This window comes from Phyllobates terribilis, unplaced genomic scaffold, assembly GCF_046119375.1.
Source record: "Phyllobates terribilis strain yellow unplaced genomic scaffold, ASM4611937v1 Scaffold_1__5_contigs__length_1240528914, whole genome shotgun sequence".
Taxonomy (NCBI): Eukaryota; Metazoa; Chordata; class Amphibia; order Anura; family Dendrobatidae; genus Phyllobates; species Phyllobates terribilis.
In genome coordinates, this window is record NW_027362761.1 from 186,298,978 (window position 1) to 186,443,156 (window position 144,179).

Genomic DNA, 144,179 nt, shown 5'->3' on the forward strand with positions numbered 1-144,179 from the left:
ATTTCCTATTCCTAATCTAATAATTATGGGATGTTAACCATAGACTACCAAATTTGTCGTTCTCCAGAAAGTCTCTCATAGCTCCACCAATCCACCAGTATTTGAACCTTAGGCCATATTCACACATTCCGTATTTGGTCTGTTTTTTGCCTCAGTATGTGTAAGCCAAAACCAGGAGTGGGTGATAAATACAGAAGTGGTGACGTGTTTCTATGATATTTTTCCTCTGATTGTTCCACTCCTGGTTTTGGCTTACAAATACTGAGGTAAAATACTGACCAAATACTGAATGTGTGAATGTGGCCTAACTCACTAACTACCCTTGTTTCCTAAGTAGTTGTGTAGCAATCTGGGTTTTGGATTGTAAACACGACACAAGATATGGTCCATTATTTATAAAGTGTCATCATTAAGTAGTCACTCAGTTGGGTAATTGAGATTTAGATTAGTTTTCTGCACTTAAAAAAAAACAAGCAAACAAAAAAAAAACCCTGTTAGATATGGAATAACATAATTAAAAAAATTGTACAGCATAGAAATGTATTGCTACTTGTCACAATAAATGTCAAAGTTCATGGTTCCTGTCCGATCTGTGCATATTTTGAGGAAGCTGTGACGTGCTGTACCGATATGTGACAACTCCAGCCAATCATGGCAGTAATGTCAGTATCTACTCCACCTGTGATGGTCTTGGATGGTTACCTGCACAGCATCAGTAATATTATCATAGAACAGTGGGACCACAAACCACTAGATCTGAAGAGGAAGGGGATTATATTTTTAGTATGGGATTATTTTCACTACGTTATCACACATGCAGCTGCCAGTTTATTTCCTCAAAACTGAAATAACCCCTTTATTGCTTCGACAATGCATAAAATAGCTGTGCTGGCACTACATGTGCGACTTTGATGTGGCTGTATACCAGCGACAAGAAGTGTAGTGTAGCTGCAGCCAGAACATAGACCACAGAACAAAGGCCTCTTCTTCATCTTTACAGTAGCTGCTTTGTGTCTTTTGGTCCATAGTTTCTGTTGGTCTTCGGTTTCTTAGGATGTACAATGTAGAGCTTTAAAAACAGAGACAAATTAATTACAGTTCAGTAAAATCCTTATAATCTTAGTAGCTGAAAATGTCTGAACAAGGACATATACAGCGAGAGATGGGCATTTTTACAATTAGTTTACAGAGGAATTAAACAACTTTTATTCTATAAAGACTGAGCTTTTTACATCAGGCCGGAAACCCCCTTTAAAATAGTAATGTATTGTAATATGACAATAAGTATGAGTGCCGCCGTGGCCAGCTTCTCTTGTGTACTGTACATAGAGCAGCTTATGTATCAAAGGTAGCAGAGCAGCACGCAAGGAACAACCCCAAAACCCAATATCGGACCTATTTTTTCTCTTTTTTTTACTTTTTCTCTGGGTGCATGGCAGCACCTTTGTAGTGATTTCCTGACTACAGACATTTATGGTACATCAATTGTATCTGCCATAAATGTTTGATTGGCATGGTCATGAACTGCAGAGAACTTGCCTTTTCATCGGTGTTCTGGTGTCCTCCCTTTGCAATAGATGTGGCTGTATATTTCTAGTCATCCTCCATTGTAGTGAATAAAAGATATGGAATGATTGGTTACTGCCTATCCAGTGACTGTTTACCATATACAGTGGTGAGATCACATCTACAGAGCTGCACCCGATCCCTGGGCTCTGTGGCTCTGCCATTACAAACAGCACAAATTGCTGAGCCCAGTTTTATAGTTAATACTGTTTAAAATTGGGATCTAAGGGGTAACGTTTCTCCTTGTGGAGAGTGATAAGTCAGGCCTGGCATGCCAAGGTGAGAAGACTTATACACCATGCATGCTCCTCTGGGAATTTAAATGTGCAAATTGCCTCTTCAGAGACGAAGAGGACTAGAACTCTAGTGCCACCTACTGGAAGTAGCAATCTTAATGCATACTGTTTTAAAAAAAACAAAACACATTTGTATCAAGTTCAACCAAGTGATTCTCATGATGAATGAATGTTATCAGCTAGGTTGAATGGGCACTAGGGCAACAATAATTGACAATATGACAACACATTCAGAATTAAAGGGTCTGTGCCAGGGGCGTACATAGGAATCATGGGGCCCCATAGCAGAAGTTCTAATTGCCCCCCCCCCTCCCAAAAAAAAAAAATGTAAATAATTGTTGGGGGCACAGAAGAGCAGATCTCACAACTTTCCATCCGTTGCATAGCAATTTTCTTCCCTGCTGAAGTCCTAGATTCCTCTTTCATTGCCCCATAAAATGTGATGCCAACAAAAGTGTCCCCCCCCCCCCCCCCCCCCCCCTTAACACAGTATGATACTCCCATGGTGCATTCCTCCTCATTAGCCTCTACATGCACAGTGAAATGACCCTACTGTCAGGGCTGTGGAGTGGGAGTCGGTATAAAATGGACAGACTCCTAAAATATATAATAAATTGGGTACAATAGTTCAGTGCAGTTTGTGGGGAATATTTTTTTCATAAGAATTTGGGAAAGTTATGAAATGTCCTATAAATGTCTGTCCTATTCCTGATCTAAGGGTCTAGACTTCTAGCTGAGATGAATCTGTGCTACAGTAAATTTATCACTTAAACATGAGCCATGTATGAGGGAGTCGCAGTTGGAGTCGGTGTCATGGAAATTGAGGAGTCGGAGGTTTGGCTTACTGACTCCACAGCCCTGCCTACTGTACCTCATCTCAACTCCCAGGGCAAAGTATGGTGACCCCAACATAGTATAATCCCCCAACTGTGACCCCCACACAGCCTTCCATGCAGTATAGTGGGCCTACATACAGTATAATGACCCCCACACCTCTCCACACTCCACTGAGTATAATGCACTCCCCATGGTCCTCCACACAGTATAATGCACTCCTTATGGTCCTCCACACAGTATAATGCACTCGACATGGTCCTCCACACAGTATAATGCACTCGACATGGTCCTCCACACAGTATAATGCACTCGACATGGTCCTCCACACAGTATAATGCACTCGACATGGTCCTCCACACAGTATAATGCACTCCCCATGGTCCTCCACACAGTAAAATGCACTCCCCATGGTCCTCCACACCGTATAATGCGCTCCCCATGGTCCTCCACACAGTATAATGCGCTCCCCATGGTCCTGTACACAGTATAATGAACTCCCCATGGTCCTCCACACAGTATAATGAACTCCCCATGGTTCTGTATGCAGTATAATGCAGCCCCCCATAGGGTAAAAGGCGGCCCCCACCATAGGGTAAAATGAAGCCCCAGTCCTCCAGTACTATCAGTACTCACTGATTTACAAAAATAAATAAATACCGCTCCTCGTTCCCCGCTGCTTCAGTCTCTGTCATCACCTCAGCAGCTGCCAGCTCCACTGTCTGACAGAGCGTGGAGCGTCATCACCCCACTGTGTCAGAAGCGGAGGAGTAATGAGGGAGATGGAGTGTCATATGACTATCCCTCCTCCATCATTGCTTTCAACCAGGGCCGGCTCCAGGTTTTCGTGGGCCCCGGGCGAAAGAGTCTCAGTGGCCCCTTTAATACATACCAACATTCATGATGCACAGATATGGTGGAGAAATGTAGGTATACAACACAGGGCAAAGGCTGCCCCCTCACCCTTCACATATGCAAACATGCACACACACAGCACACAGACATGCACACACACAGTACACAGACATGCTTGTACGCACACATGCACGCATGCACACAGTACGCAGACATGCTTGTACACGGTACGCAGACATGCAGATGGTACACAGATATGCACACATACATATGCAGACAAGCACATACACAGATACGTACATATTTGAACACATTCTTAAAAACACATAAAACGGACATAAATATATATATACACAGCATACACACTGACATACACACAATACACATTAGAAATATATTTAATACGGGGACTGGGGAATCTAGTGGCAAGCCTCACTTATCTGCCCCTTGTCCTGTGTCCGGTCCAGCTGTGCAGGGCCGCCGGCATGTCTGATGGCCACCACAGGCTCTGGACCATCAGAGGGGCCCACTCGCCGTCGGGGCCCAGACCGCTCCCCCAGCATGTCCACAGAGATGACCTCCGGCAGTGTTTGATTGCCGGCACTTAATCTGGGCCCCCTCCTGCACCCTCTGCTCCGCCGGCGCTGCTTAATTGCCGCCATTTCATCAGGGACCCCCTCCATTGGGGCCTCCCTTAAACAGGGCCCCCCCTCCATCGGGGCCTCCCTTAAACAGGGCCCCCCTCCATCGGGGCCTCCCTTAAACAGGGCCCCCCCTCCATCGGGGCCTCCCTTAAACAGGGCCCCCCCTCCTGCACCCCCCGCTCCGCTGTTTGATTGCCGCCGCCCGCCGTCACTGATTTCAGACATGGCCGCGCGCAGTGCACTGTGCGGCTGTGTCTGCTAGTAATGACGCGTCAGGGGCGACACAAGCACAATTAAAGGCGCAGTGTCACCCCTGCCGTCATTACTACAAGACACAGCTGCACAGCGCATGGCAATGTCTGAACACAGTGGCGGCGGCAATCAAACAGCGGAGCGGGGGTTACAGAAGGGGGGCGACTGCTATCGGGCCCCCTCGGCTCACGGGCCCCATAGCAGTCGCGTGGCCTGCCGCCATTGGCGGTACGCCACTGGTCTGTGCCAAGTTTTAAACTGATATACTTGGCTATATCCTTCAGTTCCATAGAGAATGAATGGAACAGTGATGCGCAAGTTCAACCTCTGCTCTGTTCAAAATGGGGCCTTGCAGTGCCCTGTTCCCAGGATTGCTGGGAATCCCAGTGGTCAGACCAACAGTGATGGATTAAAATCTTGAAGGGCACGAAGGTCCCCCTGTTCACGCCAGCACATGTCCAGGTCCGTTTGAAGTTCGCCAATGAGCATCTGGTTGATCCAGAAGTGGCGAGGAAGAAGAAGGATGAGTACAACCCCAAGAACACCGTTCCAACAGTGAAGCATGGTGGGAGAAACATAATAATTTGGGGGTGCTTTTCTGCAAAGGGGGACTGGATGACTGCACCGTTTTGAAGGGAGATGGGGTGATACATCGTGAGATGTTGGCCAACAAACTCCATCCCTCAGTAAGAGCATTGAAGAAGGGTTGTGGCTGGGCCTTCCAGCATGACAATGACCCGAAACACATAGCCAGGGAAACGAAGGAGTGGCTCAATAAGAAGCATTTCAAGGTCCTGGAGTGGCCTAGTCAGTCTCCAGACCTGAACCTAATAGAAAATCTTTGTAGGGAGTTGAAACTCAATGTTGCCCCGCGACAGATCCGAAACCTGAAAGATCCAGAGAAGATCTGTATGGAGGAGTGGGCCAAAATCCCTGTTACAGTGTGTGCAAAACTTGGTCAAGAACTACAAGAAACTTCTGATCTCTGTAATTGCAAATAAAGGTTTCTATACCAAATATTAAGTTCTGTTTTTCTATTGTATCAAATACTAATTTCATGCGATAAAATGCAAATTAATTTTTTAAAAATCATACAATGTGATTTTTTTTGGATTACTTTTTTAGATTCTGTCTCTCACAGTTGGAATGTACCTATGATAAAAATTACAGAACTCTCCATTCTGTGTAGGTGGGAAAACTTGCAAAATCAGCAGTGTATCAAATACTTATTTTCCCCATAGTCAATAAAATAACTTACCAACTCTTTTAATGTCCGCGTACACACTACAGAGAATTTCCTCTTTTGTTTTCATGCCATCCAAAAAAACTAAAAAAGCAAAAATGATAAAAAAAATAATTATTAATTATCATAGAGGCTTGGTGGTGTTTAATTTTCGAATTAAAGAAGGAATCGCTACCATTTATTAAAGAAGAAGAAGTCCCAGTAATTTTTTTCCCCTAAAGTGTTCTAATTATGTAAGAAATGTAATCCATTGCCGCTATGGGTCAGCTTCTGGGTCACGTGAGCGATCCTCTCTCTTGCCAGTTCACACAGGGACTTCTGTGTGGTGTGGTTCCTCTCCCGTCAATGTAAGTCTATGAGACTAAAGGTGCAGTCAGCCTGCCATATGACGTGAGGATCGCATCGCAATCCTTGCACTAGCTCGTGGCTCTCTTGACTTAAGCGGGACAGCGTGGATATATTTCTATGCAGCTGTCACGCTCAGGTCAGGAGAGCTGACAGCCAGTCTGAGCGAGTAATACGGCAGTCTGAATGCACCCTAATAACAAGGCTCTGTAGACTTACATTATGAAAGCGTTTTCTGGTCCATGTGTGATACAGCTAGTCTGTTTTCATGTCATGTGACAGAAGAGGACCGGAGTGATGCTGCAGACCAGGAGGATGGTGACTGGTAAGTGTTTTATTATCTTGGCATTACATCTCATACATAATTATAATTATTTACGGGAAAAAAAATATTTTTACTTCTTTAGGCTTTTGGCATACTTTAGTAGGTTATGCTTGTTCAGCAAAATCTAAAAAATATTTTCTAAAGTATTCCATAGCCCCCAAAATGTTGGAAATGTGCACAGTATTTTATTTTTATAATAGACCCCAATATCCTATTTTATTGTATGGATATAGGATTTGCATGTTTCCTTAGTACAAGCTGGAATTCATCTGAAAAGCACGTACCACCATAGTAGTACAATATCACATAATACTCAAAAATAATGATTGGAATAAAGGCTAATTGTTTTTAAAAATATTTCTGTAATGTTCTATTTTCCACAAATATAAATGCAGTATGTAATGTAGACATCTAATACCTATTTCCCGTGGGAGCTTGTCCATTTCTTCTTTGTGCTTTATATACATGGGCCACACGTGTCCATCAAAGTATCCCGGAGGATCTGGAGGGTCATAAACCCGTGTGCTGGGTACAGGGCAAATTTATTACTTTCCAGTACATCTTATCAACAGCACATATCGTACTTCACTATATAGTATTCTGAATGTTTTACTTTATTTTTCCAATGCCGAGTCGGTCAAAAGGAAAGAACCTACACCCTGGCTCCTGTTTTGGTGTCATTTATATTCTCCAATGTCCTGCAATACACTCAACAATTATCTTTTAAAGTGGTTATTAAACCCTTCACTCTCCAGCCTGTTTTCACCTTCCTGACCAGGCCAATTTTTTCAATTATGACCAGTGTCACTCATACTCATCTGCGAGAAAAACGGACGAGTGCAATCCGATAAAAAATCTGACTGCACTCTGACTAATGTTATTCTATGATTGCCTGCTGCTCTGAGATTTTTTCTCAGCTGGAATCACACTGAGAAACAAAAAAATTGCAGCATGCTGCGTATATCGGATGAGACTCGCCAATGCAAGTCAATGGGTGCGAGAAAAAAAATCGCACCACACTCGGACTATGCGTGTGCCATCCGATTTTTACGCACCCATCTCCTAGAAACCAAACACTTCATTAGCCAAGTACAGTAAATTCACAGTGTGACCTGTCAGAATAGAATAAAAAGAATTGATAAATACGGTACATAGAATAGAGAGAAATATGTGAGTGACATATATAATTAATACAGTGCGTTTGTAGCTTACTGTACATGTATTTTAGTAATAAATAAATTACAGAAAAAAAATGGTGTAGGATCCCCCGAAATGTTGCTAACCAGCTGAGGGAAAGCGGACAGCTGGGGGCTGAAGTTTATAGCCTGGGAAGGATGTAATAAACATGGAGCTTCCCAGGCTATTAATATCAGCTCACAGCTGTATACTTAGCCTTTACTGGTTATTAAAATGGGAGACCCCCCCCCCTCCCAAAATAATGACATGGGAGTCCTTTGTTGAAATAAATAACCCCCTCTTTTACCCATTTATTACAACCCCTGGCAAAAATTATGGAATCACCGAGCTCGGAGGATGTTCATTCAGTTGTTTAATGTTGTTGAAAAAAAGCAGATCACAGACATGGCACGAAACTAAAGTCATTTCAAATGGCAACTTTAGGGCTTTAAGAAACACTAAAAGAAATCAAGATAAAAAATGTGGTACTCAGGAAGGGTAATTTTTTTCAGGACAAGCAGAGGGAAAAAGTTATGGAGTCACTCAATTCTGAGGAAAAAATTATGGAATCATGAAAAACAAACACACAAAAGAACACTCCAATACATCACTAGTATTTTGTTGCACCACCTCTGGCTTTAATAACAGCTTGCAGTCTCTGAGGCATGGACTTAATGAGTGACAAACAGTACTCTTCTTCAATCTGGCTCCAACTTTCTCTGATTGCTGTTGCCAGATCAGCTTTGCAGGTTGGAGCCTTGTCATGGACCATTTTCTTCAATTTCCACCAAAGATTTTCAATTGGATTGAGATCCGGACTATTTTCAGGCCATGACATTGACCTTATGTGTCTTCTTTCAAGGAATGTTTTCACAGTTTTTGCTCTATGGCAGGATCCATTATCATCTTGAAAAAATGATGTCATCATCCCCAAACATCCTTTCAATTGATGGGATAAGAAAACTGTCCAAAATATCAATGTAAACTTGGGCATTTATTGAAGATGTAATGACAGCCATCTCCCCAGTGCCTTTACCTGACATGCAGCCCCATATCATCAATGACTGTGGAAATTTGCATGTTCTCTTCATGCAGTCATCTTTATAAATCTCATTGGAATGGCACCAAACAAAAGTTCCAGCATCGTCACCTTGCCCAATGCAGATTCGCGATTCATCACGGAATATGACTTTCAGCCAGTCATCCACAGTCCACGATTGCTTTTCCTTAGCCCATTGTAACCTTGTTTTTTTCTGTTTAAGTGTTAATGATGGCTTATATTTAGCTTTTCTGTATGTAAATCCCATTTCCTTTACATAGTAACATAGTTTTTAAGGTTGAAGGAAGACTAAGTTCATCTAGTTCAACCCATAGCCTTTAGGCGGTTTCTTACAGTTCGGTCACAGACATGGACTCCAGTTTCCTCCCATTCGTTCCTCATTTGTTTTATTGTGCATTTCCTCTTTTGGAGACATATTGCTTTAAGTTTCCGGTCTTGATGCTTTGATGTCGTCCTTGGTCTACCAGTATGTTTGCCTTTAACATCCTTCCCATGTTGTTTGTATTTGGTCCTGATTTTAGACACAGCCGATTGTGAATAACCAACATCTTTTGCAACATTGCGTGATGATTTACCTTCTTTTAAGAGTTTGATAATCCTCTCCTTTGTTTCAATTGACATCTCTCGTGTTGGAGCCATGATTCATGTCAGTCCACTTGGTGCAACAGCTCTGCAAGGTGTGATCACTAGTGATGAGCGAGCACTAAAATGCTCGGGTCGAGCAAATTGGAATACTCGGGTGCTCGACCCGAGCAACGAGCCCAATGTAAGTCTATGGGAAACTCGAGCATTTTTCAGGCGTCTCCCCCCGGCTGTCAGCAGAGGGCCTAAAAATTGCGCAAATCAATGGGAACAGTGCTCAAATGACATGGGATCAGCATGGGGAAGACCCCTGGAAGCATTTCTGACTCCCAGGTCACTGCTGTCAACAACGTTGTCAGAGGTATTACGCCATTTTTACGGACTCGCAATAAAACATACCAAAATGAAACCAAAATGGATTTTCCTGGGAAATATGTTAAGGAACATCCTTTCCATGACATGTACAATGTATATAAATAACCAACAACAAAAATACTCCTCCACACCTTGGGCTATGTTCACACGTAGCGTTTTTGATGCGTTTTTGCACTTTTGCATTGCTTTCAACAAAGACAAATGCATTCACTGGGAAAGGTCATTTTAATATTTTACAACCTTATCTGGCCATGTGGTGTGTGACACATCATCAGACACATGCATACAGTGCTGAAAAGACATGGGAACAGCATGGGGAAGACCTCTGGAAGCCTTTCTGACTCCCAGGTCACTGCCTAAAAGTGTGCCCATCATAAGTGATCCTTGGCGCATGCGAAGATGCCTCCCGCCATGCACCTGTCATTGCAGACTTGCAACAATCACCGCCCATGTCCTTGTCCCAGTGCAGCGTTCAGTTGTCCCTACCCCATTCCTTGGAATGCAAGCGCAAGTATGCAGCCAGCCACCCAGCCACAGGCTGCAATACTATACTGCCAAATTTTTGACAGCTGCTTGTACTTGAAATGTGGCCTTTTAGGCTCGTGGAGGCGGAAGCTTTTCATAACCTCATGCCGGCGGCGGCCGGGTGTCCATACTCGGTCCCCAGCCGCCACTGTTTCTCCCGGTGTCGCCTCCGCCTTCCACAAGCACGGGTCCCACAACATTACTCGTGCCCTCCCCACTGCACTTACTGGGAAGGACCGCCTAACCACAAACACGTGGACAGGTGAATGTGGCCAGGGACGATACGGAGCCAGTCCACAACTTTTTTTGCTGAGAGTTGTATTTAGCTCGGTGAAAGGACTGACATAGAGGGAAACCGTATCTACTCCGGCTGTCATTTCTCCGTCACCAGGTTCCGCCCATTGTCACACACGACCATGCCTGGCTGTATGTTCAGCGGTGAGAGCCACAGATCAGGCTGCTGTGTTACAGCTTTCAACAACTCTGCAGCGCTGGGCAGTTTGTCAATTAAGCATGTTATCTTCAGCACAGCCTGTTGGCGCTTGGCCAAGGCAGTGCTGCAGTGCTGTCAGTTTGTGACTGATGTGGTCATTTCGGAGATGGAGGAGGAGGTGCATGAGCTGAACAATGTGATTACATTGAGGTTAAATTGAGGTCAATCTCTGACAGCGGCATTTAACATCGCCGCGCCTGAAGCACGGCATAGCCCCGCCCATCGGTGACTCCGTCACGTGATCGCGGGTCACCGATGGGTGGTCATGACAACCCTGGGTCTGCAGCAGACACCAGTGGTTGTCATGTAAAGATTACTATGAGCGCCACCTAGTGGTCGTCGCTCATAGTACAGGAGCATTTCTGCTACATACAGGTGATCTGCTGATCATCTGTATGTAGCAGAGGCGATCGGACAGTTGCTGCTTCTAGTCTCCTATGGAGACTATAGAAGCAAGCAAAAAGTTTAAAAAAAATGTTTCTAAAAATATAAAAAAAATTAAAAAAATATAAAAGTTTAAATCACCCCCCTTTTGCCCCATTCAAAATAAAATAATAAAAAAATAAACCCCACATACACATATTTGGTATCGCCGCGTTCAGAATCGCCCGATCTATCAATATAAAAAAGAATTAATCCGATCAGTAAACAGCGTAATGAGAAAAAAATTCTAAACGCCAAAATTACGTTTTTTTGGTCGCCGCAACATTGCAATAAAATGCAATAACGGGCGATCAAAACATCGGATCTACCCCAAAATGGTATTAATAAAAACGTCAGCTCGGCGCGCAAAAATTAAACCCTGACCCGGCCCCAGATCCCGAAAAATGGAGACGCTACGGGTCTCGGAAAATGGCGCCATTTTTTTAAATGTTTTTTAGCAAACTTTGGATTTTTTTTGACCACTTATATAAAAAAGAACCTATACATGTTTGGTGTCTACGAACTCGTAATCACCTGGAGAATAATGATGGTGGGTCAGTTTTAGCATTCAGTGAACGTGGTAAAAAAAATAAAAAAAAAACATCTGTGGTATTGCACTTTTTTTGCAATTTCACTGCACTTGGATTTTTTTCCCCGTTTTCCAGTAAATGATATGGTAAAACTAGTAATGGTGTTTAAAAGTACAACTTGTCCCGCAAAAAATAAGCCCTCACATGGCCATATTGACCAAAAAATAAAAACGCTATGGCTCTGGGAACAAGGGGAGCAAAAAACGAAAATGCAAAAACGGAAAATCCCAAGGTCACGAATGGGTTAACAAGTGGGTCTCCTATACTGTTATTGAGTATCCAGTGACTGCAAGGGCTGCCAAAAACTTGGACGCAAACCCAATACCCCTTTGAAGAGACATAGAGGAGGGTCTCAGTAAAAAAAATGTTCCCATTATAAAGGAGCGGGTCTCCTATAGTGGTAATGCCCATGCTGTGACTGCAATGGCTGCCAAAATTTGGGAAAAACCCCACTAAGAATTTAAAGACACATAGAGCAGGGCCACAGTAACAACAAATTCCCTTTAGAAAGGAGAGAGTCTGTTATACAGTTATAGGGTATGCAGTGAGTCCAACAGCTGACCAATTTTAGGAAAAACCCCACTAAGAATTTAAAGACACCTAGAGAAGGGCCACAGTAATGACAAATTCCCATTAGAAAGGAGAGAGTCTCCCATAGTGTTGGCCTATGCAGTGAATGCAAGGGCTGCCAAAAATTTGGAGGCACTTCAATGCCCCTTGGAAGAGACGTGGAGGAGGGCCTCATAAAAAAATGTCCCCATTAGAAAGGAGCGGGCCTCCTATACTTGTAATGCCCATGCACTAAGTGTATGGGCCGACAAACATTTACCCCCGGGGGGTATACATGAACATACTGTATAAAAAAACATTTTTTACGGGCATCATAAACACCCTTTAAAAAAATTATGTGGGTGTTGCATCACGGACCACGGTCACCCTGGTGATATGGTGGTGGAGGATGAGGAGATGGAGGAGGAGAAGAGCAAATAGCCAAAATCAGGAAGCGTATACCCATGTGTGGGTGTGAAAAAGTGCATGGGAATACACCTCCCAAGAAAAGACACTGGATTGGAGTTTGTTACGCTGCTATCATTCAATGGTGTTGAGAAGCCTGGCCCAATCCAGCCCTTGTTCATTTTTATAAGAGTCAGCCTGTCAGCATTTTCAGTTGACAGGCGGATGCGCATATCAGTTATAATTCCACCAGCGGCGCTAAAAACCCGCTCTGATAAAACGCTGGTGGCAGGGCAGGCCAGGACCTCCAAGGCATAGAAAGCCAGTTCATTCCACGTATCCAGCTTGGATACCCAATAATTATAAGGCACAGAGGAATCACAGAGGACGTTGGTATGGTCGGCAAGGTACTCCCTCAGCATCTTCCCAAGCTTTGCACTCCTTGTGAGAGTACCACGCTCCTCAGGGCCTGTGCGATGGGGGGGTCTGAGAAAACTCTCCCAGAACTTTAACAGTGTTACCTGCCTCTGCTGGATTGGAGTTGTGTCTCTCTCGCCTGTACTCCTTGGTTGTCCAACGAAGTGTGCCCTCTGCCGCCAGCGTTTTCAGATGGGATTTTTTTTAATAGTTAAGCAACAAGGGCCTTCTGGTACAGCCCCATTTTTGTAGACCTGTCCGCCTCAGGAATAAGAGATATAAAGTTCTCCTTGTAACGTGGGTCTAGAAGTGTCACCAACCAGTAATGACTGTCACCTAAAATTTATTTTGAGAATGTGAGGGTCATGGGAAAGGCAGCGTAACATAAACTCAGCCATGCGTGCCAGACTACTAACAGGCAAGACTTCCGTGTCCTCACCAAGAGGATGACTGACCATGCTCTCCTCCTCCTCTCTGTCCTCTGGCCATCCACGCTGAACAGACAGTATGACAGCTGTGCAGGTAGTACCGTCTATAGTGCATGAAACTAGCTCCTGTCCTTCCTCCTCCTCCTCTTCCTCATTGTCACCCAATCCACTTTGGGATGAGATGAGGCTTGGCTGTGTGTAATCACCCTGTATGGTTCCTTGCTCCATCTCATCGTGCTCCTCCTGCAATGCATCCTCTTTGATTGTGAGCAGAGAGCGTTTCAGAAGATCGAGAAGCGGGATGGTGAAGCTAATTATGGCGTCATCGCCGCTCACCATCTTGGTGGAGTCTTCAAAGTTTTGGAGGATGGTACATATGTCTGACATCCCTGTTCACTCCTGATGTCTTATGTGTGGAGTCTGAACTGAATACCGACGGCCTTGTTGATGCTGGTACTCAACAACTGCCCTCTTCTGCTCACAAATCTTTCCCAACATCTGCAGTGTAGAGTTCCAACGCGTGGGGACATCACACACCAGTCTGTGAGCCGGAAGCTGCAAACGCTGAAACACTGCAAGGGCGGCGGAAGCTGTAGCTGACTTTCTGAAATGGGCACACAGGCGGCGTACTTTAACAAGCAGATCCGGCAGCTCCAGGTAGGATTTGAGAAACCGTTGAACCACGAGGTTAAGCACATGGGCCAGGCATGGTATGTGTGTGAGCTCGCCTCGCCTCAGAGCCGCCACCAGGTTCCGGCCATTGTCACACACGACCATGCCTGGCTGTAGGTTCAGCGGTGTGAGCCACAGATCTGGCTGCTCTTTCAGAGCTGTCCACAACTCTTCAGCATTGTGCGGTTTTTCACCTAAGCATTTTAGCTTCAGCACAGCCTGCTGCCGCTTGGCTGAGGCAGTGCTGCAGTGCTTCCAGCTTGTGACTGATGTGGTCATTTCGGAGATGGAGGCTGAAGAGGAGGAAGATGAGGTGCAGGAGCTGTAGACCGTGGGGGCAACCTTGATTGACCTAGGGCCCGCAATCCTTGGCGTCGGGAGGACGTGTTCCGTCCCAAGGTAAGACTGGGTCCCGGCTTCCACTATGTTAACCCAGTGTGCCGTCAGCGAGATGTACTGTCCCTGCCCACAAGCACTTGTCCACGTGTCCGCGGTTAGGTGAACGTTACCGGTAACTGCGTTGTTGAGGGCACGGCTAATGTTTTGGGACACGTGCTTGTGTAATGCGGGGACGGCACACCGGGAGAAATTGTGACGGCTGGGGACCGAGTACCGAGGGACGGTCGCCGCCATCAGGTTGCGGATGCTTCCGTCTCCAGAAGCCTAACGCAAGCAGTCGTGAAATGTGAGAATTTAGTAGTGTGGCCTGTGGGGCGTTGGCTGCATATTTGCACTTGCGTTCCAAGGACTGGGGTATGGACAACTGAACGCTGCGCAGGGACAAGGACATGGACGTGCTTCCTGATGCTGCTACTTGAGAGTGTGCAACGACAGGTGCAGGGCAGGAGGAGACTTTGCATGCACCATGGACAGGGGATTGGTTTGCATGCACAACAGCGGAAGAAGCAATGGTGCCACCGGCAGACACTGTTCCTGGTCCCTGGGGTTCGACCCACAAAGTCGGGTGCTTTGCTGCCATGTGTCTGATCATGCTGGTGGTGGTCAGGCTGGTCGTTTTGCCACCCCTGCTGATGCTGGCCTGGCAGGTGGTGCAAATGGCCTTTTGGGGTTATCGGCAGAGTCTTTAAAAAACAACCAGACTTGGGAAGACCTAACAGTTGTATTGGCAACTTCCTTCGTGTTGTTGTTACGGGGAATGGTTGCCTGCCTTCTGTCTGCGGCCACCACACTGCTTCTTCCTGCCTGTTGGGGTGCTCAGCCTCCCTCCCCCTGTGTGCTGCTGTCCTCGCTCTGCATGTCCTCCTGCCAGGTTGGGTCACTTACTATATCATCCACCACCTCGTCTTCCACTTCCGCACCCTGGTCCTCCTCCTGACTTTCTGGCAATTGTGTCTCATCATCGTCCACCTCTTGTGACACTTTCCCACCGTCGCCTTCGTGTGACCGTGGCTACTCAAATATTTGGGCATCGCTACACGCGATCTCCTCTTGCCCCGCTTCAAGTGGATCGGGTGAGAGGCCCGAATCTATAAATGGAAAAGTGAACAGCTCTTCAGAGTGTCCAAGTGTGGGATCAGTTGTCTCTGGGTACTCGGCATAGTGGGAGGAAGGAGGATCAGGGTGAGGAATATGCGGTCCGGACTCACGGCTACTGAGACTTGACCGTGTGAAAGACAGGGTGGTGGTGGTGGCTAAGTGACTGGAAGCATTAACCTCTATCCAACCAACAATATTTTGACACTGCTCTGGGTTCAATAGTGGTGTGCTGCGGTCCCCTAGAAATTGGGACAGGAAGGTCAGGTGAGAAGATGTGGGTGTTTGTTGTGGCACAATTTCGGCTTGCGCACGGCCTTGTCCTCGGCCTCTGCATGCACCATTACCATCACGTCCAGTTCCCCGTCCCTTGCCACGTGCCTTGCTTATTTTAAATGGAGGACAGTATCTTCCACGTTCACTACAAATGACTGAGTTTGGAGCGAAATTATATGTGATCCGTGTGACGGAGAAAACAGAGTTTTAAATACCTGGCCTGTAGGTAAGTAGTTTGAACAGCAAACTGCTGTGAATTGCTTCACTGACACACTAAAGGAAATTTTTAATGGAGGCCAGAAATGGCAGTATTTTATGACAACGTATATGTGATCCATTTGACGGAGAAAACACATTTTTAAATAGCTGGATTTCTAGCGCTGTAATATGGAAAAGACCTGGCTGTATTCTGCAGTGCCAACAAGCAAATGGCGCAGAAAAACGGTGTTCTCTTGATTGCTTTTTAAGCAAATAATGAGGATTAAGATCCAAAGAAAAGTATTCCTGGCCCCTGAGACCTGGGCCTTTGTATAGAAATATCTAACAGCAGCAGAAGGCAGAATTGGAATGGAGCCTCTTGTGCTATATGCACTGCAGTCTACTATATACACAGCCTGCCTATATACCCTGCCTGCCTGATATCTCTGCAGATAGATTAGTTCTCAGAAGGACTGTTTGTTAAGATGGATATGTGTAATGTACGTTTTTTCTCCCTACACTGCCTAATACACAAACAAATCTCTCCCTGACGTAGCAGCACCTCTCCCTACACTGTCTGATCCGGAGTGACTGTGACGAGCATGGCGGCCCCAGGTCTGATATAGACCTGATGACGTTGTGCAGCCAGCCAATCACTGTAATGCCCACAACCAACATGGCTACGGCATTACAGTGCATGGCAGGCAATCCCTGCATGTTCATTGGCTCTCTAAAGAGCGCCAAACATGCAGGGAGGGGACCCGAGTTCCCGCCCGAGCAACCCGGAAATACTCGGCGAGCGCCGAGCAACTCAAGCAGTGAGATGCTTGGGCGAGCACCGAGCAATAGCGAGCATACTCGCTCATCACTAGTGATTAGCGATGAGCGAGCATACTCGCTCATCACTAGTGATTAGCGATGAGCGAGTATGTTTTGTTAACCCTTTCGCCGAGTATGCTTGGCCGAGCACCGAGTATTTATAGCGTGCTCGGGCTTTAAGTTTTCGTCGCTCCGTGAACATGATTTGCAACTGTTTGACAGATTTAATACATGTGACGAATGCTGGAAAAACAGGCATTCCTCACATGTATTAAATCTGTCAAACAGTCGCAAATCATGTTCATGGAGCAAGGAAAACTTTAAAGCCTGGGCACGCTATAAATACTCGGTGCTCGGCTGAGCATACTCGGCGAAAGGGTTAACAAAACATACTCGCTCATCACTACTAGTGATCACTCCTTTTTAGATGCAGACTAACGAGCAGATCTAATTTGATGCAGGTGTTAGTTTTGGAAATGAAAATTTACAGGGTGATTCCATAATTTTTTTCCTCAGAATTGAGTGATTCCATAATTTTTTCCGCTGATTGGTCTGAAAAAAATTACCCTTACTGAGTACCCCATTTTTTTATCTTGATTTCTTTTAGTGTTTCTTAAAGCCCTAAAGTTGCAATTTGAAATGACTTTAGTTTTGTGCCATGTCTGTGATCTGCTTTTTCTCAACAACATTAAACAACTGAATGAACATCCTCTGAGCCCAGTGATTCCATAATTTTTGCCAGAGGTTGTGTGACATCCAAAGACAATGAGGTGCTCAGTGACTGGCGGGGATGGGAATAAGGTGAGCGTAATTCATAGCCGATTAACTCAGTACCTCACTGAAGTCAACGTGAGCTTGAGAAAGTTCTCACTCTAGCACTGACGTCAGTGAAGTGAACGGAGTTCATCGGTTATGAACTCCGTTCACTTTATTCACGTCACCGTAAGTCACTGAGCTGCGCTATCACACGCAGCTCAGTGTCTCTGCTGGATGTCCGGCTGAACGGTTGCATCCTGCCACCGTTCAGCAAGATATCTAGTTGTAGCAGAGCTAGACTCGTTATGGTTTGCGGGTGCCATGACCCCCTGAAAGAGCCCATGAGATGCCAGAACAACAGATTTCCCCCATAAGTGACCTCATTTTACAAACTACACGTTTCAATGAATTCATCTAAGGGTGCAGAGACCATATTGACACCAAGGGTGTGTCACAGAATTTTATAACATTGGGCAGTGAAGAAAAAATAATTACATTTTTACAGCAAAAAATTTGTTTTAGCCCCAGATTTTACATTTTCACACGGGAAAATGGGTAAAAATGGCATCAAATTTTGTCACAGAATTTCTACCTCATATTTGTCTGTACAGTACTGCCTTGCCACACGGCGAGTCTCAGAATGAAGGGCTATTTGCCTCCTGGTGTGCAGATTTTCCTAGAATAGTTTGTGGACTCCATATACACAGCCCCTAAATGCCAGAAGAACAGAATCCCCCCTCAAGTGACCCCATTTTGGAAATTACAATCGTACAGGTGTAGTGACTATTTTGACTCCATGGGTGTTTTCCAGAAACAAGTAGCAGTGGATATGGCTGAGTGAGAATTTGCTGGATTTCTTTAGGGGGGGGGGGGGGTGAGGATCCATAGCGCTTTTCCCTACTTTTGAGCTACCAGTAACGTAGACGCCCCCTATATTTCTGTTAACAGATAATGGACCTGAGTGGGGGCTTGCTTTTTTGTGGATGGAGTTAAAGCTTTTATTGGGAACATTTTACATAACATTTTTGATCAGTTATCCTGCGCTCTACGCTGAGCACTTACATCAGGGTTTCCATCCAAATCTCTGAATGACATGATTCAGATGAAACCCCCGAGGTATCCATTCACTAATGAGGCAGTAGAGTTACTCTGAACTCCATCTGGCCTCTGTTCAGCGGTATCTTTTCAGAGATGCACAAAACTGTGGCCGACTGCAATTTTGTGCACGCCTAAAAAAGATGGACACCACTGGATCATAGGTAAACAGCATCCACAGTGCCTCCATCTGCTTCATTATAGGGAATCTTTCGTCGGAGGTTCCTTCTGAATCATGTATTTCAGAGATTTAGACTGAAAACCCAGTGTAAGTGCTCAGCGTAGGGCGCAGGATAAATGTGAGCTGAGCCTTACTGCGAACTTTGGGAGACAGAATGAACAAATCAACAGCAAGTGAAGAATTGGTTTTATTTATTTTTTACGCTGTTCCTCATGCGGTATAAGTGATTAGACAGATTTATTATTCGGGTTTATGTGATTACAGCAATACCGGATTTGTATCATTTTTTTCTGTTTGCATGCTATCAAACACTAAAAAACGTTTCTGTTTTTTCTTCAAAAACTTGCATCGCTATATTTGGAGAGCTATAATTTTGAGAGCTATAATTTTTCCATATTTCTGCCAACTGAGTCATGTGATGGCTTGTTTTTTGCAGGACGAGTTGACGTGTTTATTGGTACTGTTTTCGGGCACATAACATTTTTCAATCACTTTCTATTCCGATTTTTGAAAGACAAAGTGAACAAAAACCAGCAATTCAGGAATTGATTTTAGTTTTTTTTTTATTTCCGTTCACCCTGTGGTAAAAGTGATAAGGCAGCTTCATTCTTCGGGTCAGTACGATTACAGAGATACCACAGTTATATAATTTATTTTATGTTTTGGCGCTTTTACAAAATAAAAACTATTTTATAGAAAAAATTTATTTTTGCATCACTATACTCTGAGAGCTATAGCTTTTTTATTTCTCCGCTGATAGAGATGTTTGGCAGCTTGGTTTTTGCAGGACAAGATGACGTTTTCAGCTACACAATTTTTATTTCTCTTCGACTTTTTAATTGCATTTTATTCCACTTTTTGTTTGGTAGCATGATGATAAAGTAGTTTTTGTCATGTATTTATTTTTTTACAATGTTCACTGAAGGGGTTATCTAGTGTGACAGTTTTATATGGCGGGTAGTTCTGAATGCGGTGAAACCAAATATGTGTACTTTTTTTTGCTTATTTTTGTTTTTATATAAATATACCTATTTACAAATTTTTCTATTTTATTTTGAAATATTTAAAAAAATATATTTTTACAATTTATTTTAACTTTTTTACTTAGTCTCTCTATGGAACATTAACTTTTATTACTCTGATCGTTGGTATAATGCATTGCAATCCAGCATTGTAATGCATTATACCTGTCAGTACTGCACACATTTTAGACCATGCTCCTGGCAAGGTCTAAACAAGCTGCCATACCTAGCAGACCCAGAGGTCGTCATGATAATATTGGGTTGCCATGGCACCCATAGGCAGATTATAATGAGGGCAATCTGGGCTACCGCCCGGGGCCCAGGGGCTCCAGGGGGCCCGGAGCTCCATGGCCAGATTGCCCTCATTATAATATGTGCGGTGCCGCAGCACATACTGGCAGGCAGAGGCGGGGGGGCCCCCGTACCGCTCCCCCAGCAGCGGCGCACGGCCGCTACTTCTTCTTCGGCCGGGCCAGCACTGCACCTGTTAACTTCCCTGTGCTGGTCCGGCCGCGTCACTGCTAGGAGACATGGCCCTGTGCGTGGCCGTGTCTGCTAGCATGACGTCACACAGTGTACGCCCTGCACTGCTGCACCAGAGAGGAGCTGGATGACTGGAGCCGAGCCGGGGGATGGTGAGTGTGTGTGTGAGTGAGTGTGAGAGTGTGAGTGAGTGTGTGTGTGTGTGTGCAGGCAGATATCATTGTGTGATGTCTGTTTCTATATATTTTTCTGTTTCAAATGTGTTTATGCGTGTATGTATATGTCTGTATATGTTTGTGTGTGTGCGTGACTGCGTGCGGCCTCCGGCTGTGTATAGATGGCTACGTGCGGCCTCCGGCTGTGTATAGATGGCTACGTGCGGCCTCCCGCTGTGTATAGATGGCGCCAAACGACCTCCTGCTGTGTATAGATGGCTACGTGTGGCCCCCTGCTGTGTATAGATGGCACCGTTCAGCCTCCTGCTGTGTATAGATGGCACCGTCCGGCCTCCTGCTGTGTATAGATGGCACCGTCCGGCCTCCTGCTGTGTATAGATGGCACAATCCGGCCTCCTGCTGTGTATAGATGGCTACGTGCGGCCCCCTGCTGTGTATAGATGGCTACGTGCGGCCTCCTGCTGTGTATAGATGGCGCCGTGCGGCCTCCTGCTGTGTATAGATGGCGCCGTGCGGACTCCTGTTGTGTATAGATGGTGTCGTGCGGCCTCCTGCTGTGTATAGATGGCTATGTGCGGCCCCCTGCTGTGTATAGATGGCTACGTGCGGCCTCCAGCTGTGTATAGATGGCGCCGTGCGGCCTCCTGCTGTGCATAGATGGTGCCGAGCGGCCTCCTGCTGTGTATAGATGGCGCCGTGCGGCCTCCTGCTGTGTATAGATGGCGCCGTGCGGCCTCCTGCTGTGTATAGGTGGCTATGGGCGGCCTCCTGCTGTGTATAGTTGGCACCGTGCGGCCCCCTGCTGTGTATAGATGGCTACGTGTGGCCTCCTGCTGTGTATAGGTGGCTACGTGCGGCCTCCTGCTGTGTGTAGGTGGCTACGTGCGGCCTCCCGCTGTGTATAGATGGCAAAACCTACAAAAGACAAAAAATATCTTGATCAAAAATAGTTCACTAAGTACCCTATATTTCATATGCAACTTTGCTTTACATTTATATATAATGATGGTAGGTTATGAGATATTTTTTGTCTTTTGTAGGTTTTGCATCTTTTTGCTAGTGTGAACATGCTCCTATTTCTTGCATGTGTATAGATGGCTACGTGCGGCTTCCCGCTGTGTATAGATGGCTACGTGCGGCCTCCCGCTGTGTATAGATGGCTACGTGCGGCCGCCCGCTGTGTATAGATGGCTACGTGCGGCCTCCCGCTGTGTATATATGGCGCCGTGCGGCCTCCCGCTGTGTATAGATGGCTACGTGCGGCCTCCCGCTGTGTATAGATGGCTACGTGCGGCCTCCTGCAGTGTATAGATGGCTATGGGCGGCCGCCTACTGTGTATAGATGGCTACGTGCAGCCTCCTGCTGTGTATAGATGGCTACGTGCAGCCTCCCGCTGTGTATTGATGGCTACGTGCGGCCTCCCGCTGTGTATAGATGGCTATGTGCGGCCTCCTGCTGTGTATAGATGGCTACATGCAACCTCCTGCTGTGTATAGATGGCTACGTGTGCTCAATATTAAGCCATACAATTAATGTAAGGCTATGTGCCCACGAGCGTTTCTGCATCTCCCTGGCAGAAAAAGCGCATGCAGATTGTACATGCGGATTGTACATGCGTTTTTCCTGCCAGGGACAAGCGGATGTGAAGCGTTCTTCACATGCATTTCCACATGCGGGTGTCAAGCGCTTTCCAAGCGATTTTAGCATCACTTGGAAAGTGCTTGTCAACTTGGTCGCACTATATAAATCCATGCAACTGGCATGGATTTATATAGTGTGACCATAAAAGAATGGTAAAAATACATGACTAAATGACGTCACCACAGGTCCTTTAGTCTACCGCTAGCTGCCGGCAAGCTAGGACGCATCGGATAAAGACACCAGGGGCCATCAGAAGGTAAGTATAATGTATATTTTTTATTTTATTCTTTTTTTTACAGGTTCTATGGTACCCAGGTCCGGAGGAGAGTCTCCTCTTCTCCAGACCCAGGTACCATCCGCACATTGAAACGCATGGAATCCGCATGTACAGATGCTGTGATGCGGATTCCATGCGTTCCAATGCAAGTCAATGGCGGCGAAAACGCCGCGCTTCCGCAAAATAATTGGTAGTGCTGCGGATTTTTCCGCAATGATAATCCGCAGCGGAAATTTCCGCAGCATGTGTACAGCACATGCGGATTATCATTGAGGAACATGGCAGACCTTCTACCAAGCGTTTAAGCGTTTCTGCAGCGGAATTGCCGCTGCGGAAACGCTTAAAAAACGCATAGTGGGCACACAGCCTAAAAAAAATTATTATTATTAATATATTAATATTGTGCCAAATTAATTTCTCGTGAACTATCACATGATCTATCACAGGGGATCATGTGACATGTGATACATCAGGTGTGTGTGTGTGTGTGGGGGGGCACCTTCTAAACTGCCCGGGGCCCTTGCTACTCTTAATCCACCCCTGATGGCACCGGTCGGACTGGAGAGGGTGCCCCTTCCCTCTCCTAGACTGATAAATGTTGTGATCGATATCAGTCGCTGAATTTAGTGGGTTAATCAGCCGGGGGCGGTGCGGGCACCGCTCCTTTTAGTGACAGCCGGGGCTCGGCTATCACATAAGCCCAGCTCTCGGCTGTGATCAAAGGTTTAGAACCCCTATCCGACCATGACGTATAGGTACGTCAAAGGTGGTGAAGGTGTTAAGGATGAGAATAACATGGCAGCTTAATTTCAGAAACTACAACACATCTGTATATAGCTTGTGTCTGGTATTGAAGCTCAATTTCATAAAAATGAATGAGGCTGAGCTCTGAGTACCCCTGACAACCTGTGGACTGTAGTGGCACTGTTTATGGAACAAATCAGCCATGCTTTTATAATCCAGGACAGCTACTTTAAATGGAACCTTTCACTGTGGAAAACACTATTTACCTGCACATATGGGGGTAATTAGTAAAGTAAGCAAAATTAACCCCATATTCCTGAAAGTGAGGCTTCCATGAGAAAATGAGCTTATTTCCTCTCTGAAGCCACTGGCTTTCAGTCATAGGGGCGGAGCAGGGAGCGATTACAGTCATCGCTCACAACACCGCTTACTGATGCACTATGGAGCCAGCTATCAATCCAAGTGCCTGGATGCTGCTCACAGTATAGTGAGTGGTGCTGTGATCGATGACTGTAATTGCTCCCTGCCCCACTCCTATGACTGAAAGCCAGTGGCTCCTGGGAGGAATGAAATTAATTTTTATCTGGTAGTTGCACTTCCAGTAAGGCAGCCGGGCAGAACCGTAACACTATTTGCCTGGACATTAACCCAATAGCTGTAGGTATGTAGTGATTTCCAAGGTGACAGGTTGTCTTGAAGAGACATCTGCTCAGTGTTGTTTGAATAGATGATAACTTTCTGCGATGATATAGATAATTGATAAGACTTTTTTGGAGCAGTTAATGTGTAGCCATCTGTGATGATATCACTACAATAGCGGAATGTATTGGTTTTGCGTCAGAGAGTCCTCAGCTTAGAAGAGAAGAAAAAACATTTCCTAATGTAATGCAAAGCAGCTCTCCATCCTCATCTGAAGTAAGCTGTCCACACATTTCAGAATCTTATTGTGACGATAAATAAAGGGGTGGTGGAATGATACACATACCTTCTCCTCTTCTTACATTCCTCGTATGGAATAGTTAGAAAATACCTTAGGTCAAATATGTCATCCAAATTCCTAAAACAATACATCATGGATTATTCCCATGTATCAAAAAAATGAAATCATTTTAAATTCTTATCACACATGGCATCATATTACTTTCGTTTATTTATTTAAAGCGTAATCGTTGTTTTCATTTTTATTTCAGAAATCAATAGCACACGTGAAAATAGCCAACTTTGTAATATACCTTATCAGAAAAATGTGCTTCTTTCTCCTCCTGGACTGATCATTCATTCTCACTTCATGGGTGAAATCTGTATTTAGTGAGACAGACTTTCCCATTACTGAGATAGGAGATAACAACTGATGCTCATAAAGTTCTATGGAGGGGTGTGTGGAGAAAGAGGAGGAGATAGAGGCAGACACAGTTCTTTTGAAACTACAGTTACACTTTAAAATTATCTGTGACCTAAAAGGAGAATAAAAGCATCTAGTATCTAATTAAAAGTACTTCAGTCTCATCCAGAAACCACATATGTGTGTATTAGCTTTATCCAGTAGTCCCAATTAATGGAGTGGAGGTATACTATTCAAGTCAGGGCTCTGCACATTCTGGTTCCTGAGATCGCTGGAGGTCTCAGCAGTAAGTTGTTCACTATCCACTGGATAGGAGATAATTTATGATTTTGAGTTTAATACTTTACAGGAGTTGTCCGGCCTTAGAGTGACCTCAGACTTGTACCCTATGTGACTGCAGACTTGTGAGTCCTCATAGTGCACAAACTGTGCGCTGTGAGGATTTTCCGGTGCCAGTGCCTGGAGCAGGGGGGCGCATGATTGCAAGTATATGATTTGCATACAATCAGTTACGTGCCGACTAGACGTACAATAAAAGTGTATTGAGTGAGGCCAGATATGTCTAGTCGGAATGTGTCCGGAAGTATGCAAAACTCATATTTGCGGTCACATGACTGCCCATTCCCAGCGCCGGCAAATCCTCACAGAACGCAGTGCCGGATTCACAAGTAGTCTGCAGTCACATAGCAAGACCTCAGCCTTCTACCCTAAGGCCGGACAACCCCTTTAAGTTTTAGCAATTAGATGTATTTCTACAAAAGAAAACTGTATGAAAACTGTCTTTTTTTTCATTTGCAAAAATCTTCATTGGGCAGCCATATTGGAAATATCAAATTCCTTCCTGTATTGACTGTGTAGACAGTGCAACATGGTGTTGGTTCTTCATAGCTGTTGCAATGAATTGTAGCTGAAGGGGTTGTCTTCTGTTTAGCAGGAGTGCACCTCTCCTCAGCCTCCAAGCTTCCTGCTTGCCGAGGAAGTATGCTCCTGACTGACCGAGTCACTACTGGTGGTTGTGGAACCACTGTGCCATGAACCGGGGAGAGCCTGTAGGGGTATAACTAAGTGACCACCTGGTTCCTCACTAGAGCCACTGATGGTGTGGTTAGACTTGAGCTGCAGGTGGATGCCAGGTGCCACTCCAGGAGCCGCAGCAGCTGACTCCAGAGGGGCAGAGAAGCAGGAATGGACTCGGGGAGTCAGGCCACCCAGGAACTGGTTAGCAGAAGGATACCGGAACAGGTACAGACAGGACAGGTTCAGGAACGCAGGATAGACTCAGGTATGGGATCACGGGTGCAGGTTCAGATTGGACAGGAGAAGGCAGCGGTACAGGAGTGGACTAGTCAGATCAGGACTAAGTACTGACAGGATGGTTTTAGGATATGGTTCAGACAATACGGTCAGGATCAGGTGCAGGGAGCACAGATACGGGGACCTTACAACTAAGACAGTAGTGAACACTAAAGTTGCTCAGGCACCCCCCTATAGGGGAGGGTGCCTTAAATATCTGATGTCTCTCAGATATTGGCTGAGGGACATTTCAGAAGTGCTCTGCTGCCCCTTTAAGAAGCAGAGAGTGGGCATGCCCTAAGCACACTTCCATACACAGGTCCTGGGAGAAGGCAGATGAAGCTGGGACCGGAGAAGAGCAGGTGAGTGGGTGGACACGTCGGCATCCCTGCCGGGAGGAGGAAGACAGATCATGCGGGGACTCCGGCTCTGACATAACAGACTGTTTGGACCAGTGGTACCATTGTGCCGCTGTCCCGTTCTGTCTGTTGCTTTGCCCCTGCACTCATCTGATGCTGCACAGGCAAAGAAGCCAGTCAGATCGAGCTACCTTCCAAGCTTTATAGTAAAGAACTTGCAAGTATTACATTCCTTGCCTAGGAGACCGACCACTGCTGATAGATTCCAGAGGTTGCCTGTAACCCAGGCAATAAGCAGTAGGCAATAAACCAGGTATTACTAGCCAGGAAAACTTACATACTTGTAATGGTACAGAAGAAAGCCTTCAATTATCAAAAAGTGCACAGGTTTTTCACATTTTTCTTGTAATGTTTTTGGTTGTTCCTTTCCTTTATGCTGCATGGTCCATGAAAGTACATCTGACATCATTGCTTCCATTTCTAAGGCCTCGAGCACTGCAAAGATAGTATATATTAGTGTTACTCATTAGAATTAGATTCTTAGAGTTGATTAGAGTCGCAAAATAATCAAACCATTATGTCTGTAATTTTAAGCCACAATTGTTATTGATCTTTTGTGACTTTGTTTCCTAATTAGATTGAGCATGGTCCCCTGGATACACAATGTACAGCCAGTAACTCCTGGGGTGTAGCTAGTTGTCTGTATGTCTTTCTCCATTCTTGTTCACAATATTTCCATTCTTACTTCTTTTGGCGTGTCTCTCCTTGATACAATTTTTATCTTTACATTGCCTGTGAGTGATAAGCATACACTGAAAAGGGCCACATATTTAACTATTTTGGATGCCTGCATAAATTTGCCTATGTGGAATATTTGTGGAAAATTGCTACAGTCGCTTGGTCGTAAATTAATGTTGCATTCGTGTTCCATTTTTTTGCGAATATTTCAAGGATGCCCTTGTATTAAATTTTTTGACGAGTACATTTTAGAGAGATGACACTTGGTCTACATCCTTTTGATATGCCTAATTTACCCATGTGCCAAATTTGGGGCGGATTGGTTTAGTTGTCTGACCGTAAATTAATAATTGTGAGGCATTTTTTAAATAACTATCTCGAGTAGGTCGGAGAGAGTTAAAAATCCAATCTAAAACCTTCAGAAGTGCTTGATTTAACTATGTGCCAGACTTTGTGCAAATTGGTCTAGTCATTTGGCCGTGCATAAAGAATGGACATCAGACAGGAACAGAAATTCATTTTTAAAAATAGAGATTTCAATCTTCCATAGGTTCCCATGTTAAAAAATGTTTTTTTACTGGATGCCTTTGTACAGAATATCACAATCTCTTTCTTTTGAATGGTCACTTGACCGCGAAGAGTCAGTTGAAATGAAGATTTTAATTGTAATTTCCTCTCCAGAACTTCCATGAGGGAACTACCAGTACTTCCACAGCAGGATCTGCATGTGTGGAGCTGACTCAGGAGTGGAGCCTACTTCACACGCAACATATGACAACTGCGTTATACAGCAGGCATGTGCCTGTATGGTTACCATGCAGCTGTGCGCCCCTATCTTACTACTCCTGTGAAGTCCAGCATTAGGCTGGATTCATACGAGATCATTATTTCCACTATATACAATTATTGTTATATTGAAACATACAAAACAAGCAGGGGCGTAATGATCGCGGTCATAGAGGGTGCAACTGGGACCAGACCCATGCTGGAGCGTGGCCCGCCAACACCAATTTCACCTGGATGTGCATCCTCTGACTCACATTCTGCTGAAATGTATTGTGACGCAGAGGCCCGCTGGCTCCCTGCACAGCAATACACGCTGCCGGCCAATCAGAGTCTAGCAGCAGATGTCAGCTCGCCAATGATGGGTTGCACATGGCAGTGACGTCGTGCACTGCCTTTGCCGGCCCACAGAAGTCAGCTCTCGGCTGGGGAAACATTATACCAGGATGGCGGACATTATATCAGGATTGCGGACATTATACCAGGATGGCGGACATTATATCAGGATGGCGGACATTATATAAGGATGGCAGACATTATATCAGGATGGCGGTCATTATCCCAGGATGCGGGACATTTATACCAGGATGGCTGACATTATACCAGGATGGAGGACATTATCCCAGTATGCGGGACATTATATCAGAATGACTGACATTATATCAGGATGATTGACATTATATCAGGATGGCGGACATTATATCAAGATGTGGACATTATATCAGGATGGCTGACATTATACCAGGATGGAGAACATTATATCAGGATGGGAGATAATATATATCAGGATGGGGACATTATATAAAGATGGGGGACATTATATCAAGATGGGGGACATTATATCAGGATGGGGGACATTATATCAGGATGGCAGACATTATACCAGGATGGGGGACATTATATCAGGATGGGGGACATTATATCAGGATGGGGGACATTATATCAGGATGGCGGACATTATATCAGGATGGCGCACATTATATCAGGATGGCGCACATTATACCAGGATGGAGGACATTATATCAGAATGAGGGATACTATATATCAGGATGGGGACACTATATCAGGATGGGGGATAATATATATCAGGGTGGAGGACATTATTGTAACATACCTGGCGGCATCCTTGCATAGTGGTCCATCTCCCACTGTGCAAGAGCGCGCACTTGATTTCCAGTCCAGACTATCACTTTGGCTTCTTTCCATATTGTCTGCTTTGCTCTGCTCTGTCTGCTTAGGGCGATGCCCGCTGAACTTCCTGTTTCTTGTAGCTGCTGCAGACACACCCCTGATGCTTCCTCAGCCTATTGCGGTCTGTCACCTGGTATTTAACCCAGCTCCTCCCTGGAATCCTGGCCTGAGCATCTTGTTCTGTCAGTTAGCGTCTAGTCACGGATGTGCCAGGTCCTGTCTATGTTTCCTGCCTTGCGGTATCAGTTCCCGTGTCTGAACTGTGTCCTGTCTGTGTACTCTAGCCAGCTGCCTTTCCTGGAGGCTGTAATTCCAGGCCCGTGTGAACACGCTCTTAGCCTGTTCCTTCCGCCCTCTAGGGGCTGCATACCTAGATCTGTTGTCTGTGTTTTTTCCCAGTGTCTGTTCCTGCCCTAACCATCTTCCAGCCTGTTTTCCGTTTCTCTCTACGCCCATATCTTCCCTTTTTCTGCAGAGTCTGAAGTCGTACCTAACTCCTGCTCGTCGTCACTGTACTTCTGTTTGTGAGTTTGTGGTCCACTCGCTACTTCACTGCAAGTACCCTGTGGGTATCTGGTTCTGCCTTTCCCTTCCTGTCTGTTCCGTGTGAACAGAGCCCTGTCCCCTCTGCCCTGCCTTGCTCGCCGCTCCGGCGGTTTCTGCCTGCTCTGCCTTGTTCACCGCTCCGGCGGTTCTTGCCTGCTCGACCTTGCTCACCGCTCCGGTGGTTCTTGCCTGCTCTGCTTTGCTCACCGCTCCGGCGGTTCTTGCCTGCTCTGCCTTTGCTCACCGCTCCAGACGGTCTCGCTCTGCTCTGCCTTTGCTCACCGCTCCAGACGGTCTCGCTCTGCTCTGCCTTTGCTCACCGCTCCAGGCGGTCTCGCTCTGCTCTGACCCTTGGCTCACTGCTCCGGCAGCCTCACTCTGCTCTGACCCTTTGCTCGCTGCTCCGGCAGTCTCGCTCTGCTCTGACCCTTTGCTCACTGCTCCGGCAGTCTCGCTCTGCTCTGACCCTTTGCTCACTGCTCCGGCAGTCTCGCTCTGCTCTGACCCTTTGCTCACTGCTCCGGCAGTCTCGCTCTGCTCTGACCCTTTGCTCACTGCTCCAGGCGGCCTCGTCCTGCTCTACTCTCGCTCACCGCTCCAGGCGGTCTCGTCTTGCTCTGCTCTTGCTCGCCGCTCCGGGCGGCCTCATTCTGCTGTGTTTGTCCACCGCATCTGCGGTTCTGTTCCTGAGTCCCAGTCTGTATTGGGTCCTATCAACTCTGTGCTCCAACCTGTCGTACCTGCCAGTACCTCCCTGCCTGCATACCAGTTGTGCTTACTGGCCGTACCTGCCAGTACCTCCCTGTTTGCATACCAGTCGTGCTTGCCAGCATCCACCCGTCTGCATACCTGCCGTGTCTGCCTGTACCCACCAGTCTGTGTGCCAGCCTAACCTGCCTGTTCCTGTATTCCCCGGTGTGGGTCAACAGCCGTGTCCGGGGTCTGACCTGGAGTAGCACTTGGTCCCTCTGCTCGGTCCCTCCTTGGTGCACTGGCGTCGTATGCCGTCGTGCGACCTTGGTCGGATCGGGTGGATAATTAGTTACGCCCCTCCAGGCATTCACTCTCCGGTACGGTCCAGTGGAATCACTACATATACACGCACATGCCAGTCAGTCCGGGCGTGTGCATTACAGCATGCTCAGGCCATGGTTCCCGTTGAGCCCCACGGCCTTCGCTCTCTGAGACGTTTTTCAGCGAATACGTGCATCTAGAAGAAATTTATTTTTTTGCTACCAGCTGAGTTCCAGGCGAATTACGCACCCGTCCAGATGGATCTATCTGCACTCGTTCCTGCGGATCCACCACGGTACTATGGGGATCCAAGACTGAGTCGTGCATTTGTGGAGCAATGCTTGCTACACTTCAAGTTCTACCCTCTTTATTTTCCCACCAATCGGGTTAAGGTGGGATTCATGATGTCTTATCTAGCGGGTGATGCCTTGAAATGGATCACCCCCCTATGGGACGCACAGGATCCTATCGTCCTGGACCTGCAGGCCTTCCTGGTGGCCTTTCTAATTGTCTTCGATGACCCTAACCCGGAAGCCCCTGCTGAAGCTTCACTTCCCAATATCCCGGAGCAGCCCCGATGGGTAATGTGTGTGGGTAGCGTACTAGTCCTCCTGCCCGAAGAGACTACTGCCCACCCAGAATCCACACAGGATGACTACACTCTCCGGAATACTTCTCCCAACCTCAAGAGGCAGTCCAGACATGCTAGGCGTAGAGGCAAGCCGTCACGCCAGGGTCTGTCCTCCCAAAGACCTTCAGACCCCAAACTTGAAGTCCCTGCTGAAGCTTCACTTCCCAGTATCCCGGAGCAGCCCTGACGGGTAAGGTGCGTGGGTAGCGCACCAGTTCTCCTGCCCGAAGAGACTGCTGCCCACCCAGAATCCACACAGGAGGACTTCCTGCACCCGGTATCTGATACTTCACGCACTTTAACCGGTGAGCCTGTCTAAGGGTACTCCGAAGCAGTGATTACCTCCGAGTCCGTGCACCTCTACAACCTGGCGGAGGACCCCCTGTTGCCTCCTGAATCCTCCGGGATACCACTTGATGACAAATGGAGAGAGACTTCCCTACACCCGGTATCTGATACCTCGCTCGCTTCATCCAGTGAGTCCGACCTAGTGTACTCCGAAGCAGAGGTTACCCCCGAGTCTCTACACCCCTCCGACCAGGCGGAGGACCTCCAGTTGTCTCCTGAACCCTTCGGGGTGCTACCTGGTAGCGAATGGACAGAGACTTTCCTATACTCTGCACCTGATACCTCGCCCGCTTCGTCCAGTGAGTCTGACCTAGTGTACTCCGAAGCAGAGGTTACCCCTGAGTCTCTACACCCCTCCGACCAGGCGGAGGACCTCCAGTTGTCTCCTGAATCCTCCGGGGTACCACCAGATAACAAAGGGACAGTGAAGTTTCTACACCTTGTACCTGATACCTCGCCCATTTCATCCTGTGAGCTTGACAAGATGTACCCCGAAGCAGAGGTTACCCCCGAGTCTCTGCCCCCCTGCAACCTGGCGGAGGACTTCCAGTTGTCTCCTGTACCCTCTGGGGTGCCACCTGAAAATATGTGGAGAGAGACTTCCTTGTGTGCTGTTCCTGGTACTCCACCCGTTTCGTCTGTTGCTGAGGATGGCTGGATTGGTAGGTAGCATCCTAGCTACCCAGATGAGACTAGTTTTTTCTGTGGACAGCAGAAGTAATCTCCTTGAAGTGAAGGATTGGCCCTCGAATTCCCTGCGGAAGATTCTGGCATGCCTGAAGAAGAGGGGGCGTAAGGGGGGGGGGGTACTGTAACATACCTGGCGGCATCCTTGCATAGTGGTCCATCTCCCACTGTGCAAGAGCGCGCACTTGATTTCCAGTCCAGACTATCACTTTGGCTTCTTTCCATATTGTCTGCTTTGCTCTGCTCTGTCTGCTTAGGGCGATGTCCGCTGAACTTCCTGTTTCTTGTAGCTGCTGCAGACACACCCCTGATGCTTCCTCAGCCTATTGCTGTCTGTCACCTGGTATTTAACCCAGCTCCTCCCTGGAATCCTTGCCTGAGCATCTTGTTCTGTCAGTTGGCGTCTAGTCACTGATGTGCCAAGTCCTGTCTATGTTTCCTGCCTTGCGGTATCAGTTCCCGTGTCTGAACTGTGTCCTGTCTGTGTACTCTAGCCAGCTGCCTTTCCTGGAGGCTGTAATTCCAGGCCCGTGTGAACACGCTCTTAGCCTGTTCCTTCTGCCCTCTAGGGGCCGCATACCTAGATCTGTTGTCTGTGTCTTTTCCCAGTGTCTGTTCCTGCCCTAACCATCTTCCAGCCTGTTTCCCGTTTCTCTCTACACCCATATCTTCCCTTTTTCTGCAGAGTCTGAACTCGTACCTAACTCCTGCTCGTTTGTGAGTTTGTGGTCCACTCGCTACTTCACTGCAAGTACCCTGTGGGTATCTGGTTCTGCCTTTCCCTTCCTGTCTGTTCTGTGTGAACAGAGCCCTGTCCCCTCTGCTCTGCCTTGCTCGCCGCTCCGGCGGTTTCTGCCTGCTCTGCCTTGTTCACCGCTCCAGCGGTTCTTGCCTGCTCTGCCTTGCTCACCGCTCCGGCGGTTCTTGCCTGCTCTGCCTTGCTCACCGCTCCGGCGGTTCTTGCCTGCTCTGCCTTGCTCACCGCTCCGGCGGTTCTTGCCTGCTCTGCCTTTGCTCACCGCTCCAGGCGGTCTCGCTTTGCTCTGACCCTTTGCTCGCTGCTCCGGCAGTCTCGCTTTGCTCTGACCCTTTGCTCGCTGCTCCGGCAGTCTCGCTCTGCTTTGACCCTTTGCTCGTTGCTCCGGCAGTCTCGCTCTGCTCTGACCCTTTGCTCGCTGCTCCGGCAGTCTCGCTCTGCTCTGACCCTTTGCTCGCTGCTTCAACAGTCTCGCTCTGCTCTGACCCTTTGCTTGCTGCTCCGGCAGTCTCGCTCTGCTCTGACCCTTTGCTCGCTGCTCCGGCAGTCTCGCTCTGCTCTGACCCTTTGCTCACTGCTCCAGGTGGCCTCGTTCTGCTCTACTCTGGCTCACCGCTCCGGGCGGTCTCGTCTTGCTCTGCTCTTGCTCGCCGCTCCGGGCGGCCTCACTCTGCTGTGTTTGTCCACCGCATCTGCGGTTCTGTTCCTGAGTCCCAGTCTGTACTGGGTCCTATCCACTCTGTGCTCCAACCTGTCGTACCTGCCAGTACCTCCCTGCCTGCATACCAGTCGTGCTTACCAACATTCACCTGCCTGCATACCGGCCGTACCTGCCAGTACCTCCCTGTTTGCATACCAGTCGTGCTTGCCAGCATCCACCGGTCTGCATACCTGCCATGTCTGCCTGCACCCACCAGTCTGTGTGCCAGCCTAACCTGCCTGTTCCTGTATTCCCTGGTGTGGGTTAACAGCCGTGTCCGGGGTCTGACCTGGAGTAGCACCTGGTCCCTCTGCTCGGTCCCTCCTTGGTGCACTGGCGTCGTATGCCGTCGTGCGACCTTGGTCGGATCGGGTGGATACTTAGTTACGCCCCTCCAGGCATTCACTCTCCGGTACGGTCCAGTGGAATCACTACATATACACGCACACGCCAGTCAGTCCGGGCGTGTGCATTACAATTATACTAGGATGGCGGACATTATATCAGGATGGCTGACATTATATCAGGATGGCTGACATTATACCAGAATGGGGGATAATATACCAGGCTGGGGACATTATATTAGGATCGGGACAATATACCAGACTTGGAGATAATATACCAGGATGGGCACTGGCGGACACAGATGGAAAAAGGTCTCTGTGCAAGAAGAGTATAAGGGGCCTTTGCAGACCAATCGCTCATCATAATGCACAATCCACATGTTTTGGAGGTGGTAGTGGGCCCCCTTACCTCTTGGGCCCTTGTGTAGCTGCACAGGTTGCACCAATGATATGTCCGCCCCTGAGGATGGGTGACATTACACCAGGATGGCGGACATTATACCAGAAGTGGAATATGGTTATAGCATCGGGCCCAGGATGGAGAACATTATACCAAAATGGGTACATTATATCAGTCATGAGTGATACTGGGGGGGCTCAATCAGGGGTGATTACTGTTAGTCAGCACAGCATGGCTCCTCCCAGCATTAGACATCCCGGCAGAGTGCATGGGTCACTGGATCTCTTTTGCTGCAGTGCAGACAGCAGCTCACTTCTCGTACTGACAGAATGCTGATCAATAATGCTGGATCCTTGTCACTGCGATACCGCACCTGGAACAAACAGGGAGAGCAGTGCTGCTGTTGGTAAGTCTAACAGTGATTGGCAGCAGTGCAGCCAATCAGTGTTAGCTCTGTTTGTGGTCTCACTTGTGGTATAATAATGTCCGCCATCCTGGTGTAATGTCACCCATCCTCAGGGGCAGACATATCATTGGTGCAACCTGTGCAGCTGCACAAGGGCCCAAGAGGTAAGGGGGCCCACTACCACCTTCAAAACATGTGGTTTCTGCATTATGATGAGCGATTGGTCTGCAAAGGTCCCTTATACTCTTCTTGCACAGAGGCCCTTTTCCATCTGTGTCCGCCAGTGTCCATCCTGGTATATTATCTCCAAGTCTGGTATATTGTCCCCATCCTAATATAATGTCCCCAGCCTGGTGTATTATCCCCCATTCTGATATAATGTCCTCCATCCTGGTATAATGTGCGCCATCCTGATATAATGTCCGCCATCCTAATATAATATCCCCTGCCTGATATACAGTAGAGACCAAAAGTTTGGACACACCTTCTCATTTAAAGATTTTTCTGTATTTTCATGACTATGAATATTGTACATTCACACTGAAGGCATCAAAACTATGAATTAACACATGTGGAATTATATACTTAACAAAAAAAGTGTGAAACAACTGAAAATATGTCTTATATTCTAGGTTCTTCAAAGTAGCCACCTTTTAATTTGATGACTGCTTTGCACACTCTTGGCATTCTCTTGATGAGCTTCAAGAGGTAGTCACCGGAAATGGTTTTCACTTCAGAGGTGTGCCCTGTCAGGTTTAATAAGTTCGATTTCTTGCCTTATAAATGGGGTTGGGACCATCAGTTGTGTTGTGCAGAAGTCTGGTGGATACACAGCTGATAGTCCTACTGAATAGACTGTTAGAATTTGTATTATGGCAAGAAAAAAGCAGCTAAGTAAAGAAAAACGATTGGCCATCATTACTTTAAGAAATGAAGGTCAGTCAGTGCGAAAAATTGGGAAAACTTTGAAAGTGTCCCCAAGTGCTGTTGCAAAAACCATCAAGCGCTACAAAGAAACTGGCTCACATGAGGACCGCCCAAGGAAAGGAATACCAAGAGTCACCTCTGCTTCTGAGGATAAGTTTATCCGAGTCACCAGCCTCAGAAATCGCAGGTTAATAGCAGCTCAGATTAGAGACCAGGTCAATGCCACACAGAGTTCTAGCAGCAGACACATCTCTTCAACAACTGTTAAGAGGAGACTTTGTGCAGCAGACCTTCATGGTAAAATAGCTGCTAGGAAACCACTGCTAAGGACAGGAAACAAGCAGAAGAGACTTGTTTGGGCTAAAGAACACAAGGAATGGGCATTAGACCAGTGGAAATCTGTGCTTTGGTCTGATGAGTCCAAATTTGAGATCTTTGGTTCCAACCACCGTGTCTTTGTGTGACGCAGAAAAGGTGAACGGATGGACTCTACATGCCTGGTTCCCACCGTGAAGCATGCAGGAGGAGGAGTGATGGTGTGGGGGTGCTTTGCTGGTGACACTGTTGGGGATTTATTCAAAATTGAAGGCATACTGAACCAGCATTGCTACCACAGCATCTTGCAGCGGCATGCTATTCCATCCGGTTTGCGTTTAGTTGGACCATCATTTATTTTTCAACAGGACAATGACCCCAAACACACCTCCAGGCTATGTAAGGGCTATCTGACCAAGAAGGAGAGTGATGGAGTGCTACGCCAGATGACCTGGCCTCCACAGTCACCAGACCTGAACCCAATCGAGATGGTTTGGGGTGAGCTGGACCGCAGAGTGAAGGCAAAAGGGCCAACAAGTGCTAAGCATCTCTGGGAACGCCTTCAAGATTGTTGGAAGACCATTTCCGGTGACTACCTCTTGAAGCTCATCAAGAGAATGCCAAGAGTGTGCAAAGCAGTCATCAAAGCAAAAGGTCGCTACTTTGAAGACCCTAGAATATAAGACATATTTTCAGTTGTTTCACACTTTTTTGTTAACTATATAATTCCACATGTGTTAATTCATAGTTTTGATGCCTTCAATGTGAATGTACAATTTTCATAGTCATGTAAAATACAGAAAAATCTTTAAAAGAGAAGGTGTGTCCAAACTTTTGGTCTGTACTGTATGTGTGTGTGTGTCCGTCCTTATACACTGTGTGCAGAATTATTAGGCAAGTTGTATTTTAGAGGATTATTTTTATTATTGATCAACAACTCTGTTCTCAATGAAGCCAAAAGACTCATAAATATTCAAGCTTAATATTTTTGGAAGTTGGAGTGGTTTTTTTTTTAGATTTGGCTATCTTAGGAGGATATCTGTTTGTGCAGGTAACTATTACTGTGCCGAATTATTAGGCAACTTAATAAAAACCAAATATAATCCCATCTCACTTGTTTATTTTCACCAGGTAAACCAATATCAGGGCACAAAATTTAGAAATTAACATTTCTGACATGCAAAACCAAAAACCCAAAAAATTAGTGATCAATATAGCCACCTTTCTTTATGATGACACTCAACAGCCTCCATCCATAGATTCTGTCAGTTGCTTGATCTGTTTTCGTTCAACATTGCGTGCAGCAGCCACCACAGCCTCCCAGACACTGTTCCGAGAGGTGTACTGTTTTCCCTCCCTCTAGATCTCACATTTTATGATGGACCACAGGTTCTCTATGGGGTTCAGATCAGGTGAACAAGGGGGCCATGTCATTATTTTTTCTTTTAGACCTTTACTGGCCAGCCACGCTGTGTAGTAGTTGGATGCATGTGATGGAGCATTGTCCTGCATGAAAATCATGTTTTTCTTGAACGATACCAACTTCTTCCTGTACCACTGCTTGAAGAAGTTGTCTTCCAGAAACTGGCAGTAGGTCTGGGAGTTGAGCTTCACTCCATCCTCAACCCAAAAAGGTCCCACAAGTTCATCTTTGATGATACCAGCCCATACCAGTACCCCACCTCCACCTTGCTGGCGTCTGAGTCGGAGTGGAGCTCTCTGCCCTTTACTGATCCAGCCTCTAGCCCATCCATCTGGCCCATCAAGAGTCACTCTCATTTCTTCAGTCCATAAAACCTTTGAAAAATCAGTCTTAAGATATTTCTTGGCCCATTCTTGATGTTTTATCTTATGTTTCTTGTTCAAAGGTGGTCGTTTTTCAGCCTTCCTTACCTTGGCCATGTCCCTGAGTATTGCACACCTTGTGGTTTTTGATACTCCAGTAACGTTGCAGCTCTGAAATATGGCAAAACTGGTGGCGAATGGCATCTTGGCAGCTTCACGCTTGATTTTCCTCAATTCATGGGCAGTTATTTTGCGCCTTTTTTGGCCAACATGCTTCTTGCAACCCTGTTGGCTATTTGCCATGAAACGCTTGATTGTTCAGTGATCACGCTTCAAAAGTTTGGAAATTTCAAGACTGCTGCATTCCTCTGCAAGACATCTCACAATTTTGGACTTTTCAGAGCCCGTCAAATCTCTCTTCTGACCCATTTTGCCAAAGGAAAGAAAGTTGCCTAATAATTAAGCACACCTTATATAGGGTGTTGATGTCATTAGACAACACCCCTCCTCATTACAGAGATGCACATCACCAGATTTACTTAATTGGTAGTTGGCTCTCAAGCCTATGCAGCTTGGAGTAGGACAACATGTATAAAAAATATCATGTGATCAAAATACTCATTTGCCTAATAATTCGGCACACAGTGTAGTTAGATTTCCTTTTGGTGTTAGAAAAATAAATAGTTTTGGATGATCACTAATGTCCCTTCATTGTCTGCGCTGTTGCATCCAAATAACCTGTTCACAAAATCAAAGTATGTCATTGGATTGGAAGGGGTTAAACAGGCAGTTTTGATGACATCACAAAGCACATAAACGTCATAGACATCATGTGACATCACAATTTGTATAGAATGTACAAAGTGTAACACCTGAGCCATCTTATTTCATTATAGCCTGACATCTTGAAGGAAACAAGTCCAGGTAGGGAATTCTTCACTTACGACCTCACTCATACATTGTATAGATGGGGGGTAAGCAATGGGATTCAGAACGGAATCATTAATCTGAAAATCTCAGCATAAAGCGCTGTCATGTGTCCTGTGCTGTGATTGTTATAATGATTCTGTGATTTAAAAAAATATTTTATTGACCAGATTCCAAGGAGAATCTGCACATTTGTGTGCTTTACTAAGCCAGTATGAGCCCGGCCTAACAGGGGTTACCAATCTGGACACCCGCTTCCCTAAATGAGGACTTGCTGGTGATCAACTGATCATCTGTCAGAGGTCTTGAAGACCCTGAGCAATTGGCTGGCTTGCCCTCTATGACACCCATGTGCTGTAATAAAAGCATATAGAAGTGGGTGGGCCAGTTGAGACCACTCCATTTGGTTCCATGTTTGGGTAGCTTTGCCAATAATGTTGTCAAAACATAGCTTTTTAATTACATCCATTTAATTGGAGACTGGTACAGTTCTCCATTGTCAGCTTTCTTGGTTCTCTTGGATCAGGAGTGACCGGGAACTGACGGTTTATCGTGATCAGGAATTGCAGTATGGCGTCCTGACTTTTCCTTTAGGTCATAGAACAGTAGGTGATACGGATTAGAATAAAAGGGTGGAAATGTTTAGGTTATAACGTGCAGCATGACTCAACTAAAAATGAGTCTGGAGGTTATTTGCAGCCTGTGATTTTGTTTTATTAATTCAACTCTTCCTCAATGTTGGAAACGTTATACATAACATAGCAGTGGCAGTTATTATGACATCAAAGGGCACATGACATCATAGATATCACATAACATCACAATTGGTAGAGAATGTATACAGTTCTAATCCTGAACCATCTTGTGTACAGGTAGGCAGCTGTTCACTTAACACTAAGGCCCCATTCACACATTGTGTAGCTGTGGGGTGTTTGTGGTGAAGTTTAGAACTGCACCATTTACCCCTAAAAAACCTCTGAGTGACGTGTTCTCTCTTGTGTACGATGATTTCTTAAATAGGACCTATCATTGAATCCTCTTTTTTGTAATGATAGGTGTTCTGTCTCATCTAGATCAGATGAGCAGCAGTAATGAAGCACGGACTTATGACGGTGGCGCAGAAGGATGGACAAGCAGAACCAACGGAGAACGTAGTAGCTTGACCAGAGGACCAGAACCAGAACCACAGGATATCATGAGCAGAATTGAAGCAACAGCAACTGGCGTAATGGAGTTACAGACTCTGATCAGTCTTTGATCAGAGCGGCATCAGTTTTTCTCAAACGTGGAGATGAGAAACAAAATGTTTCTAACCTTCTCCCTTTTGTCAGTCAGTGAAAGTCAGACCACACTCAGATGTCATCAAAGTGCGGTCCAATTTTTTCACAGACCCATAGACTTGCATTGCCATTACCATATTTTGCAGACTATAACATGCACTGGACCATAGGACGCACCCCAAATTTTGGGGTGGAAAATAATTTTTTTAATTAAAATGGTGGTGCCTCTTATAGTCCAATTAACGGTAGCGATCCTGGGGGCGGTAGCGGTGGAGCGGGGTAAGAGGAGGCAGGGTCACTGCTTCAGGAGGCCAGCAGCGGCAGGGGTGGGGCAATGATGCGGGCCCTGGGCTCTCATAAAATGTTGGCTCGAGTGAGCAGAGTCTCCTTTCCTATTAATTGCCCTGCAGTGGGCTTTGGGAAAATGGTCGCTGGAGGCGGAGCATGCGCAGATTAAGATCTTGGGAGACGCATGCGCCTCGTCCAGCATCCATTTTCCAAAAGCCCACTGCAGGGCAATCAATGGGAAAAGGGACTCTGCTCACTGGTGCCAACATGTAATGAGGGCCCAGGGGCCGCCGACACCGGCGCAGCAACACTGCCTCCTGTGACTCTGCTCCACCTCACCCACCCCCCCCTGTAAGCTACATTTGGATATTGTATATTAGATTGTAAGCTCCTAGGAGCAGGGTGTACAGCCTGTACATTGTATATTAGATTATAAACTCATAGGAGCAGGTTGTAGATTATTCTGTATGCTTTCAGCAATGTGTATAGTGTATATTAGATTGTAAGCTCCTAGGACAGGGTGTAGATTATTCTGTATGCTCTGAGCAATGTGTATAATGTATATTATATTGTAAACTCCTTGAACAGGGCGTAGATTATACTGTAGGCTCTCAGGAGCAGCTTGTATATTATATATTAGATTGTAAGCTCCTACGACAGGGTGTACATTATTCTGCATGCCCTCAGGAGCAGCCTGTATATTGTATATTAGATAGTAAGCTCCTAGGACAGGGTGTATATTATTCTGTATGCCCTCAGGAGCAGCTTGTATATTGTATATTAGATTGTAAGCTCCTACGACAGGGTGTACATTATTCTGCATGCCCTCAGGAGCAGCCTGTATATTGTATATTAGATAGTAAGCTCCTAGGACAGGGTGTATATTATTCTGTATGCCCTCAGGAGCAGTCTGTATATTGTATATTAGATTGTAAGCTCCTAGGACAGGGTGTATATTATTCTGTATGCTCTCAGGAGCAGTCTGTATATTGTATATTAGATTGTAAGCTCCTGGGACAGGGTGTACATTATTCTGCATGCCCTCAGGAGCAGCCTGTATATTGTATATTAGATAGTAAGCTCCTAGGACAGGGTGTATATTATTCTGTATGCCCTCAGGAGCAGTCTGTATATTGTATATTAGATTGTAAGCTCCTAGGACAGGGTGTATATTATTCTGTATGCCCTCAGGAGCAGAATGAATATTGTATATTAGATTGTAAGCTCCTAGGACAGGGTGTACATTATTCTGCATGCCATCAGGAGCAGCCTGTATATTGCATATTAGATTGTAAGCTCCTAGGACAGGGTGTATATTATTCTGTATGCTCTCAGGAGCAGCCTGTATATTGTATATTAGATTGTAAGCTCCTAGGACAGGGTGTACATTATTCTGCATGCCCTCAGGAGCAGCCTGTATATTGTATATTAGATTGTAAGCTCCTAGGACAGGGTGTACATTATTCTGCATGCCCTCAGGATCAGCCTGTATATTGTATATTAGATTGTAAGCTCCTAGGACAGGGTGTGCATTATTCTGCATGCCCTCAGGAGCAGCCTGTATATTGTATATTACATTGTAAGCTCCTAGGACAGGGTGTACATTATTCTTCATGCCCTCAGGAGCAGCCTATATATTGTATATTAGATTGTAAGCTCCTAAGACAGGGTGTATATTATTCTGTATGCCCTCAGGAGCAGCATGTATATTGTATATTAGATTGTAAGCTCCTAGGACAGGGTGTACATTATTCTGTATGCTCTCAGGAGCAGCCTGTATATTGCATATTAGATTGTAAGCTCCTAGGACAGGGTGTATATTATTCTGTATGCTCTCAGGAGCAGCCTGTATATTGTATATTAGATTGTAAGCTCCTAGGACAGGGTGTATATTATTCTGTATGCTCTCAGGAGCAGCCTGTATATTGTATATTATATTGTAAGCTCCTAGGACAGGGTGTACATTATTCTGCATGCCCTCAGGATCAGCCTGTATATTGTATATTAGATTGTAAGCTCCTAGGACAGGGTGTGCATTATTCTGCATGCCCTCAGGAGCAGCCTGTATATTGTATATTACCTTGTAAGCTCATAGGACAGGGTGTACATTATTTTTCATGGCCTCAGGATCAGCCTGTATATTGTATATTAGATTGTAAGCTCCTAGGACAGGGTGTACATTATTCTGCATGCCCTCAGGAGCAGCATGTATACTGTATATTAGATTGTAAGCTCCTAGGACAGGGTGTACATTATTCTGTATGCTCTCAGGAGCAGTCTGTATATTGTATATTAGATTGTAAGCTCCTAGGACAGGGTGTGCATTATTCTGTATGCTCTCAGGAGCAGCATGTATACTGTATATTAGATTGTAAGCTCCTAGGACAGGGTGTACATTATTCTGTATGCTCTCAGGAGCAGTCAGTATATTATATATTAGATTGTAAGCTCCTAGGACAGGGTGTATATTATACTGTATGCCCTCAGGAGCAGCCTGTATATTGTATATTAGATTGTAAGCTCCTAGGACAGGGTGTATATTATTCTATATGCTCTCAGGAGTAGCCTGTATATTGCATATTAGATTGTAAGCTCCTAGGACAGGGGGTATATTATTCTGTATGCTCTCAGGAGCAGCATGTATATTGTATATTAGATTGTAAGCTCCTAGGACAGGGTGTACATTATTCTGTATGCCATCAGGAGCAGCCTGTATATTGTATATTAGATTGTAAGCTCCTAGGACAGGGTGTACATTATTCTGCATGCTCTCAGGAGCAGCATCTATATTGTATATTAGATTGTAAGCTCCTAGGACAGGGTGTACATTATTCTTCATGCCCTCAGGAGCAGCCTGTATATTGTATATTAGATTGTAAGCTCCTAGGACATGGTGTATATTATTCTGTATGCTCTCAGGAGCAGCCTGTATATTGTATATTACATTGTAAGCTCCTAGGACAGGGTGTAGATTATTCTGCATGCCCTCAGGAGCAGCATGTATATTGTATATTATATTGTAAGCTCCTAGGACAGGGTGTATATTATTCTGTATGCTCTCAGGAGCAGCATGTATATTGTATATTAGATTGTAAGCTCCTAGGACAGGGTGTACATTATTCTGTATGCTCTCAGGAGCAGCCTGTATATTGCATATTAGATTGTAAGCTCCTAGGACAGGGGGTATATTATTCTGTATGCTCTCAGGAGCAGCATGTATATTGTATATTAGATTGTAAGCTCCTAGGACAGGGTGTACATTATTCTGCATGCCATCAGGAGCAGCCTGTATATTGCATATTAGATTGTAAGCTCCTAGGACAGGGGGTATATTATTCTGTATGCTCTCAGGAGCAGCCTGTATATTGTATATTAGATTGTAAGCTCCTAGGACAGGGTGTCCATTATTCTGTATGCCCTCAGGAGCAGTCTGTATATTGTATATTAGATTGTAAGCTCCTAGGACAGGGTGTATATTATTCTGTATGCCCTCAGGAGCAGAATGAATATTGTATATTAGATTGTAAGCTCCTAGGACAGGGTGTCCATTATTCTGTATGCCCTCAGGAGCAGTCTGTATATTGTATATTAGATAGTAAGCTCTTAGGACAGGGTGTACATTATTCTGTATGCTCTCAGGAGCAGTCTGTATATTGTATATTAGATTGTAAGCTCCTAGGACATGGTGTACATTATTCTGCATGCCCTCAGGAGCAGTCTGTATATTGTATATTAGACTGTAAGCTCCTCGGACAGTGTGTACATTATTCTGCATACCCTCAGGATCAGCCTGTATATTGTATATTAGATTGTAAGCTCCTAGGACAGGGTGTACATTATTCTGCATGCTCTCAGGAGCAGCATCTATATTGTATATTAGATTGTAAGCTCCTAGGACAGGGTGTACATTATTCTTCATGCCCTCAGGAGCAGCCTGTATATTGTATATTAGATTGTAAGCTCCTAGGACATGGTGTATATTATTCTGTATGCTCTCAGGAGCAGCCTGTATATTGTATATTACATTGTAAGCTCCTAGGACAGGGTGTATATTATTCTGTATGCTCTCAGGAGCAGCATGTATATTGTATATTAGATTGTAAGCTCCTAGGACAGGGTGTACATTATTCTGTATGCTCTCAGGAGCAGTCTGTATATTGTATATTAGATTGTAAGCTCCTAGGACAGGGTGTGCATTATTCTGCATGCCTTCAGGAGCAGCCTGTATATTGCATATTAGATTGTAAACTCCTAGGACAGGGGGTATATTATTCTGTATGCTCTCAGGAGCAGCATGTATATTGTATATTAGATTGTAAGCTCCTAGGACAGGGTGTACATTATTCTGCATGCCATCAGGAGCAGCCTGTATATTGCATATTAGATTGTAAGCTCCTAGGACAGGGGGTATATTATTCTGTATGCTCTCAGGAGCAGCATGTATATTGTATATTAGATTGTAAGCTCCTAGGACAGGGTGTCCATTATTCTGTATGCCCTCAGGAGCAGTCTGTATATTGTATATTAGATTGTAAGCTCCTAGGACAGGGTGTATATTATTCTGTATGCCCTCAGGAGCAGAATGAATATTGTATATTAGATTGTAAGCTCCTAGGACAGGGTGTCCATTATTCTGTATGCCCTCAGGAGCAGTCTGTATATTGTATATTAGATAGTAAGCTCCTAGGACAGGGTGTACATTATTCTGTATGCTCTCAGGAGCAGTCTGTATATTGTATATTAGATTGTAAGCTCCTAGGACAGGGTGTACATTATTCTGTATGCTCTCAGGAGCAGTCTGTATATTGTATATTAGATTGTAAGCTCCTAGGACAGGGTGTACATTATTCTGCATGCCCTCAGGAGCAGTCTGTATATTGTATATTAGACTGTAAGCTCCTCGGACAGTGTGTACATTATTCTGCATACCCTCAGGATCAGCCTGTATATTGTATATTAGATTGTAAGCTCCTAGGACAGGGTGTACATTATTCTGCATGCTCTCAGGAGCAGCATCTATATTGTATATTAGATTGTAAGCTCCTAGGACAGGGTGTACATTATTCTTCATGCCCTCAGGAGCAGCCTGTATATTGTATATTAGATTGTAAGCTCCTAGGACATGGTGTATATTATGCTGTATGCTCTCAGGAGCAGCCTGTATATTGTATATTACATTGTAAGCTCCTAGGACAGGGTGTATATTATTCTGTATGCTCTCAGGAGCAGCATGTATATTGTATATTAGATTGTAAGCTCCTAGAACAGGGTGTACATTATTCTGTATGCTCTCAGGAGCAGCCTGTATATTGCATATTAGATTGTAAGCTCCTAGGACAGGGGGTATATTATTCTGTATGCTCTCAGGAGCAGCATGTATATTGTATATTAGATTGTAAGCTCCTAGGACAGGGTGTACATTATTCTGCATGCCATCAGGAGCAGCCTGTATATTGCATATTAGATTGTAAGCTCCTAGGACAGGGGGTATATTATTCTGTATGCTCTCAGGAGCAGCATGTATATTGTATATTAGATAGTAAGCTCCTAGGACAGGGTGTCCATTATTCTGTATGCCCTCAGGAGCAGTCTGTATATTGTATATTAGATTGTAAGCTCCTAGGACAGGGTGTATATTATTCTGTATGCCCTCAGGAGCAGAATGAATATTGTATATTAGATTGTAAGCTCCTAGGACAGGGTGTACATTATTCTGCATGCCCTCAGGAGCAGTCTGTATATTGTATATTAGACTGTAAGCTCCTCGGACAGTGTGTACATTATTCTGCATACCCTCAGGATCAGCCTGTATATTGTATATTAGATTGTAAGCTCCTAGGACAGGGTGTGCATTATTCTGCATGCCCTCAGGAGCAGCCTGTATATTGTATATTATATTGTAAGCTCCTAGGACAGGGTGTACATTATTCTTCATGCCCTCAGGAGCAGCCTATATATTGTATATTAGATTGTAAGCTCCTAAGACAGGGTGTATATTATTCTGTATGCCCTCAGGAGCAGCATGTATATTGTATATTAGATTGTAAGCTCCTAGGACAGGGTGTATATTATTCTGTATGCTCTCAGGAGCAGCCTGTATATTGCATATTAGATTGTAAGCTCCTAGGACAGGGTGTATATTATTCTGTATGCTCTCAGGAGCAGCCTGTATATTGTATATTACATTGTAAGCTCCTAGGACAGGGTGTATATTATTCTGTATGCTCTCAGGAGCAGCATGTATATTGTATATTAGATTGTAAGCTCCTAGAACAGGGTGTACATTATTCTGTATGCTCTCAGGAGCAGCCTGTATATTGCATATTAGATTGTAAGCTCCTAGGACAGGGGGTATATTATTCTGTATGCTCTCAGGAGCAGCATGTATATTGTATATTAGATTGTAAGCTCCTAGGACAGGGTGTACATTATTCTGCATGCCATCAGGAGCAGCCTGTATATTGCATATTAGATTGTAAGCTCCTAGGACAGGGGGTATATTATTCTGTATGCTCTCAGGAGCAGCATGTATATTGTATATTAGATTGTAAGCTCCTAGGACAGGGTGTCCATTATTCTGTATGCCCTCAGGAGCAGTCTGTATATTGTATATTAGATTGTAAGCTCCTAGGACAGGGTGTATATTATTCTGTATGCCCTCAGGAGCAGAATGAATATTGTATATTAGATTGTAAGCTCCTAGGACAGGGTGTACATTATTCTGCATGCCCTCAGGAGCAGTCTGTATATTGTATATTAGACTGTAAGCTCCTCGGACAGTGTGTACATTATTCTGCATACCCTCAGGATCAGCCTGTATATTGTATATTAGATTGTAAGCTCCTAGGACAGGGTGTGCATTATTCTGCATGCCCTCAGGAGCAGCCTGTATATTGTATATTATATTGTAAGCTCCTAGGACAGGGTGTACATTATTCTTCATGCCCTCAGGAGCAGCCTATATATTGTATATTAGATTGTAAGCTCCTAAGACAGGGTGTATATTATTCTGTATGCCCTCAGGAGCAGCATGTATATTGTATATTAGATTGTAAGCTCCTAGGACAGGGTGTATATTATTCTGTATGCTCTCAGGAGCAGCCTGTATATTGCATATTAGATTGTAAGCTCCTAGGACAGGGTGTATATTATTCTGTATGCTCTCAGGAGCAGCCTGTATATTGTATATTAGATTGTAAGCTCCTAGGACAGGGTGTATATTATTCTGTATGCTCTCAGGAGCAGCCTGTATATTGTATATTATATTGTAAGCTCCTAGGACAGGGTGTACATTATTCTGCATACCCTCAGGATCAGCCTGTATATTGTATATTAGATTGTAAGCTCCTAGGACAGGGTGTGCATTATTCTGCATGCCCTCAGGAGCAGCCTGTATATTGAATATTACCTTGTAAGCTCCTAGGACAGGGTGTACATTATTTTTCATGGCCTCAGGATCAGCCTGTATATTGTATATTAGATTGTAAGCTCCTAGGACAGGGTGTACATTATTCTGCATGCCCTCAGGAGCAGCATGTATACTGTATATTAGATTGTAAGCTCCTAGGACAGGGTGTACATTATTCTGTATGCTCTCAGGAGCAGTCTGTATATTGTATATTAGATTGTAAGCTCCTAGGACAGGGTGTGCATTATTCTGTATGCTCTCAGGAGCAGTCTGTATATTGTATATTACATTGAAAGCTCCTAGGACAGGGTGTGCATTATTCTGTATGCTCTCAGGAGCAGCATGTATACTGTATATTAGATTGTAAGCTCCTAGGACAGGGTGTACATTATTCTGTATGCTCTCAGGAGCAGTCAGTATATTATATATTAGATTGTAAGCTCCTAGGACAGGGTGTATATTATACTGTATGCCCTCAGGAGCAGCCTGTATATTGTATATTAGATTGTAAGCTCCTAGGACAGGGTGTACATTATTCTGTATGCCATCAGGAGCTGCCTGTATATTGTATATTAGATTGTAAGCTCCTAGGACAGGGTGTACATTATTCTGCATGCTCTCAGGAGCAGCATCTATATTGTATATTAGATTGTAAGCTCCTAGGACAGGGTGTACATTATTCTTCATGCCCTCAGGAGCAGCCTGTATATTGTATATTAGATTGTAAGCTCCTAGGACATGGTGTATATTATTCTGTATGCTCTCAGGAGCAGCCTGTATATTGTATATTACATTGTAAGCTCCTAGGACAGGGTGTATATTATTCTGTATGCTCTCAGGAGCAGCATGTATATTGTATATTAGATTGTAAGCTCCTAGGACAGGGTGTACATTATTCTGTATGCTCTCAGGAGCAGCCTGTATATTGCATATTAGATTGTAAGCTCCTAGGACAGGGGGTATATTATTCTGTATGCTCTCAGGAGCAGCATGTATATTGTATATTAGATTGTAAGCTCAGAGGACAGGGTGTACATTATTCTGCATGCCATCAGGAGCAGCCTGTATATTGTATATTAGATAGTAAGCTCCTAGGACAGGGTGTACATTATTCTGCATGCTCTCAGGAGCAGTCTGTATATTGTATATTAGATTGTAAGCTCCTAGGACAGGGTGTACATTATTCTGCATGCCCTCAGGAGCAGTCTGTATATTGTATATTAGATAGTAAGCTCCTAGGACAGGGTGTACATTATTCTGCATGCTCTCAGGAGCAGTCTGTATATTGTATATTAGATTGTAAGCTCCTAGGACAGGGTGTACATTATTCTGCATGCCCTCAGGAGCAGTCTGTATATTGTATATTAGACTGTAAGCTCCTCGGACAGTGTGTACATTATTCTGCATACCCTCAGGATCAGCCTGTATATTGTATATTAGATTGTAAGCTCCTAGGACAGGGTGTGCATTATTCTGCATGCCCTCAGGAGCAGCCTGTATATTGTATATTATATTGTAAGCTCCTAGGACAGGGTGTACATTATTCTTCATGCCCTCAGGAGCAGCTTGTATATTGTATATTAGATTGTAAGCTCCTAGGACAGGTTGTATATTATTCTGTATGCCCTCAGGAGCAGCCTGTATATTGTATATTAGATTGTAAGCTCCTAGGACAGGGTGTATATTATTCTGTATGCTCTCAGGAGTAGCATGTATATTGTATATTAGATTGTAAGCTCCTAGGACAGGGTGTACATTATTCTGTATGCTCTCAGGAGCAGCCTGTATATTGCATATTAGATTGTAAGCTCCTACGACAGGGGATATATTATTCTGTATGCTCTCAGGAGCAGCATGTATATTGTATATTAGATTGTAACTCCTAGGACAGGGTGTACATTATTCTGCATGCCATCAGGAGCAGCATGTATATTGTATATTAGATTGTAACTCCTAGGACAGGGTGTACATTATTCTGCATGCCATCAGGAGCAGCCTGTATATTGTATATTAGATTGTAAGTTACTAGGACAGGGTGTACATTATTCTGCATGCTCTCAGGAGCAGCCTGTATACTGTATATTAGATTGTAAGCTCCTAGGACAGAGTGTGCATTATTCTGTATACTCTCAGGAGGGCAGCCTGTATATTGTATATCACATTGTAAGCTCCTAGGACAGGGTGTACATTATTCTGCATGCCCTCAGGAGCAGCCTGTATACTGTATATTAGATTGTAAGCTCCTGGGACAGGGTGTACAATATTCTGTATGCCCTCAGGAGCAGTCTGTATATTGTATATTAGATTGTAAGCTCCTAGGACAGGGGGTATATTATTCTGTATGCCCTCAGGAGCAGAATGAATATTGTATATTAGATTGTAAGCTCCTAGGACAGGGTGTCCATTATTCTGTATGCCCTCAGGAGCAGTCTGTATATTGTATATTAGATAGTAAGCTCCTAGGACAGGGTGTACATTATTCTGTATGCTCTCAGGAGCAGTCTGTATATTGTATATTAGATTGTAAGCTCCTAGGACAGGGTGTACATTATTCTGTATGCTCTCAGGAGCAGTCTGTATATTGTATATTAGATTGTAAGCTCCTAGGACAGGGTGTACATTATTCTGCATGCCCTCAGGAGCAGTCTGTATATTGTATATTAGACTGTAAGCTCCTCGGACAGTGTGTACATTATTCTGCATACCCTCAGGATCAGCCTGTATATTGTATATTAGATTGTAAGCTCCTAGGACAGGGTGTACATTATTCTGCATGCTCTCAGGAGCAGCATCTATATTGTATATTAGATTGTAAGCTCCTAGGACAGGGTGTACATTATTCTTCATGCCCTCAGGAGCAGCCTGTATATTGTATATTAGATTGTAAGCTCCTAGGACATGGTGTATATTATGCTGTATGCTCTCAGGAGCAGCCTGTATATTGTATATTACATTGTAAGCTCCTAGGACAGGGTGTATATTATTCTGTATGCTCTCAGGAGCAGCATGTATATTGTATATTAGATTGTAAGCTCCTAGAACAGGGTGTACATTATTCTGTATGCTCTCAGGAGCAGCCTGTATATTGCATATTAGATTGTAAGCTCCTAGGACAGGGGGTATATTATTCTGTATGCTCTCAGGAGCAGCATGTATATTGTATATTAGATTGTAAGCTCCTAGGACAGGGTGTACATTATTCTGCATGCCATCAGGAGCAGCCTGTATATTGCATATTAGATTGTAAGCTCCTAGGACAGGGGGTATATTATTCTGTATGCTCTCAGGAGCAGCATGTATATTGTATATTAGATTGTAAGCTCCTAGGACAGGGTGTCCATTATTCTGTATGCCCTCAGGAGCAGTCTGTATATTGTATATTAGATTGTAAGCTCCTAGGACAGGGTGTATATTATTCTGTATGCCCTCAGGAGCAGAATGAATATTGTATATTAGATTGTAAGCTCCTAGGACAGGGTGTACATTATTCTGCATGCCCTCAGGAGCAGTCTGTATATTGTATATTAGACTGTAAGCTCCTCGGACAGTGTGTACATTATTCTGCATACCCTCAGGATCAGCCTGTATATTGTATATTAGATTGTAAGCTCCTAGGACAGGGTGTGCATTATTCTGCATGCCCTCAGGAGCAGCCTGTATATTGTATATTATATTGTAAGCTCCTAGGACAGGGTGTACATTATTCTTCATGCCCTCAGGAGCAGCCTATATATTGTATATTAGATTGTAAGCTCCTAAGACAGGGTGTATATTATTCTGTATGCCCTCAGGAGCAGCATGTATATTGTATATTAGATTGTAAGCTCCTAGGACAGGGTGTATATTATTCTGTATGCTCTCAGGAGCAGCCTGTATATTGCATATTAGATTGTAAGCTCCTAGGACAGGGTGTATATTATTCTGTATGCTCTCAGGAGCAGCCTGTATATTGTATATTACATTGTAAGCTCCTAGGACAGGGTGTATATTATTCTGTATGCTCTCAGGAGCAGCATGTATATTGTATATTAGATTGTAAGCTCCTAGAACAGGGTGTACATTATTCTGTATGCTCTCAGGAGCAGCCTGTATATTGCATATTAGATTGTAAGCTCCTAGGACAGGGGGTATATTATTCTGTATGCTCTCAGGAGCAGCATGTATATTGTATATTAGATTGTAAGCTCCTAGGACAGGGTGTACATTATTCTGCATGCCATCAGGAGCAGCCTGTATATTGCATATTAGATTGTAAGCTCCTAGGACAGGGGGTATATTATTCTGTATGCTCTCAGGAGCAGCATGTATATTGTATATTAGATTGTAAGCTCCTAGGACAGGGTGTCCATTATTCTGTATGCCCTCAGGAGCAGTCTGTATATTGTATATTAGATTGTAAGCTCCTAGGACAGGGTGTATATTATTCTGTATGCCCTCAGGAGCAGAATGAATATTGTATATTAGATTGTAAGCTCCTAGGACAGGGTGTACATTATTCTGCATGCCCTCAGGAGCAGTCTGTATATTGTATATTAGACTGTAAGCTCCTCGGACAGTGTGTACATTATTCTGCATACCCTCAGGATCAGCCTGTATATTGTATATTAGATTGTAAGCTCCTAGGACAGGGTGTGCATTATTCTGCATGCCCTCAGGAGCAGCCTGTATATTGTATATTATATTGTAAGCTCCTAGGACAGGGTGTACATTATTCTTCATGCCCTCAGGAGCAGCCTATATATTGTATATTAGATTGTAAGCTCCTAAGACAGGGTGTATATTATTCTGTATGCCCTCAGGAGCAGCATGTATATTGTATATTAGATTGTAAGCTCCTAGGACAGGGTGTATATTATTCTGTATGCTCTCAGGAGCAGCCTGTATATTGCATATTAGATTGTAAGCTCCTAGGACAGGGTGTATATTATTCTGTATGCTCTCAGGAGCAGCCTGTATATTGTATATTAGATTGTAAGCTCCTAGGACAGGGTGTATATTATTCTGTATGCTCTCAGGAGCAGCCTGTATATTGTATATTATATTGTAAGCTCCTAGGACAGGGTGTACATTATTCTGCATACCCTCAGGATCAGCCTGTATATTGTATATTAGATTGTAAGCTCCTAGGACAGGGTGTGCATTATTCTGCATGCCCTCAGGAGCAGCCTGTATATTGAATATTACCTTGTAAGCTCCTAGGACAGGGTGTACATTATTTTTCATGGCCTCAGGATCAGCCTGTATATTGTATATTAGATTGTAAGCTCCTAGGACAGGGTGTACATTATTCTGCATGCCCTCAGGAGCAGCATGTATACTGTATATTAGATTGTAAGCTCCTAGGACAGGGTGTACATTATTCTGTATGCTCTCAGGAGCAGTCTGTATATTGTATATTAGATTGTAAGCTCCTAGGACAGGGTGTGCATTATTCTGTATGCTCTCAGGAGCAGTCTGTATATTGTATATTACATTGAAAGCTCCTAGGACAGGGTGTGCATTATTCTGTATGCTCTCAGGAGCAGCATGTATACTGTATATTAGATTGTAAGCTCCTAGGACAGGGTGTACATTATTCTGTATGCTCTCAGGAGCAGTCAGTATATTATATATTAGATTGTAAGCTCCTAGGACAGGGTGTATATTATACTGTATGCCCTCAGGAGCAGCCTGTATATTGTATATTAGATTGTAAGCTCCTAGGACAGGGTGTACATTATTCTGTATGCCATCAGGAGCTGCCTGTATATTGTATATTAGATTGTAAGCTCCTAGGACAGGGTGTACATTATTCTGCATGCTCTCAGGAGCAGCATCTATATTGTATATTAGATTGTAAGCTCCTAGGACAGGGTGTACATTATTCTTCATGCCCTCAGGAGCAGCCTGTATATTGTATATTAGATTGTAAGCTCCTAGGACATGGTGTATATTATTCTGTATGCTCTCAGGAGCAGCCTGTATATTGTATATTACATTGTAAGCTCCTAGGACAGGGTGTATATTATTCTGTATGCTCTCAGGAGCAGCATGTATATTGTATATTAGATTGTAAGCTCCTAGGACAGGGTGTACATTATTCTGTATGCTCTCAGGAGCAGCCTGTATATTGCATATTAGATTGTAAGCTCCTAGGACAGGGGGTATATTATTCTGTATGCTCTCAGGAGCAGCATGTATATTGTATATTAGATTGTAAGCTCAGAGGACAGGGTGTACATTATTCTGCATGCCATCAGGAGCAGCCTGTATATTGTATATTAGATAGTAAGCTCCTAGGACAGGGTGTACATTATTCTGCATGCTCTCAGGAGCAGTCTGTATATTGTATATTAGATTGTAAGCTCCTAGGACAGGGTGTACATTATTCTGCATGCCCTCAGGAGCAGTCTGTATATTGTATATTAGATAGTAAGCTCCTAGGACAGGGTGTACATTATTCTGCATGCTCTCAGGAGCAGTCTGTATATTGTATATTAGATTGTAAGCTCCTAGGACAGGGTGTACATTATTCTGCATGCCCTCAGGAGCAGTCTGTATATTGTATATTAGACTGTAAGCTCCTCGGACAGTGTGTACATTATTCTGCATACCCTCAGGATCAGCCTGTATATTGTATATTAGATTGTAAGCTCCTAGGACAGGGTGTGCATTATTCTGCATGCCCTCAGGAGCAGCCTGTATATTGTATATTATATTGTAAGCTCCTAGGACAGGGTGTACATTATTCTTCATGCCCTCAGGAGCAGCTTGTATATTGTATATTAGATTGTAAGCTCCTAGGACAGGTTGTATATTATTCTGTATGCCCTCAGGAGCAGCCTGTATATTGTATATTAGATTGTAAGCTCCTAGGACAGGGTGTATATTATTCTGTATGCTCTCAGGAGTAGCATGTATATTGTATATTAGATTGTAAGCTCCTAGGACAGGGTGTACATTATTCTGTATGCTCTCAGGAGCAGCCTGTATATTGCATATTAGATTGTAAGCTCCTACGACAGGGGATATATTATTCTGTATGCTCTCAGGAGCAGCATGTATATTGTATATTAGATTGTAACTCCTAGGACAGGGTGTACATTATTCTGCATGCCATCAGGAGCAGCATGTATATTGTATATTAGATTGTAACTCCTAGGACAGGGTGTACATTATTCTGCATGCCATCAGGAGCAGCCTGTATATTGTATATTAGATTGTAAGTTACTAGGACAGGGTGTACATTATTCTGCATGCTCTCAGGAGCAGCCTGTATACTGTATATTAGATTGTAAGCTCCTAGGACAGAGTGTGCATTATTCTGTATACTCTCAGGAGGGCAGCCTGTATATTGTATATCACATTGTAAGCTCCTAGGACAGGGTGTACATTATTCTGCATGCCCTCAGGAGCAGCCTGTATACTGTATATTAGATTGTAAGCTCCTGGGACAGGGTGTACAATATTCTGTATGCCCTCAGGAGCAGCCTGTACATTAGATTGTAAGCTCCTAGGATAGGGTGTACTTTATGCTGTATGCTCTCAGGAGCAGCCTGTATATTATATATTAGATTGTAAGCTCCTAGGATAGGGTGTACATTATTCTGCATGCCCTCAGGAGCAGTCTGTATATTGTATATATTAGATTGTAAGCTCCTAGGACAGGGTGTACATTATTCTGTATGCCCGCAGGATCAGTCTGTATATTGTATATTAGATTGTAAGCTCCTAGGACAGGGTGTATATTGTTCTGTATGATCTCAGGAGCAGCCTGTATATTATATATTAGATTGTAAGCTCCTAGGGCAGGGTGTACATTATTCTGCATGCTCTCAGGAGCAGCCTGTATATTGTATATTAGATTGTAAGCTCCTAGGACAGGGTGTACATTATTCTGTATGCCCTCAGGAGCAGTCTGTATATTTTATATTAGATTGTAAGCTCCTAGGACAGGGTGTACATTGTTCTGTATGCTCTCAGGAGCAGCCTGTATATTGTATATTAGATTGTAAGCTCCTAGGACAGGGTGTACATTATTCTGTATGCCATCAGGAGCAGCCTGAATATTGTATATTAGATAGTAAGCTCCTAGGACAGGGTGTACATTATTCTGTCTGCCCTCAGGAGCAGTCTGTATATTGTATATTAGAGTGTAAGCTCCTAGGACAGGGTGTACATTATTCTGCATGCTCTCAGGAGCAGTCTGTATATTGTATATTAGATTGTAAGCTCCTAGGACAGGGTGTGCATTATTCTACATGCCCTCAGGAGCAGTCTGTATATTGTATATTAGATTGTAAGCTCCCAGGACAGGGTGTGCATTATTCAGCATGCCCTCAGGAGCAGTCTGTATATTGTATATTAGATTGTAAGCTACTAGGACAGGGTGTGCATTATTCTGCATGCTCTCAGGAACAGTCTGTATATTGTATATTAGATTGTAAGCTCCTAGGACAGGGTGTGCATTATTCTGTATGCCCGCAGGATCAGTCTGTATATTGTATATTAGATTGTAAGCTCCTAGGACAGGGTGTACATTATTCTGTATGCCCTCAGGATCAGTCTGTATATTATATATTAGATTGTAAGCTCCTAGGACAGGGTCTACATTATTCTGCATGCTCTCAGGAGCAGTCTGTATATTGTATATTAGATTGTAAGCTCCTAGGACAGGGTGTGCATTATTCTGCATGCCCTCAGGATCAGCTTGTATATTGTATATTAGATTGTAAGCTCCTAGGACAGGTTGTTCATTATTCTGTATGCCCGCAGGATCAGTCTGTATATTGTATATTAGATTGTAAGCTCCTAGGACAGGTTGTTCATTATTCTGTATGCTCTCAGGAGCAGTCTGTATATTGTATATTAGATTGTAAGCTCCTAGGACAGGGTGTACATTATTCTGTATGCCCTCAGGAGCAGTCTGTATACTGTAAATTAGATTGTAAGCTCCTAGGAAAGGGTGTACATTATTCTGTATGCCCTCATGAGCAGCCTGAATATTGTATATTAGATTGTAAGCTCCTAGGACAGGGTGTACATTATTCTGTATTCTCTCACGGACAGCCTGTATATTGTATATTAGATTGTAAGCTCCTAGGACAGGGTGTACATTATTCTGTATGCTCTCAGGAGCAGCCTGTATACTGTATATTAGATTGTAAGCTTCTAGGACAGGGAGTATATTATTCTGTATGCCCTCAGGAGCAGCCTGTATATTGTATATTAGATTGTAAGCTCCTAGGACAGGGTGTACGTTATTCTGCATGCCCTCAGGAGCAGCCTGTATATTGTATATTAGACTGTAAGCTCCTAGGACAGGGTGTACATTATTCTGCATGCTCTCAGGAGCAGTCTGTATATTGTATATTAGATTGTAAGCTCCTAGAACAGGATGTACATTATTCTGCATGCCATCAGGAGCAGTCTGTATATTGTATATTAGATTGTAAGCTCCTAGGACAGGGTGTACATTATTCTGCATGCTCTCAGGAGCAGCCTGTATATTGTATATTAGATTGTAAGCTCCTAGGACAGGGTGTACATTATTCTGTATGCCTTCAGGAGCAGTCTGTATATTGTATATTAGATTGTAAGCTCTTAGGACAGGGTGTACATTATTCTGTATGCTCTCAGGAGCAGCCTGTATATTGTATATTAGATTGTAAGCTCCTAGGACAGGGTGTACATTATTCTGCATGCCCTCAGGAGCAGTTTGTATATTGTATATTAGATTGTAAGCTCCTAGGACAGGGTGTACATTATTCTGTATGCTCTCAGGAGCAGCCTGTATATTGTATATTAGATTGTAAGCTCCTAGGACAGGGTGTATATTATTCTGTATGCCCTCAGGAGCAGCCTGTATATTGTATATTAGATTGTAAGCTCCTAGGACAGGGTGTATATTATTCTGTATGCTCTCAGGAGCAGCATGTATATTGTATATTAGATTGTAAGCTCCTAGGACAGGGTGTACATTATTCTGTATGCTCTCAGGAGCAGTCTGTATATTGCATATTAGATTGTAAGCTCCTAGGACAGGGTGTATATTATTCTGTATGCCCTCAGGAGCAGCCTGTATATTGTATATTAGATTGTAAGCTCCTTGGACAGGGTGTACATTATTCTGCAAGCTCTCAGGAGCAGTATGTATATTGTATATTAGATTGTAAGCTCCTAGGACAGGGTGTATATTATTCTGTATGCTCTCAGGAGCAGCCTGTATATTGTATATTAGATTGTAAGCTCCTAGGACAGGGTGTACATTATTCTGCATGCCCTCGGGAGCAGCCTGTATATTGTATATCACATTGTGAGCTCCTAGGACAGGGTGTACATTATTCTGCATGCTCTCAGGAGCAGCCTGTATATTGTATATTAGATTGTAAGCTCCTAGGACAGGGTGTACATTATTCTGTATGCTCTCAGGAGCAGCCTGTATATTGTATATTAGATTGTAAGCTCCTAGGACAGGGTGTACATTATTCTGCATGCCCTCAGGAGCAGCCTGTATACTGTATATTAGATTGTGAGCTCCTAGGACAGGATGTATATTATTCTGTATGCCCTCAGGAGCAGCCTGTATATTGTATATTAGATTGTAAGCTCCTAGGACAGGGTGTATATTATTCTGTATGCCCTCAGGAGCAGCCTGTATATTGTATATTAGATTGTAAGCTCCTAGGACAGGGTGTGCATTATTCTGCATGCCCTCAGGAGCAGCCTGTATACTGTATATTAGATTATAAGCTCCTAGGACAGGGTGTACATTATTCTGCATGCCCTCAGGAGCAGCCTGTATACTGTATATTAGATTGTGAGCTCCTAGGACAGGATGTATATTATTCTGTATGCCCTCAGTAGCAGCCTGTATATGGTATATTAGATTGTAAGCTCCTAGGACAGGGTGTATATTATTCTGTATGCCCTCAGGAGCAGCCTGTATATTGTATATTAGATTGTAAGCTCCTAGGACAGGGTGTGCATTATTCTGCATGCCCTCAGGAGCAGCTTGTATATTGTATATTAGATTGTAAGCTCCTAGGACAGGTTGTACATTATTCTGTTTGCCCGCAGGATCAGTCTGTATATTGTATATTAGATTGTAAGCTCCTAGGACAGGGTGTACATTATTCTGTATGCCCTCAGGAGCAGCCTGAATATTGTATATTAGATTGTAAGCTCCTAGGACAGGGTGTACATTATTCTGTATGCTCTCAGGAGCAGCCTGTATATTGTATATTAGATTGTAAGCTCCTAGGACAGGGTGTGCATTATTCTGCATGCCCTCAGGAGCAGCTTGTATATTGTATATTAGACTGTAAGCTCCTAGGACAGTGTGTACATTATTCTGCATGACCTCAGGATCAGCCTGTATATTGTATATTAGATTGTAAGCTCCTAGGACAGGGTGTGCATTATTCTGCATGCCCTCAGGAGCAGCCTGTATATTGTATATTACATTGTAAGCTCCTAGGACAGGGTGTACATTATTCTTCATGCCCTCAGGAGCAGCCTGTATATTGTATATTAGATTGTAAGCTCCTAGGACAGGGTGTATATTATTCTGTATGCCCTCAGGAGCAGCCTGTATATTGTATATTAGATTGTAAGCTCCTAGGACAGGGTGTATATTATTCTGTATGCTCTCAGGAGTAGCATGTATATTGTATATTAGATTGTAAGCTCCTAGGACAGGGTGTACATTATTCTGTATGCTCTCAGGAGCAGCCTGTATTTTGCATATTAGATTGTAAGCTCCTACGACAGGGGGTATATTATTCTGTATGCTCTCAGGAGCAGCATGTATATTGTATATTAGTTTGTAAGCTCCTAGGACAGGGTGTACATTATTCTGCATGCCAACAGGAGCAGCCTGTATATTGTATATTAGATTGTAAGCTCCTAGGACAGGGTGTACATTATTCTGCATGCTCTCAGGAGCAGCATGTATATTGTATTTTAGATTGTAAGTTCCAAGGACAGGGTGTACATTATTCTGTATGCTTTCAGGAGAGCAGCCTTTATATTGTATATCACATTGTAAGCTCCTAGGACAGGGTGTACATTATTCTGCATGCCCTCAGGAGCAGCCTGTATACTGTATATTAGATTGTAAGCTCCTAGGACAGGGTGTATATTATTCTGTATGCCCTCAGGAGCAGCCTGTATATTGTATGTTAGATTGTAAGCTCCTAGGACAGGGTATATATTATTCTGTATGCCCTCAGGAGCAGCCTGTATATTGTATATTAGATTGTAAGCTCCTAGGACAGGGTGTATATTATTCTGTATGCCCTCAGGAGCAGCCTGTATATTGTATATTAGATTGTAAGCTCCTAGGACAGGATGTGCATTATTCTGCATGCCCTCAGGAGCAGCTTGTATATTGTATATTAGATTGTAAGCTCCTAGGACAGGTTGTACATTATTCTGTATGCCCGCAGGATCAGTCTGTATATTGTATATTAGATTGTAAGCTCCTAGGACAGGGTGTACATTATTCTGTATGCCCTCAGGAGCAGCCTGAATATTGTATATTAGATTGTAAGCTCATAGGACAGGGTGTACATTATTCTGTATGCTCTCAGGAGCAGTCTGTATATTATATATTAGATTGTAAGCTCCTAGGACAGGGTGTGCATTATTCTGCATGCCCTCAGGAGCAGCTTGTATATTGTATATTAGATTGTAAGCTCCTAGGACAGGTTGTACATTATTCTGTATCCCCGCAGGATCAGTCTGTATATTGTATATTAGAATGTAAGCTCCTAGGACAGGGTGTACATTATTCTGCATGCCATCAGGAGCCGTCTGAATATTGTATATTAGATTGTAAGCTCCTAGGACAGGGTGTACATTATTCTGCATGCCCTCAGGAGCAGTCTGTATATTGTATATTAGATTGTAAGCTCCTAGGACAGGGTGTACATTATTCTGTATGCTCTCAGGAGCAGTCTGTATATTGTATATTAGATTGTAAGCTCCTAGGACAGGGTGTACATTATTCTGTATGCCCTCAGGAGCAGTCTGTATATTGTATATTAGATTGTAAGCTCCTAGGACAGGGTGTACATTATTCTGTATGCTCTCAGGAGCAGACTGTATATTGTATATTAGATTGTAAGCTCCTAGGACAGGGTGTACATTATTCTGCATGCCCTCAGGAGCAGCCTGTATATTGTATATTAGGCTGTAAGCTCCTAGGACAGGGTGTATGTTATTGTGCATGCCATCAGGAGCAGTCTGTATATTGTATATTAGATTGTAAGCTCCTAGGACAGGGTGTACATTATTCTGCATGTTCTTAGGAGCAGCCTGTATATTATATATTAGATAGTAAGCTCCTAGGACAGGGTGTAGATTATTCTGCATGCCATCAGGAGCAGTCTGTATATTGTATAATAGATTGTAAGCTCCTACGACAGGGTGGACATTATTCTGTATGCTCTCAGGGACAGCCTGTATATTGTATATTAGATTGTAAGCTCCTAGGACAGGGTGTACATTATTCTGTATGCTCTCAGGAGCAGCCTGTATATTGTATATTAGATTGTAAGCTCCTAGGACAGGGTGTGCATTATTCTGTATGGTCTCAGGAGCAGCCTGTCTGTTGTATATTAGATTGTAAGCTCCTAGGACAGGGTGTGCATTATTCTGCATGCCCTCAGGAGCAGCCGGTATATTGTATATTAGATTGTAAGCTCCTAGGACAGGGTGTACATTATTCTGTATGCTCTCAGGAAAGCAGCCTGTATATTGTAAATTAGATTGTAAGCTCATGGGACAGGGTGTGCATTATTCTACATGTTCTCAGGAGTAGTTTGTATATTTTATAGTAGATTGTAAGCTCCTAGGACAGGGTGTAGATTATTCTGTATGCTCTCAGGAGTAGTCTGTATATTGTATATTAGACTGTAAGCTCCTAGGACAGAGTGTAGATTATTCTGTATGCCCTCAGGAGCAGCCTGTATATTGTATATTAGATTGTAAGCTCCTAGGACACGGCATAGATTATTCTGTATGCCCTCAGGAGCAGCCTGTATATTGTATATTAGATTGTAAGCTCCTAGGACAGGGTGTACGTTAGTCTGCATGCCCTCAGGAGCAGCCTGTATATTGTATATTAGATTGTAAGCTCCTAGGACAGGGTGTACATTATTCTGCATGCTCTCAGGAGCAGTCTGTATATTGTATATTAGATTGTAAGCTCCTAGGACAGGGTGTACATTATTCTGCATGCCATCAGGAGCCGTCTGAATATTGTATATTAGATTGTAAGCTCCTAGGACAGGGTGTACATTATTCTGCATGCCCTCAGGAGCAGTCTGTATATTGTATATTAGATTGTAATCTCCTAGGACAGGGTGTACATTATTCTGTATGCTCTCAGGAGCAGTCTGTATATTGTATATTAGATTGTAAGCTCCTAGGACAGGGTGTACATTATTCGGTATGCCCTCAGGAGCAGTCTGTATATTGTATATTAGATTGTAAGCTCCTAGGACAGGGTGTACATTATTCTGTATGCTCTCAGGAGCAGACTGTATATTGTATATTAGATTGTAAGCTCCTAGGACAGGGTGTACATTATTCTGCATGCCCTCAGGAGCAGCCTGTATATTGTATATTAGGCTGTAAGCTCCTAGGACAGGGTGTATGTTATTGTGCATGCCATCAGGAGCAGTCTGTATATTGTATATTAGATTGTAAGCTCCTAGGACAGGGTGTACATTATTCTGCATATTCTTAGGAGCAGCCTGTATATTATATATTAGATAGTAAGCTCCTAGGACAGGGTGTAGATTATTCTGCATGCCATCAGGAGCAGTCTGTATATTGTATAATAGATTGTAAGCTCCTACGACAGGGTGGACATTATTCTGTATGCTCTCAGGGACAGCCTGTATATTGTATATTAGATTGTAAGCTCCTAGGACAGGGTGTACATTATTCTGTATGCTCTCAGGAGCAGCCTGTATATTGTATATTAGATTGTAAGCTCCTAGGACAAGGTGTGCATTATTCTGTATGGTCTCAGGAGCAGCCTGTCTGTTGTATATTAGATTGTAAGCTCCTAGGACAGGGTGTGCATTATTCTGCATGCCCTCAGGAGCAGCCGGTATATTGTATATTAGATTGTAAGCTCCTAGGACAGGGTGTACATTATTCTGTATGCTCTCAGGAAAGCAGCCTGTATATTGTAAATTAGATTGTAAGCTCATGGGACAGGGTGTGCATTATTCTACATGTTCTCAGGAGTAGTTTGTATATTGTATAGTAGATTGTAAGCTCCTAGGACAGGGTGTACATTATTCTGTATGCTCTCAGGAGTAGTCTGTATATTGTATATTAGACTGTAAGCTCCTAGGACAGAGTGTAGATTATTCTGTATGCCCTCAGGAGCAGCCTGTATATTGTATATTAGATTGTAAGCTCCTAGGACACGGCATAGATTATTCTGTATGCTCTCAGGAGCAGCCTGTATATTGTATATTAGATTGTAAGCTCCTAGAACAGGGCGTAGATTATTCTGTATGCCCTCAGGAGCAGTCTGTATATTGTATATTAGATTGTAAGCTCCTAGGACAGGGTGTGCATTATTCTGCATGCTCTCAGGAGCAGTCTGTTTATTGTATATTAGATTGTAAGCTACTAGGACAGGGTGTACATTATTCTGCATGCCATCAGGAGCAGCCTGTGTATTGTATATTAGATTGTAAGCTCCTAGGACAGGGTGTGCATTATTCTGTATGCTCTCAGGAGTAGTCTGTATATTGTATATTAGATTGTAAGCTCCTAGGACAGGGTGTACATTATTCTGCATGCCCTCAGGAGCAGCCTGTATAATATATATTAGATTGTAAGCTCATAGGACAGGGTGTAGGTTATTCTGCATGCTCTCAGGAGCAGTCTGTATATTGTATATTAGACTGTAAGCTCCTAGGACAGGGTGTAGATTATTCTGCATGCCCTCAGGAGCAGCCTGTATAATATATTTTAGACTGTAAGCTCATAGGACAGGGTGTACATTATTCTGTATGCTCTCAGGAGTAGTCTGTATATTGTATATTAGACTGTAAGCTACTAGGACAGGGTGTAAATTATTCTGTATGCCCTCAGGAGCAGTCTGTATATTGTATATTAAATTGTAATCTCTTAGGACAGGGTGTACATTATTCTTCATGCCCTCAGGAGCAGTCTGTATATTGTATATTAGATTGTAAGCTCCTAGGACAGGGTGTACATTATTCTGTATGCCCTCAGGAGCAGTCTGTATATTGTATATTAGATTGTAAGCTCCTAGGACAGGGTGTGCATTATTCTGTATGCCTTCAGGAGCAGCCTGTATATTATATATTAGATTGTAAGCTCCTAGGACAGCGTGTACATTATTCTGTATGCCCTGAGGAGCAGCCTGTATATTGTATATTAGATTGTAAGCTTCTAGGACAGGGTGTACATTATTCTGTATGCTCTCAGGAGCAGTCTGTATATTCTATATTAGATTGTAAGCTCCTAAGACAGTGTGTGCATTATTCTGCATGCCCTCAGGAGCAGCCTGTATATTGTATATTAGATTGTAAGCTCCTAGGACAGGGTGTGCATTATTCTGCATACCCTCAGGAGCAGTCTGTATATTGTATAGTAGATTGTAAGCTCCTAGGACAGGGTGTACATTATTCTGTATGCTCTCAGGAGTAGTCTGTATATTGTATATTAGATTGTAAGCTCCTAGGACAGGGTGTATATTATTCTGTATGCCCTCAGGAGCAGTCTGTATATTGTATATTACATTGTAAGCTCCTTGGACAGGGTGTATATTATTCTGTATGCTCTCAGGAGCAGCCTTTATATTATATATTAGATTGTAAGCTCCTGGGACAGGGTGTACATTATTCTGTATGCTCTCAGGAGCAGCCTGTATATTAGGTTGAAAGCTTCTAGGACAGGGTGCGCATTATTCTGCATACCCTCAGGAGCAGCCTGTATATTGTATATTAGATTGTAAGCTCCTGGGACAGGGTGTACATTATTCTGTATGCCCTCAAAAGCAGCCTGTATATTATATATTAGATTGTAAGCTCCTAGGACAGGGTGTGCATCATTCTTCATGCCTTTAGGAGCAGCCTGTATATTGTATATTAGATTGTAAACTCCTAGGACAGGGCATAGATTATTCTGTATGCTTTGAGGAGCAGCCTGTATATTGTATATTAGATTGTAAGCTCCTAGGACAGGGTGTACATTATTCTGTATGCTCTCAGGAGCAGTCTGTATATTATATATTAGATTGTAAGCTCCTAGGACAGGGTGTATATTATTCTGTATGCCCTCAGGAGTAGCCTGTATATTGTATATTAGATTGTAAGCTCCTAGGACAGGGTGTACATTATTCTGTATGCCCTCAGGAGCAGCCTGTATATTGTATGTTAGATTGTAAGCTCCTAGGACAGGGTGTACATTATTCTGCATGCTCTCAGGAGAAGCCTGTATATTGTATATTAGATTGTAAGCTCCTAGGACAGGGTGTACATTATTCTGTATGCTCTCAGGAGTAGTCTGTATATTGTATATTAGATTGTAAGCTCCTAGGACAGGGTGTACATTATTCTGCATGCCCTCAGGAACAGCCTGTATAATATATATTAGATTGTAAGCTCATAGGACAGGGTGTACATTATTCTGTATGCTCTCAGGCGTAGTCTGTATATTGTATATTAGATTGTAAGCTCCTAGGACAGGGTGTGCTTTATTCTGTATGCCCTCAGGAGCAGCCTATATAGTGTATATTAGATTGTAAGCTCCTAGGACAGGGTGTAGATTATTCTGCATGCTCTCAGGAGAGCAGCCTGTATATTGTATATTAGATTGTAAGCTCCTAGAACAGGGTGTACATTATTCTGTATGCCCTCAAGAGCAGTCTCTATATTATATATTAGGTTGTAAGCTCCTAGGACAGGGTGTACATGATTCTGTATGCTCTCAGGAGCAGCCTGTATATTGTATATTAGATTGTAAGCTCCTAGGACAGGGTGTACATTATTCTGCATGCCCTCAGGAGCAGCCTGTATATTGTATATTAGAGTGCAAGCTCCTACGACAATGTGTACATTATTCTGTATGCCCTCAGGAGCAGTCTGTGTATTGTATATTAGATTGTAAGCTCCTAGGACAGGGTGTACATTGTTCTGTATGCCCTCAGGAGCAGCTTGTATATTGTATATTAGATTGTCAGCTCCTAGGACAGGGTGTACATTATCCTGTATGCCCTCAGGAGCAGCATGTATATTGTATATTAGATTGTAAGCTCCTAGGAGAGGGTGTACATTATTCCTCATGCCCTCAGTAGCAGCTTGTATAGTGTATATTAGATTGTAAGCTCCTAGAACAGGGTGTACATTTTTCTGCATGCCCTCAGGAGCAGTCTGTATATTGTATATTAGATTGTAAGCTCCTAGGACAGGGTGTACATTATTCTGCATGCCATCAGGAGCAGTCTGTATATTGTATATTAGATTGTAAGCTCCTAGGACAGGATGTAGATTATTCTGTATGCTCTCAGGAGCCGTCTGTATATTGTATATTTGATTGTAAGCTCCTAGGACAGTGTGTGCATTATTCTGTATGCCCTCAGGAGCAGCCTGTATATTTTATATTAGATTGTAAGCTCCTAGGACAGGGTGTATATTATTCTGCATGCCATCAGGAGCAGTCTGTATACTGTATATTAGATTGTACGCTCCTAGGACAGGGTGTACATTATTCTGCATGCCCTCAGGAGCAGCCTGTATATTGTATATTAGATTGTAAGCTCCTAGGACAGGGTGTATATTATTCTGCATGCCATCAGGAGCAGTCTGTATATTGTATATTAGATTGTGAGCTCCTAGGAAAGGATGTACATTATTCTGCATGCTCTCAGGAGCAGCCTGTATATTATATATTAGAGAGTAAGCTCCTAGGACAGGGTGTACATTATTCTGCATGCCCTCAGGAGCAGTCTGTATATTGTATATTAGATTGTAAGTTCCTAGGAAAGGATGTACATTATTCTGCATGCTCTCAGGGTCAGCCTGTATATTATATATTAGATAGTAAGCTCCTAGGACAGGGTGTGCATTATTCTGCATGCTCTCAGGAGCAGCCTGTATATTGTATATTAGATAGTAAGCTCCTAGGACAGGGTGTGCATTATTCTGCATGCTCTCAGGAGCAGCCTGTATATTGTATATTAGATTGTAAGCTCCTAGGACAGGGTGTGCATTATTCTGCATGCTCTCAGGAGCAGCCTGTATACTGTATATTAGATTGTAAGCTCCTAGGACAGGGTGTATATTATTCTGTATGCCCTCAGGAGCAGCCTGTATATTATATATTAGATAGTAAGCTCCTAGGACAGGGTGTATATTATTCTGTATGCTCTCAGGAGCAGCCTGTATATTATATATTAGATAGTAAGCTCCTAGGACAGGGTGTACATTATTCTGCATGCTCTCAGGAGCAGCATCTATATTGTATATTAGATTGTAAGCTCCTAGGACAGGGTGTACATTATTCTTCATGCCCTCAGGAGCAGCCTGTATATTGTATATTAGATTGTAAGCTCCTAGGACATGGTGTATATTATTCTGTATGCTCTCAGGAGCAGCCTGTATATTGTATATTACATTGTAAGCTCCTAGGACAGGGTGTATATTATTCTGTATGCTCTCAGGAGCAGCATGTATATTGTATATTAGATTGTAAGCTCCTAGGACAGGGTGTACATTATTCTGTATGCTCTCAGGAGCAGCCTGTATATTGCATATTAGATTGTAAGCTCCTAGGACAGGGGGTATATTATTCTGTATGCTCTCAGGAGCAGCATGTATATTGTATATTAGATTGTAAGCTCCTAGGACAGGGTGTACATTATTCTGCATGCCATCAGGAGCAGCCTGTATATTGTATATTAGATAGTAAGCTCCTAGGACAGGGTGTACATTATTCTGCATGCTCTCAGGAGCAGTCTGTATATTGTATATTAGATTGTAAGCTCCTAGGACAGGGTGTACATTATTCTGCATGCCCTCAGGAGCAGTCTGTATATTGTATATTAGATAGTAAGCTCCTAGGACAGGGTGTACATTATTCTGCATGCTCTCAGGAGCAGTCTGTATATTGTATATTAGATTGTAAGCTCCTAGGACAGGGTGTACATTATTCTGCATGCCCTCAGGAGCAGTCTGTATATTGTATATTAGACTGTAAGCTCCTCGGACAGTGTGTACATTATTCTGCATACCCTCAGGATCAGCCTGTATATTGTATATTAGATTGTAAGCTCCTAGGACAGGGTGTGCATTATTCTGCATGCCCTCAGGAGCAGCCTGTATATTGTATATTATATTGTAAGCTCCTAGGACAGGGTGTACATTATTCTTCATGCCCTCAGGAGCAGCTTGTATATTGTATATTAGATTGTAAGCTCCTAGGACAGGTTGTATATTATTCTGTATGCCCTCAGGAGCAGCCTGTATATTGTATATTAGATTGTAAGCTCCTAGGACAGGGTGTATATTATTCTGTATGCTCTCAGGAGTAGCATGTATATTGTATATTAGATTGTAAGCTCCTAGGACAGGGTGTACATTATTCTGTATGCTCTCAGGAGCAGCCTGTATATTGCATATTAGATTGTAAGCTCCTACGACAGGGGATATATTATTCTGTATGCTCTCAGGAGCAGCATGTATATCGTATATTATATTGTAACTCCTAGGACAGGGTGTACATTATTCTGCATGCCATCAGGAGCAGCATGTATATTGTATATTAGATTGTAACTCCTAGGACAGGGTGTACATTATTCTGCATGCCATCAGGAGCAGCCTGTATATTGTATATTAGATTGTAAGTTACTAGGACAGGGTGTACATTATTCTGCATGCTCTCAGGAGCAGCCTGTATACTGTATATTAGATTGTAAGCTCCTAGGACAGAGTGTGCATTATTCTGTATACTCTCAGGAGGGCAGCCTGTATATTGTATATCACATTGTAAGCTCCTAGGACAGGGTGTACATTATTCTGCATGCCCTCAGGAGCAGCCTGTATACTGTATATTAGATTGTAAGCTCCTGGGACAGGGTGTACAATATTCTGTATGCCCTCAGGAGCAGCCTGTACATTAGATTGTAAGCTCCTAGGATAGGGTGTACTTTATGCTGTATGCTCTCAGGAGCAGCCTGTATATTATATATTAGATTGTAAGCTCCTAGGATAGGGTGTACATTATTCTGCATGCCCTCAGGAGCAGTCTGTATATTGTATATATTAGATTGTAAGCTCCTAGGACAGGGTGTACATTATTCTGTATGCCCGCAGGATCAGTCTGTATATTGTATATTAGATTGTAAGCTCCTAGGACAGGGTGTATATTGTTCTGTATGATCTCAGGAGCAGCCTGTATATTATATATTAGATTGTAAGCTCCTAGGGCAGGGTGTACATTATTCTGCATGCTCTCAGGAGCAGCCTGTATATTGTATATTAGATTGTAAGCTCCTAGGACAGGGTGTACATTATTCTGTATGCCCTCAGGAGGAGTCTGTATATTTTATATTAGATTGTAAGCTCCTAGGACAGGGTGTACATTGTTCTGTATGCTCTCAGGAGCAGCCTGTATATTGTATATTAGATTGTAAGCTCCTAGGACAGGGTGTACATTATTCTGTATGCCATCAGGAGCAGCCTGAATATTGTATATTAGATAGTAAGCTCCTAGGACAGGGTGTACATTATTCTGTATGCCCTCAGGAGCAGTCTGTATATTGTATATTAGAGTGTAAGCTCCTAGGACAGGGTGTACATTATTCTGCATGCTCTCAGGAGCAGTCTGTATATTGTATATTAGATTGTAAGCTCCTAGGACAGGGTGTGCATTATTCTACATGCCCTCAGGAGCAGTCTGTATATTGTATATTAGATTGTAAGCTCCCAGGACAGGGTGTGCATTATTCAGCATGCCCTCAGGAGCAGTCTGTATATTGTATATTAGATTGTAAGCTACTAGGACAGGGTGTGCATTATTCTGCATGCTCTCAGGAACAGTCTGTATATTGTATATTAGATTGTAAGCTCCTAGGACAGGGTGTGCATTATTCTGTATGCCCGCAGGATCAGTCTGTATATTGTATATTAGATTGTAAGCTCCTAGGACAGGGTGTACATTATTCTGTATGCCCTCAGGATCAGTCTGTATATTATATATTAGATTGTAAGCTCCTAGGACAGGGTCTACATTATTCTGCATGCTCTCAGGAGCAGTCTGTATATTGTATATTAGATTGTAAGCTCCTAGGACAGGGTGTGCATTATTCTGCATGCCCTCAGGATCAGCTTGTATATTGTATATTAGATTGTAAGCTCCTAGGACAGGTTGTTCATTATTCTGTATGCCCGCAGGATCAGTCTGTATATTGTATATTAGATTGTAAGCTCCTAGGACAGGTTGTTCATTATTCTGTATGCTCTCAGGAGCAGTCTGTATATTGTATATTAGATTGTAAGCTCCTAGGACAGGGTGTACATTATTCTGTATGCCCTCAGGAGCAGTCTGTATACTGTAAATTAGATTGTAAGCTCCTAGGAAAGGGTGTACATTATTCTGTATGCCCTCATGAGCAGCCTGAATATTGTATATTAGATTGTAAGCTCCTAGGACAGGGTGTACATTATTCTGTATTCTCTCACGGACAGCCTGTATATTGTATATTAGATTGTAAGCTCCTAGGACAGGGTGTACATTATTCTGTATGCTCTCAGGAGCAGCCTGTATACTGTATATTAGATTGTAAGCTTCTAGGACAGGGAGTATATTATTCTGTATGCCCTCAGGAGCAGCCTGTATATTGTATATTAGATTGTAAGCTCCTAGGACAGGGTGTACGTTATTCTGCATGCCCTCAGGAGCAGCCTGTATATTGTATATTAGACTGTAAGCTCCTAGGACAGGGTGTACATTATTCTGCATGCTCTCAGGAGCAGTCTGTATATTGTATATTAGATTGTAAGCTCCTAGAACAGGATGTACATTATTCTGCATGCCATCAGGAGCAGTCTGTATATTGTATATTAGATTGTAAGCTCCTAGGACAGGGTGTACATTATTCTGCATGCTCTCAGGAGCAGCCTGTATATTGTATATTAGATTGTAAGCTCCTAGGACAGGGTGTACATTATTCTGTATGCCTTCAGGAGCAGTCTGTATATTGTATATTAGATTGTAAGCTCTTAGGACAGGGTGTACATTATTCTGTATGCTCTCAGGAGCAGCCTGTATATTGTATATTAGATTGTAAGCTCCTAGGACAGGGTGTACATTATTCTGCATGCCCTCAGGAGCAGTTTGTATATTGTATATTAGATTGTAAGCTCCTAGGACAGGGTGTACATTATTCTGTATGCTCTCAGGAGCAGCCTGTATATTGTATATTAGATTGTAAGCTCCTAGGACAGGGTGTATATTATTCTGTATGCCCTCAGGAGCAGCCTGTATATTGTATATTAGATTGTAAGCTCCTAGGACAGGGTGTATATTATTCTGTATGCTCTCAGGAGCAGCATGTATATTGTATATTAGATTGTAAGCTCCTAGGACAGGGTGTACATTATTCTGTATGCTCTCAGGAGCAGTCTGTATATTGCATATTAGATTGTAAGCTCCTAGGACAGGGTGTATATTATTCTGTATGCCCTCAGGAGCAGCCTGTATATTGTATATTAGATTGTAAGCTCCTTGGACAGGGTGTACATTATTCTGCAAGCTCTCAGGAGCAGTATGTATATTGTATATTAGATTGTAAGCTCCTAGGACAGGGTGTATATTATTCTGTATGCTCTCAGGAGCAGCCTGTATATTGTATATTAGATTGTAAGCTCCTAGGACAGGGTGTACATTATTCTGCATGCCCTCGGGAGCAGCCTGTATATTGTATATCACATTGTGAGCTCCTAGGACAGGGTGTACATTATTCTGCATGCTCTCAGGAGCAGCCTGTATATTGTATATTAGATTGTAAGCTCCTAGGACAGGGTGTACATTATTCTGTATGCTCTCAGGAGCAGCCTGTATATTGTATATTAGATTGTAAGCTCCTAGGACAGGGTGTACATTATTCTGCATGCCCTCAGGAGCAGCCTGTATACTGTATATTAGATTGTGAGCTCCTAGGACAGGATGTATATTATTCTGTATGCCCTCAGGAGCAGCCTGTATATTGTATATTAGATTGTAAGCTCCTAGGACAGGGTGTATATTATTCTGTATGCCCTCAGGAGCAGCCTGTATATTGTATATTAGATTGTAAGCTCCTAGGACAGGGTGTGCATTATTCTGCATGCCCTCAGGAGCAGCCTGTATACTGTATATTAGATTATAAGCTCCTAGGACAGGGTGTACATTATTCTGCATGCCCTCAGGAGCAGCCTGTATACTGTATATTAGATTGTGAGCTCCTAGGACAGGATGTATATTATTCTGTATGCCCTCAGTAGCAGCCTGTATATGGTATATTAGATTGTAAGCTCCTAGGACAGGGTGTATATTATTCTGTATGCCCTCAGGAGCAGCCTGTATATTGTATATTAGATTGTAAGCTCCTAGGACAGGGTGTGCATTATTCTGCATGCCCTCAGGAGCAGCTTGTATATTGTATATTAGATTGTAAGCTCCTAGGACAGGTTGTACATTATTCTGTTTGCCCGCAGGATCAGTCTGTATATTGTATATTAGATTGTAAGCTCCTAGGACAGGGTGTACATTATTCTGTATGCCCTCAGGAGCAGCCTGAATATTGTATATTAGATTGTAAGCTCCTAGGACAGGGTGTACATTATTCTGTATGCTCTCAGGAGCAGCCTGTATATTGTATATTAGATTGTAAGCTCCTAGGACAGGGTGTGCATTATTCTGCATGCCCTCAGGAGCAGCTTGTATATTGTATATTAGACTGTAAGCTCCTAGGACAGTGTGTACATTATTCTGCATGACCTCAGGATCAGCCTGTATATTGTATATTAGATTGTAAGCTCCTAGGACAGGGTGTGCATTATTCTGCATGCCCTCAGGAGCAGCCTGTATATTGTATATTACATTGTAAGCTCCTAGGACAGGGTGTACATTATTCTTCATGCCCTCAGGAGCAGCCTGTATATTGTATATTAGATTGTAAGCTCCTAGGACAGGGTGTATATTATTCTGTATGCCCTCAGGAGCAGCCTGTATATTGTATATTAGATTGTAAGCTCCTAGGACAGGGTGTATATTATTCTGTATGCTCTCAGGAGTAGCATGTATATTGTATATTAGATTGTAAGCTCCTAGGACAGGGTGTACATTATTCTGTATGCTCTCAGGAGCAGCCTGTATTTTGCATATTAGATTGTAAGCTCCTACGACAGGGGGTATATTATTCTGTATGCTCTCAGGAGCAGCATGTATATTGTATATTAGTTTGTAAGCTCCTAGGACAGGGTGTACATTATTCTGCATGCCAACAGGAGCAGCCTGTATATTGTATATTAGATTGTAAGCTCCTAGGACAGGGTGTACATTATTCTGCATGCTCTCAGGAGCAGCATGTATATTGTATTTTAGATTGTAAGTTCCAAGGACAGGGTGTACATTATTCTGTATGCTTTCAGGAGAGCAGCCTTTATATTGTATATCACATTGTAAGCTCCTAGGACAGGGTGTACATTATTCTGCATGCCCTCAGGAGCAGCCTGTATACTGTATATTAGATTGTAAGCTCCTAGGACAGGGTGTATATTATTCTGTATGCCCTCAGGAGCAGCCTGTATATTGTATGTTAGATTGTAAGCTCCTAGGACAGGGTATATATTATTCTGTATGCCCTCAGGAGCAGCCTGTATATTGTATATTAGATTGTAAGCTCCTAGGACAGGGTGTATATTATTCTGTATGCCCTCAGGAGCAGCCTGTATATTGTATATTAGATTGTAAGCTCCTAGGACAGGATGTGCATTATTCTGCATGCCCTCAGGAGCAGCTTGTATATTGTATATTAGATTGTAAGCTCCTAGGACAGGTTGTACATTATTCTGTATGCCCGCAGGATCAGTCTGTATATTGTATATTAGATTGTAAGCTCCTAGGACAGGGTGTACATTATTCTGTATGCCCTCAGGAGCAGCCTGAATATTGTATATTAGATTGTAAGCTCATAGGACAGGGTGTACATTATTCTGTATGCTCTCAGGAGCAGTCTGTATATTATATATTAGATTGTAAGCTCCTAGGACAGGGTGTGCATTATTCTGCATGCCCTCAGGAGCAGCTTGTATATTGTATATTAGATTGTAAGCTCCTAGGACAGGTTGTACATTATTCTGTATCCCCGCAGGATCAGTCTGTATATTGTATATTAGAATGTAAGCTCCTAGGACAGGGTGTACATTATTCTGCATGCCATCAGGAGCCGTCTGAATATTGTATATTAGATTGTAAGCTCCTAGGACAGGGTGTACATTATTCTGCATGCCCTCAGGAGCAGTCTGTATATTGTATATTAGATTGTAAGCTCCTAGGACAGGGTGTACATTATTCTGTATGCTCTCAGGAGCAGTCTGTATATTGTATATTAGATTGTAAGCTCCTAGGACAGGGTGTACATTATTCTGTATGCCCTCAGGAGCAGTCTGTATATTGTATATTAGATTGTAAGCTCCTAGGACAGGGTGTACATTATTCTGTATGCTCTCAGGAGCAGACTGTATATTGTATATTAGATTGTAAGCTCCTAGGACAGGGTGTACATTATTCTGCATGCCCTCAGGAGCAGCCTGTATATTGTATATTAGGCTGTAAGCTCCTAGGACAGGGTGTATGTTATTGTGCATGCCATCAGGAGCAGTCTGTATATTGTATATTAGATTGTAAGCTCCTAGGACAGGGTGTACATTATTCTGCATGTTCTTAGGAGCAGCCTGTATATTATATATTAGATAGTAAGCTCCTAGGACAGGGTGTAGATTATTCTGCATGCCATCAGGAGCAGTCTGTATATTGTATAATAGATTGTAAGCTCCTACGACAGGGTGGACATTATTCTGTATGCTCTCAGGGACAGCCTGTATATTGTATATTAGATTGTAAGCTCCTAGGACAGGGTGTACATTATTCTGTATGCTCTCAGGAGCAGCCTGTATATTGTATATTAGATTGTAAGCTCCTAGGACAGGGTGTGCATTATTCTGTATGGTCTCAGGAGCAGCCTGTCTGTTGTATATTAGATTGTAAGCTCCTAGGACAGGGTGTGCATTATTCTGCATGCCCTCAGGAGCAGCCGGTATATTGTATATTAGATTGTAAGCTCCTAGGACAGGGTGTACATTATTCTGTATGCTCTCAGGAAAGCAGCCTGTATATTGTAAATTAGATTGTAAGCTCATGGGACAGGGTGTGCATTATTCTACATGTTCTCAGGAGTAGTTTGTATATTGTATAGTAGATTGTAAGCTCCTAGGACAGGGTGTAGATTATTCTGTATGCTCTCAGGAGTAGTCTGTATATTGTATATTAGACTGTAAGCTCCTAGGACAGAGTGTAGATTATTCTGTATGCCCTCAGGAGCAGCCTGTATATTGTATATTAGATTGTAAGCTCCTAGGACACGGCATAGATTATTCTGTATGCCCTCAGGAGCAGCCTGTATATTGTATATTAGATTGTAAGCTCCTAGGACAGGGTGTACGTTAGTCTGCATGCCCTCAGGAGCAGCCTGTATATTGTATATTAGATTGTAAGCTCCTAGGACAGGGTGTACATTATTCTGCATGCTCTCAGGAGCAGTCTGTATATTGTATATTAGATTGTAAGCTCCTAGGACAGGGTGTACATTATTCTGCATGCCATCAGGAGCCGTCTGAATATTGTATATTAGATTGTAAGCTCCTAGGACAGGGTGTACATTATTCTGCATGCCCTCAGGAGCAGTCTGTATATTGTATATTAGATTGTAATCTCCTAGGACAGGGTGTACATTATTCTGTATGCTCTCAGGAGCAGTCTGTATATTGTATATTAGATTGTAAGCTCCTAGGACAGGGTGTACATTATTCGGTATGCCCTCAGGAGCAGTCTGTATATTGTATATTAGATTGTAAGCTCCTAGGACAGGGTGTACATTATTCTGTATGCTCTCAGGAGCAGACTGTATATTGTATATTAGATTGTAAGCTCCTAGGACAGGGTGTACATTATTCTGCATGCCCTCAGGAGCAGCCTGTATATTGTATATTAGGCTGTAAGCTCCTAGGACAGGGTGTATGTTATTGTGCATGCCATCAGGAGCAGTCTGTATATTGTATATTAGATTGTAAGCTCCTAGGACAGGGTGTACATTATTCTGCATATTCTTAGGAGCAGCCTGTATATTATATATTAGATAGTAAGCTCCTAGGACAGGGTGTAGATTATTCTGCATGCCATCAGGAGCAGTCTGTATATTGTATAATAGATTGTAAGCTCCTACGACAGGGTGGACATTATTCTGTATGCTCTCAGGGACAGCCTGTATATTGTATATTAGATTGTAAGCTCCTAGGACAGGGTGTACATTATTCTGTATGCTCTCAGGAGCAGCCTGTATATTGTATATTAGATTGTAAGCTCCTAGGACAAGGTGTGCATTATTCTGTATGGTCTCAGGAGCAGCCTGTCTGTTGTATATTAGATTGTAAGCTCCTAGGACAGGGTGTGCATTATTCTGCATGCCCTCAGGAGCAGCCGGTATATTGTATATTAGATTGTAAGCTCCTAGGACAGGGTGTACATTATTCTGTATGCTCTCAGGAAAGCAGCCTGTATATTGTAAATTAGATTGTAAGCTCATGGGACAGGGTGTGCATTATTCTACATGTTCTCAGGAGTAGTTTGTATATTGTATAGTAGATTGTAAGCTCCTAGGACAGGGTGTACATTATTCTGTATGCTCTCAGGAGTAGTCTGTATATTGTATATTAGACTGTAAGCTCCTAGGACAGAGTGTAGATTATTCTGTATGCCCTCAGGAGCAGCCTGTATATTGTATATTAGATTGTAAGCTCCTAGGACACGGCATAGATTATTCTGTATGCTCTCAGGAGCAGCCTGTATATTGTATATTAGATTGTAAGCTCCTAGAACAGGGCGTAGATTATTCTGTATGCCCTCAGGAGCAGTCTGTATATTGTATATTAGATTGTAAGCTCCTAGGACAGGGTGTGCATTATTCTGCATGCTCTCAGGAGCAGTCTGTTTATTGTATATTAGATTGTAAGCTACTAGGACAGGGTGTACATTATTCTGCATGCCATCAGGAGCAGCCTGTGTATTGTATATTAGATTGTAAGCTCCTAGGACAGGGTGTGCATTATTCTGTATGCTCTCAGGAGTAGTCTGTATATTGTATATTAGATTGTAAGCTCCTAGGACAGGGTGTACATTATTCTGCATGCCCTCAGGAGCAGCCTGTATAATATATATTAGATTGTAAGCTCATAGGACAGGGTGTAGGTTATTCTGCATGCTCTCAGGAGCAGTCTGTATATTGTATATTAGACTGTAAGCTCCTAGGACAGGGTGTAGATTATTCTGCATGCCCTCAGGAGCAGCCTGTATAATATATTTTAGACTGTAAGCTCATAGGACAGGGTGTACATTATTCTGTATGCTCTCAGGAGTAGTCTGTATATTGTATATTAGACTGTAAGCTACTAGGACAGGGTGTAAATTATTCTGTATGCCCTCAGGAGCAGTGTGTATATTGTATATTAAATTGTAATCTCTTAGGACAGGGTGTACATTATTCTTCATGCCCTCAGGAGCAGTCTGTATATTGTATATTAGATTGTAAGCTCCTAGGACAGGGTGTACATTATTCTGTATGCCCTCAGGAGCAGTCTGTATATTGTATATTAGATTGTAAGCTCCTAGGACAGGGTGTGCATTATTCTGTATGCCTTCAGGAGCAGCCTGTATATTATATATTAGATTGTAAGCTCCTAGGACAGCGTGTACATTATTCTGTATGCCCTGAGGAGCAGCCTGTATATTGTATATTAGATTGTAAGCTTCTAGGACAGGGTGTACATTATTCTGTATGCTCTCAGGAGCAGTCTGTATATTCTATATTAGATTGTAAGCTCCTAAGACAGTGTGTGCATTATTCTGCATGCCCTCAGGAGCAGCCTGTATATTGTATATTAGATTGTAAGCTCCTAGGACAGGGTGTGCATTATTCTGCATACCCTCAGGAGCAGTCTGTATATTGTATAGTAGATTGTAAGCTCCTAGGACAGGGTGTACATTATTCTGTATGCTCTCAGGAGTAGTCTGTATATTGTATATTAGATTGTAAGCTCCTAGGACAGGGTGTATATTATTCTGTATGCCCTCAGGAGCAGTCTGTATATTGTATATTACATTGTAAGCTCCTTGGACAGGGTGTATATTATTCTGTATGCTCTCAGGAGCAGCCTTTATATTATATATTAGATTGTAAGCTCCTGGGACAGGGTGTACATTATTCTGTATGCTCTCAGGAGCAGCCTGTATATTAGGTTGAAAGCTTCTAGGACAGGGTGCGCATTATTCTGCATACCCTCAGGAGCAGCCTGTATATTGTATATTAGATTGTAAGCTCCTGGGACAGGGTGTACATTATTCTGTATGCCCTCAAAAGCAGCCTGTATATTATATATTAGATTGTAAGCTCCTAGGACAGGGTGTGCATCATTCTTCATGCCTTTAGGAGCAGCCTGTATATTGTATATTAGATTGTAAACTCCTAGGACAGGGCATAGATTATTCTGTATGCTTTCAGGAGCAGCCTGTATATTGTATATTAGATTGTAAGCTCCTAGGACAGGGTGTACATTATTCTGTATGCTCTCAGGAGCAGTCTGTATATTATATATTAGATTGTAAGCTCCTAGGACAGGGTGTATATTATTCTGTATGCCCTCAGGAGTAGCCTGTATATTGTATATTCGATTGTAAGCTCCTAGGACAGGGTGTACATTATTCTGTATGCCCTCAGGAGCAGCCTGTATATTGTATGTTAGATTGTAAGCTCCTAGGACAGGGTGTACATTATTCTGCATGCTCTCAGGAGAAGCCTGTATATTGTATATTAGATTGTAAGCTCCTAGGACAGGGTGTACATTATTCTGTATGCTCTCAGGAGTAGTCTGTATATTGTATATTAGATTGTAAGCTCCTAGGACAGGGTGTACATTATTCTGCATGCCCTCAGGAACAGCCTGTATAATATATATTAGATTGTAAGCTCATAGGACAGGGTGTACATTATTCTGTATGCTCTCAGGCGTAGTCTGTATATTGTATATTAGATTGTAAGCTCCTAGGACAGGGTGTGCTTTATTCTGTATGCCCTCAGGAGCAGCCTATATAGTGTATATTAGATTGTAAGCTCCTAGGACAGGGTGTAGATTATTCTGCATGCTCTCAGGAGAGCAGCCTGTATATTGTATATTAGATTGTAAGCTCCTAGAACAGGGTGTACATTATTCTGTATGCCCTCAAGAGCAGTCTCTATATTATATATTAGGTTGTAAGCTCCTAGGACAGGGTGTACATGATTCTGTATGCTCTCAGGAGCAGCCTGTATATTGTATATTAGATTGTAAGCTCCTAGGACAGGGTGTACATTATTCTGCATGCCCTCAGGAGCAGCCTGTATATTGTATATTAGAGTGTAAGCTCCTACGACAATGTGTACATTATTCTGTATGCCCTCAGGAGCAGTCTGTGTATTGTATATTAGATTGTAAGCTCCTAGGACAGGGTGTACATTGTTCTGTATGCCCTCAGGAGCAGCTTGTATATTGTATATTAGATTGTCAGCTCCTAGGACAGGGTGTACATTATCCTGTATGCCCTCAGGAGCAGCATGTATATTGTATATTAGATTGTAAGCTCCTAGGAGAGGGTGTACATTATTCCTCATGCCCTCAGTAGCAGCTTGTATAGTGTATATTAGATTGTAAGCTCCTAGAACAGGGTGTACATTTTTCTGCATGCCCTCAGGAGCAGTCTGTATATTGTATATTAGATTGTAAGCTCCTAGGACAGGGTGTACATTATTCTGCATGCCATCAGGAGCAGTCTGTATATTGTATATTAGATTGTAAGCTCCTAGGACAGGATGTAGATTATTCTGTATGCTCTCAGGAGCCGTCTGTATATTGTATATTTGATTGTAAGCTCCTAGGACAGTGTGTGCATTATTCTGTATGCCCTCAGGAGCAGCCTGTATATTTTATATTAGATTGTAAGCTCCTAGGACAGGGTGTATATTATTCTGCATGCCATCAGGAGCAGTCTGTATACTGTATATTAGATTGTACGCTCCTAGGACAGGGTGTACATTATTCTGCATGCCCTCAGGAGCAGCCTGTATATTGTATATTAGATTGTAAGCTCCTAGGACAGGGTGTATATTATTCTGCATGCCATCAGGAGCAGTCTGTATATTGTATATTAGATTGTGAGCTCCTAGGAAAGGATGTACATTATTCTGCATGCTCTCAGGAGCAGCCTGTATATTATATATTAGAGAGTAAGCTCCTAGGACAGGGTGTACATTATTCTGCATGCCCTCAGGAGCAGTCTGTATATTGTATATTAGATTGTAAGCTCCTAGGAAAGGATGTACATTATTCTCATGCTCTCAGGGTCAGCCTGTATATTATATATTAGATAGTAAGCTCCTAGGACAGGGTGTGCATTATTCTGCATGCTCTCAGGAGCAGCCTGTATATTGTATATTAGATAGTAAGCTCCTAGGACAGGGTGTGCATTATTCTGCATGCTCTCAGGAGCAGCCTGTATATTGTATATTAGATTGTAAGCTCCTAGGACAGGGTGTGCATTATTCTGCATGCTCTCAGGAGCAGCCTGTATACTGTATATTAGATTGTAAGCTCCTAGGACAGGGTGTATATTATTCTGTATGCCCTCAGGAGCAGCCTGTATATTATATATTAGATAGTAAGCTCCTAGGACAGGGTGTATATTATTCTGTATGCTCTCAGGAGCAGCCTGTATATTATATATTAGATAGTAAGCTCCTAGGACAGGGTGTACATTATTCTGCATGCCCTCAGGAGCAGCCTGTATATTATATATTAGATTGTAAGCTCCTGGGACAGGGTGTACATTATTCAGCATGCCCTCAGGAGCAGCCTGTATATTGTATATTATATTGTAAGCTCCTAGAACAGGGTGTACATTATTCTGTATGCTCTCAGGAGCAGTCTGTATATTGTATATTAGATTGTAAGCTCCTAGGGCAGGGAGTACATTATTCTGCATGCCCTCAGGAGCAGCCTGTATATTGTATATTAGATTGTAAGCTCCTAGGACAGGGTGTACATTATTCTGCATGCTCTCAGGAGCAGTCTGTATAGTGTATATTAGATTGTAAGCTCCTAGGACAGGATGTATATTATTCTGCATGCCCTCAGGAGCAGTCTGTATATTGTTTATTAGATTCTAAGCTCCTACGACAATGTGTACATTATTCTGTATGCCCTCAGGAGCAGTCTGTATATTGTATATTAGATTGTAAGCTCCTAGGACAGGGTGTACATTGTTCTGTATGCCCTCAGGAGCAGCTTGTATATTGTGTATTAGATTGTCAGCTCCTATGACAGGGTGTACATTATTCTGTATGCCCTCAGGAGCAGCATGTATATTGTATATTAGATTGTAAGCTCCTAGGACAGGGTGTACATTATTCCTCATGCCCTCAGTAGCAGCCTGTATAGTGTATAGTAGATTGTAAGCTCCTAGGACAGGGTGTACATTTTTCTGCATGCCATCAGGAGCAGTCTGTATATTGTATATTAGATTGTAAGCTCCTAGGACAGGGTGTAGATTATTCTGTATGCTCTCAGGAGCAGTCTGTAAATTATATATTAGATTGTAAGCTCCTAGGACAGGGTGTGCATTATTTTGCATGCCCTCAGGAGCAGCCTGTATATTGTATATTAGATTGTAAGCTCCTAGGACAGGGTGTACATTATTCTGCATGCCCTCAGGAGCAGTCTGTATATTGTATATTAGATTGTAAGCTCCTAGGAAAGGATGTAAATTATTCTGCATGCTCTCAGGGTCAGCCTGTATATTATATATTAGATAGTAAGCTCCTAGGACAGGGTGTGCATTATTCTGCATGCTCTCAGGAGCAGCCTGTATATTGTATATTAGATAGTAAGCTCCTAGGACAGGGTGAGCATTATTCTGCATGCTCTCAGGAGCAGCCTGTATATTGTATATTAGATTGTAAGCTCCTAGGACAGGGTGTGCATTATTCTGCATGCTCTCAGGAGCAGCCTGTATACTGTATATTAGATTGTAAGCTCCTAGGACAGGGTGTATATTATTCTGTATGCCCTCAGGAGCAGCCTGTATATTATATATTAGATAGTAAGCTCCTAGGACAGGGAGTATATTATTCTGTATGCTCTCAGGAGCAGCCTGTATATTATATATTAGATAGTAAGCTCCTAGAACAGGGTGTACATTATTCTGTATGCTCTCAGGAGCAGTCTGTATATTGTATATTAGATTGTAAGCTCCTAGGGCAGGGAGTACATTATTCTGCATGCCCTCAGGAGCAGCCTGTATATTGTATATTAGATTGTAAGCTCCTAGGACAGGGTGTACATTATTCTGCATACTCTCAGGAGCAGTCTGTATAGTGTATATTAGATTGTAAGCTCCTAGGACAGGGTGTACATTATTCTGTATGCCCTCAGGAGCATTCTGTATATTGTATATTAGATTGTAAGCTCCTAGGACAGGGTGTACATTGTTCTGTATGCCCTCAGGAGCAGCTTGTATATTGTGTATTAGATTGTCAGCTCCTATGACAGGGTGTACATTATTCTGTATGCCCTCAGGAGCAGCATGTATATTGTATATTAGATTGTAAGCTCCTAGGAGAGGGTGTACATTATTCCTCATGCCCTCAGTAGCAGCCTGTATAGTGTATAGTAGATTGTAAGCTCCTAGGACAGGGTGTACATTATTCTGCATGCCATCAGGAGCAGTCTGTATATTGTATATTAGATTGTAAGCTCCTAGGACAGGGTGTAGATTATTCTGCATGCTCTCAGGAGCAGTCTGTATAGTGTATATTAGATTGTAAGCTCCTAGGACAGGATGTACATTATTCTGCATGCCCTCAGGAGCACTCTGTATATTTTTTATTAGATTCTAAGCTCCTACGACAATGTGTACATTATTCTGTATGCCCTCAGGAGCAGTCTGTATATTGTATATTAGATTGTAAGCTCCTAGGACAGGGTGTACATTATTCTGTATGCCCTCAGGAGCAGTCTGTATATTGTATATTAGATTGTCAGCTCCTAGGACAGGGTGTACATTATTCCTCATGCCCTCAGTAGCAGCCTGTATAGTGTATATTAGATTGTCAGCTCCTAGGACAGGGTGTACAGTATTCTGTATGCCCTCAGTAGCAGTCTGTATATTATATATTAGATTGTAAGCTCATAGGACAGGGTGTACATTATTCTGTATGCTCTCAGGCGTAGTCTGTATATTAGATTGTAAGCTCCTAGGACAGGGTGTGCATTATTCTGTATGTCCTCAGGAGCAGCCTATATAGTGTATATTAGATTGTAAGCTCCTAGGACAGGGTGTAGATTATGCTGCATGCTCTCAGGAGAGCAGCCTGTATATTGTATATTAGATTGTAAGCTCCAAGGACAGGGTGTACATTATTCTGCATGCCCTCAGGAGCAGCCTGTATATTGTATATTAGATTGTAAGCTCCTAGGGCAGGGTGTACATTATTCTGCATGCCCTCAGGAGTAGTCTGTATATTGTATATTAGATTGTAAGCTCCTAGGACAAGGTGTTCATTATTCTGCATGCCCTCAGGAGCAGTCTGTATATTGTTTATTAGATTGTAAGCTCCTAGGACAGGGTGTACATTATTCTGCATACTCTCAGGAGCAGCCTGTATATTGTAAATTAGATTGTAAGCTCCTAGAACAGGGTGTACATTATTCTGTATGCCCTCAAGAGCAGTCTGTATATTATATATTAGGTTGTAAGCTCCTAGGACAGGGTGTACATTATTCTGTATGCTCTCAGGAGCAGCCTGTATATTGTATATTAGATTGTAAGCTCCTAGGACAGGGTGTACATTATTCTGTATGCTCTCAGGAGTAGCCTGTATATTATATATTAGATTGTAAGCTCCTAGGACAGGGTGTACATTATTCTGCATGCCCTCAGGAGCAGCCTGTATATTGTATATTAGAGTGTAAGCTCCTACGACAATGTGTACATTATTCTGTATGCCCTCAGGAGCAGTCTGTGTATTGTATATTAGATTGTAAGCTACTAGGACAGGGTGTAAATTGTTCTGTATGCCCTCAGGAGCAGCTTGTATATTGTATATTAGATTGTCAGCTCCTAGGACAGGGTGTACATTATTCTGTATGCACTCAGGGGCAGCCTGTATATTATATATTAGACTGTAAGCTCCTAGGACAGGGTGTACATTATTCTGTATGCCCTCAGGAGCAGCATGTATATTGTATATTAGATTGTAAGCTCCTAGGAGAGGGTGTACATTATTCCTCATGCCCTCAGTAGCAGCTTGTATAGTGTATATTAGATTGTAAGCTCCTAGAACAGGGTGTACATTTTTCTGCATGCCCTCAGGAGCAGCCTGTATATTGTATATTAGATTGTAAGCTCCTAGGACAGGGTGTACATTATTCTGCATGCCATCAGGAGCAGTCTGTATATTGTATATTAGATTGTAAGCTCCTAGGACAGGATGTAGATTATTCTGTATGCTCTCAGGAGCCGTCTGTATATTGTATATTTGATTGTAAGCTCCTAGGACAGTGTGTGCATTATACTGTATGCCCTCAGGAGCAGCCTGTATATTTTATATTAGATTGTAAGCTCCTAGGACAGGGTGTATATTATTCTGCATGCCATCAGGAGCAGTCTGTATACTGTATATTAGATTGTACGCTCCTAGGACAGGGTGTACATTATTCTGCATGCCCTCAGGAGCAGCCTGTATATTGTATATTAGATTGTAAGCTCCTAGGACAGGGTGTATATTATTCTGCATGCCATCAGGAGCAGTCTGTATATTGTATATTAGATTGTAAGCTCCTAGGAAAGGATGTACATTATTCTGCATGCTCTCAGGGTCAGCCTGTATATTATATATTAGATAGTAAGCTCCTAGGACAGGGTGTGCATTATTCTGCATGCCCTCAGGGTCAGCCTGTATATTATATATTAGATTGTAAGCTCCTAGGACAGGGTGTATATTATTCTGTATGCTCTCAGGAGCAGCCTGTATATTGTATATTAGATAGTAAGCTCCTAGGACAGGGTGTGCATTATTCTGCATGCTCTCAGGAGCAGCCTGTATATTGTATATTAGATTGTAAGCTCCTAGGACAGGGTGTGCATTATTCTGCATGCTCTCAGGAGCAGCCTGTATACTGTATATTAGATTGTAAGCTCCTAGGACAGGGTGTATATTATTCTGTATGCCCTCAGGAGCAGCCTGTATATTATATATTAGATAGTAAGCTCCTAGGACAGGGTGTATATTATTCTGTATGCTCTCAGGAGCAGCCTGTATATTATATATTAGATAGTAAGCTCCTAGGACAGGGTGTACATTATTCTGCATGCCCTCAGGAGCAGCCTGTATATTATATATTAGATTGTAAGCTCCTGGGACAGGGTGTACATTATTCTGTATGCCCTCAGGAGCAGTCTGTATATTGTATATTAGATTGTAAGCTCCTAGAACAGGGCGTAGATTATACTGTATGCTCTCAGGAGCAGCCTGTATATTATATATTATATTGTAAGCTCCTAGGAGAGGGTGTACATTATTATGCATGCCCTCAGGAGCAGCCTGTATATTATATATTAGATTGTAAGCTCCTAGGGGAGGGTGTACATTATTCTGCATGCCCTCAGGAGCAGCCTGTATATTGTATATTATATTGTAAGCTCCTAGAACAGGGTGTACATTATTCTGTATGCTCTCAGGAGCAGTCTGTATATTGTATATTAGATTGTAAGCTCCTAGGGCAGGGTGTACATTATTCTGCATGCCCTCAGGAGCAGCCTGTATATTGTATATTAGATTGTAAGCTCCTAGGACAGGGTGTACATTATTCTGCATGCTCTCAGGAGCAGTCTGTATAGTGTATATTAGATTGTAAGCTCCTAGGACAGGATGTACATTATTCTGCATGCCCTCAGGAGCAGTCTGTATATTGTTTATTAGATTCTAAGCTCCTACGACAATGTCTACATTATTCTGTATGCCCTCAGGAGCAGTCTGTATATTGTATATTAGATTGTAAGCTCCTAGGACAGGGTGTACATTATTCTGTATGCCCTCAGGAACAGCCTGTATGTTGTATGTTAGATTGTAAGCTCCTAGGACAGGGTGTACATTGTTCTGTATGCCCTCAGGAGCAGCCTGTATATTGTATATTAGATTGTAAGCTCCTAGGACAGGGTGTACATTGTTCTGTATGCCCTCAGGAGCAGCTTGTATATTGTATATTAGATTGTCAGCTCCTATGACAGGGTGTACATTATTCTGTATGCCCTCAGGAGCAGCATGTATATTGTATAATAGATTGTAAGCTCCTAGGAGAGGGTGTACATTATTCCTCATGCCCTCAGTAGCAGCCTGTATAGTGTATAGTAGATTGTAAGCTCCTAGGACAGGGTGTGCATTTTTTTGCATGCCATCAGGAGCAGTCTGTATATTGTATATTAGATTGTAAGCTCCTAGGACAGGGTGTAGATTATTCTGTATGCTCTCAGGAGCAGTCTGTATATTGTATATTAGATTGTAAGCTCCTAGGACAGGGTGTATATTATTCTGCATGCCATCAGGAGCAGTCTGTATACTGTATATTAGATTGTACGCTCCTAGGACAGGGTGTACATTATTCTGCATGCCCTCAGGAGCAGTCTGTATATTGTATATTAGATTGTAAGCTCCTAGGACAGGGTGTATATTATTGTGCATGCCATCAGGAGCAGTCTGTATATTGTATATTAGATTGTAAGCTCCTAGGAAAGGATGTACATTATTCTGCATGCTCTCAGGAGCAGCCTGTATATTATATATTAGATAGTAAGCTCCTAGGACAGGGTGTACATTATTCTGCATGCCCTCAGGAGCAGTCTGTATATTGTATATTAGATTGTAAGCTCCTAGGAAAGGATGTACATTATTCTGCATGCTCTCAGGGTCAGCCTGTATATTATATATTAGATAGTAAGCTCCTAGGACAGGGTGTGCATTATTCTGCATGCCCTCAGGGTCAGCCTGTATATTATATATTAGATTGTAAGCTCCTAGGACAGGGTGTATATTATTCTGTATGCTCTCAGGAGCAGCCTGTATATTGTATATTAGATAGTAAGCTCCTAGGACAGGGTGTGCATTATTCTGCATGCTCTCAGGAGCAGCCTGTATATTGTATATTAGATTGTAAGCTCCTAGGACAGGGTGTGCATTATTCTGCATGCTCTCAGGAGCAGCCTGTATACTGTATATTAGATTGTAAGCTCCTAGGACAGGGTGTATATTATTCTGTATGCCCTCAGGAGCAGCCTGTATATTATATATTAGATAGTAAGCTCCTAGGACAGGGTGTATATTATTCTGTATGCTCTCAGGAGCAGCCTGTATATTATATATTAGATAGTAAGCTCCTAGGACAGGGTGTACATTATTCTGCATGCCCTCAGGAGCAGCCTGTATATTATATATTAGATTGTAAGCTCCTGGGACAGGGTGTACATTATTCTGTATGCCCTCAGGAGCAGTCTGTATATTGTATATTAGATTGTAAGCTCCTAGAATAGGGCGTAGATTATACTGTATGCTATCAGGAGCAGCCTGTATATTATATATTAGATTGTAAGCTCCTAGGAGAGGATGTACATTATTATGCATGCCCTCAGGAGCAGCCTGTATATTATATATTAGATTGTAAGCTCCTAGGGCAGGGTGTACATTATTCTGCATGCCCTCAGGAGCAGCCTGTATATTGTATATTATATTGTAAGCTCCTAGAACAGGGTGTACATTATTCTGTATGCTCTCAGGAGCAGTCTGTATATTGTATATTAGATTGTAAGCTCCTAGGGCAGGGTGTACATTATTCTGCATGCCCTCAGGAGCAGCCTGTATATTGTATATTAGATTGTAAGCTCCTAGGACAGGGTGTACATTATTCTGCATGCTCTCAGGAGCAGTCTGTATAGTGTATATTAGATTGTAAGCTCCTAGGACAGGATGTACATTATTCTGCATGCCCTCAGAAGCAGTCTGTATATTGTTTATTAGATTCTAAGCTCCTACGACAATGTCTACATTATTCTGTATGCCCTCAGGAGCAGTCTGTATATTGTATATTAGATTGTAAGCTCCTAGGACAGGGTGTACATTGTTCTGTATGCCCTCAGGAGCAGCTTGTATATTGTATATTAGATTGTCAGCTCCTATGACAGGGTGTACATTATTCTGTATGCCCTCAGGAGCAGCATGTATATTGTATAATAGATTGTAAGCTCCTAGGAGAGGGTGTACATTATTCCTCATGCCCTCAGTAGCAGCCTGTATAGTGTATAGTAGATTGTAAGCTCCTAGGACAGGGTGTACATTTTTCTGCATGCCATCAGGAGCAGTCTGTATATTGTATATTAGATTGTAAGCTCCTAGGACAGGGTGTAGATTATTCTGTATGCTCTCAGGAGCAGTCTGTATATTGTATATTAGATTGTAAGCTCCTAGGACAGGGTGTGCATTATTCTGCATGCCTTCAGGAGCAGCCTGTATATTGTATATTAGATTGTGAGCTCCTAGGACAGGGTGTACATTATTCTGCATGCCATCAGGAGCAGTCTGTATATTGTATATTAGATTGTAAGCTCCTAGGACAGGGTGTAGATTATTCTGCATGCTCTCAGGAGCAGTCTGTATAGTGTATATTAGATTGTAAGCTCCTAGGACAGGATGTACATTATTCTGCATGCCCTCAAGAGCAGTCTGTATATTTTTTATTAGATTCTAAGCTCCTACGACAATGTGTACATTATTCTGTATGCCCTCAGGAGCAGTCTGTATATTGTATATTAGATTGTAAGCTCCTAGGACAGGGTGTACATTGTTCTGTATGCCCTCAGGAGCAGCTTGTATATTGTATATTAGATTGTCAGCTCCTAGGATAGGGTGTACATTATTCCTCATGCCCTCAGTAGCAGCCTGTATAGTGTATATTAGATTGTCAGCTCCTAGGACAGGGTGTACATTATTCCTCATGCCCTCAGTAGCAGCCTGTATAGTGTATATTAGATTGTCAGCTCCTAGGACAGGGTGTACATTATTCTGCATGCTCTCAGTAGCAGTCTGTATAGTGTATATTAGATTGTAAGCTCCTAGGACAGGATGTACATTATTCTGCATGCCCTCAGGAGCAGTCTGTATATTGTTTATTAGATTCTAAGCTCCTACGACAATGTGTACATTATTCTGTATGCCCTCAGGAGCAGTCTGTATATTGTATATTAGATTGTAAGCCGCTAGGACAGGGTGTACATTGTTCTGTATGCCCTCAGGAGCAGCTTGTATATTGTATATTAGATTGTCAGCTCCTATAACAGGGTGTACATTATTCTGTATGCCCTCAGGAGCAGCATGTATATTGTATATTAGATTGTAAGCTCCTAGGAGAGGGTGTACATTATTCCTCATGCCCTCAGTAGCAGCCTGTATAGTGTATAGTAGATTGTAAGCTCCTAGGACAGGGTGTACATTTTTCTGCATGCCATCAGGAGCAGTCTGTATATTGTATATTAGATTGTAAGCTCCTAGGACAGGGTGTAGATTATTCTGTATGCTCTCAGGAGCAGTCTGTATATTGTATATTAGATTGTAAGCTCCTAGGACAGGGTGTAGATTATTCTGCATGCTCTCAGGAGCAGTCTGTATAGTGTATATTAGATTGTAAGCTCCTAGGACAGGATGTACATTATTCTGCATGCCCTCAAGAGCAGTCTGTATATTTTTTATTAGATTCTAAGCTCCTACGACAATGTGTACATTATTCTGTATGCCCTCAGGAGCAGTCTGTATATTGTATATTAGATTGTAAGCTCCTAGGACAGGGTGTAGATTATTCTGTATGCTCTCAGGAGCAGTCTGTATATTGTATATTAGATTGTTAGCTCCTAGGACAGGGTGTGCATTATTCTGCATGCCCTCAGGAGCAGCCTGTATATTGTATATTAGATTGTAAGCTCCTAGGACACGGTGTACATTATTCTGCATGCCATCAGGAGCAGTCTGTATATTGTATATTAGATTGTAAGCTCCTAGGACAGCGTATGCATTATTCTGTATGCCCTCAGGAGCAGCCTGTATATTTTATATTAGATTGTAAGCTCCTAGGTCAGGGTGTATATTATTCTGCATGCCATCAGGAGCAGTCTGTATACTGTATATTAGATTGTACGCTCCTAGGACAGGGTGTACATTATTCTGTATGCCCTCAGTAGCATCCTGTATAGTGTATATTAGATTGTAAGCTCCTAGGACAGGGTGTACATTATTCTGTATGCCCTCAGGAGCAGTCTGTATATTGTATATTAGATTGTAACCTCCTAGGACAGGGTGTGCATTATTCTGTATGCCCTCATGAGCAGTCTGTATACTGTATATTAGATTGTAAGCTCCTAGGACAGGGTGTGCATTATTCTGTATGCCCTCAGGAGCAGTCTGTATATTGTATATTAGATTGTAAGCTCCTAGGTCAGGGTGTATATTATTCTGCATGCCATCAGGAGCAGTCTGTATACTGTATATTAGATTGTACGCTCCTAGGACAGGGTGTACATTATTCTGTATGCCCTCAGTAGCATCCTGTATAGTGTATATTAGATTGTAAGCTCCTAGGACAGGGTGTGCATTATTCTGTATGCCCTCAGGAGCAGCCTGTATACTGTATATTAGATTGTAAGCTCCTAGGACAGGGTGTACATTATTCTGCATGCCCTCAGGAGCAGCCTGTATATTGTATATTAGATTGTAAGCTCCTAGGACAGGGTGTGCATTATTCTGTATGCCCTCAAGAGCAGCCTGTATACTGTATATTAGATTGTAAGCTCCTAAGACAGGCTGTGCATTATTCTGCATGCCCTGAGGAGCAGCCTGTATATTGCATATTAGATTGTAAGCTCTTCTTGAGCAGGGTGTATTTGTCTTTTCCATCTCCAAAGCTTATAATTACATGCAGATTTACAGCAATATGCAGCAGGACAGACGTGATCCAGGGAAATATCCGATCGCCACAACTGGGGTCAGGAAGGAATTTTTTACCCCCCTGAGGCAGGACTCTCCGGGGGGTTTCTTCGCCTTCCTCTGGATCTTTCGGTCCAGTGGCTCTCAGCCGATCCCCAATGACCACAGCCAGTTCTGTGGTCTCTATGAGGCCTGACCTGAGATTCATTGCGATCATAGTTTAATTTCTTAAAGGGCCAGTAATATTTTTATTACAATGTTGCTTACTGCTATTCCAATTAAAAAAATAAAAAGAAAGAAAATAAAAGTGTCATGTGAGGTTTTTTGTCATTACTACCCTCAGTATTCCACAAGTAGAACCAGGAATTATGGGGACACCATTTACAGATGGCAGACCACATATACAGTATATCCACCCATTGTGGTATCATATTGTCAGCTTCTGTCCCAAGTTACGCTATAACTGTTATGGCGGCCGATCTCTGTGATGGGGGAAGGGCACTAAAATAGTATATGTCCTACACAACAAACTACCTGATAGAAGACTGAAGACCGGGACACAGCCGCCGAATACAAGAGACACAAGCAGTGTCGGACTGGGGAGCCAAGGGCCCACCAGTAACCAACTCCAGGGCCCCACTTTTCAGCTACATGCAAATGTGACATTATCCTCAATCACAAATTTATTTAACAATGAACTAGGTAGATTGTTAAATGAATAATATGCTGCCTTTGTCTGTACATAGTGATTCAAGTATATAGTGCCAAGTACTGCTCATAAGAGGGTGGTGGGCCACTCCTGCACAGGGGCCCACCAGAGGATTCTCCTATTCTCTTGTGGGCCAGTCCAAGCCTGTCTGTATACTCTTTTACGTTCTCCCCTGTCCATTAGCTGTGGTATATCCAACTTGTTCCTGCACGGTCAGACACAGCCATTACACATTTATAAGATGATCTCCTAACAGGAACATTTTTTTTTTAAACCCATCCAACCAATTGTGGAGTTAATTTTTATTCCAAGATCTGTTGATTAAAATATACTTTTGTTCGTGGAAAAACCCCTTTAAGGTTTTCTGTGTAATGCATGGACATGCTGGGTTATCCAGAGCAAGAGACATTCTTGCCAGCCACGTCTGGCTAACAATATAAGAATCTTGATAGAGAGATCCTCTCTTATCTCAGAATTCATGGTAGTTACAGGTTATTTGAATATAGGTTTTCTAAATATGAATAAATAAACACGTTTACATGGAATCAGTCAGAGTGAACATCTTGTCATAGAGCATGGGGAGAAACATTATTAGATATACAATCCTCATCATTGAAATTTCAACACCAAGGAGGAAAAGTCGTGGACTTCTGGAAATCACAGGATGGTGTGAGGTAACGCTATTCATCATGTTGAGGGGCACTCACTTCACCGGGTCAATTAAAGCACACATGCAACGTTTTCCGGTAATCTACAGTCCAGCAGTTTATTAAACATCATAAACTGCTTATAACATAGTCCATCACAGTGGCTCGCAGGAATGTTACACATGTAATATCATAGAGCCTTCTCAGTGACAGATATGCCCACTTGGCTTCAGATACAGCCTTCAGCAAGGTAACAACATCAATGTCCATAACAAGCGGCGTTTTTACCTTTGCCGGGTCTAGCGGCTTCCATTAGCTCTGTTCTGCCTAAGCTATGGTTTAAGGCTCACCAGACGTGGTATCCAGGCCACGTGCCTTCCAGGCTAATGGTGTCCCAGACACAGGGATCAGGCCTCTTGCCTCCCAAGGCTAACGGTGTCCCAGACACAGGGATCAGGCCTCTTGCCTCTCAAGGCTAATGGTGTCCCAGACACAGAGATCAGGCCTCTTGCCTCTCAAGGCTAATGGTGTCCCAGACACAGGGATCAGGCCTCTTGCCTCCCAAGGCTAATGGTGTCCCAGACACAGGGATCAGGCCTCTTGCCTCTCAAGGCTAATGGTGTCCCAGACACATGGATCAGGCCTCTTGCCTCTCAAGGCTAATGGTGTCCCAGACACAGGGATCAGGCCTCTTGCCTCTCAAGGCTAATGGTGTCCCAGACACAGGGATCAGGCCTCTTGCCTCTCAAGGCTAATGGTGTCCCACACACAGGGACCAGGCCTCTTGCCTCCCAAGGCTAATGGTGTCCCAGACACAGGGATCAGGCCTCTTGCCTCTCAAGGCTAATGGTGTCCCAGACACAGGGATCAGGCCTCTTGCCTCTCAAGGCTAATGGTGTCCCACACACAGGGATCAGGCCTCTTGCCTCTCAAGGCTAATGGTGTCCCAGACACAGGGATCAGGCCTCTTGCCTCTCAAGGCTAATGGTGTCCCAGACACAGGGATCAGGCCTCTTGCCTCTCAAGGCTAATGGTGTCCCAGACACAGGGATCAGGCCTCTTGCCTCTCAAGGCTAATGGTGTCCCAGACACAGGGATCAGGCCTCTTGCCTCCCTACTGTTTCGAAATCACCAGGATTTATATATCCTTCTGTGCGCACAGGACCTGTGATGATGTCACAGTCACCTGAAGGGGAGGTACGTGGTCAGCCAGAACACACCCCCTGGACATTTTAGCAATGTAGCAAGACTCTGCATTACAATGGATACACGTTAATGATATACAAATCATGAAAAAACAGATACAAAATTTTAAAATCATCTTGAATTTAAGCATCAATATTGAGCACCAATCCCGTCTGAAGAAGGAGCCTTTGTGCTCTGAAAGCTTGCAAATATATATATATTTTTTCTGGTTAGTCAATAAAGGTATCACTCTCAGAATACTTTTGTCATTTTTGGGCATAAAAGTATTTACATCGAGCACCAAGTGTAGAAATACACACACTTACACGCCTTGCCTGCTATCAATGAGGTTATTAATAGTTGGAGAAATGGCCATACCACTGATTCCACGACCAATTCAATGTAACACTGAGCTGTTAGTGTACCTGGAATGAACACTAGAGGGGTCCAGTTACCATACAGTATGTCACAGCACACCATAATCCCTTTTTTGTGACGACCTTTCCATGGCATTGCCCATTTGGTCTCCTGACCAATTTCTGGCTATTATTGTATCCAGGACAAACAGACTCATCGCTGAAGAGGATAGACATCCAATCCAGTCTTCATTTCCATGATAGTCTTTGAGAGTGGAGGCATGAGGTCAATGGAATTTCTGTAACTAGATTTCTGGCTCATGACCCAGTGTTGTGCAAATGCCTTCTGGTGGCTTTTGTAGACACTGTTTGATACCTTAGGCTTGGTATGTGATGTCTAATTTCACTTGCAGTACAGAATGGATCAATTGTGGAACTACTAGTACAGTCATTTCACCAAGGTGTCCCAGGAGCTATTTTTCATGATGACAATACCAGAGCACACATTGCTCGTGTTATTGTGAGCAGCCTGTGTGGCCTAAACATGGTACTATGGCCTGCAGGGTCTTTGGACTTGCCTACGATCACACACATCTGAGACATTATTGTTTGGAAATTGCAAAGGGAGCTGTCCGCAGTGGATCTTGATGATTTGCATGCCCAAGTGCATTCAGCATGGCAGAACTCTCCTTAGATACGGTGGCTCAGTGGTTAGCACTCCAGTCTTGCAACACTGTGGTCCTGAGTTCAAATCCCACCAAGGACAACATCTGCAAAGAGTTTGTATGTTCTCCCTATGTTTGCATGGGTTTCCTCCCAATTTCCAAAGACATGCTGATAGGGAATGTAAATTGTGAGCCCCAATGGGGACAGTGATGATAATGTCTGGAATTAATGGCGCTATATAGGTGAGTAAAATAAATAAATTACTGAACTAATTAATAGCAGACAATGCATATAAGTGTATGTATTTCTGCAGGTGGTGCTCATACTCAATACTGAATAAATCAAGATGTTTTGAACATTGTGTTTCCATTTTTTCAGCATTTCCATATCATGAACGTGTGTGTTGATCTTGTGATTTCTACACTTTTATGACTTTTCCTTCCTAGTGTTGCAATTTCAATGTTGAGGAGCGAAGTTTAGAGTGAAAAAAATCTGCATAGTTTAAATTTTAATCTAACCACTTCCTGACATACATTGTACATGTTTGGTGGATATAAGGTTCGCATGTATGGAGCAGGCTCAGGAGCTGAGCCCACACTATATACAGGGAGTGCTGGCTGTGTTATACAGCTGGCACCTGCATCTAACAGCAGCTCATCACTGTTGTTTAACCACGTAATTGCTGCTGTAAATATGGGGTAGGTGGTCATGAAGTGCTAATGGGTTGCATGGAAGCCAGTGACCTCCTAAAGACCTCAGTTGCAGCCACCTTTGTACTTCAAGCAATCAGATTCAAGTTCACTAGGGGAACTAAAAACAAACAAAAAAAAGCAATAAAAAAAAAGTTTTAAAAAATATATATTAAAAAAAATGTTTAGATCACCTCCCTTTTCCAATGCAATACAAAAATAAAGACAATAACAACATATTTGATATCAAAGTGAAGAATATTTTTTATCCACGAAAGTTAAAAGACCCCTGATATCCTTGGTATCATTGTAATTGTACTGACCATGAGAATCACACTGCGGGTCATTTTCACCGCACACTGAAGGCTCTAAAAACAAAACCCCCAAAAATAATAGTGGAATTTCTTTTTTTTCACCATTTCTGTCACAAGTGTGCTGTACCCTGCTGGGACCTGTGGTGCACCTGGGATCAGAAGATCACAGAGACTAGCTGATCACAGGTCCTCTTTGGAATCTACGCACCCATTCATATGAGTGGTGCGCCCAAACCTCTACAGTATATGTGTATATATGTGGATATGACAATTAAGCGTATTTTAGTGCTTACCATCAAATTGTTTAAATCCTCTTTCATCTGTTGCAACTTCTTCCTCTGGCTAAACTCAAAATGATAAAAATGTAACAAATCACATAATGACATGTTCATAAGAATATCAAATTGTGAGTAAGAAAAAAAATCACTAAGTGCAAAGAAAAAAGTTTTTCTCTAATTCATTTCTAAACATTTTTTTAGTAAATATCTGAAAATTTTGTCTTCACGAATAGAAGACAGAAAGGAGTAGAATTGCTTTCTATACAGCCCCTAATTTAAAGGGACTGTCAGCACAGAATGACTGTTCAAACCAAGTACAGGCGCTCAGTGTAACATGGCCAATCATTTACATACACCATCCCACCTGCTTGTTTTCCATCTTTCTCCACCCTTCCCTGGCTCCATGAAGCCTGAGCTGTCATTCAAATAAGGAGTGGAGGGGGGATGTTGAGATAGAGGGAAACCAAGTAGATGGGAAGGTGTATATAAATGATTGGCTCCGCAATGAAGCACCGAGCTTAGTTTGAACAGTCATTCTGTGCTTACAGAGTCCTTTTAAAGGAGTTTTCTAAAACAACAATATTCATGGCATATCCTTAGGATAACCATCAATATCAGATCTCATGGCAGCTGTCTATGTGGGGGCGAAGCTATTCACCAAGGGCTACATCATCTCTATTGTTTACCGAGCAAGGGGGGCTACACTTTTAATGGTGGCTTTGCCTGGTATTAATGCCTTGTTCGGTTTAAGGTTACAGAAAAGATTACAGAAGTAATCCTGGGGGCACATATTTTTATGAATGAATTTTCTTGTTATTAAATCAACATATAATATAACAAAATACTCTGATATATAATAAAGTCCAAAACATATAGGTACACTTCATTAAAGGGGTATTCCCAAGTTTTGAAGTTATTCTCTATCCATGAGAGAGGGGATAGCTTCCCGATTGCTAGGGCTCCTAGCACTGGGACCCCCATTGATCTAAAAAAGAGGAGCGCTAAAGAGCCCCATGAGAATGGAGTGGAGGTCAATCATGCACACTGTGGATTCCATTCGTTCTTAATAGGACCGCTACAGATAGCTGAACAGTGGGCTCATCCTGTCTTCAGCAGTCCCATAACAATGAATGGAGAGGCAGCATCATGATTGACCTCCGATCCATTCACAAGGCCCCAGTACTCGAAATCGGTGGGCATCACAGCTATAGGACCCCCAGCAATCAAGAAGTTATTCCCTAATCCACGGAGAGGGGGCACCTTCAAAACTTGAGAATTCCCCCTTTAAAGAATCGTAATCCACCAATATGGTTACTGTGATTGATACCTTGAAATAGTTATCCTGGCTGATCAGACTGCAGTTGGGAAGCATTTTCAGAAGTTTGTCGGCAAGTGTTGTTTTTCCACCATTTGTCACACTACCAAATTAAAAATGAAATATGTCAAAATCCACATATTTAATAATAACATTAGTGAATGAAATAAAGCACTAAAGGGAAGCAGAGCAGAGGACTATCCAGGGCTGTTGCAGCTTTTCAACTGGCTGTGTACAAAAACGGGAAGAAGATTGTCTGGATACACTGTAACAAAGTCCAGCTTAGTCTCTGAAAGGAAACAACAATATTCCCAGGAAGAGGAATTGAAACACTGTATGTTACAGAAGCCCTCCCATGAAGATTTTTCTACATTAATTGTATGTGTATGTATGTAATGTAGTGTGAGTGTATTAATATACTCACCTACTGCTGCCTTCTCTGCCTTCTATCCAGGCTCGTTCTGCTCCTCTTCTCAGTGACATCACCACTCTGCAGATCACACTGCACTCTTCATGACCCAGAAGTGGCTTTTATAATTGAAGTCTATGTAGCGTCAGGATGAAGTTCCACAGACTTATGTTGTAAAAGAGACTTCTGGCTCACGCATAGAGTGAACCGGATAGTCTGAATTGTGGTGACGTCACTGAGAAGTGAAGCAGAACAGAGCTGGACACCAGAGAAGGCAGCGGTAGGGGAGTATATTAACACATACACACCAAATACATATACACACATTTAATGAAAAAACATTAATGGGAGTGCTTTTTTAAAGCGGAATTGTCACCATATTTCACAATGCAAGTGGTATACATTATTAGATAGATCCTGATGATACTTGTGTACTTTGAAAATCCATGTCAGAATGCTTCTATAATGCTGATATTAATATGTCCTGCTAAAAAATGAAAGAGCTCATAAGTACAAGTGTATTCAATCTCCACCCAACCAGCACTGACTGACAGCTGCAGCTTGTACTAATCAGAGTGAGAGCTCAGCAGCAGGAGAGAGGAGGGACACTAAGGAGCTGTCTATCAGGCTAGCTGGGAGAAGAGTGAGTGTAAACTTTCAAAATTAGGATTATACAGCCATTCTAGCATGGATTTTCATAGTAAGTACACTAGCCCCATTTTGCTGAATATAATAATCTGATTTTGGCTGACTGAAATATATGGAAGAATAGACAGTTATAACATGAGCTATATAAAAATGTTTTAATCTATTATATGTAAGGGACAGCCCTATGATAGACTTTAGCCCTGAAGTATCCAATGGCTCCGTGCAGAAAGGTGAGTCAACCTTATGACACTGGCCAGATGTAGGGGTGATTAAATGGAAATATCCGCATTTATAGCATAGTATAGTATAAGAAGCATTGGGACGTTATCTGCTATGTTATTGTAAGAATACTCACCCACCAATTCCAACAATGAACGTTTTCATGGCCTTACTTTCTTGGTTTCTACTTCTGTGTTAAAACAACAAGAAGGTATTATATATTTACAGAAAATTAAAAACATCAGAAAATGTTATATTAAATATTGTATTAAAAATGTCACATTTTGTTAAATAAATGCCAATAAGAAGAACACATTACAAATAAGCTTTTTTCAAGTTATCTAACACGAGGGGTGTTGTAAAAGTCAGGTGCCCAAGCCCCAAGACATGTGATCCACCCCTCCCCAAAAATAAAAAAATGTAACACCACAGATAACACATAAGAGTACAATTAATGTAGTACATGTCACCTGCAGTCCTGTGTAACACTACAGATAATACAGTGATCACTCTTTGAGAACAAATAATGTAGTAAATGATACCAGCAGTCCTATGTAAAACTATGGACACCATTTACAGTGATATTGTCACATGGTAGCACTGTGGTGCTTGATAGATAAAGTGTCATGGTCTGCCAGGGTAATAAATCTCCTGTTGTCCTGCTGCTCCTGAACCCAATGATTTTCTCATGTCTTGTGACATTTCTTTTCCATGTGGTGCCATTGCCAACAGCGTGGAAAATGGGAGAAGTCAAGCAGTGCCATCAGCTGATAATAGGCAGCAACCAGTGGGACCTAGCTACACCCATCTACTATTTGGAGAAGTCTGGCCAGAAGGTCAAGGAAAGATGCCAAGTGATTCAACTATGCATAAAAATGTAGAAACAGAATGCAGAAAAATGGAAGCAGGTGTTCTGGACTGATGAGTCAAAATTCTAAGTATCCATGGATTTTTGCACCTCTCTTTCTTCATGTGTTCAATACTTTTTCCCTGTGTCATCTCCTATTACACATAATTTATTGACATTTCACCATAAACCAGCCATGACCAAGTGCCCCCGCATGATTTCAGAGAGAGGAGTGAAAATAATTTTCAGAAGAGCTGTCCAAGAGCCAAGGACCACCAGAGGAGAGCTACAGAAAGACCTGGAATGAACAGGTACAATTGTTTCAAAGAAAACTATAAGTAATGCACGCAACCTCCATGACCTGTATGGACGCTCACCAAGCAAGACTCCATAGCTGAACAAAAAGCATGGTCAAACTCATTTACAATTTGCTCAACAATATTTAGACAAATTGGTGAAATGCTGGGAGAATATAGTCTGTTCAGATGAGAACAAAATTGAACTCTTTGAATGCCATAATACAGACCATGTTTGGAGGCCAAAAGGCACTGCATTTCTCCCCAAAAACACCATGCCAACAGTGAAGTTTGGAGGTGGGAACATCATCGTGTGGGGTTGTTTTTCAGAATATGGCACTGGCAAACTTCATGTAATTGAAGGAAGGATGAATGGACAGATTTACTGAGACATTCTTCATAAAAATCTGCTGCCATTTACCAGGATGATGAAGATGTAACAAGGGTGGACATTTCAACAAGACAATGATCTCAAATACACAGCCAAGGAAACGCTTAATTGGTTTCAGAGAAAGAAAATAAAGCTGCTAGAATGGCCCAGACAATCACCTTACCTGAATCTAATAGAAAATTTATGGAAGGAACTAAAGCTCAGATTTCATAGAAAGAGCCCACGAAACCTTCAGGATTTGAAGAGGGCTTGTGTGGAAGAATAGGACAAAATCACACCTGAGCAATGCATACGACTAGTTTCTCCAAAGAGGAGTCATCTTGAAGCTGTCATCACTAATAAAGACTTTTGCACGAAGTATTAATTCAATTTCATTAAGTGTATGAGAAATGTTACCCCTTGGATACCGGTCATACGCCGCTCACTCAGCCAAACCATATCTCACACTTTGCACTGACGAAGGGCAGTACCCTGAAACACAGTGTCTGCAAATTGAGATTTTGGTTTTGGCTATTATCCCAAGTCATGTGATAAGGCTCCTTGAAGAGTCAATATTGACTTTTAGGATTGCTACTTCCTATAAGTGACAATAGCGTTCTAGTTCTCTTCTTCTCTGAAGAGACAATTTGCATATTTCCCAAAAGAGCATAGTGGCTTAAAAGTGTCCTCACCTTGACATGCTAAACATGTCACTCTCCACAAAGAGAAACTTTACTCCTTGGATATTAAGTGTGTTCAATACTTTTTCCCTGCGTCATTTCTCATTATTACACATAACTTAATTTATGGACATCTATGGTTTGATTTCTTTGCCTGTGTGGTTTGGATGGGTTGTTACTGACATCTGGTGAGAATTTCGTGTCAAAAGCACCATTAGAAATATACTTTCTTAGAGAACTGATGACGAGAGAGAGAATAATGTGAGCTGTCTACTCATCTCATGAATTCAATGTAATAGCCTCTGTGCACATCCTATAGGGCATATTCCCAGATGTTAACAATGCAATAAAAAATATATTCTACCAAGAAAACATAACACAAATATATCAACATGAGAAGACACCATATACAGGTGCTTCTCACAAAATTAGAATATCATCAATAAGTTAATTTATTTCAGTTCTTCAATACAAAAAGTGAAACTCATATATTATATAGAGTCATTACAAACAGAGTGATCTATTTCAAGTGTTTATTTCTGTTAATGTTGATGATTATGGCTTACAGCCAATGAAAACACAAAAGTCATTATCTCAGTAAATTAGAATAATTAACAAAAAACACCTGCAAAGGCTTCCTACACTTAGTCTGTTTTCGTAGGCTCCACAATCATGGGGAAGACTGCTGACTTGACAGATGTCCAGAAGACAGTTATTGACACACTCCACAAGGAGGGTAAGCCACAAAAGGTCATTGCTAAAGAAGCTGGCTGTTCACAGAGTGTTGTATCCAAGCATATTAATGGAAGGCTGAGTGGAAGGAAAAAGTGTGGTAGAAAAAGGTGCACAAGCAACCGGGATAACCGCAGCCTTGAAAGGATTGTTAAGAAAAGGCCATTCAAAAATTTGGGGGAGATTCACAAGGAGTGGACTGCTGCTGGAGTCATTGCTTCAAGAGCCACCACACACAGACATATCCATGTCATGGGCTATAAGTCTCGCATTCCTTGTGTCAAGCCACTCATGACCAATAGACAACACCAGAAGCATCTTACCTGAGCCAAGGAGCAAAAGACCTGGACTGTTGCTCAGTGGTCCAAGGTGTTATTTTTCAGATGAAAGTAAATTTTGCATTTCATTTGGAAATCAAGGTCCCAGAGTCTGGAGGAAGAGTGGAGATGCACACAATCCAAGCTGCCTGAGGTCTAGTGAAGTTTCCACAATCAGTGATGGTTTGGGGAGCCATGTTATCTGCTGGTGTAGGTCCACTGTGTTTTATCAAGACCAAAGTCAGCGCAGCCGTCTACCAGGAAATTTTAGAGTACTTCATGCTTCCCTCTGCCGACAAGATTTTTGGAGATGGAAATTTCATTCTCCAGCAGGACTTGGCACCTGTTCACACTGCCAAAAGTACCAATACCTGGTTTACTCACAACAGTATCACTGTGCTTGATTGGCCAGCAAACTCGCCTGACCTTAACCCCATAGAGAATCTATGGAGTATTGTCAAGAGGAAGATGAGAGACACCAGACCCAACAATGCAGACGAGCTGAAGGCTGCTATCAAAGCAACCTGGGCTTCTATAACACCTCAGCAGTGCCACAGGCCGATCGCCTCCATGCCACGCCGCATTGATGCAGTAATTGATGCAAAAGGAGCCCCGACCAAGTATTGAGAGCACTTACTGAACATACATTTCAGTAGGCCAACATTTTGGATTTTAAAATCATTTTTCAAGCTGTTGTTATAAAGTATTCTAATTTACTGAGATAATGACTTGTGTGTTTTCATTGGCTGTAAGCCATAATCATCAACATTAACAGAAATAAACACTTGAAATAGATCACTCTGTAATGACTCTATATAATATATGAGTTTCACTTTTTGTATTGAAGAACTGAAATAAATGAACTTTTTGATGATATTCTAATTTTGTGAGAAGCACCTGTATATCCAAGTTTTATCTATATAAGATATCTACACAGCAGTCCAGTCCTGTCCAGAGGCAAAAACAGCATAATTTAGGATATGACCTCGACTGTCTCAGTGATGCATTGTCTCAGGTCATTCAGATCCTGTGGCTTTCTGGTTTGGAGCATATACACTGATTCCTTTATATAGCCTCACAGAAAGAAGTTGCAGGGTGTTAGATCTGGCAATTGTGGAGGCGAATTGGCCTGAGACAACAATGGAACTCATTATTGAACACTTGCAGTGTATAGATAAAACTTGGATGGATATTGTACAAGGTAAGTGCCCCTAAATGTACATATAGAGAGAGAGAGAGAGATTGCATGTTAGCCCATGTATGCAAATATATATATACTCGTGTGTATATACTGTATATATATATATATATAAAATCCCCCCACATGTATTACACATGAATAATACTTCCACTGATATAATTCTCCTCATGTATAGTGCCACAGTGTGGTTGCTGAGGGGGATGAGGGGAGACAATAGGGATGCCCAGTCAGTTGCTGGAAAACATGTTCAGGAATGAACCTAGGTGCAGCGGCAGAAGTGTGACGATGCTGCGGGCCCGGTGTCGGTGGTGAACAGAGCGGAATCCATCATTGCTTTCCCGGTGGCTATTCTATTGAAGCCGTGGGCAGCCGGAGGAAGAGCGTGCGCAAATTGGGATCTCGGCCCAGCCCGCTGCTTTAGGAAAATGGCCACCGGTGGTGGTGCATGCGCAGTTTGGCCTAGATTTCAATCTGTGCACGCGCCGCCTCCAGTGGCCATTTTCTGGCGCACCATGGCTTCAGGAAAATGGCTCCCGAGAAAGCAATCATGCACTCCGCTCTGCTCACCGCTGACACCGGGCCCCCAGAATTGCCACACTTCTGCAGCTAGCGGCGGCTTCCTGGGGAAGGGACCCTGCTCTATGCAAAGCACTCTGCTCTGCCTCACCACCGACACTGGGCCCGCAGCATCGTACCGCTGGGATACCCTTCCTCCTACCCAGGGCCCACATAATTGCCCCACTTCTGCAGCCGCTGGCTTCCTGAGGAAGGGACCATGCCTCCTGTGAGCCTGCTCCACCGCTGTCGCCCCCGCAGGTAAAATATCTTAAATTTGGACTATAAGATGGACCCCCATCTTATAAAAATCTTTTTTTTCCTATTTTTCACCCCAAAACTTGGGGTGCGTCTTATAGTCCGAAAAATACGGTATGTATGTAACAGACTGTAGATTTGTATGTAATAAATATTCTTTATTGATACATGGTTTTGTCTTTCTTTGTTAGCGTTAAGGCATCACTAATATTTGTATATTATTAATAGTCAAGTTTGACGTTAATAATATCAGACTACAATAGAGGTATAGGAGTCCCCATTACATTTTGTAGGGAAATTTTCCCCCTTTTTCAGATAGTGTCTTTTGAAGTTTATGAATTCATGTCATGTTCTCTCGGTTATGAGTACGGTGGCTATAATTTTGTACCATCCTTTTTGAATCACTTTGTATATTAACTATAAAATCTGGGTCAATCGGCCACATAGGAATATACCCTGAAGGATTTTCCCATTCATTTCATGAGCTCACGTGCTCCTTTATACGTTGTGTGCAGCAGCGCGTGATGTAATGTCGACAGTAAGGAGCAAATACAATACACAAATACATTCAGAGAAGGAGTCGGATAAATGCTGCGATGATCAGTAGAAGGTTTGCTTCACATCTGGTCTTATTTCCTGCACTATCCCTATGTCCTGTTGTGTATAATATGTGACTCTTTGACACCATGCTTGATGAAGACAGCCGAGCAGTCTCGTAAGCTTGTATCAAGCACTGAGGACTCTCAATGTGGATTATTTTTAAGAGAGAGATACATTTTATTTTGTGTAAATATATAGGAACTTTTAACATTCACCTTTGAATGCAGTTGTGAAGTCTGCATAGCCTAGCCTAGTATAGGGAAATACATTGTATATGCCCCCTGTTTACCTTGTGTACGGCCATGGAGAATGCCTCCTGTCAGCTCAGTGGAAGTGGGCAGGACGAGCTCACATGGCTGTCGTAGTCACACATCACGTGGGCTTGTAAAGCTGATGGGTGGAGATTCACTACAGAAAGGAGAAAAAAATGGCCCTATGAATAGAAAAAAGGAAGCCGGGCTACCACTGTCCATTTTAGGGCTCGCTCACACCACTGTATAACTCGGGCAAGTGCTATCTGTGAAATAAATTGCAACATGCCACGACTTCACTCTGTATTCGGCTGAGTGCGAGAAAAAAAAATTGGATGCTATGCGGACTATCAGTATAACATCCGATTTTTCGGATACATTTCAATTCTGTAATATGGTGGGAAATGATCCTGTAAATGATTAATAGCTGGTGAGTAAAAAAACGGATTATATATGGGCTGCACATGGATGACAAGTGAGAGAAAATGGTCCCACTTTTCTGGATAAGAATGGAACCGGTTATTTAAACGCTCGTGTGACTTCAGCCTTAGACCACAGCCCCACTATCAGTATTTGTTCAGTATTCGGTCAGTATTCAGTCAGTATTTTTTCTCATGAGTGGGAGCCAAAACCAGGTGAGGAACAATCAGAGAAAAGGTAGAATAGAAACAAGTCACCAATTCTGCATTTATCCCCCACTCCTGGTTTTGGCTCCCACTCCTGAGAAAAAATACTGATAGTGGGGCTGAGACCTTAGTTTCACTCACTGACGTCTCGAGGGGAAAAGGACTGTGGAATCAAATAAGATCACGCCAGGCAAACAGTCAAATAACAACTCCGTGATATATTACAATTATAAGCAGCTTCTTATTAGGAGGACTTATAATATGTATGACCTAGCCTGGATTAAGGCAGTGCTATCTAGGAGAAAATAGAAGATTTTGTAGGATTTCTTTCACACACACACTTTTTTTTACATGTACAAAGTACCATGAATTTCATGGAAGTTTGGTGATGTGTTTTGTTAAAGTCCTATAGATAATCATATGGAAAAATACATGAGATAAATTGAACACCTAGAGCAGGGGTCTCAAACACGCGGCCCGCGGGCCGCATGCGGCCCCTCCGGCTGCTTCTTGCGGCCCGCAGGCACATAGACCCTGTAACGATCGCGGCTCTCTCCAGCAGCCGCCGACATCAGCGCTGTAGTGTAGTGTATTGCCGCGCAGAGACCGGCTCTCTGCACAGCAATACCAGTGCCAGCCCCCGTCCTATCAGAGGCCAGCAGCTGACATCTGCATCCCAGCGCAGCAGCGTATGACGTCACTGCCATGCGCAGACATCAGCTGCTGGCCTCTGATAGGACGGGGGCTGGCACTGGTATTGCTGTGCAGAGAGCCGGTCTCTGTGTGGCAATACACTGCACTACAGCGCTGATGTCGGCGGCTGCTGGAGAGAGCCGCGATCGTTACGGGGTCTGTGCCTGCGGGCCACAGGTGCAGAAAGGATGCCGAGGGAATGGAGGACAGGTGAGAATCTTTTTTTTTTCTCTGTCATGTGAAATACAGACCAGGGGGGCACTGTGCGCAGTATGGGGGGACGGGGACCTTGACCGCAGTATGGGGGGACGGGGACCCTGACCGCAGTATGGGGGGACGGGGACCCTGACCGCAGTATGGGGGGAACATGGATGGGGGACATGTCTGCAAGATAAGGACCAGGATGGGAGACCATGTCTGCAATATGGGGGACTATGTCTGCAATATGGGGGACCTGGATGGGGGACCATGTCTGCAATATGGGGGACCATGTCTGCAATATGGGGGACCTGGATGGGGGACCATGTCTGCAATATGGGGGACCATGTTTGTAATATGGGGGACCTGGATGGGGGACCATGTCTGCAATATGGGGGACCATGTTTGTAATATGGGGGACTTGGATGGGGGACCATGTCTGCAATATAGGGGACCTGGATGGGAGACCATGTCTGCAATATGGGGGACCTGGATGGGAAACCTTGTCTGCAATATGGGGGACCTGGATGGGAGACCATGTCTGCAGTATGGGGGACCAGGATGGGAGACCATGTCTGCAGTATGGGGGACCTGGATGGGAGACCATGTCTGCAGTATGGGGGACCTGGATGGGAGACCATGTCTGCAGTATGGGGGACCTGGATGGGAGACCATGTCTGCAGTATGGGGGACCTGGATGGGAGACCATGTCTGCAGTATGGGGGACCAGGATGGGAGACCATGTCTGCAGTATGGGGGACCTGGATGGGAGACCATGTCTGCAGTATGGGGGACCTGGATGGGAGACAATGTCTGCAGTATGGGGGACCTGGATGGGAGACCATGTCTGCAGTATGGGGGACCTGGAGGGGAGACCATGTCTGCAGTATGGGGGACCTGGAGGGGAGACCATGTCTGCAGTATGGGGGACCTGGAGGGGAGACCATATCTGCAAGATGAGGACCAGTTCAAAAGGTGTATAGAAAATAAAATGGTATCACTAAAAATGTCACTTTGTCATGCAAATAATGCGGCCCCCCCAAATGAAATGTTTTTCCGTGTGCGGCCCATATGCCCAGCTGAGTTTGAGACCCCTGACCTAGAGCATACTGCAATATGGAAAAAGCCACTGATCTAAAAAAAAAAAAGCCACCAAAAGTATAAATAAAGGTAAAACAAATAAATACATAAAAATGTCTGAACAAGAAAAAAACAAGAAATACCAAAAAAAAGCTAGTAAAAAAAGCACTGCAAAGGGTGAATGATGTATAGATCCACAGCATTAGGCTACACGGTGACATGGGTCACACAACAGCAATAATCAGACAAGTCACGCGACCAAAAACACTTGGCTGTGACTGTAATTACGCTGTAAAATAAATCACCAAATCACAGTCACATGCAACTTGTGATGAAGTCTAGGGCAAGTGAGCTGCAGGTGACTTGTGAGCGGCAATAGAAAATCCAACACATTTGGAAATTGGGTATCTGTAGCCTAAACTGACCTGCTGCCAGGCAATGTACACTGCAGATTTTCTTGATTTTATAAAACCTCCACTATGCTACTACTACTACTGTAATACACAGTGTATATTCTATCTGGATAGAAAATCCACTGTATAAACGATCCATGTGAATATGCCCTTAGGCTGGAATCATGCATACAGGTCTTATAACAGTTGTAAAAGTCAGGATATTTGCACAGTGAATCTTTTTGCTGAGTTTTCGGAGCAGAAACTAAAAAAAAATACGTTTTTGAAGAGGATTTAGAGAGTTTCCACTTGGCTACGTTCCTATGTAACTAAAACGTAGAGGATTTTCCACTGTGTATTCGTTTGCAGAAAAGCCACTGCATTCTATAGTTAGAAAAAACACATTAAATCTTCTGAAATCTCATACACATGCTGCGAAAATGATCCACAGTGTAGGTTGACAAGAGCACAGGCGTGAGATCAGAAGCATGTTAGTTTTCCACTGTGAGAGGTCCACAGTAAATATTTTCCTAAGGGCTTATTCACACGTCAGTATTTTGCATCAGTATTTGTATACCAAAACCAGGAGTGGAATTTACAGAGAAAAACTATAATTGAATGATTGACTCCTGTTCTGTGTTTTGGAGACGCTCCTGGTTTTGGCATACAAATGCTGATGGAATACTGATTAACAATGCTGATGTGTGAATATAAAGTCCACTCTAAGGCTGCGTGCCCACTATGCACTTTTCAAGCGTTTTTGCCTCGGAATTTCCACAGCGAAAACGCTTAAAAAACACTTGGTATTACGTGCCCCATGGTCCCCAATGATAATCCGCATGTGCTGTGCACATGCGGCGGAAATTTCCACTGCGGATTATCATTGCAGAAAAATACGCAGCACAACGCGCCCATTGACTTACATTGAACCGCATAATATCCGCATGTATACATGCGGATGTTATGCGGTTCAATGCGCGGATGGTACCCGGGTCTGGAGAAGAGGAGACTCTCCTCCAACCCGAGTACTATGGTACCTGCAAGTAAAAAGAGCATTATAAAGTAAAAAATAAGAAAAATTATTCATACTCACCTCTCCGGCGGCCCCCGGTCTCCTCCCGGCCGCGTCCTCTCTCCTCGGCGTCCCGCAGTGTACTGGCAGGACCTGCGGTGACGTCATTTGGTCCACTGATGGCTGATGACATCAGCGGTCAGGTGATGGTCGCATGACTATCAGCTGACTAAATGATGTCACCGCAGGTCCTGCCAGTACACCGCGGGACGCCGAGGAGAGAGGACACTGCCGGGAGGAGACTGGGGGCTGCCGGTGAGGTGAATATAAGGTTTTTTATTTCTTTTTACTTTTTTAATTCTTTTTTTTACTTTAAATGCAGCATTTGATAGTAGAAATTTCCTCTAAGTTGGTCACACAATATAAATCCATGCCAGTTGTATTGGCGGCTGACATGAAGCCCAGGTTAGTAATGGAGGGCGTCTATAAGACATTACATTACTAACCGCGTAGTAAAATAGTCGCCGCCTTTACAATAAAAATACGGCCAGAATTAAGTATTTTAATGAAATAAAAAACACGCGGTTTTAAAAGAAAAAATATTGTACGCCTCCGCAAAGCCATCAATCTTCTGAAAAAAACGTAAAATAACAAACAACCATATTCCTCACCTGTCCGCTGTCAACGACGCAGTCCACATACCGCCAACGAGTGTCCCACGGCAATCTGGGTCACTTCTACAGCTGTGAGATCAGCAATTACTGATGTCACTGCTGTAGAATACAGCACTGTATTCACAGCCATTGGCTTTAATTGAAACGCAGCAAATCCACAGGTTACCTGCGTTTTTGCTGCATTTCAATTCAAGTCAATGGGCTCGAATTCGCAACGCCCAAACAATGGTCATGTTGCGTTTTTTAACACAATGCGAATCTGGAACGGAAATTTCCGTATCATGTGCACAGTACATTCGGATTCGCATTGCGATGCATGGCAGACCTATTAACAAGCGTTTTCGCAGCGTTTCTGCGGCGGGAAAACCACCGCAAAAATGCATCAAAAACACTACGTGAAACTCAGTCTAAGGCTATCTGAATGAGCCCTAAGGGTATGTGCACATGGTTTCTTTCAGACACCGATGTAGCCGCATAGTTCTTACAGCAGAAGACACTTTAGGAAAACATCTGCGGTGGTTTCCCTAAAGCGTCTTTTTTTTTTTAACGACTTTTTGGACGTCTTTGTGGAGACTTTGCCGTCAAAGTTTTTTTATTTCATTTTAAATTCCATATATAACATAGCAGCATCTTCCAAGCGGAAGCCAGAGGTGTATCTCGGTTTTCCCGCACCTGGGGCAAGAATCCAGTTTGGCGCCTCCCAAGCACATATGTGATTTGCACACTTACAGTCACGTGCCGACGAGCTGCTCTCCCTAATTCTCTCAATGTTCAGTGAAAAACTGGGAGAAGCAGGAAGAGAAGCTCGTTGTCACGTGACTGTAAGTATGAAAATCACATATGAATGAAGTGGCCATGTGATGACTGATGGAACCTGCAAGCAGAGCAGAATCCTGACAGTGAGTATTTTACACGCTGTTAGGATTAGCTACAGGGTTTCATTTTATAATTAAAGGGCTTGTCCAGGTTTGAGATGAAAGTCTGCAGTCACTGTGTGTGACTACAGGCTACTGAATTCTCACAGCGCATGCACTGCACACTTTTAGGATTCTCCCTTGCCGATGGCAAGAGTGGACGGTCATGTCAGCACAAGTATGCGATTTGTATACTTCTGGCCTTGCTCAATTCATTTTCATTGAGTGAGTCCACGCATGACTAGTCGACACGTGACCACATGTATGCAAATCGGCGGCACCAGAGAATCCTGCCAGCGTGCAGTGCGCACTGTGGGAAATCAGAAGCCTGCAGTCACATAGAATTACTGCAGACTCATCACAACTTTGGACAACCCCTTTAATGCTCCTAACATAAATAAAAATATGAGAATTAGTATCACAAAAAAAGATTTATATCCAGCTACCTTATAAATGACATTGTCTCTGGAGTCGTTCTCTTTCTTTTCTTCATCTTGTCCAGACTCCATGATGACTTTTCTCATCCACAGCTGTCTCTGCAGACTTCCATCTTCTCTGGTCTTCTGCAGAACATCCCCACACGATGCCCTTAAAGATAGTAGTGTCATTATAATGCTCCTGAATAAAAATATCTGCCCAATGCTGTACCCCTGAATAAATAATTGCCATTCGCTATATTCCCTGCACAAAATATGACCTCCACACTGTCCCTCTTATTGTACATGCCCTCTGCACTGCCCCCTCCTTTCCATTCTGGGCCCACTCTTCACACTGTCTTCTTACATTGTGTCCCCCCTCTATACTGTTACCCCTCATCACACTCCCCTTCCTTGGCTTACTGTCCTCTCCTGGCTGTGCACTTACAGTGACACCCCATGCTACCCCCCCCCCACCCCTCCACACTACTCTCTATTTTGTGCCACCTCACACTTTTCTCCCCCATATGGTCTCCTTGCAGTATTCCCCACACATTTCCCCCTCCCTCCTCATACTGTCTCCTTTCACATCCCCCCTGCTAACCATACTGTCTCCTCAGATATATACTTCCTCTCTCTCCATACTGCCTCCTCACACATCCCCGACACCCCATACTGTGTCTGCACCCATTCCATCACTCTCGCTCTCTATACTGTGTCCACATACATTCTCACCCTCTCTCCTCATACTGTGTCTGCAACCATCCCCCCACTCACCATACTGTGTCCGCAGCCATCCCCCCCACTCACCATACTGTGTATGCACCCATCCCCCCCACTCACCATACTGTTATTGCACCCATCCCCCCACTCACCACACTGAGTCTGCATCCATGCCCCCCTCAAATTTCTCCTGCTCCCATCTCCCCATATTGTGTACACACCTATCCCTTCCTCGTTCCCCAAACTATGTCCTCAAATCCTATTTCATCTGCCCCACCCCCAAACTGTGTCCTTAAATCCTATTTATTCCCCCCCACAAACAACAAATCTTCAGTGTCTTCAGCTCCACTGGAGAATTTACCACCGATCGCGCTTCTGCAGCACCAGCGAGTGACGTCAGCAGCGTGATGACGCTGCTGACATCACCCTGACCTTGCGGTCAGAGCTTCAATTGTACTTGTGTCTAAAAGATGTGAGCACAATTGAACACTGGGAGCCGGCGCGCTACACCTTCTGTGAGCTGTCTGTTAGCTTGACAGCCGGCTCAGAGAACTGCTGACTCCCAGTGTAGGGGGCGGCAAAATGCAGCTGCGGGGGAGACACCTCGTACCACCGTGCCGGGCGGCCCGGCGGCACAGCCGGCATGCCCTACCTGACTCCCCCTGGATATGCCTCTGGTGGAAAAAAACATAAAAATGGACCATTTGCTTCTTTTAGCTGAATCACAAAGCTTTTGAAGCCTGAAGCTGTTAAAAGAAGTTACAAAAGACAAAACATATTTACAGCAATGTCATTTTTACATTGCTGTGCACATGTTAGTTCTTGGTGTCAACAGGTTTTTGCTATGTAATCTGAGAGCTGCATGATGTGCATGATGTAGGGGCTGAGAGCCTGACTCCAGCGATATGTCACTTACTGGGTTGCTTGGTGCAGTTTTGATTGAATCCCTGTTTCTATGCTGTAGATAGATGAAGTAGTGCTCAAAATGCTGAGCGGTATATATATGACTGCACTGTATACTGTGAATTGTCTTCAAGCTGCAGATCAGTGAGGGGTGCGGCAGGGTTGCACAGATCAGCCTGACTGGTATCTTCGTGAGACCTAGTCCGGCAGTGATAATCCCCTGCTGATAAAACACTGATTGTATTTAAACAGAAACAGCCTAGTAAGTGGCACATCCCTGGAATCAGGCTCTCTTGCCCTACATTATGCTGTTCTCAGATTACATTGCAAAAGCCTGCTAACAGTTTCTCTTTAAGCATTTTTTTTTCAGGCAGGTTCTGGGAGGAACATATCCTAAAGGAGAAAGTGAGATTTTGTAAGCCATTCCTGTGTTTGACTTAAAAAGACTGCATTAAAAACTGCAGGTGTGATTCCAGCCTAATTCGGGTCTAAGCTAGTCACGGTAGAGATTCTAGTTACCGTATATCTTTTACTACGATGTAAAAAAAAAAGAGTCAGCAACAAATGAAGCATTCAAAGGGAAGGTTCATATTAAACAAAGTTTGCCTAGGTCAAAATATTTTCCTCTTACTTCACTTAGGGGAGTCCTATATCAGGGTGGTTTAAGTCATGTTTTAAGAAAAATGCACTATTTTTCTTACCTTTTTTTTTAAACAGATTAACAGAAAAAAACCCACTGTGGGCAGAAATTAGCTTGAAGTCAATATGGAAGTGAAGCACTATAAGCAGTCAGTTTTTTTTGTGTGGCTTATATGCTGCGTTTGTGCATTTTTACTATTGTTGTGTACTTTTTTTCTTTACAATGCAGCACGCTCTGGATGTTGAGTTTTCAGGTGTTTCCCCACAGGCTTCACTATACGTCAGGAAAATGCATGTTTCTTAGCTAAATGAATGCTGAAAAAATTGTGTGAAGGAAGACTCAAGAGTCAAATAAGGTCATTGCATAATGAATGGTGACCACAGATGTATAAGTTGCAAAATATACAAAACAGCAGATTTTAGAGGAAGAGGGCACCAGCATTGGGTTTCCACAGGATACTAACTACATTTACAATGCTACATTAGGCAGATACACGTTATGCATGCTAAGGGCATCTTTACCAGGGCTGTGGAGTCAGTAAGTCAAACCTCCGACTCCTCAATTTCCATGACTCCAACTCCACAGCCCGGCCTCACTACTGAGCATGTACATAAAGTGCAGAACAGATTCATCTCACTGCCTCACTACTGAGCATGTACATAAAGTGCAGCACAGATTCATCTCACTGCCTCACTACTGAGCGTGTACATAAAGTGCAGCACAGATTCATCTCACTGCCTCACTACTGAGCGTGTACATAAAGTGCAGCACAGATTCATCTCACTGCCTCACTACTGAGCGTGTACATAAAGTGCAGCACAGATTCATCTCACTGTCTCACTACTGAGCATGTACATAAAGTGCAGCACAGATTCATCTCACTGCCTCACTACTGAGCGTGCACATAAAGTGCAGCACAGATTCATCTCACTGCCTCACTACTGAGCATGTACATAAAGTGCAGCATAGATTCATCTCACTGCCTCACTACTGAGCGTGTACATAAAGTGCAGCACAGATTCATCTCACTACTGAGCGTGTACATAAAGTGCAGCACAGATTCATCTCACTGCCTCACTACTGAGCATGTACATAAAGTGCAGCACAGATTCATCTCACTACTGAGCGTGTACATAAAGTGCAGCACAGATTCATCTCACTGCCTCACTACTGAGCATGTACATAAAGTGCAGCACAGATTCATCTCACTGCCTCACTACTAAGTATGTACATAAAGTGCAGCACAGATTCATCTCATTACTAAGCATGTACATAAAGTGCAGCACAGATTCATCTCACTGCCTCACTACTGAGCGTGTACATAAAGTGCAGCACAGATTCATCTCACTGCCTCACTACTGAGCGTGTACATAAAGTGCAGCACAGATTCATCTCACTGCCTCACTACTGAGCGTGTACATAAAGTGCAGCACAGATTCATCTCACTGCCTCACTACTGAGCATGTACATAAAGTGCAGCACAGATTCATCTCACTGCCTCACTACTGAGCATGTACATAAAGTGCAGCACAGATTCATCTCACTGCCTCACTACTGAGCATGTACATAAAGTGCAGCACAGATTCATCTCAATGCCTCACTACTGAGCATGTACATAAAGTGCAGCACAGATTTATCTCACTGCCTCACTACTGAGCATGCACATAAAGTGCAGCACAGATTCATCTCACTGCCTCACTACTGAGCGTGTACATAAAGTGCAGCACAGATTCATCTCACTGCCTCACTACTGAGCATGCACATAAAGTGCAGCACAGATTCATCTCACTGCCTCACTACTGAGCATGCACATAAAGTACAGCTCAGATTCATCTCACTGCCTCACTACTGAGCATGTACATAAAGTGCAGCACAGATTCATCTCACTGCCTCACTACTGAGCATGTACATAAAGTGCAGCACAGATTCATCTCACTGCCTCACTACTGAGCATGCACATAAAGTGCAGCACAGATTCATTTCACTACTGAGCGTGTACATAAAGTGCAGCACAGATTCATCTCACTGCCTCACTACTGAGCATGTACATAAAGTGCAGCACAGATTCATCTCACTGCCTCACTACTGAGCGTGTACATAAAGTGCAGCAGAGATTCATCTCACTGCCTCACTACTGAGCATGTACATAAAGTGCAGCACAGATTCATCTCACTGCCTCACTACTGAGCGTGTACATAAAGTGCAGCACAGATTCATCTCACTGCCTCACTACTGAGCGTGTACATAAAGTGCAGCACAGATTCATCTCACTGCCTCACTACTGAGCGTGTACATAAAGTGCAGCACAGATTCATCTCACTGCCTCACTATTGAGTATGTACATTAAGTGCAGCACAGATTCATCTCACTGCCTCACTACTGAGCATGTACATAAAGTGCAGCACAGATTCATCTCACTGCCTCACTACTGAGCATGTGCATAAAGTGCAGCACAGATTCATCTCACTGCCTCACTACTGAGCATGTACATAAAGTGCAGCAGAGATTCATCTCACTGCCTCACTACTGAGCGTGTACATAAAGTGCAGCACAGATTCATCTCACTGCCTCACTACTGAGCATGTACATAAAGTGCAGCACAGATTCATCTCACTGCCTCACTACTGAGCATGCACATAAGGTGCAGCACAGATTCATCTCACTGCCTCACTACTGAGCGTGTACATAAAGTGCAGCACAGATTCATCTCACTGCCTCACTACTGAGCATGCACATAAAGTGCAGCACAGATTCATCTCACTGCCTCACTACTGAGCATGCACATAAAGTACAGCTCAGATTCATCTCACTGCCTCACTACTGAGCATGTACATAAAGTGCAGCACAGATTCATCTCACTGCCTCACTACTGAGCATGTACATAAAGTGCAGCACAGATTCATCTCACTGCCTCACTACTGAGCATGCACATAAAGTGCAGCACAGATTCATTTCACTACTGAGCGTGTACATAAAGTGCAGCACAGATTCATCTCACTGCCTCACTACTGAGCATGTACATAAAGTGCAGCACAGATTCATCTCACTGCCTCACTACTGAGCGTGTACATAAAGTGCAGCAGAGATTCATCTCACTGCCTCACTACTGAGCATGTACATAAAGTGCAGCACAGATTCATCTCACTGCCTCACTACTGAGCGTGTACATAAAGTGCAGCACAGATTCATCTCACTGCCTCACTACTGAGCGTGTACATAAAGTGCAGCACAGATTCATCTCACTGCCTCACTACTGAGCGTGTACATAAAGTGCAGCACAGATTCATCTCACTGCCTCACTACTGAGTATGTACATTAAGTGCAGCACAGATTCATCTCACTGCCTCACTACTGAGCATGTACATAAAGTGCAGCACAGATTCATCTCACTGCCTCACTACTGAGCATGTGCATAAAGTGCAGCACAGATTCATCTCACTGCCTCACTACTGAGCATGTACATAAAGTGCAGCACAGATTCATCTCAATGCCTCACTACTGAGCATGTACATAAAGTGCAGCACAGATTCATCTCACTGCCTCACTACTGAGCATGCACATAAAGTGCAGCACAGATTCATCTCACTGCCTCACTACTGAGCGTGTACATAAAGTGCAGCACAGATTCATCTCACTGCCTCACTACTGAGCATGCACATAAAGTGCAGCACAGATTCATCTCACTGCCTCACTACTGAGCATGCACATAAAGTACAGCTCAGATTCATCTCACTGCCTCACTACTGAGCATGTACATAAAGTGCAGCACAGATTCATCTCACTGCCTCACTACTGAGCATGTACATAAAGTGCAGCACAGATTCATCTCACTGCCTCACTACTGAGCATGCACATAAAGTGCAGCACAGATTCATTTCACTACTGAGCGTGTACATAAAGTGCAGCACAGATTCATCTCACTGCCTCACTACTGAGCATGTACATAAAGTGCAGCACAGATTCATCTCACTGCCTCACTACTGAGCGTGTACATAAAGTGCAGCAGAGATTCATCTCACTGCCTCACTACTGAGCATGTACATAAAGTGCAGCACAGATTCATCTCACTGCCTCACTACTGAGCGTGTACATAAAGTGCAGCACAGATTCATCTCACTGCCTCACTACTGAGCGTGTACATAAAGTGCAGCACAGATTCATCTCACTGCCTTACTACTGAGCGTGTACATAAAGTGCAGCACAGATTCATCTCACTGCCTCACTACTGAGTATGTACATTAAGTGCAGCACAGATTCATCTCACTGCCTCACTACTGAGCATGTACATAAAGTGCAGCACAGATTCATCTCACTGCCTCACTACTGAGCATGTGCATAAAGTGCAGCACAGATTCATCTCACTGCCTCACTACTGAGCATGTACATAAAGTGCAGCAGAGATTCATCTCACTGCCTCACTACTGAGCGTGTACATAAAGTGCAGCACAGATTCATCTCACTGCCTCACTACTGAGCATGTACATAAAGTGCAGCACAGATTCATCTCACTGCCTCACTACTGAGCATGCACATAAAGTGCAGCACAGATTCATCTCACTGCCTCACTACTGAGCGTGTACATAAAGTGCAGCACAGATTCATCTCACTGCCTCACTACTGAGAATGCACATAAAGTGCAGCACAGATTCATCTCACTGCCTCACTACTGAGCATGCACATAAAGTACAGCTCAGATTCATCTCACTGCCTCACTACTGAGCATGTACATAAAGTGCAGCACAGATTCATCTCACTGCCTCACTACTGAGCATGTACATAAAGTGCAGCACAGATTCATCTCACTGCCTCACTACTGACCATGCACATAAAGTGCAGCACAGATTCATTTCACTACTGAGCGTGTACATAAAGTGCAGCACAGATTCATCTCACTGCCTCACTACTGAGCATGTACATAAAGTGCAGCACAGATTCATCTCACTGCCTCACTACTGAGCGTGTACATAAAGTGCAGCAGAGATTCATCTCACTGCCTCACTACTGAGCATGTACATAAAGTGCAGCACAGATTCATCTCACTGCCTCACTACTGAGCGTGTACATAAAGTGCAGCACAGATTCATCTCACTGCCTCACTACTGAGCGTGTACATAAAGTGCAGCAAAGATTCATCTCACTGCCTCACTACTGAGCGTGTACATAAAGTGCAGCACAGATTCATCTCACTGCCTCACTACTGAGTATGTACATTAAGTGCAGCACAGATTCATCTCACTGCCTCACTACTGAGCATGTACATAAAGTGCAGCACAGATTCATCTCACTGCCTCACTACTGAGCATGTGCATAAAGTGCAGCACAGATTCATCTCACTGCCTCACTACTGAGCATGTATATAAAGTGCAGCAGAGATTCATCTCACTGCCTCACTACTGAGCGTGTACATAAAGTGCAGCACAGATTCATCTCACTGCCTCACTACTGAGCATGTACATAAAGTGCAGCACAGATTCATCTCAATGCCTCACTACTGAGCGTCTACATAAAGTGCAGCACAGATTCATCTCACTGCCTCACTACTGAGCATGTACATAAAGTGCAGCACAGATTCATCTCACTGCCTCATTACTGAGCGTGTACATAAAGTGCAGCACAGATTCATCTGCCTCACTACTGAGCATGTACATAAAGTGCAGCACAGATTCATCTCACTGCCTCACTACTGAGCATGTACATAAAGTGCAGCACAGATTCATCTCACTGCCTCACTACTGAGCATGTACATAAAGTGCAGCACAGATTCATCTTACTGCCTCACTACTGAGCATGTACATAAAGTACAGCACAGATGCATCTCACTGCCTCACTATTGAGCATGTACATAAAGTGCAGCACAGATTCATCTCACTGCCTCACTACTGAGCATGTACATAAAGTGCAGCACAGATTCATCTCACTGCCTCACTACTGAGCATGTACATAAAGTGCAGCAGAGATTCATCTCACTGCCTCACTACTGAGCATGCACATAAAGTGCAGCACAGATTCATCTCACTGCCTCACTACTGAGCATGCACATAAAGTACAGCTCAGATTCATCTCACTGCCTCACTACTGAGCATGTACATAAAGTGCAGCACAGATTCATCTCACTGCCTCACTACTGAGCGTGTACATAAAGTGCAGCACAGATTCATCTCACTGCCTCACTACTGAGCGTGTACATAAAGTGCAGCACAGATTCATCTCACTGCCTCACTACTGAGCGTGTACATAAAGTGCAGCACAGATTCATCTCACTGCCTCACTACTGAGTATGTACATTAAGTGCAGCACAGATTCATCTCACTGCCTCACTACTGAGCATGTACATAAAGTGCAGCACAGATTCATCTCACTGCCTCACTACTGAGCATGTGCATAAAGTGCAGCACAGATTCATCTCACTGCCTCACTACTGAGCATGTACATAAAGTGCAGCACAGATTCATCTCAATGCCTCACTACTGAGCATGTACATAAAGTGCAGCACAGATTCATCTCACTGCCTCACTACTGAGCATGCACATAAAGTGCAGCACAGATTCATCTCACTGCCTCACTACTGAGCGTGTACATAAAGTGCAGCACAGATTCATCTCACTGCCTCACTACTGAGCATGCACATAAAGTGCAGCACAGATTCATCTCACTGCCTCACTACTGAGCATGCACATAAAGTACAGCTCAGATTCATCTCACTGCCTCACTACTGAGCATGTACATAAAGTGCAGCACAGATTCATCTCACTGCCTCACTACTGAGCATGTACATAAAGTGCAGCACAGATTCATCTCACTGCCTCACTACTGAGCATGCACATAAAGTGCAGCACAGATTCATTTCACTACTGAGCGTGTACATAAAGTGCAGCACAGATTCATCTCACTGCCTCACTACTGAGCATGTACATAAAGTGCAGCACAGATTCATCTCACTGCCTCACTACTGAGCGTGTACATAAAGTGCAGCAGAGATTCATCTCACTGCCTCACTACTGAGCATGTACATAAAGTGCAGCACAGATTCATCTCACTGCCTCACTACTGAGCGTGTACATAAAGTGCAGCACAGATTCATCTCACTGCCTCACTACTGAGCGTGTACATAAAGTGCAGCACAGATTCATCTCACTGCCTTACTACTGAGCGTGTACATAAAGTGCAGCACAGATTCATCTCACTGCCTCACTACTGAGTATGTACATTAAGTGCAGCACAGATTCATCTCACTGCCTCACTACTGAGCATGTACATAAAGTGCAGCACAGATTCATCTCACTGCCTCACTACTGAGCATGTGCATAAAGTGCAGCACAGATTCATCTCACTGCCTCACTACTGAGCATGTACATAAAGTGCAGCAGAGATTCATCTCACTGCCTCACTACTGAGCGTGTACATAAAGTGCAGCACAGATTCATCTCACTGCCTCACTACTGAGCATGTACATAAAGTGCAGCACAGATTCATCTCACTGCCTCACTACTGAGCATGCACATAAAGTGCAGCACAGATTCATCTCACTGCCTCACTACTGAGCGTGTACATAAAGTGCAGTACAGATTCATCTCACTGCCTCACTACTGAGAATGCACATAAAGTGCAGCACAGATTCATCTCACTGCCTCACTACTGAGCATGCACATAAAGTACAGCTCAGATTCATCTCACTGCCTCACTACTGAGCATGTACATAAAGTGCAGCACAGATTCATCTCACTGCCTCACTACTGAGCATGTACATAAAGTGCAGCACAGATTCATCTCACTGCCTCACTACTGACCATGCACATAAAGTGCAGCACAGATTCATTTCACTACTGAGCGTGTACATAAAGTGCAGCACAGATTCATCTCACTGCCTCACTACTGAGCATGTACATAAAGTGCAGCACAGATTCATCTCACTGCCTCACTACTGAGCGTGTACATAAAGTGCAGCAGAGATTCATCTCACTGCCTCACTACTGAGCATGTACATAAAGTGCAGCACAGATTCATCTCACTGCCTCACTACTGAGCGTGTACATAAAGTGCAGCACAGATTCATCTCACTGCCTCACTACTGAGCGTGTACATAAAGTGCAGCAAAGATTCATCTCACTGCCTCACTACTGAGCGTGTACATAAAGTGCAGCACAGATTCATCTCACTGCCTCACTACTGAGTATGTACATTAAGTGCAGCACAGATTCATCTCACTGCCTCACTACTGAGCATGTACATAAAGTGCAGCACAGATTCATCTCACTGCCTCACTACTGAGCATGTGCATAAAGTGCAGCACAGATTCATCTCACTGCCTCACTACTGAGCATGTACATAAAGTGCAGCAGAGATTCATCTCACTGCCTCACTACTGAGCGTGTACATAAAGTGCAGCACAGATTCATCTCACTGCCTCACTACTGAGCATGTACATAAAGTGCAGCACAGATTCATCTCAATGCCTCACTACTGAGCGTCTACATAAAGTGCAGCACAGATTCATCTCACTGCCTCACTACTGAGCATGTACATAAAGTGCAGCACAGATTCATCTCACTGCCTCATTACTGAGCGTGTACATAAAGTGCAGCACAGATTCATCTGCCTCACTACTGAGCATGTACATAAAGTGCAGCACAGATTCATCTCACTGCCTCACTACTGAGCATGTACATAAAGTGCAGCACAGATTCATCTCACTGCCTCACTACTGAGCATGTACATAAAGTGCAGCACAGATTCATCTTACTGCCTCACTACTGAGCATGTACATAAAGTACAGCACAGATGCATCTCACTGCCTCACTATTGAGCATGTACATAAAGTGCAGCACAGATTCATCTCACTGCCTCACTACTGAGCATGTACATAAAGTGCAGCACAGATTCATCTCACTGCCTCACTACTGAGCATGTACATAAAGTGCAGCAGAGATTCATCTCACTGCCTCACTACTGAGCATGCACATAAAGTGCAGCACAGATTCATCTCACTGCCTCACTACTGAGCATGCACATAAAGTACAGCTCAGATTCATCTCACTGCCTCACTACTGAGCATGTACATAAAGTGCAGCACAGATTCATCTCACTGCCTCACTACTGAGCATGTACATAAAGTGCAGCACAGATTCATCTCACTGCCTCACTACTGAGCATGCACATAAAGTGCAGCACAGATTCATTTCACTACTGAGCGTGTACATAAAGTGCAGCACAGATTCATCTCACTGCCTCACTACTGAGCATGTACATAAAGTGCAGCACAGATTCATCTCACTGCCTCACTACTGAGCGTGTACATAAAGAGTAGCAGAGATTCATCTCACTGCCTCACTACTGAGCATGTACATAAAGTGCAGCACAGATTCATCTCACTGCCTCACTACTGAGCGTGTACATAAAGTGCAGCACAGATTCATCTCACTGCCTCACTACTGAGCGTGTACATAAAGTGCAGCACAGATTCATCTCACTGCCTCACTACTGAGCGTGTACATAAAGTGCAGCACAGATTCATCTCACTGCCTCACTACTGAGTATGTACATTAAGTGCAGCACAGATTCATCTCACTGCCTCACTACTGAGCATGTACATAAAGTGCAGCACAGATTCATCTCACTGCCTCACTACTGAGCATGTGCATAAAGTGCAGCACAGATTCATCACACTGCCTCACTACTGAGCATGTACATAAAGTGCAGCACAGATTCATCTCAATGCCTCACTACTGAGCATGTACATAAAGTGCAGCACAGATTCATCTCACTGCCTCACTACTGAGCATGCACATAAAGTGCAGCACAGATTCATCTCACTGCCTCACTACTGAGCGTGTACATAAAGTGCAGCACAGATTCATCTCACTGCCTCACTACTGAGCATGCACATAAAGTGCAGCACAGATTCATCTCACTGCCTCACTACTGAGCATGCACATAAAGTACAGCTCAGATTCATCTCACTGCCTCACTACTGAGCATGTACATAAAGTGCAGCACAGATTCATCTCACTGCCTCACTACTGAGCATGTACATAAAGTGCAGCACAGATTCATCTCACTGCCTCACTACTGAGCATGTACATAAAGTGCAGCACAGATTCATCTCACTGCCTCACTACTGAGCATGCACATAAAGTGCAGCACAGATTCATTTCACTACTGAGCGTGTACATAAAGTGCAGCACAGATTCATCTCACTGCCTCACTACTGAGCATGTACATAAAGTGCAGCACAGATTCATCTCACTGCCTCACTACTGAGCGTGTACATAAAGTGCAGCAGAGATTCATCTCACTGCCTCACTACTGAGCATGTACATAAAGTGCAGCACAGATTCATCTCACTGCCTCACTACTGAGCGTGTACATAAAGTGCAGCACAGATTCATCTCACTGCCTCACTACTGAGCGTGTACATAAAGTGCAGCACAGATTCATCTCACTGCCTCACTACTGAGCGTGTACATAAAGTGCAGCACAGATTCATCTCACTGCCTCACTACTGAGTATGTACATTAAGTGCAGCACAGATTCATCTCACTGCCTCACTACTGAGCATGTACATAAAGTGCAGCACAGATTCATCTCACTGCCTCACTACTGAGCATGTGCATAAAGTGCAGCACAGATTCATCTCACTGCCTCACTACTGAGCATGTACATAAAGTGCAGCAGAGATTCATCTCACTGCCTCACTACTGAGCGTGTACATAAAGTGCAGCACAGATTCATCTCACTGCCTCACTACTGAGCATGTACATAAAGTGCAGCACAGATTCATCTCACTGCCTCACTACTGAGCATGCACATAAAGTGCAGCACAGATTCATCTCACTGCCTCACTACTGAGCGTGTACATAAAGTGCAGCACAGATTCATCTCACTGCCTCACTACTGAGAATGCACATAAAGTGCAGCACAGATTCATCTCACTGCCTCACTACTGAGCATGCACATAAAGTACAGCTCAGATTCATCTCACTGCCTCACTACTGAGCATGTACATAAAGTGCAGCACAGATTCATCTCACTGCCTCACTACTGAGCATGTACATAAAGTGCAGCACAGATTCATCTCACTGCCTCACTACTGAGCATGCACATAAAGTGCAGCACAGATTCATTTCACTACTGAGCGTGTACATAAAGTGCAGCACAGATTCATCTCACTGCCTCACTACTGAGCATGTACATAAAGTGCAGCACAGATTCATCTCACTGCCTCACTACTGAGCGTGTACATAAAGTGCAGCAGAGATTCATCTCACTGCCTCACTACTGAGCATGTACATAAAGTGCAGCACAGATTCATCTCACTGCCTCACTACTGAGCGTGTACATAAAGTGCAGCACAGATTCATCTCACTGCCTCACTACTGAGCGTGTACATAAAGTGCAGCACAGATTCATCTCACTGCCTCACTACTGAGCGTGTACATAAAGTGCAGCACAGATTCATCTCACTGCCTCACTACTGAGTATGTACATTAAGTGCAGCACAGATTCATCTCACTGCCTCACTACTGAGCATGTACATAAAGTGCAGCACAGATTCATCTCACTGCCTCACTACTGAGCATGTGCATAAAGTGCAGCACAGATTCATCTCACTGCCTCACTACTCAGCATGTACATAAAGTACAGCAGAGATTCATCTCACTGCCTCACTACTGAGCGTGTACATAAAGTGCAGCACAGATTCATCTCACTGCCTCACTACTGAGCATGTACATAAAGTGCAGCACAGATTCATCTCACTGCCTCACTACTGAGCGTCTACATAAAGTGCAGCACAGATTCATCTCACTGCCTCACTACTGAGCATGTACATAAAGTGCAGCACAGATTCATCTCACTGCCTCATTACTGAGCGTGTACATAAAGTGCAGCACAGATTCATCTGCCTCACTACTGAGCATGTACATAAAGTGCAGCACAGATTCATCTCACTGCCTCACTACTGAGCATGTACATAAAGTGCAGCACAGATTCATCTCACTGCCTCACTACTGAGCATGTACATAAAGTGCAGCACAGATTCATCTTACTGCCTCACTACTGAGCATGTACATAAAGTACAGCACAGATGCATCTCACTGCCTCACTATTGAGCATGTACATATATTGCAGCACAGATTCATCTCACTGCCTCACTACTGAGCATGTACATAAAGTGCAGCACAGATTCATCTCACTGCCTCACTACTGAGCATGTACATAAAGTGCAGCAGAGATTCATCTCACTGCCTCACTACTGAGCGTGTACATAAAGTGCAGCACAGATTCATCTCACTGCCTCACTACTGAGCGTGTACAAAAAGTGCAGCACAGATTCATCTCACTGCCTCACTACTGAGCGTGTACATAAAGTGCAGCACAGAGTCATCTCACTGCCTCACTACTGAGCGTGCACATAAAGTGCAGCACAGATTCATCTCACTGCCTCACTACTGAGCGTGTACATAAAGTGCAGCAGATTCATCTCACTGCCTCACTACTGAGCGTGTACATAAAGTGCAGCACAGATTCATCTCACTGCCTCACTACTGAGCGTGTACATAAAGTGCAGCAGATTCATCTCACTGACTCTCTACTGAGCGTGTACATAAAGTGCAGCACAGATTCATCTCACTGCTTCGCTACTGAGCATGTACATAAAGTGCAGCACAGATTCATCTCACTGCCTCACTACTGAGCGTGTACATAAAGTGCAGCACAGATTCATCTCACTGCCTCACTACTGAGCATGTACATAAAGTGCAGCACAGATTCATCTCACTGCCTCACTACTGAGCATGTACATAAAGTGCAGCACAGATTCATCTCACTGCCTCACTACTGAGCGTGTACATAAAGTGCAGCACATATTCATCTCACTGCCTCACTACTCAGCATGTACATAAAGTGCAGCACAGATTCATCTCACTGCCTCACTACTGAGCGTGTACATAAAGTACAGCACAGATTCATCTCACTGCCTCACTACTGAGCGTGTACATAAAGTGCAGCACAGATTCATCTCACTGCCTCACTACTGAGCATGTACATAAAGTGCAGCACAGATTCATCTCACTGCCTCACTAATGAGCGTGTACATAAAGTGCAGCACAGATTCATCTCACTGCCTCACTACTGAGCGTGTACATAAAGTGCAGCACAGATTCATCTCACTGCCTCACTACTGAGCATGTACATAAAGTGCAGCACAGATTCATCTCACTGCCTCACTACTGAGCGTGTACATAAAGTGCAGCACATATTCATCTCAGTGCCTCACTACTGAGCATGTACATAAACTACAGCACAGATTCATCTCACTGCCTCACTACTGAGCGTGCACATAAAGTGCAACACAGATTCATCTCACTGCCTCAATACTGAGCATGTACATAAAGTGCAGCACAGATTCATCTCACTGCCTCACTACTGAGCGTGTACATAAAGTGCAGCACAGATTCATCTCACTGCCTCACTACTGAGCGTGTACATAAAGTGCAGCACAGATTCATCTCACTGCCTCACTACTCAGCATGTACATAAAGTGCAGCACAGATTCATCTCACTGCCTCACTACTGAGCATGTACATAAAGTGCAGCACAGATTCATCTCACTGCCTCACTACTGAGCGTGTACATAAAGTGCAGAACAGATTCATCTCACTGCCTCACTACTGAGCATGTACATAAAGTGTAGCACAGATTCATCTCACTGCCTCACTACTGAGCATGTACGTAAAGTGCAGCACAGATTCATCTCACTGCCTCACTACTGAGCGTGTACATAAAATGCAGTACAGATTCAACTCACTGCCTCACTACTGAGCGTGTACATAAAGTGCAGCACAGATTCATCTCACTGCCTCACTACTGAGCGTGTATATAAAGTGCTGCACAGATTCATCTCACTGCCTCACTACTGAGTATGTACATAAAGTGCTGCACAGATTCATCTCACTGCCTCACTACTGAGCATGTACATAAAGTGCAGCACAGATTCATCTCATTACTGAGCATGTACATAAAGTGCAGCACAGATTCATCTCACTGCCTCACTACTGAGCATGTACATAAAGTGCAGCACAGATTCATCTCACTGCCTCACTACTGAGCATGTACATAAAGTGCAGCACAGATTCATCTCACTGCCTCACTACTGAGCGTGTACATAAAGTGCAGCACAGATTCATCTCACTGCCTCACTACTGAGCATGTACATAAAGTGCAGCACAGATTCTCTCACTGCCTCACTACTGAGCGTGTACATAAAGTGCAGCACAGATTCATCTCACTGCCTCACTACTGAGCATGTACATAAAGTGCAGCACAGATTCATCTCACTGCCTCACTACTGAGCATGTATATAAAGTGCAGCACAGATACATCTCACTGCCTCACTACTGAGCGTGTACATAAAGTGCAGCACAAATTCATCTCACTGCCTCACTACAGAGCATGTATATAAAATGCAGCACAGATACATCTCATTGCCTCACTACTGAGCGTGTACATAAAGTGCAGCACAGATTCTTCTCACTGCCTCAATACTGAGCGTGTACATAAAGTGCAGGACAGATTCATCTCACTGCCTCACTACTGAGCATGTACATAAAGTGCAGCACAGATTCATCTCACTGCCTCACTACTGAGCATGTACATAAAGTGCAGCACAGATTCATCTCACTGCCTCACTACTGAGCATGTACATAAAGTGCAGCACAGATCCATCTCACTGCCTCACTACTGAGCATGTACATAAAGTGCAGCACAGATTCATCTCACTGCCTCACTACTGAGCATGTACATAAAGTGCAGCACAGATTCATCTCACTGCCTCAATACTGAGCGTGTACATAAAGTGCAGCACAGATACATCTCACTGCCTCACTACTGAGCGTGTACATAAAGTGCAGCACAGAATCATCTCACTGCCTTATTACTGAGCATGTACATAAACTGCAGCACAGATTCATCTCACTGCCTCTCTACTGAGCATGTACATAAAGTGAAGCACAGATTCATCTCACTGCCTCACTACTGAGCGTGTACATAAAGTGCAGCACAGATTCATCTCACTGCCTCACTACTGAGCGTGTACATAAAGTGCAGCACAGATTCATCTCACTGCCTCACTACTGAGCGTGTACATAAAGTGCAGCACAGATTCATCTCACTGCCTCACTACTGAGCGTGTACATAAAGTGCAGCACAGATTCATCTCACTGCCTCACTACTGAGCGTGTACATAAAGTGCAGCACAGATTCATCTCACTGCCTCACTACTGAGCATGTACATAAAGTGCAGCGCAGATTCATCTCACTGCCTCACTACTGAGCATGTACATAAAGTGCAGCACAGATTCATCTCAATGCCTCACTACTGAGCATGTACATAAAGTGCAGCACAGATTTATCTCACTGCCTCACTACTGAGCATGCACATAAAGTGCAGCACAGATTCATCTCACTGCCTCACTACTGAGCGTGTACATAAAGTGCAGCACAGATTCATCTCACTGCCTCACTACTGAGCATGCACATAAAGTGCAGCACAGATTCATCTCACTGCCTCACTACTGAGCATGCACATAAAGTACAGCTCAGATTCATCTCACTGCCTCACTACTGAGCATGTACATAAAGTGCAGCACAGATTCATCTCACTGCCTCACTACTGAGCATGTACATAAAGTGCAGCACAGATTCATCTCACTGCCTCACTACTGAGCATGCACATAAAGTGCAGCACAGATTCATTTCACTACTGAGCGTGTACATAAAGTGCAGCACAGATTCATCTCACTGCCTCACTACTGAGCATGTACATAAAGTGCAGCACAGATTCATCTCACTGCCTCACTACTGAGCGTGTACATAAAGTGCAGCAGAGATTCATCTCACTGCCTCACTACTGAGCATGTACATAAAGTGCAGCACAGATTCATCTCACTGCCTCACTACTGAGCGTGTACATAAAGTGCAGCACAGATTCATCTCACTGCCTCACTACTGAGCGTGTACATAAAGTGCAGCACAGATTCATCTCACTGCCTCACTACTGAGCGTGTACATAAAGTGCAGCACAGATTCATCTCACTGCCTCACTACTGAGTATGTACATTAAGTGCAGCACAGATTCATCTCACTGCCTCACTACTGAGCATGTACATAAAGTGCAGCACAGATTCATCTCACTGCCTCACTACTGAGCATGTGCATAAAGTGCAGCACAGATTCATCTCACTGCCTCACTACTGAGCATGTACATAAAGTGCAGCAGAGATTCATCTCACTGCCTCACTACTGAGCGTGTACATAAAGTGCAGCACAGATTCATCTCACTGCCTCACTACTGAGCATGTACATAAAGTGCAGCACAGATTCATCTCACTGCCTCACTACTGAGCATGTACATAAAGTGCAGCACAGATTCATCTCACTGCCTCACTACTGAGCATGCACATAAAGTGCAGCAGAGATTCATTTCACTACTGAGCGTGTACATAAAGTGCAGCACAGATTCATCTCACTGCCTCACTACTGAGCATGTACATAAAGTGCAGCACAGATTCATCTCACTGCCTCACTACTGAACGTGTACATAAAGTGCAGCAGAGATTCATCTCACTGCCTCACTACTGAGCATGTACATAAAGTGCAGCACAGATTCATCTCACTGCCTCACTACTGAGCGTGTATATAAAGTGCAGCACAGATTCATCTCACTGCCTCACTACTGAGCGTGTACATAAAGTGCAGCACAGATTCATCTCACTGCCTCACTACTGAGCGTGTACATAAAGTGCAGCACAGATTCATCTCACTGCCTCACTACTGAGTATGTACATTAAGTGCAGCACAGATTCATCTCACTGCCTCACTACTGAGCATGTACATAAAGTGCAGCACAGATTCATCTCACTGCCTCACTACTGAGCATGTGCATAAAGTGCAGCACAGATTCATCTCACTGCCTCACTACTGAGCATGTACATAAAGTGCAGCACAGATTCATCTCAATGCCTCACTACTGAGCATGTACATAAAGTGCAGCACAGATTCATCTCACTGCCTCACTACTGAGCATGCACATAAAGTGCAGCACAGATTCATCTCACTGCCTCACTACTGAGCGTGTACATAAAGTGCAGCACAGATTCATCTCACTGCCTCACTACTGAGCATGCACATAAAGTGCAGCACAGATTCATCTCACTGCCTCACTACTGAGCATGCACATAAAGTACAGCTCAGATTCATCTCACTGCCTCACTACTGAGCATGTACATAAAGTGCAGCACAGATTCATCTCACTGCCTCACTACTGAGCATGTACATAAAGTGCAGCACAGATTCATCTCACTGCCTCACTACTGAGCATGCACATAAAGTGCAGCACAGATTCATTTCACTACTGAGCGTGTACATAAAGTGCAGCACAGATTCATCTCACTGCCTCACTACTGAGCATGTACATAAAGTGCAGCACAGATTCATCTCACTGCCTCACTACTGAGCATGTACATAAAGTGCAGCACAGATTCATCTCACTGCCTCACTACTGAGCATGTACATAAAGTGCAGCACAGATTCATCTCACTGCCTCACTACTGAGCGTGTACATAAAGTGCAGCACATATTCATCTCACTGCCTCACTACTGAGCATGTACATAAAGTGCAGCACAGATTCATCTCACTGCCTCACTACTGAGCGTGTACATAAAGTACAGCACAGATTCATCTCGCTGCCTCACTACTGAGCGTGTACATAAAGTGCAGCACAGATTCATCTCACTGCCTCACTACTGAGCATGTACATAAAGTGCAGCACAGATTCATCTCACTGCCTCACTAATGAGCGTGTACATAAAGTGCAGCACAGATTCATCTCACTGCCTCACTACTGAGCGTGTACATAAAGTGCAGCACAGATTCATCTCACTGCCTCACTACTGAGCATGTACATAAAGTGCAGCACAGATTCATCTCACTGCCTCACTACTGAGCGTGTACATAAAGTGCAGCACATATTCATCTCAGTGCCTCACTACTGAGCATGTACATAAACTACAGCACAGATTCATCTCACTGCCTCACTACTGAGCGTGCACATAAAGTGCAGCACAGATTCATCTCACTGCCTCACTACTGAGCATGTACATAAAGTGCAGCACAGATTCATCTCACTGCCTCACTACTGAGCGTGTACATAAAGTGCAGCACAGATTCATCTCACTGCCTCACTACTGAGCGTGTACATAAAGTGCAGCACAGATTCATCTCACTGCCTCACTACTCAGCATGTACATAAAGTGCAGCACAGATTCATCTCACTGCCTCACTACTGAGCATGTACATAAAGTGCAGCACAGATTCATCTCACTGCCTCACTACTGAGCGTGTACATAAAGTGCAGCACAGATTCATCTCACTGCCTCACTACTGAGCATGTACATAAAGTGTAGCACAGATTCATCTCACTGCCTCACTACTGAGCATGTACGTAAAGTGCAGCACAGATTCATCTCACTGCCTCACTATTGAGCGTGTACATAAAGTGCAGTACAGATTCAACTCACTGCCTCACTACTGAGCGTGTACATAAAGTGCAGCACAGATTCATCTCACTGCCTCACTACTGAGCGTGTATATAAAGTGCTGCACAGATTCATCTCACTGCCTCACTACTGAGTATGTACATAAAGTGCTGCACAGATTCATCTCACTGCCTCACTACTGAGCATGTACATAAAGTGCAGCACAGATTCATCTCATTACTGAGCATGTACATAAAGTGCAGCACAGATTCATCTCACTGCCTCACTACTGAGCATGTACATAAAGTGCAGCACAGATTCATCTCACTGCCTCACTACTGAGCATGTACATAAAGTGCAGCACAGATTCATCTCACTGCCTCACTACTGAGCGTGTACATAAAGTGCAGCACAGATTCATCTCACTGCCTCACTACTGAGCATGTACATAAAGTGCAGCACAGATTCTTCTCACTGCCTCACTACTGAGCATGTACATAAAGTGCAGCACAGATTCATCTCACTGCCTCACTACTGAGCATGTATATAAAGTGCAGCACAGATACATCTCACTGCCTCACTACTGAGCGTGTACATAAAGTGCAGCACAAATTCATCTCACTGCCTCACTACAGAGCATGTATATAAAATGCAGCACAGATACATCTCATTGCCTCACTACTGAGCGTGTACATAAAGTGCAGCACAGATTCTTCTCACTGCCTCACTACTGAGCGTGTAGATAAAGTGCAGCACAGATTCATCTCACTGCCTCACTACTGAGCATGTACATAAAGTGCAGCACAGATACATCTCATTGCCTCACTACTGAGCGTGTACATAAAGTGCAGCACAGATTCTTCTCACTGCCTCACTACTGAGCGTGTACATAAAGTGCAGCACAGATTCATCTCACTGCCTCACTACTGAGCATGTACATAAAGTGCAGCACAGATTCATCTCACTGCCTCACTACTGAGCATGTACATAAAGTGCAGCACAGATTCATCTCACTGTCTCACTACTGAGCATGTACATAAAGTGCAGCACAGATCCATCTCACTGCCTCACTACTGAGCATGTACATAAAGTGCAGCACAGATTCATCTCACTGCCTCACTACTGAGCATGTACATAAAGTGCAGCACAGATTCATCTCACTGCCTCAATACTGAGCGTGTACATAAAGTGCAGCACAGATACATCTCACTGCCTCACTACTGAGCGTGTACATAAAGTGCAGCACAGAATCATCTCACTGCCTTATTACTGAGCATGTACATAAACTGCAGCACAGATTCATCTCACTGCCTCACTACTGAGCATGTACATAAAGTGAAGCACAGATTCATCTCACTGCCTCACTACTGAGCGTGTACATAAAGTGCAGCACAGATTCATCTCACTGCCTCACTACTGAGCGTGTACATAAAGTGCAGCACAGATTCATCTCACTGCCTCACTACTGAGCGTGTACATAAAGTGCAGCACAGATTCATCTCACTGCCTCACTACTGAGCGTGTACATAATGTGCAGCACATATTCATCTCACTGCCTCACTACTGAGCATGTACATAAAGTGCAGCACAGATTCATCTCACTGCCTCACTACTGAGCATGTATATAAAGTTCAGCATAGATTCATCTCACTGCCTCACTACTGAGCATGTACATAATGTGTAGCACAGATTCATCTCACTGCCTCACTACTGAGCATGTACATAAAGTGCAGCACATATTCTTTTCACTGCCTCACTACTGAGCGTGTACATAAAGTGCAGCACAGATTCATCTCACTGCCTCACTACTGAGCATGTACATAAAGTGCAACACAGATTCATCTCACTGCCTCACTACTGAGCATGTACATAAAGTGCAGCACAGATTCATCTCACTGCCTCACTACTGAGCATGTACATAAAGTGCAGCACAATTTCATCTCACTACTGAGCATGTACATAAAGTGCAGCACAGATTCATCTCACTGCCTCACTACTGAGCATGTACATAAAGTGTAGCACAGATTCATCTCACTACTGAGCATGTACATAAAGTGCAGCACAGATTCTTCTCACTGCCTCACTACTGAGCATGTACATAAAGTGCAGCACAGATTCATCTCACTGCCTCACTACTGAGCGTGTACATAAAGTGCAGCACAGATTCATCTCACTACTGAGCATGTACATAAAGTGCAGCACAAATTCATCTCACTGCCTCACTACTGAGCGTGTACATAAAGTGCAGCACAAATTCATCTCACTGCCTCACTACTGAGCATGTACATAAAGTGCAGCACAGATTCATCTCACTGCCTCACTACTGAGCGTGTACATAAAGTGCAGCACAGATTCATCTCACTGCCTCACTACTGAGCATGTACATAAAGTGCAGCACAGATTCATCTCACTGCCTCACTACTGAGCGTGTACATAAAGTGCAGCACAGATTCATCTCACTGCCTCACTACTGAGCATGTACATAAAGTGCAGCACAGATTCTTCTCACTGTCTCACTACTGAGCATGTACATAAAGTGCAGCATAGATTCTTCTCACTGCCTCACTACTGAGCATGTACATAAAGTGCAGCACAGATTAGTCTCACTGCCTCACTACTGAGCATGTGCATAAAGTGCAGCACAAATTCATCTCACTGCCTCACTACTGAGCATGTACATAAAGTGCAGCGTAGATTCATCTCACTGCCTCACTACTAAGCATGTGCATAAAGTGCAGCACATATTCATCTCACTGCCTCACTACTGAGCATGTACATAAAGTGCAGCACAGATTCATCTCACTGCCTCACTACTGAGCATGAACATAAAGTGCAGCACATATTTATCTCACCGCCTCACTACTGAGCATGTACATAAAGTGCAGCACAGATTCATCTCACTGCCTCACTACTGAGCATGTACATAAAGTGCAGCACATATTCATCTCACTGCCTCACTACTGAGCATGTACATAAAGTGCAGCACAGATTCATCTCACTGCCTCACTACTGAGCATGTGCATGAAGTGCAGCACAGATTCATCTCACTGCCTCACTACTGAGCATGTACATAAAGTGCAGCACAGATTCATCTCACTGCCTCACTACTGAGCATGTACATAAAGTGCAGCACAGATTCATCTCACTGCCTCACCTTCTCAGCATGTACATAAAGTGTAGCACAGATTCATCTCACTGCCTCACTACTGAACGTGTACATAAAGTGCAGCACAGATTCATCTCAGTGCCTCACTACTGAGCATGTACATAAAGTGTAGCACAGATTCATCTCACTGCCTCACTACTGAGCGTGTACATAAAGTGCAGCACAGATTCATCTCACTGCCTCACTACTGAGCGTGTACATAAAGTGCAGCACAGATTCATCTCACTGCCTCACTACTGAGCATGTACATAAAGTGCAGCACAGATTCATCTCACTGCCTCACTACTGAGCATGTACATAAAGTGCAGCACAGATTCTTCTCACTGCCTCACTACTGAGCGTGTACATAAAGTGCAGCACAGATTCATCTCACTGCCTCACTACTGAGCATGTACATAAAGTGCAGCACAGATTCATCTCACTGCCTCACTACTGAGCATGTATATAAAGTGCAGCACAGATACATCTCACTGCCTCACTACTGAGCGTGTACATAAAGTGCAGCACAAATTCATCTCACTGCCTCACTACAGAGCATGTATATAAAATGCAGCACAGATACATCTCATTGCCTCACTACTGAGCGTGTACATAAAGTGCAGCACAGATTCTTCTCACTGCCTCACTACTGAGCGTGTACATAAAGTGCAGCACAGATTCATCTCACTGCCTCACTACTGAGCATGTACATAAAGTGCAGCACAGATTCATCTCACTGCCTCACTACTGAGCATGTACATAAAGTGCAGCACAGATTCATCTCACTGCCTCACTACTGAGCATGTACATAAAGTGCAGCACAGATCCATCTCACTGCCTCACTACTGAGCATGTACATAAAGTGCAGCACAGATTCATCTCACTACTGAGCATGTGCATAAAGTGCAGCACAGATTCATCTCACTGCCTCAATACTGAGCGTGTACATAAAGTGCAGCACAGATACATCTCACTGCCTCACTACTGAGCGTGTACATAAAGTGCAGCACAGAATCATCTCACTGCCTTATTACTGAGCATGTACATAAACTGCAGCACAGATTCATCTCACTGCCTCACTACTGAGCATGTACATAAAGTGAAGCACAGATTCATCTCACTGCCTCACTACTGAGCGTGTACATAAAGTGCAGCACAGATTCATCTCACTGCCTCACTACTGAGCGTGTACATAAAGTGCAGCACAGATTCATCTCACTGCCTCACTACTGAGCGTGTACATAAAGTGCAGCACAGATTCATCTCACTGCCTCACTACTGAGCGTGTACATAATGTGCAGCACATATTCATCTCACTGCCTCACTACTGAGCATGTACATAAAGTGCAGCACAGATTCATCTCACTGCCTCACTACTGAGCATGTATATAAAGTTCAGCATAGATTCATCTCACTGCCTCACTACTGAGCATGTACATAATGTGTAGCACAGATTCATCTCACTGCCTCACTACTGAGCATGTACATAAAGTGCAGCACAGATTCTTCTCACTGCCTCACTACTGAGCGTGTACATAAAGTGCAGCACAGATTCATCTCATTGCCTCACTACTGAGCATGTACATAAAGTGCAACACAGATTCATCTCACTGCCTCACTACTGAGCATGTACATAAAGTGCAGCACAGATTCATCTCACTGCCTCACTACTGAGCATGTACATAAAGTGCAGCACAATTTCATCTCACTACTGAGCATGTACATAAAGTGCAGCACAGATTCATCTCACTGCCTCACTACTGAGCATGTACATAAAGTGTAGCACAGATTCATCTCACTACTGAGCATGTACATAAAGTGCAGCACAGATTCTTCTCACTGCCTCACTACTGAGCATGTACATAAAGTGCAGCACAGATTCATCTCACTGCCTCACTACTGAGCGTGTACATAAAGTGCAGCACAGATTCATCTCACTACTGAGCATGTACATAAAGTGCAGCACAAATTCATCTCACTGCCTCACTACTGAGCGTGTACATAAAGTGCAGCACAAATTCATCTCACTGCCTCACTGCTGAGCATGTACATAAAGTGCAGCACAGATTCATCTCACTGCCTAACTACTGAGCGTGTACATAAAGTGCAGCACAGATTCATCTCACTGCCTCACTACTGAGCATGTACATAAAGTGCAGCACAGATTCATCTCACTGCCTCACTACTGAGCGTGTACATAAAGTGCAGCACAGATTCATCTCACTGCCTCACTACTGAGCATGTACATAAAGTGCAGCACAGATTCTTCTCACTGCCTCACTACTGAGCATGTACATAAAGTGCAGCATAGATTCTTCTCACTGCCTCACTACTGAGCATGTACATAAAGTGCAGCACAGATTAGTCTCACTGCCTCACTACTGAGCATGTGCATAAAGTGCAGCACAAATTCATCTCACTGCCTCACTACTGAGCATGTACATAAAGTGCAGCATAGATTCATCTCACTGCCTCACTACTAAGCATGTGCATAAAGTGCAGCACATATTCATCTCACTGCCTCACTACTGAGCATGTACATAAAGTGCAGCACAGATTCATCTCACTGCCTCACTACTGAGCATGAACATAAAGTGCAGCACATATTCATCTCACCGCCTCACTACTGAGCATGTACATAAAGTGCAGCACAGATTCATCTCACTGCCTCACTACTGAGCATGTACATAAAGTGCAGCACATATTCATCTCACTGCCTCACTACTGAGCATGTACATAAAGTGCAGCACAGATTCATCTCACTGCCTCACTATTGAGCATGTGCATGAAGTGCAGCACAGATTCATCTCACTGCCTCACTACTGAGCATGTACATAAAGTGCAGCACAGATTCATCTCACTGCCTCACTACTGAGCATGTACATAAAGTGCAGCACAGATTCATCTCACTGCCTCACTACTGAGCGTGTACATAAAGTGCAGCACAGATTCATCTCACTGCCTCACTACTGAGCATGTACATAAAGTGCAGCACAGATTCATCTCAGTGCCTCACTACTGAGCATGTACATAAAGTGTAGCACAGATTCATCTCACTGCCTCACTACTGAGCGTGTACATAAAGTGCAGCACAGATTCATCTCACTGCCTCACTACTGAGTGTGTACATAAAGTGCAGCACAGATTCATCTCACTGCCTCACTACTGATCGTGTACATAGAGTGCAGCACAGATTCATCTCACTGCCTCACTACTGAGCGTGTACATATAGTGCAGCAGAGATTCATCTGACTGCCTCACTACTGAGCATGTACATAAAGTGCAGCACAGATTCATCTCACTGCCTCACTACTGAGTGTGTACATAAAGTGCAGCACAGATTCATCTCACTGCCTCACTACTGAGCGTGTACATAAAGTGCAGCACAGATTCATCTCACTGCCTCACTACTGAGCATGTACATAAAGTGCAGCACAGATTCATCTCACTGCCTCACTACTGAGCATGTACATAAAGTGCAGCAGATTCATCTCACTGCCTCACTACTGAGCATGTACATAAAGTGCAGCACAGATTCTTCTCACTGCCTCACTACTGAGCATGTACATAAAGTGCAGCACAGATGCATCTCACTGCCTCACTACTAAGGGTGTACATAAAGTGCAGCACAGATTCATCTCACTGCCTCACTACTGAGCATGTACATAATGTGCAGCACAGATTCATCTCACTGCCTCACTACTGAGCGTGTACATAAAGTGCAGCACAGATTCATCTCACTGCCTCACTACTGAGTGTGTACATAAAGTGCAGCAGATTCATCTCACTGCCTCACTACTGAGCATGTACATAAAGTGCAGCACAGATTCATCTCACTGCCTCACTACTGAGCATGTACATAAAGTGCAGCACAGATTCATCTCACTGCCTCACTACTGAGCGTGTACATAAAGTGCAGCACAGATTCATCTCACTGCCTCACTACTGAGTGTGTACATAAAGTGCAGCAGTTTCATCTCACTGCCTCACTACTGAGCATGTAAATAAAGTGCAGCACAGATTCATCTCACTGCCTCACTACTGAGCATGTACATAAAGTGCAGCACAGATTCATCTCACTGCCTCACTACTGAGCGTGTACATAAAGTGCAGCACATAATCATCTCACTGCCTCACTACTGAGCATGTACATAAAATGCAGCACAGATTCATCTCACTGCCTCACTACTGAGCGTGTACATAAAGTACAGCACAGATTCATCTCACTGCCTCACTACTGAGCGTGTACATAAAGTGCAGCACAGATTCATCTCACTGCCTCACTACTGAGCATGTACATAAAGTGCAACACAGATTCATCTCACTGCCTCACTACTGAGCGTGTACATAAAGTGCAGCACAGATTCATCTCACTGCCTCACTACTGAGCGTGTACATAAAGTGCAGCACAGATTCATCTCACTGCCTCACTTCTGAGTATGTACATAAAGTGCTGCACAGATTCATCTCACTGCCTCACTACTGAGCATGTACATAAAGTGCAGCACAGATTCATCTCATTACTGAGCATGTACATAAAGTGCAGCACAGATTCATCCCACTGCCTCACTACTGAGAATGTACATAAAGTGCAGCACAGATTCATCTCACTGCCTCACTACTGAGCATGTATATAAAGTGCAGCACAGATACATCTCACTGCCTCACTACTGAGCGTGTACATAAAGTGCAGCACAGATTCATCTCACTGCCTCACTACTGAGCATGTATATAAAATGCAGCACAGATACATCTCATTGCCTCACTACTGAGCGTGTACATAAAGTGCATCACAGATTCTTCTCACTGCCTCACTACTGAGCGTGTACATAAAGTGCAGCACAGATTCATCTCACTGCCTCACTACTGAGCATGTACATAAAGTGCAGCACAGATTCATCTCACTGCCTCACTACTGAGCGTGTACATAAAGAGCAGCAGATTCATCTCACTGTCTCACTACTGAGCATGTACATAAAGTGCAGCACAGATTCATCTCACTGCCTCACTACTGAGCATGTACATAAAGTGCAGCACATATTCATCTCACTGCCTCACTACTGAGCATGTACATAAAGTGCAGCACAGATTCATCTCACTGCCTCACTACTGAGCATGTGCATAAAGTGCAGCACAGATTCATCTCACTGCCTCACTACTGAGCATGTCCATAAAGTGCAGCACAGATTCCTCTCACTGCCTCACTACTGAGCATGTACATAAAGGGCAGCACAGATTCATCTCACTGCCTCACTACTGAGCGTGTACATAAAGTGCAGCACAGATTCATCTCACTGCCTCACTACTGAGCATGTACATAAAGTGCAGCACAGATTCATCTCACTGCCTCACTACTGAGCGTGTACATAAAGTGCAGCACAGATTCATCTCACTGCCTCACTACTGAGCGTGTACATAAAGTGCAGCACAGATTCATCTCACTGCCTCACTACTGAGTATGTACATAAAGTGCTGCACAGATTCATCTCACTGCCTCACTACTGAGCATGTACATAAAGTACAGCACAGATTCATCTCATTACTGAGCATGTACATAAAGTGCAGCACAGATTCATCCCACTGCCTCACTACTGAGCATGTACATAAAGTGCAGCACAGATTCATCTCACTGCCTCACTACTGAGCATGTATATAAAGTGCAGCACAGATACATCTCACTGCCTCACTACTGAGCGTGTACATAAAGTGCAGCACAGATTCATCTCACTGCCTCACTACTGAGCATGTATATAAAATGCAGCACAGATACATCTCATTGCCTCACTACTGAGCGTGTACATAAAGTGCATCACAGATTCTTCTCACTGCCTCACTACTGAGCGTGTACATAAAGTGCAGCACAGATTCATCTCACTGCCTCACTACTGAGCATGTACATAAAGTGCAGCACAGATTCATCTCACTGCCTCACTACTGAGCGTGTACATAAAGAGCAGCAGATTCATCTCACTGCCTCACTACTGAGCATGTACATAAAGTGCAGCACAGATTCATCTCACTGCCTCACTACTGAGCATGTACATAAAGTGCAGCACAGATTCATCTCACTGCCTCACTACTGAGCATGTGCATAAAGTGCAGCACAGATTCATCTCACTGCCTCACTACTGAGCATGTCCATAAAGTGCAGGACAGATTCATCTCACTGCCTCACTACTGAGCATGTACATAAAGTGCAGCACAGATTCATCTCACTGCCTCACTACTGAGCGTGTACATAAAGTGCAGCACAGATTCATCTCACTGCCTCACTACTGAGCATGTGCATAAAGTGCAGCACAGATTCATCTCTCTGCCTCGCTACTGAGCGTGTACATAAAGTGCAGCACAGATTCATCTCACTGCCTCACCTTATGAGCATGTACATAAAGTGTAGCACAGATTCATCTCACTGCCTCACTACTGAGCGTGTACATAAAGTGCAGAACAGATTCATCTCACTGCCTCACTACTGAGCATGTACGTAAAGTGTAGCACAGATTCATCTCACTGCCTCACTACTGAGCGTGTACATAAAGTGCAGCACAGATTCATCTCACTGCCTCACTACTGAGCGTGTACATAAAGTGCAGCACAGATTCATCTCACTGCCTCACTACTGAGCGTGTACATAAAGTGCAGCACAGATTCATCTCACTGCCTCACTACTGAGCGTGTACATATAGTGCAGCACAGATTCATCTCACTGCCTCACTACTGAGCATGTACATAAAGTGCAGCATAGATTCATCTCATTGCCTCACTACTGAGCATGTATATAAAGTGCAGCACAGATTCATCTCACTGCCTCACTACTGAGCATGTACATAAAGTGCAGCAGATTCATCTCACTGCCTCACTACTGAGCATGTACATAAAGTGCAGCACAGATGCATCTCACTGCCTCACTACTGAGGGTGTACATAAAGTGCAGCACAGATTCATCTCACTGCCTCACTACTGAGCATGTACATAATGTGCAGCACAGATTCATCTCACTGCCTCACTACTGAGCGTGTACATAAAGTGCAGCACAGATTCATCTCACTGCCTCACTACTGAGTGTGTACATAAAGTGCAGCAGATTCATCTCACTGCCTCACTACTGAGCATGTACATAAAGTGCAGCACAGATTCATCTCACTGCCTCACTACTGAGCATGTACATAAAGTGCAGCACAGATTCATCTCGCTGCCTCACTACTGAGCGTGTACATAAAGTGCAGCACAAATTCATCTCACTGCCTCACTACTGAGCATGTACATAAAGTGCAGCAGATTCATCTCACTGCCTCACTACTGAGCATGTACATAAAGTGCAGCACATATTCATCTCACTGCCTCACTACTGAGCATGTACATAATGTGCAGCACAGATTCATCTCACTGCCTCACTACTGAGCGTGTACATAAAGTGCAGCACAGATTCATCTCACTGCCTCACTACTGAGTGTGTACATAAAGTGCAGCAGATTCATCTCACTGCCTCACTACTGAGCATGTACATAAAGTGCAGCACAGATTCATCTCACTGCCTCACTACTGAGCATGTGCATAAAGTGCAGCACAGATTCATCTCACTGCCTCACTACTGAGCATGTCCATAAAGTGCAGCAGAGATTCATCTCACTGCCTCACTACTGAGCATGTACATAAAGTGCAGCACAGATTCTTCTCACTGCCTCACTACTGAGCATGTACATAAAGTGCAGCACAGATTCATCTCACTGCCTCACTACTGAGCATGTGCATAAAGTGCAGCACAGATTCATCTCTCTGCCTCGCTACTGAGCGTGTACATAAAGTGCAGCACAGATTCATCTCACTGCCTCACTTTATGAGCATGTACATAAAGTGCAGCACAGATTCATCTCACTGCCTCACTACTGAGCGTGTACATAAAGTGCAGAACAGATTCATCTCACTGCCTCACTACTGAGCATGTACGTAAAGTGTAGCACAACTTCATCTCACTGCCTCACTACTGAGCGTGTACATAAAGTGCAGCACAGATTCATCTCACTGCCTCACTACTGAGCGTGTACATAAAGTGCAGCACAGATTCATCTCACTGCCTCACTACTGAGCGTGTACATAAAGTGCAGCACAGATTCATCTCACTGCCTCACTACTGAGCATGTACATAAAGTGCAGCACAGAATCATCTCACTGCCTCACTACTGAGCGTGTTCATAAAGTGCAGCATAGATTCATCTCACTGCCTCACTACTGAGCATGTATATAAAGTGCAGCACAGATTCATCTCACTGCCTCACTACTGAGCATGTACATAAAGTGCAGCAGATTCATCTCACTGCCTCACTACTGGGCATGTACATAAAGTGCAGCACAGATGCATCTCACTGCCTCACTACTGAGGGTGTACATAAAGTGCAGCACAGATTCATCTCACTGCCTCACTACTGAGCATGTACATAATGTGCAGCACAGATTCATCTCACTGCCTCACTACTGAGTGTGTACATAAAGTGCAGCAGATTCATCTCACTGCCTCACTACTGAGCATGTACATAAAGTGCAGCACACATTCATCTCACTGCCTCACTACTGAGCATGTACATAAAGTGCAGCACAGATTCATCTCGCTGCCTCACTACTGAGCGTGTACATAAAGTGCAGCACAAATTCATCTCACTGCCTCACTACTGAGCATGTACATAAAGTGCAGCACATATTCATCTCACTGCCTCACTACTGAGCATGTACATAATGTGTAGCACAGATTCATCTCACTGCCTCACTACTGAGCGTGTACATAAAGTGCAGCACAGATTCATCTCACTGCCTCACTACTGAGTGTGTACATAAAGTGCAGCAGATTCATCTCACTGCCTCACTACTGAGCATGTACATAAAGTGCAGCACAGATTCATCTCACTGCCTCACTACTGAGCATGTGCATAAAGTGCAGCACAGATTCATCTCACTGCCTCACTACTGAGCATGTACATAAAGTGCTGCACAGATTCATCTCACTGCCTCACTACTTAGCATGTACATAAAGTGCAGCACAGATTCATCTCATTACTGAGCATGTACATAAAGTGCAGCACAGATTCATCCCACTGCCTCACTACTGAGCATGTACATAAAGTGCAGCACAGATTCATCTCACTGCCTCACTACTGAGCATGTATATAAAGTGCAGCACAGATACATCTCACTCCCTCACTACTGAGCGTGTACATAAGGTGCAGCACAGATTCATCTCACTGCCTCACTACTGAGCATGTATATAAAATGCAGCACAGATACGTCTCATTGCCTCACTACTGAGCGTGTACATAAAGTGCAGCACAGATTCTTCTCACTGCCTCACTACTGAGCGTGTACATAAAGTGCAGCACAGATTCATCTCACTGCCTCACTACTGAGCATGTACATAAAGTGCAGCACAGATTCATCTCACTGCCTCACTACTGAGCGTGTACATAAAGTGCAGCAGATTCATCTCACTGCCTCACTACTGAGCATGTACATAAAGTGCAGCACAGATTCATCTCACTGCCTCACTACTGAGCATGTACATAAAGTGCAGCACATATTCATCTCACTGCCTCACTACTGAGCATGTACATAA

At 43.6% G+C, this 144,179-nt stretch overlaps 1 protein-coding gene across 1 annotated transcript; it reads right to left on the reverse strand.

Moving 5' to 3' along the window:
- Nucleotides 1-380: 380 nt before the first annotated feature.
- Nucleotides 381-104,791, reverse strand: NMRK1 (nicotinamide riboside kinase 1). Its single transcript, XM_073670670.1, has 9 exons — nt 104,670-104,791; nt 98,661-98,714; nt 97,261-97,351; nt 95,949-95,997; nt 26,554-26,707; nt 24,204-24,275; nt 6,779-6,885; nt 5,706-5,774; nt 381-1,069 (listed from the first exon to the last, which is right to left on the reverse strand). The coding sequence occupies exons 2-9, from the start codon at nt 98,687-98,689 to the stop codon at nt 1,050-1,052; spliced, it is 591 nt and encodes a 196-aa protein (XP_073526771.1). The 5' UTR covers nt 98,690-98,714; nt 104,670-104,791; the 3' UTR covers nt 381-1,049.
- Nucleotides 104,792-144,179: the final 39,388 nt, after the last annotated feature.

What these genes read in the sequence shown, in the direction of transcription:
- NMRK1 (XM_073670670.1), bottom strand. Translation starts at nt 98,689, where the DNA reads ATGAAAACGTTCATTGTTGGAATTGGTGG. An exon ending in TTCATTGTTGGAATTGGTGG is followed by an intron (nt 97,352 to 98,660) that starts GTGAGTATTCTT and finishes TTAATTTGGTAG; the next exon opens with TGTGACAAATGGTGGAAAAA. An exon ending in CAAGCTCCCACGGGAAATAG is followed by an intron (nt 5,775 to 6,778) that starts GTATTAGATGTC and finishes TTGCTTTTTTAG; the next exon opens with TTTTTTTGGATGGCATGAAA.